Here is a 144,179-nt window from a genome sequence, read left to right as displayed (position 1 = left end):
GATCTGCTCTTTGAAGATTTTGTTCACCAGTCGTTGATAGGTGGCGCCCGCGTTCTTGAGGCCGAACAGCATGACCCTGTAGCAGTAAAGGCCGCGATTAGTGATGAAAGCTATCTTTTCTTCATCTTTCGATGCCATTCTAATCTGGTTATAGCCGGAGAACGCGTCCATAAAAGTGAGGAGCTCATGGCCCGAGGTGGCATCCACCAATTGATCAATCCTGGGAAGGGGGTAGCTGTCTTTTGGGCAAGCCTTATTCAGCTTTTTGAAGTCGATAAACATCCTCCACTTGCCGTTTGCTTTCTTGACCAAAACAACATTGGAGATCCACTCAGGATAATTGACTTTCTTGATAAATCCGGCCTTGAGAAGCTTATCCACTTCCTCGGCTATCGCCTTCTGCCTCTCCAGGGCATGACTTCGGATTTTTTCTTTCGTCGGTCAATGCTTAGGGTCGACCGCCAGATGATGTTCCATGACCTCTGTGTCGATCCCCGGCATATCCACCGGGACCCATGCGAAAACGTCCGCATTCCTTCAGAGGAAATCCACAAGATGCGTCTGCACCTCCTCCTCCAGGTTGGAGCCAATTAACACCACATGCTCCGCATTCCCATCATTCAAAGGAATTGGTATTAAGTCTTCGACTGGACTGCCCCTCTCTTCAGTGAGGTCATCGCGCGCATCCAATCCGTCGATCGGACAGAGGTCCGCTTGATCGCTTCTTTGCAAGGCAATGTTGTAGCAATGCCTGGCCAGTGCTTGGTCTCCCCGGACTTCTCCGATCCCCTGGCTGGTGGGGAACTTCAATTTCAAATGGTAGGTTGAAACAGCAGCTCTGAGGGCATTGAGGCCGGGCCGGCCAAGGATTGCATTGTAGGCAGATGGCGCCTTTACCACCAGGAAATTTACTAGAGCTCTGGACTGCTTTAGATGCTGACCCGCGGTCATAGTTAAAGCTATCATTCCTTCCGTCGGAATGGCATCACCGGTAAACCCTATTAAGGGGGAGCAAATCGGCCTTAGATGACCGCCAAGAGTGGCCATTCTTGAAAAGGCATTGTAGAACAAGATGTCGGCCGAACTCCCGTTGTCGACGAGAATGCGACGGACGTCGTAATTTGCTATGTTCAAGGAAACCACGACCGCATCGTTATGAGGGAATTGGACTCCCTGGGCGTCTTCTTCAGTGAAGGCTATGGGCTCTTCAACTTTTTGCCGCTTGAGGGATGCGGTTGGTGTGCTGATTGCCTCCCATCGGGATTCCCCTGAGATGACGTTGACGGAATCCGACGGAGATCGGTCACCCGGCCACCCTTTATCGGTGACCATAGTCGGAGGTAATTATGCAGAGACCTCGTGAGAGGGCATCAGATGAGGGAAGGAGGATTGGGCGCCGGAAAAGATGGCCGAAAGCGGATCCGTTGAGCGCTCCTTCAAGAACAAGGGTGCTGCGAAGGCACAAGCCCTTCCTCTAGCGCCAATCCTGTTGGTGCAAAAATCTGCTTGCGCCGGAGAAGCTGGAGTCGGGGAAGCCGCGGTCGCCGTCGGGACCTGCAAGGGAAGTCTAAACCGGAGGTGGGGTTGCTCCGGCAAGACCCTCCGATGCTCAAGTCAGTTCTCTGCCTCAACAAGAATGGAGTGCTCGAATGGAGAATTTAGCAGAGTTTTGGGATAAGAAAATGAGCTTAGAGAATAACGATCTGAGTCCCTCTTTTATAGGCGGAGGGGGCAACGGATTGATGGCGACATTTGTAACCGTCTGGTAGTGGGCCGCCCATGGTCAGAGGAATTTATTGCGAAAGGTAGTGGGGTAGACCCGTGGCTATTGTCATAGCCCGCCATATAGGGCCTGTTGCAGGTAGTGGAGTGGCGTCCGTTGCCGCTAGTTGTCAGCGAGTAATGGGATCGTGCAGCACCTGCCGCAGGGAGCGGAGCAGAATCGTGGCCGTTGACACAGCCTGTCGGAGAGTAATGGAGCCGCACAGAATTCGCTACAGGAAGTGAAACAGGATCATGGTTGTTATTGTGATCTGCCAAGGGGCGCGGATCTGTTGATCGAGGCTCGGCAGCGGTCGGAGTCCGGCCTCTGTAGAAGTCCGGGAAGGGTCCTCCTTTCGGTTGGGGGTCGTAGGTGGAGTCTGGCTCCCGTAGGAGTCCGGACGGAGCTTACCTGCAGTGGATACTGAAAGCGGAACCCGACTCCCGTAGGAGTCTGGGCGGAGCATTCTGCAATCAAAGTTAAAGATGAAGTCCGACTCCCGTAGGAGTCCGGACGGAGCTTACCAGCAGCTGATACTGAGGGCGGAGCCCGGCTCCCGTAGGAGTCCGGGCGGAACTGAGCTGCTATTGATATCGAAGGCGGAGCCCGACCCCCGTAGGAGTCCGGGCGGAGCCGAGCTGCTCGAAGTCGAAGGTGGAGCCCGGCTCCTGTAGGAGTCCGGGCGGAGCTGAGCTGCTCGAAGTCGAAGGCGGAGCCCGGCTCCCGTAGGAGTCCGGGCGGAGCTGAGCTGCTCGAAGTCGAAGGCGGAGCCCGGCTCCCGTAGGAGTCCGGGCGGAGCTGAGCTGCTCGAAGTCGAAGGCGGAGCCCGGCTCCCGTAGGAGCCCGGGCGGAGCTGAGCTGCTCGAAGTCGAAGGTGGAGCCCGGCTCTCGTAGGAGTCCGGGCGGAGCCGAGCTGCTCGAAGTCGAAGGCGGAGCCCGGCTCCCGTAGGAGTCCGGGCGGAGCCGAGCTGCTCGAAGTCGAAGGCGGAGCCCGACTCCCGTAGGAGTCCGGGCGGAGCCGAGCTGCTCGAAGTCGAAGGCGGAGCCCGACTCCCGTAGGAGTCCGGGCGGAGCTGAGCTACTCGAAGTCGAAGGCGGAGCCCGACTCCCGTAGGAGTCCGGGCGGAGCTGAGCTGCTCGAAGTCGAAGGCGGAGCCCGGCTCCCGTAGGAGTCCGGGCGGAGCTGAGCTGCTGTCGATGCCGGTGGTGGAGCCTGGCTCCCGTAGGAGTCCGAGTGGAGCTGTTCTATTCCATCGTCGATTCCGCTGGGGGTTTCGGCTGTGGGTATTTTATACCCAACACGATGTAACCCTAATTCGATGAGATTAGGTCATCTAAAGAGTCTCAATCAACTTGGACTCTTTCAATTGACTCCAAAATTAATTTTTTTTAATTTTAATAAATTTATAAGTCAAGATTGATATCTAGCAACGTGTCATGATTATCCAAAAGATTTGAAATTTTGATGAAAAATTATCAAAATATCCTTCAGTGGTAAGTTCTTGTGTAATTCAATCCTTCAGTCAACCAACATCCCAGATGAGCTATGGGTATAGAAATATTTCAAACCCAATCACTTATCTATATGTATCTCGATCTGAAGGTGATGATTTAGTTGATGATATATTACAAACTCTTTTATAATTATCATCTTACTTTGGTCAAAGACTTCTAGAATCATCATCCTATGAGATCACATTGGATATTCGCTCTCCTTATTAGGAGTGACTGATCTCTTATTGATCACTCACAACCTTCATGCACACTTCACCATATCTAGAACACCCCACATAAAGATCAAAGAATCAAGTTAGGTAGTGAACCAAAATATGGATCCATATACACAAGGTACCATGGTGACCTCAGGTCTAAAGATCACGTACACAACTCCCACTAGAGATCATCAGTTGACATGTAAATAAGACTTCATCTGATATTCTCTCGTATGTCAATTCAGTGAACTCATTATCTAATGAGCACCCATATCCTTGTATTAGTATCACCACACAAGTAGTTGTGAGATCAACTATCCTCATTTCTGAGCATACATAAGATATACCAGTCTTACCGATATCATTGATCTCTGACTCAATGTACCAATGATTAAAAATATTTTAGATTAGGACTATCAAGAAATTAGATCTCACTAGCATGATCTCATCACAGCCCTAAAATTATTGCCCAAACTTATGGGATTCATTATAATCTTAAAATAAATAAGATGCAGTATATAATGAAATAAAAATATCTTATTTTAATTAATCATAAATATTAATTACATGAGTCTGGAAGATAAATTACAAACAACACCGTATCGCATCCCATATGTGATTGGCTTATAGGACATTATTCTTTCACAGTCATAGTATGGATAAATATATGAGATACAAATCTAAAATTTTTGAAAAGTTTAAAGAATTCAGATGTAAAGTAGAGAATCAAATCGAAAAATTTTTAAAGGTACTTCGATCAAATCGAGGATGCAATATTAAAAAAAAAATTTCTTGATTATCTCATAATATGACATAATTTCATATTGGACCCCTCTTAGTACATCTCAGCTCAACGAGATAATTAAGAAGAGTCATGGGACTATATGAGATATGATCCGATCCATGATGGATTTCATTGATTTATTTTGTTTCTTTAGGGACATGCTTTATTTCTATGGAATTGGGTTCTCTCTAAATCTGTTCTTACCACACCATATGAGATACAGCATGGTGAGAACTGAATCTTGATTATTTTAAAATCCAAGAATGTCCAGGCTGTGTCAAAGACAGCTGACGGATATGTTAGAGGATAGGTCTATAAAGCTCATACTAAAAGAGTTTGGGATACTACTTTTTTTTTGAAAGGATTACAATGTGATTGTGACCCATTATGCTATCTTCTTGAAAAATTATTTAACCAAGATGAAGCAGTAGGAGGAAAGTTAAGCTTGAAGAGAGTATCTCTAAAGAGCAACGAGCCATAGGACCTAAAGAGCCTATTCACGATGAGCCAATATATGTATGTTCCTTTTCCACCTTGTATCTATAGTAGGATCTCCCATCCTTTCAAAAGGTACTTGAGTATGCTTAATAGAGGATGTAGAGAAAAATTATTTCTCATGGGAGATAAAAAACATAGAGATGATCCTAAAATCTACAATGAGGTGATGTTAGACATCGACTCCAAGAAAGGGATGTGAAATAGCTTTTCTGACTGAATATCTTTTGAAAATTTTTATATAGAGTAGCTTATGAATTTCACTTCTGATGATAAGAGATCATAAAGTCTACAATAATCTTGAAAATAGAATATTCATTTCGATGATACGATCAAATTATTTGATCAAAAATGAGAAATTATGTGTTTCCAAAAGGATCAATGGGAGTGTTCAATACTGACATCGGTTAAAATATGGTTGTATATAAAATTCTCCATGAAAGATATGAAGCAAGCATCCTATATTCTGAGAATATAAAGATCTATAGAGATAGATGCAATTGGATGCTTATATTTTCACAAATAAAGTACAGAGTGTAGATGCTGAAAGGGTTCAGTATAGAAATCTTGGAGAGGAGTCTACTACCCTCTTTGGCATACATATATGTCATGTAATATACTTGAACTGATATAGTTAATACTGTGAATGTCACGAGCAGATATCAGTTGTATCCAAGTTAGGAGCGCTAAATTGCTATGAAAATATCTTTAAGTACTTGAGAAGAACTAAAGGATTTGTTCTTAATTTTTGAAGAAGGATCGAAGCTAGGAGTAGGAGGATACACTAGTTCAGATTAATATCTGATGTTAATGGTAGAATGTCTACGTCATGGGGTATGTTCCTGTATAATCATGTTAGTATCTTGAAAGGATTCCAAGCGATCGATCGATGAAAGCTGAGTATACTGTAGATGTGTAGGATGCATTCTAGTTCTAATATTAGTTACAGAAGTGGTTGTTATGCCATCAGATGCCATGACAGTATATTGCAAAGATAATAACACCATAGCCCTTGCTAAGGAGCCTAGGTCTCACTAGATATCCAAGCACATAAAGCAATAGAATACGCGACTACCTCAAGTAGAAATCTATAGAGGTGCAGAGAGCAATCTCTACATGAGATGTGGTTAACCCATTGGTAAGTCACTTAGCTAGCTGAAGATTAAAGCCTGTCTTGAAAAGATGGAGCTTGATATATGGCAGATTAACTTTAGTGCAAGTGGAAGATTGTTGGATCTATGCCCTAGAAGTCAATCTTGACTGACACATATCATATTACTAAGACATTGTTTTGTACTTAATGGGCACTTATATTATCATTCATGTTTTATATGTCTATGAATTATCCAAGGGATTAACAAGATGATGACACATATTCTCAAAGAGTTGAAAATTTGAGACATATATCATTGATGGTTAATTCCTAAATTACTCCTGGACATAGGATCATCATGGGGATTGTGATTGATCCAGATAGACCAGTGCAGGGACCGCTTTCTTCGGACAGATGAGTCTCGAGTCTGCGGTGTAGTGACATTAGAGCAAGAGTGTAGGTGGTTATTAAAGAACAACTAGCACTGAGCGTGACCAACATGAGAAGTCACATGGATGTCTGCTCACTCGTTAGTGACTTTCTCGTTGCTATAGTAGTATGACTGGTCCTTTGACTTGCAGTGCTATAACTACTCGTAGTGAGGCTGCTGGAGTTTAACTACACATAAATATTGACTCAATGAGTCCTTGTAGTGAATGTTGACGACAGTTGATTCATTGTAGGAGTAGGATGTGCACTTAGATAGAATCTATCGACTCTAGCAGAATGAAGTAGTCCTATGAAATTTAAGAAGCTGAGTCCTTAAGTATATGGCCATAGTAGTATGATTAATGAAAAAGAATTTTCATGAGAATCATACATGGACTCGAGCTAATTGAATCTATCATATGATTGATGATGAGGTTTGACGATTTATCCATGACCTACTTTCTAGTCGAGACTCACGATAGAGGGACAGTATCATACATTAACTATACCTAGAGGTTCATTATCGTTTATTCTATTGAATTGTCACTACATATTGCTAGGTATCACTGATGGATTGTAAGATCCATGAGCATCATCTCGATGATCGATGATCCTTGATGGACAAAGTTGGAATGGTTCTAACCCATTGAAAAGAGTTTTAATGATGTTATGATAGGGATCACAATATATCTCACTACTAGATAGAATAGAACCTATGGGATCACACACAAAGAGGCTTTTGACTGATCAGATGGTTGAATTATGATTATGAATCATGATAAGATTTAATTATTAATTTGATTGATGATTAATCCAATGCAAAAGTTGTAATTAAGTAACTCGCTAAAGAGTTAGTGAGTTATAGAAGGATTAATTAGTAATTGGATTGCTAATTGTCTTAATTTGATTAAGCAATAGGGCTTGCATCAAGTCTAACTAAATTAGATTCAATTTGATTTGACATGGATTTGATTTGATCAAGCTTAATTGGGTTATGAGATAATCTAATTGCATGGGAGAATAATTCTTTGTTTGATTAGGATTTAGATTTGACTTAATTTCTAATTAGATTAAGATCTAACTAAGATGTTTGGATTCTTATTTGGACTAAAAATTCTCCTCTTCATGAATGCTCTAAATCCTAATTAGATTGGAATTAAATTGAGCTTGACTCAAGCACCAAGAGAGAGTCCAAAAAGACTAAGACTCCTCTAATTAGATGATATTTAATTCCTAAGTGGATTAAGTTTTAATCTAAATAGTTTGGGTTCCTAATCAGATTAGAATTTTAATTTATTTGGATCTAATCAATTCCTAATATGATTAGAATTGGTTAGAGTTTTATTGGATTTAAATCAGTCACCTAAAGAAGAGTCCTAAAGTATTAAAACTCTCCCTCTCCATGCACCATATCAAAGCCCCACACCCCACTTTAATTAGCACCTATTTTTCTCCACAAATTGTGAGGTCTTTTGCATGTAAGAAGTCACGTTAAACTCCCTTTTCGTGAGATATGTGGGGGCAAAAAGAATAGGTGGTTGGCAGCATATATGCAGGAGTCCTAAGATATAAGGACTGTTATCTCTAACCTAAAACCCTATCTCTTCTCCTATTTAAACATGGGATCCATATGGGGTGTGTAACAACCTGATGTGATCATGTTTTGAGATGCCAAAAGGGAGAGAGGTGTGCGTGAAAAATTAAGGGAGAAGTGGGTGCGTATAACCACCAAAGGTTAGTTGTTAGGGCCTCTTTTCTCTTTCTTTAGTCCTAGTTTGGACATGAACTTTTCTCTCCTCTTTGTCCAAGAGTTGGACATATGTTCTTACATCTCTAGCATAGAGATTTGATGCATGAGTTTTAGGAAGAAAAGAGAAAAAATATTCTTCTCATGATCTCTAGCGTAGAGATTATCATCCTCTTATTTTTTTCTTCTCTAAGAGTGTCTTGAGAGAAAAAAAAAAAATTTCAACTATCAAGATGCAGTCTCTATAAGAGAGCTAGCACCCTGGTGAGATCAAGAAGCTTTTGATCAGATCAAAGTCTCATATAGATATCCATAGAGATCGGACATATACGGTTTCAAAGAACCTTTGGAAGACATCCATGATCATCAGTTCGTAGTGTAGATCGATTCATGCCAAGGTATGAAGATTAGATCTTCTTTACTTATTTTTCTCTATTTGATTTCTATATCTGAATCCTACATAACATATGTAGATCTTATTTTATAGTTTTAAGATTTGATCTTATATATGCTTAAATTAAATTATATTTAATCTGAATTTTTAAAATTCTACTGCATACTTGTTTCAAAATTTTTACATGCATGAAATCATGAAATCTCAACAGGTGCCACTCCTAGCTTGCCAATGAACCTCTACAATCACACAGCTTTCTTATGTTAGATGTATGTCATAGAAGCTAATATGGGTGACACATTGTAATAATTCTAGAGCATAATTTTGTACTTAATATATTGATATGATCAGTAAAAAGGTAATTTCTTTTTCATTCAAGTGTGATGTATCCTTGAATTATCTATGGAATTAATTTCGATACATATTCTCAAAGTGTTAAGAATTAGAGACATGTATTTAATTCTTAAATACTTTCGGTCATAGGTGAAGCAAAAATTCAGTGCAGGGGCAAAATGGTAATTTTAAAACTTTTTTAAAATTACTATTTACAGTGGAATTATTAATTAATCTCATTAATTAATACTAATTAACCCTACACTAGGATCTAAATATGATACAACAGCATGCATTTAAATTTGAAATTCAAATTTGAAACAGTAAACTTTTTACTGTAATGTGTTCAGAACACATCACCTTTTGTGGGTAGTCGATCACCGCAATTTGATCACCGTCGGGGGACTCTGATTGTCACATCGCAGCCACACTAGTGTCTGGCCTCTACGGATCATCCACACGAAGCTCCCATCTGATCGGCTCCTCACGAATGCTAGTTCGTGATTTCATCCTTTTGATGGCTGATGTTGATCGAACTCCTTCGATCGATGTGTGCCGACTCCTCGGATGCTCCAGATCATCTGCATGATTGGTTGAGAGGCTGATGGATCTCTTCCTAAAATTTGGTGGACTCACGACACTCGTGGCACACCAATCTCACTTCCCGAACCCTAGGTAGAAACCCTAGGGTACACACCAAAAACCCTACGCCCACTTCTCTCTCCTTTTTCTCTCCTCTCGATAAATTTTGAACACTTCAAAATTTTTTCAGAACCTCCCCATGCCCCTTATCTCTTCTTTCTTTTTTTGCCCATGCCCCTTCCCTTTCTCATTTTATAAAACATCGCAAGAGATGTTGAAAGCGTGTGAGTGGAGAAGAAGAGGTGGTTGCTCACTTAAAGTCAAATCAAATTTGAATTCAAGTGTCAACCAATCTTATCCTCATCCATTTGTGCAAGAAAGAAGAGATGGCGTGGCCTTTTTTTTTTCTTTTTTGTGCGTGGAGACTTTCACGAGAAACTATTTCTCGTATAGAACATGGGGTGCACAAAAGAGGATAAGCTGGCACATGGTTATTTGGTTATCCATTCAAATTCAAAACCCCTTTGAATTTGGATGGATAACAAACCAAGTTGATCCAAATAATTGGTGCACAGAAACATGGGCGTGAGAGAGCTTTGCATGGGAGAAAATTCACGAGAAAATTTTTCTCGTGAATTCAAATGGGCGCAAGGAAGTTGGGTGGCGCAGGGAATTTAAAACAAGGTGGTTTGATTCAAATTGAGCCAACTTAATTAAAATAGGTTAAGCACAATTAGACCAGATTAAATCCAACACAATTAGGCTTAATTAGACTCAATAAAATTCTAATCAAATCAGAAATTAACTGAACCTAACCCCTGATCAAATCAGGGACTAAACCACCTTAGCGATTAGATCAACACTTAACCTAATCGGGTCAATCCAAACTGAATCCAATTCAATTGGACTTGATCTAAAAATAATTATTCAATCAAATTGAGTTAATTAGTGATCAAATCACTAATTAAATCTCTCATAAATATTGAGTCCAAATCCAATGGGCAATTAGGCATCAGAGACCATTGATATGAAACCCTGATCAAAGAGTTCAAATTTCAAATTCAAAATTTGAAATTCAAAATTTTGACCCCGGTACCCAAAATATGTGGAACTCATGATCAGAGAATCCTAATTCTCAATCATAGAGTCCCAGACACATAAGACTCATAATCAGCCATCAGATCAGAAAGGAACCTCTAATGTGTGTGATCCCGCAGGTTCGAACCTAAGCCGATAGCACAGGAACTAATTCCTGTACTAATCGAAGTGACCATCTAGCAATGGTACCTGATGACTGGATAGGTTGAATAGTCACAATCGCAACATTCAGAACCTACGTGAATATGGTTACCATATAATTCATCCTTTTTGACCCCTGTGTTTAGGATGACTCAGGGTTAAACTGTCAACCCTGATGAGATCATCCGAATCGTGCTCAACTCAATTAGTCCTGTGACTCCTCACTAGGACTACCCTGGTCAAGGTTTTGCTAAATTGAAACACGACTGTACACAGCTCCTAAATTGAGTGGTCAATCCCATCTTGACACACGCACCGACAAGTCAAGTACTTGACTACACCCAGCAGCCTTCCGTCACTGAATTAGAAATTCAGGTAGTCCAGTGCCTAAGTGTAGTGAGTTGCTTGCAAATCAGCGTGGCGGTCTCAGGTCGGAGGGATATTTATACCCATATCCCATCGGAGCAAATCTTGACAGCAGAAATAGCTCCGGAGTCGGTCACGTTCAGTGCAGATGTACCATTACATCTCACCTGTATACCATACCAGTGTCTCCACACTCCTTGGTTATGAGGACAACCAACCCATATGGCACACAACGACCTATGCTCGATAAACGTTGTCATCCTTGGTAACAACGTATCATTTGGTCGCAAACTGATTTAAGGACTAAGTGACAAATCCTCCTTTGTCGAGTCTAAATAGTCCTAAGGACTTCACCACAACACAGGAGTTCATTAGAAGATGAAACATTTGTGATGAAAAAATATCAAAATAACTTTTATTTATTTATAATTCATGTACTAATACAAAAGGAGCACAACCATCAACAGGCTGACGATTAACTTTGGGACACTATTCCCAACAATCTCCCACTTGGCCTAAAGCCAATCGGTGCTGTATCTAATACCCATCTTCGACTTGTAGTCGTTGAACTCCTTCACCGTAATGGCTTTAGTGAATGGGTCGGCCCGGTTCTTCTTTCTGTCGATCTTCTGAAGGTCGACGTCATCTCGATCCACGATCTCCCAGATGAGATGGTAGCAGCGCAGAATATGCTTCATCCGCTGGTGTGCCTTCGGTTCCTTCACCTGAACAATGGCTCCAGAGCTGTCACAGTAGAGCAAAACTGGACCAACAAGGAAGAGTGCTACTCCGAGCTCGATGATGAATTTCCTCAGCCACACCGCTTCTTTGACAGCATCTGATGCAGCAATATACTCCGCCTCGCATACTTAATCTGCCACAGTGTGCTGCTTGGAACTCTTCCAGCAAACAGCCCCATATTAAGGGTAAAAATAAATCCTGACACACTCTTACTGTCATCGCGATCAGACTGGAAACTAGAGTCTGTAAACCCTATAAGTCTCAAGTCTGATTCACCATATACAAGCCACTGGTCCTTAGTATTTCTTAAATACTTCAGGATGGTTTTAACAACCTTCCAGTGATTCTCCCCTGGATCAGATTGGTATCTACTCACTACCCCTAGTGAGTATGCCATACATGTCATGGCGTACATGATAGATCCCACTGTCGAAGTATATGAAATCCTACCCATACGCTCTCTCTCTTGAGGTGTTGTCGGACAATCCTTTTTTGAGAGAGAAATTCCATGGCCTATCGGTAGATAGCCTTTCTTGAAATTCTCCATGCTGAACCTTTTCAGCATAGTATCAATGTACGTGGACTGGGATATGCCAAGCAACCTTTTGGATCTATTCCTATGATCCTCATCCCTAGGATGTAGGAAGCTTCTCCCAGATCCTTCATGGAGAACTGTGACGATAGCCAAATCTTTATTCCCTGTAATGTAGGGACATCATTCCCGATTAAGAGAATGTCATCCACATACAATACAAGAAATACTACTACTGGACCATTAGCCCACTTATAAATGCAGGGCTCTTCTCCGTTCTTAACGAAGCCATACGTTTTGATCGTCCTATCAAAATGTATGTTCCAACTCCGAGATGCCTGCTTAAGTCCATAAATGGACCTTTGTAGCTTTCATACCTTAGACTCATTTATGGATGTGAACCCTTCAGGTTGTATCATATACACCTCTTCGTCTAGTTCTCCGTTTAGGAAAGCTGTCTTCACATCCATCTGCCAGATTTCATAGTCTAGATGGGCAGCTATCGCAAGCATAATCCGAATGGATTTGAGCATTGCCACAGGAGAAAATATCTCATCATAGTCTATACCATAACATTGACGATATCCCTTGGCAACTAGATGGGCTTTATAGGTCTCCACCTTTCTGTCTGTGCCCCTCTTCCTCTTGAAGACCCACTTACACCCTATAGGTTTCACTCCTTCGGGTGAGTCAACCAATGTCCACACATCGTTGACCTTCATGGACTCCATTTCGGATTTCATGGCCTCTAGCCATTTCTCAGAGTCAGGTCTCTACATTGCATCCATGTAGGTGATCGGATCCTCATTGTTTTCATCAAGTTCGACAGGATCGTCATCTCGGATCAAGAAACCATAGTATCTGTCCGGTTGATGTGGTACTCTACCAGACCGCCTTAAGGGTGCATAATCAATGGGCTCCGGATCTGATCTAATCAAATCCGGTTCAAGTTCAGTAACATGTGTCGGTTTTTCCACCTGTCGAACTTCATCAAGTTCGACCTTAGAGGCAACAGTTCCTTCACTAAGGAACTCCTTTTCTAAAAAGATTGCCTTAAGGATGACAAACACCTTTTGCTCATCAGCAAGATAGAAATAATACACTTTGGTCTCTTTTGGGTACCCTATAAAATTATACTTATCAGATCTAGGTCCAAGCTTGTCTATAATTAAACGTTTAACATAAGCCAAACACCCCCAAACCCTGAAGTGCGAGAGTACTGGCTTACGTTTTATCCATATCTCATATAGCATTTTGGCTACAGACTTACTCGAAACTCTATTTAGAAGGTAACAAGCCGATTCGAGCGTATATCCCCAGAGGGAGATCGGCAGACCAGCAAACCCCATCATGGATCGAACCATATCCAATAAGGTCCGATTCCTCTTTTCAGACACACCATTATGCTGTGGTGTTCCAGGAGGAGTTCACTGAGAGAGAATCCCATTCTCCTCTAGATACGTCAGAAACTCATTGGAAAGGTATTCACCTCCTCGATTAGATCGAAGAATTTTAATACACTTCCCAGTTTGTTTTTCTACCTCATTTCGAAATAGTTTGAACATTTCAAATGACTCTGACTTATGCTTCATTAAGTAGACATACCCATACCTCGATAGGTCATCTGTGAAGGTTATGAAGTAAAAATATCCACCTCTTGCACTTGAGCTCATAGGTCCACATACATCAGAATGTACCAGACCCAAGAGTTCACTGGCTTGCTCACCTTTTTCAGTAAAAGGTGACTTGGTCATCTTTCCAAGAAGACAAGACTCATAGGTTGGAAGTGATTCACAATCACCAAGTTCAAGAATTCCTTCTTGAGCCAACCTATTTATCCTGTTCTTATTGATATGACCTAGCCTATAGTGCCAAAGGTACACTTCTGACACATTATCTATTCTAGGGCGTTTACTGAAGTTTTGAACCACATTAACAAGCTGTGATAGTAAGTAAATTCTATTATTTAATTGTCCAACAAACATTGTAACACCATTCAAAATGATATTACAAATATTTCCTTTTATTAAAAAATCATAACCGTACATAGCCAAAAGGCCTACAAAAATAATATTTAATAAAAAGCTTGGACAATAGTGACATTCACTCAGAATTACATTACGAGAATTGATTACCAGACTCATGATTCCTAAAGCTAGAACTGGAACTTTGCTTCCATCTCCAATGTTTAGGAACCTCTCGCCTTCATCAAATCTCCTACTGACCTGCAGACCCTGCATCGAATTACAAATATGATAAGGGCTTCCGGTATCCAATACCCAGGCAGTAGTATCACAAATGAAAAAGTTGCAAGGAGTTATCATATAATTACCTTGCTTCTTCTTCGGCTTGTTCGGGTCCAGGGAGGCAATGTATTGAGAACAGTTCCTCTTCCAATGCCCCTGCTTCTTACAAAAGAAGCACTCCACCTGGCTCTGGTCGGGCTTGCACTTCTTGGTCTGACCCTGTGCAACCATCCCAGCATGAGGCTGCACCTTCTTGTTCTTCTTCTTCTTATTCTTCTTCCCCTTCCCAAAGGGTCGACGATGAGAAGAAGACCCTCCCACTACATTTACCGACTCCTTATGGAGCTGGTGATCCTTCTTAAAGTTCTGCAGCAACCCCAACAACCCATGGTAGTTTACTGCAGGCTTTGTCATTCGAAAATAAGGAATGAGAGGAAGGACTTGGGCAAGAAATTAAGGATTGCATCCTTACCGAGCTGCTCGTGCAGAGGAAAACCCAATTTGCTACATGATCAGTGACTGAGGCCCCATCCCTCATTCGAGCATTAAAAATGGCACAACTAGTTTTGTGCCTTTCAACATCGTCAGGCGTGCCAAAGGAGTCATTCAACATTTGAAGCATCTCCTGTGGCTGGGCATTCTCAAACCTGCAGCTGAACTCGTCATTCATTGCTACCAGCATAATACATCGGACGGTGGTGCGATCATTGAGCCACTTCTGGTAAGTATCTCGGATCGCCTTACTAACGTTCGGAGCTGGTTCCTCAGGTGCTGGATCCGTTACTACATAAAGGATCCGCTCATGCTCAAAGATGATTTTCAATTTTCGATACTAGCTATCAAAATTAGGTCCCATGAGCTTGTCATTATCTAAGAATGACTGGAGCGACAGGGTAGTGGCCATAGCTGTATAAAGGAAAACCAGACCTCTATTAGTACATAAATTAATACTAAAGACTTGGACTTTAGTCTAAAACTTTTCTCAATATTTTTATGAACTGGTAGCCTCAACCTCTAATTCGAGGAATTACTTTAATTCCTTAATGGGTACTAGAATCCGCACAGACTACACATGAGCCCAACTTTGGTTGGTCAACCCATGTGCATCTATGGATAGGTTCTTAACCAGTTGTTTCTCTAAACAACTTCTAGTAATTGATTTTGCCCCAGAACCTAATCAGTAGGCTTTGGCCTCCATTGAAAAGATCCGGTTAGGTCCAACCATTAACATGACTTAATTTGGTGAATCAGACCAATAAATGATCAGGCCCGACTTTGGCCGGCCAACCTAACCACCATCAGAAAAACTCAACCAAATTATCATATTATGAATGATAATTCTATTAGCCAATGAGCACCAGGCCTTTGGGCCTCCAATGATCATTGAACTAATGGACTCATTATCACTCACTTAATGAGAGGCATTGACTTAGTTATCATTATAACTTAATCATTTTATGGACCTAATAATTTTTGAGGATTTTATTAAGGATAGTAGAGAAGAAATCATCCAGCTAATTTCAATCCTCCCACTGACTTCACCAAGTCAGATTAAAAAAGGATTTAATTAAAGCTGGCATTAGGAGCACCTAAATCAGTCACACTGATTTACCTAATGACATGGGTGAGCTCTAATCACCAAGTGATCTAATCAAAATCTAACTTATCAGATTGGCCAGGTAAGTGAGATCAGTGGTGGGGATTTGTCATTAACTCGTCAATGATCGAATCAATGCGAGTAACTCCCACTTAAGAACCACTGGTCAAAACTGTCGAACTTACCTTAGACACCAACCGGTTCATTAGTTTTAATTTTGATCAACTTAGTAAATAGGGCTCCACCGCGTAGCCATGAATTAAGTCCATCTTGGTCTAGTTAAAGACATGGACCCATTCAACTACAACTATTGAAGTTGAGTCTAGAGTATCCTTGACCTAATCTAATTCAACTTTTGATTAGATTTGACCAATTACTCCATTTAGTCCATCTTTTAAGCTAACCTTAGGTCTAACCCAATTATGGACCTAATTCATCTAACCCATTGACCCACAAGTTTATGCAGTTGTCTTAGGTCTTAATTCATAATTCTAGACCTACTAGACAACACTTAATTCTTTTAATTAAGTACTTGGACTGATGGATCAGGGTTTGGCATTTCAAAAATAATTTTTAAATTTTGAAAGATTTTATTTTCTGTTCACCAAATGTGTTGACTCATTTCACAAACGGGTCAGCACATTTCATAAACAGCAATCCTATTGCTCATTTCATAATAGAAAATAACTCAAAATAAATCATGAATTTTCTTTTAGATCTAATCTAACACATTCATGATAAATTTTATAATTAAGTCCTTTCGCTGCTTCATCGGTATGGGATATAATTGCATTGGCACCCCTACCGTCATAGGAGACCCCATCGAATGGGAAGAGAGGGCCTTTAAATCCTACTTTTCTCCTATGACCGGACGGCCATAGTAACCAACCCAATTAGATTACTTGCTACATGGATCAAGTATATCTAAATATATCAATTTCAAATTTTAAATTTTAAATTTCAAATTTCAAATTTCAAATTTAAAATTTGAGATTTCAACCAAATTTTAAATTTCAAATTTTCAATCTTTGAATTTTAAATTTTTGAATTTTGAATTTCAAATTTTGAATTTCAAATTTCAAATTTGAAATTTCAAACAAATTTCAAATTTCAAATTTCAAAATTCAAATTTCAAAATTCAAATTTCAAATTTTAAATTTCAAATTTGAAACTTCTAACAAATTTCAAATTTTAAATTTTAAATTTTGAATTTCAAATTTGAAATTTAGAATTTCAAATTTGGAATTTTGAATTTCAAATTTAAACTTATAGATTACATCTTAATCTACACATGCATATGTATATCATATTCTAGAACCATACTCTGATACCATTTGAAGCGAAAATTCAGTGCAGGGGCAAAATGGTAATTTTAAAACTTTTTCAAAATTACTATTTTATAGTGGAATTATTAATTAATCTCATTAATTAATATTAATTAACCCTACACTAGGATCTAAATATGATACAACAGCATGCATTTAAATTTAAAATTTAAATTTGAAACAGTAAACTTTTTACTGTACTGTATTCAGAACACATCACCTTTTGTGGGTAGTCGATCATCGCAATCTGATCACCGTTGGGGGGCTCTGATCATCACATCACAGCCACACTAGTGTCTGGCCTCTGTGGATCATCCACACGAAGCTCCCATCTGATCGGCTCCTCATGAATGCTAGTTCGTGATTTCACCCTTTGATGGCTGATGTTGATCGAACTCCTTCGATCAATGTGTGCCGACTCCTCGGATACTCCGGATCATCTTCACGATTAGTTGAGAGGCTGATGGATTTCTTCCTAAAATTTGATGGACTCACGATACTCATGGCACACCAATCTTACTTCCCGAACCCTAGGTAGAAACCTTAGGGTACACACCAAAAACCCTGCGCCCACTTCTCTCTCCTTTTTCTCTCCTCTCGATAAATTTTGAACACTCCAAAATTTTTTTAGAACCTCCCCATGCCCCTTATCTCTTCTTTCTTTTTTTGCCCACGGCCCCTCCCTTTCTCATTTTATAAAACATCACAAGAGATGTTGAAAGCGTGTGAGTGGATAAGAAGAGGTGGTTGCTCACTTAAATTCAAATCAAATTTGAATTCAAGTGTCAACCAATCTTATCCTCATCTATTTGTGCGAGAAAGAAGAGATGGCGTAGCCTTTTTTTTTCTTTTTTGTGCGTGGAGACTTTCACGAGAAACTATTTCTCGTGTGGAATATGGGGCGCACAAAAGAGGATAAGCTGGCGCATGGTTATTTGGTTATCCATTCAAATTCAAAACCCCTTTCAATTTGGATGGGTAACAAACCAAGTTAATCCAAATAATTGGCACACAAAAATATGGGCGTGAGAGAGCTTTTCATGGGAGAAAATTCATGAGAAAATTTCTTCTCGTGCATTCAAATGGGCGCAAGAAAGTTGGGTGGCGCAGGGAATTTAAAACAAGGTGGTTTGATTCAAATTGAGCCAACCTAGTTAAAATAGGTTAAGCACAATTAGACCAGATTAAACCTAACATAATTAGGCTTAATTAGGCTCAATAAAATTCTAATCAAATCAGAAATTAACTAAATCTAACCCTTGATCAAATCAGGGACTAAACCACCTTAGCGATTAGATCAACACTTAACCTAATTGGGTCAATCCAAACTGAATCCAATTCAATTGGACTTGATCTAAAAATAATTACTTAATCAAATTGAGTTAATTAGTGATCAAATTATTAATTAAATCTCTCATAAATATTGAGTCCAAATTCGATGGGCAATTAGGCATCAGAGACCATCGATATGAAACCCTGATCAAAGAGTTCAAATTTCAAATTCAAAATTTGAAATTCAAAATTTTGACCCCGGTACCCAAAATATGTGGAACTCATGATCAGAGAATCCTAATTCTCAATCATAGAGTCTCAGACACATAAGACTCATAATCAGCCATCAGATCAGAAAGAAACCTCTAATGTGTGTGACCCCACAGGTTCGAACCTAAGCCGGTAGCGCAGGAACCAATTCCTGTACTAATCGAAGTGACCATCTAGCAATGGTACCCGATGATCGGATAGGTCGAATAGTCACAATCGCAACATTCAGAACCTATGTGAATATTGTTACCGTATAATTCATCCCTTTTGACCCCTGTGTTTAGGATGACTCAGGGTTAAACTGTCAACCCTGATGAGATCATCCGAATCATGCTCAACTCAATTAGTCCTATGACTCCTCACTAGGACTACCTTGGCCAAGGTTTTGCTAAATTGAAACATGACTGTACACAGCTCCTAAACTAGAGTGGTCAATCCTATCTTGACACGCACCGACAAGTCAAGTACTTGACTACACCCAGTAGCCTTCTGTCACTGAATTAGAAATTCAGGTAGTCCAGTGCCTAAGTGCAGTGAGTTGCTTGCAAGTCACCGTGGCGGTCTCAGGTCGGAGGGACATTTATATCCATATCCCATCGGAGCAAATCTTGACAGCAAAAATAGCTCTGGAGTCAGTCACGTTCAGTGCAGATGTACCATTACATCTCACCTGTATGCCATACCAGTGTCTCCACACTCCTTGGTTATGAGGACAACCAACCCATATGGCACACAACGACCTATGCTCGATAAATATTGTCGTCCTTGGTAACAACGTATCATTTGATCGCGAACTGGTTTAAGGACTAAGCGACAAATCCTCCTTTGTCGAGTCTAAATAGTCCTAAGGACTTCACCACAACACAAGAGTTCATTAGAAGATGAAACATTTGTAATGAAAAAATACCAAAATAACTTTTATTTATTTATAATTCATGTACTAATACAAAAGGAGCACAACCATCAACAGGCTGACGATTGGCTTTGGGACACTATTCCCAATAATAGGATCATCATGAGGATGGTGATAGATCCAGATAGACTGACGCACAAATCACTTCCTTCAAGATTGATGAGTCTCTGATCTACTGTGTAGAGACACATGATAACGAGTGTGGATGGTTGTTATAGAATAATTAGTACTGAGCATGATCATATGAGAGATCACTTGGATTTCTATTCAATCATCAGTGATTGTCTCAATGCTGTCGTTGTATGACTAGTCTTTTGACTTGAGATGGTACTGCTGCTCGCAGTGAGGCTACTGAAGTTTGACTGACACATAAAAATGGGTCTCAATAAGCCCTTATAGTGGATGTTGGCGATAGTTGGTCCACTGTAGGAGTGGGATGTGCATCAAGATACGATCTATCGATCTTGATAGAGAGGAGTAGTCCTATAAGATTTGAAAGACTAAGTCCAAGAATCTATGACCATAGTAGTATGATTGATGGAAAAAAAATTTCATGGAAGTCACAACTGGACTTGAGCTAATCGAATCTATCATATGACTGATATTGAGGTTTGATGATTTATCCATGACTTGCCATCTAGTCGGGACTCACGATAGAGGGATTGAATCACATGTTAACTACACCTAGAGGTTCATTTTAGTTCTACTTAGTTGCCACTACATACTGCTAGGTATCACTGGTGGATTGTGAGAACTCACTAGGATCGTTCTGGATCGACAATCCTTATTGAGTTAGAGTGGAATTGTTCTGATCCATTAAAAAGAGTTTCAATGATACAATGATAGAGATCATTGTATATCTCACTACTAGATAGAATTAAACTTATAGGGTCACACAACAAAGAGATTAGGTCTGAAATAAGTAATTGAGCTTATGAAGTATCAATTGGATTTAGAGAAATTCATTAGATTCATGATAACCTTGCTAGTACATGGTTGGACCCAATTCTTCTTTTAGTTGGGATTACTGATTTGATAAGATAATTCTAAATTAATTACCTGCTAATAACCTACATGAATAAGATTTATGAGACTCCAATTGTTGGATGTCTAAGGTTATGGATCATATTAATTAAGGGTGCAAGTCTCTAATTAATTTTTTTGATAATTAGTTTTGGGTGCCACCTTGATTTGATCAAGTTGGGCATGTCCATTGATTAGAGGGCTTTTAGTTCTCTTATGGGATATCTCTTGGGTATATTTTGGAGTGTCTAATTATGGGTGCAAGGGCTCCAATTGTTGGTGCCTAATGGGCTTCTTAATGTAAGTTGGATAACTTAAGTTAATAAGAATCCTAATGCAAGTAGGACTTGTATTATAAGATTGAACAGGATTCAATCCTCATGCCTATTTAAAGGGACCTCCTCTAAAATCCCTAGATTATCAAAACCAATAGGCCCTCATGTCCAAAGGCTCTCCCTACACCCTCTCTTCCTCTTCTCTTAGGCGTTCTACACACACATCCCTTGGGACGTGAGTCCCAAGGAGTTCCATGCCCAAGGTGTTAGGTGTCCCATAATTTATTGGTTATTGGTGTTTTGTAGTAGTACAAAGCAAGAAAAAATTTTAGAAGTGAGGAGAAGATGAAGATCAAAAAGAAAGATCAAGCGTTGATCACGATCCAGGCTTCATTTTGATTCAGCAGGTTGAATTTTGAAAAACTAAAATTCAGATTAAAAAGAACTATTCTAGGTTGATCCTGAGTGGATACTCATAGAGGTCGGATACTTGTATGGCTAAGAGAGAACCTCTTCTCTTTTAAATTCAGATTCGAAGAAAAAGATTGCGAAACAGGTATGTGATTTGATCACAATCTGAATTCAGCATATATCAATTTCAGCATATGAGATAAATCCATGTGATTTTATATTTTCATGCATGTATAATTTAAAATAAAAGTATTTTAATTTTATTCTCCACTACAGTGTTTAGAAAATAAAATTTTTGAAACATATATACATGCATCAAGCCCTGAAATCTAACAGTAGTATCAGAGCCACAGATTTTCATATGCTGAATTTTGATATACAAATTTTTGAAAAGATTTTTAAATCAGATTTTTTTTTGATACATGAGATGTATAGATGAATCTTCTAATCTGAAATTTAATTTTAAATTTAATTTTAGAATATATAGATGATAGGTAATCGCATGCATAAATCTGAATTTTGATCTAGAAAGAGTTTTAGCTCATATTCATGTGATATATAGATGCATGCATAAAATCTAAAATTTTTATATGATCTAAATTTTGATTCATATATATAATATATGATTGTATATTTTGATCATAAATTTACTTTTAATCTGATCCATAATTAGTATATGAGATATATAATATCATGCTAAGATCTGAAATTTTGTTTAGATCTGATTTTACATGCATTTATTTGATATATGTCTGTATGCTAAAACCTGAAAATTATTTTCATATTTTAAAACTTACTTTTATGCAATAAATTTAGATTTGAAATATGATTTTAGAATATGAAATTTATGTTTGTGCATGAGGATTTTTGTCAGAGAAAAATCATAAATTAGGTCATGTAATAGGATTGCGTTTAAGATTTTTGATTTGAGTCTTATGGGTCTAACTCAATTAAGTAATTGATCAAACCAAGCCATGTGTTGATGAGGATCAAACCAATTAAGTTAATGATCATACAATTATTGTTGATCAAATCATTTGAATCTCATATGTAGAATTGATTAACCTAAGGGCCTAATTTGGCTCGCTGGTTTGAGCCCGATTTGCTAGAGCTAACCAATTCTGATCAATTGACCTATTGGTGTCTAAAAAAATTAGTGAGATGTGATTATTTAATTGGTTCTATTAGCCAATCTGATCAATTTATTGATGTCTTAGGAAGGCAATGGGGAGATCCCCATCGATCTCCACTTACCTGGCCAATTTGGAAGATTGGATCTTAAATTAGATTGCTTAGTGATCTGGTTTAGCTCATGCAAGTTAGATCGATCATATGATGATGAATTAGATGAGATCTAAATCTAAATCTCTCCATAAATATTAAGTTCATAGGTCTTCCACCATTGTAGATGTGCGGGCATGCTATCGACGTTGATTGTTCTCGGCTGGTTACAGTAGTTCAGTTGCATCGGGAGCATGCAACCACTCTATTAACAAAGAGTTGCTCCAGAATAAGGATGGGGTTGGGCCCAATAACTATTAGGTGAAGGACCCAATGATGGCCTTGCACCTACTTGTGAACGGTGGGTCGGGATTAACAAAGAAGTGTGGGCAATAACTGTTAGGTGAGCCTACATAACTTAGAGATCAAGTCGCTGCAACATGCTTAGTGAAGCATCTGGGCAAAGAGTTGTCTATGCATCGGTGTGTATGTTATCAATAACTATTAGGAGAGGTGCATGTCATCGATGGGACCATAACACCCGCTAGAAATCCTTTATCACATTAGGATTTTCGTTTCCTTCCCAGGGAGTGGAGGGATCTGATAAATTAGTGAGAGCCATTGTTTGCATCTTAAAGTTTCTAGAAGCAAATTAAACATTAATCATAAAAGTCTAACTAGAATCTATACTCTCGTAGTTAAATCACAATGTCAGTCTCAAATCCTCTAGCCCGCATCCTTGAAACCAATCGTTTGATCGGTATCAATTACAAAGACTGGCTCAGAAACCTCAGAATTATCCTGATCTCAAAAAAATTAAGCCATATTCTTGATCAAGATCCCGTAGTGCTACTAAATCATCCTACTGCTGAGCAAAGAGCTGCTTTTGAGAAGTGGATGGATGAAGACAGTCGGGTCAAATGCTATGTGCTGGCGTCCATATCAAATGAGTTGCAAAGCTAGCACGAGCATATGCCCACTGCCCGAGCCATGATCACTCTCCTACAAGAGTTATATGGTGACCAGAGCCATACTGCATGCTTCGAAGTGTCTAAAAGACTATTTAATCTGAAGATGCATGAAGAGCAGTCTATCCATGAGCACTGTATGACAGTGATCAAGGATATTGAGGAGCTTGGGAAGCTCAGCTAGAAATACAAAAAGAATTGCAGATGGATTTGATCCTTCAATCCCTTACCAGTTCATATAGTCAATTCATTATGGACTTTCATATGAACAAACTTGACTGCACTATTCTCGAACTTATCAACATGTTGGTCACTATAGAGGGTACCTTGAAGAGTTCAAGGAGCACTATTCTCACTGTGGAGCAAACTTTTTCTTTCAAGAGAAAGTCTACTAGAAGGAAGAAGGTTAAATCCATGAAAAAGCAAAAGAAAGAGAGCAAGTCGAAGAAAGATGGTCCAAAGGCAACTGAGACAAAGAAAAAATATTTTCACTGTCATGCTGAAGGCCACTGGAGGAGGAACTATCTTAAATATCGAAAAGCCTAAAGATCAAAAGGATAATAAGCCTTCTAAAGATATGCTCATAATTGAATCTAATCTTATGGTTTCTTTCACTTCTAGCTGGGTATTAGATTCTGCTCGAGTGCTCATGTATGTACCTCAATGCAGGATCTGATAAAAAGTAGGAGGTTGAGGGAAGGTGACATAATTCTTCGGATCAGCAATAGAGCAAAGATTGCTGTAGAGACCATTGACACTTACCCTCTTCGATTACCGTCTGGTGTTAGATTAGATTTGAAAGACTGTTATTATATTTCTGTAGCTAGTCAGAATTTAATTTTCGTGTCTATGCTAGCACATGAAGGCTTTGAAATTTATTTTAATAAAGACTTTTGTTCTATTTATTTGCAAAATAAATTGATTGCATGAGGTCTTTTAATTGACAGTCTTTATCACTTGCATGTTGATGTGAATGTGAACCTAAACGAGCAAATAGTGAGTGCTGTAGGCCAAAAGAGACCCAGAGATGAAATTAATCAGAAGTACTTGTGGCACCACAGACTAGGCCATATTGGCGAGGACAGGATAAACAGACTAGAGAAAGATGAGATCCTTGGCTCTCTTAACCTAGAGCCGTATCTAGCTTGTGAATCTTGCCTTCGTAGAAAGATGGCCAAGTTGCCCTTTGTAGGATATGGGGAAGGGCCATAGAGCTACTTGTCCTAGTGCACACCGATGTGTATGGGCCATTTGATATGCAGGTCAGGGGCGGTTATACCTACTTCATTATTTTTACCGATGATTTCTCTAGGTATGGGTATATATATCTTATGAAACACAATCTGAGGCCTTTGAAAAGTTCAAAAAATTCAAGTATGAAGTAGAAAAGTAGACAGACAAATCCGTTAAGGTTCTTCGATCTGATCGAGGAGGTGAATATCTTAATCAAAAATTTTTGAGATATCTTAAGGACAACGGCATAGTCTCTCAGTGAACCCCTCTTGGAACACCTCAGCTCAATAGGATATCCGAAAGGAGGAACAGGATTCTATTGGATATGGTCTGATCTATGATGAGCTTCACTGATCTATCCCTATTTCTTTGGGGACATACCTTGTTAACTGCCATTCACTTATTGAATAGGATTCCATCAAAGTCCGTTCCTACCACATCGTATGAGATATGGTTCGGTAAGAAGCTGAGTCTGGGTTATCTCAAGACTTGGGGATGTCCGACCTATGTCAAGAGACAGATGGCGGATAAGCTAGAGAATAGATCTATTATAGCTCGCTTTATAGGATATCTAAAAGAATCTATGGGATACTACTTTTACTTTATACAAGATCATAATGTGATTGTGAAATGAAACATCGTATTCTTAGAAAAATAGTTTAGCCAGGATGGCGACAATGGAAGGTTAGTGGAGCTCAAAGAAAAAGTCTCTGAAGAGCCCAGAGCTATAGATCCTTAGGAACCCATTGTTAGAAAATATGTCCCAAAAGCCAATCGTCAACCTATTGACGATCGAGCAATCTTGTATTGTAATTGATTTGTTAATAAATAAAATATATTTTTGATATTTTCATCATAAGTTTTTATCTTCTAATGAACTCCATTGTTGTGATGAAGTCCTTAGGACTATTTAGGTTCGATAAAAAGAAGATTTATCGATTAGTCCTTAAAACTATTCATGACCAAATGATAGGCTATTAATAAGGACGATAGCTTCTATCGAGCATAGGTTGCTGTAGGCCATATGGGTTGGTTGTCTTCTTAACCAAGGAGTGTGGAGACACTGGTATGGCATACAGGTGAGATGTAAGGGTACATCATCATTGAACGTGACCAACTCTAGAGCATTCTGCTGTCGAGAATGTCTCTGATGGGATATAGATATAAGTATCCCTTAGACCTAAGATCACCTCAGTGACGTGCAAGTAACTCACTGTGCTTTGGTACTGGACTAACTAAATTTTTAATTCATGAAAGGCTTCTGGGCACAGTCAAGTACTTGCGAAGTCTGAGTGTGATCAAGATGGGATTGACCACTCCAAGAGTTGGAGAAGAATGAGTCGCTGTATTTCAATTTAGCAAAACCTTGGCCAGGATAATCCATCAGATGAATTTGATATTTTAAAATATAATGTGGACAACTTGATAAGAGTTAACAATTGAACTCTGTGTCCTATGAGCATTTTAGTCAAGGAGATAAATTATATGGAAACTATATCCGCATGGGTTCTAAGGATGTTGTTCTGCACATTCGACCTATCCGACTGTCGGATACCATTGCTAGATGGTCACTTTGATTGATATAAAAATTTATTTCTATGCTACCGACTTAGGTTCGGACCTATGAGGTCACACATATTATAGTTCACGATCCGATCGGATGGTTGATCAACGATTAAGAATCGTTCTAGGGTTAAACGGTCAATACGATTGACATTTAACCTAGTGCAAGTGTTGCAGGAGGATCGATTAGCAATTCGATTACTAATTAACTTAATTTGATTAAGTCAATGGGCTGAATTAAGTCTAATTGAATATGACTTAATTAGATTTGGTTTGGGCTTGATTGGATCAAGTCCAATTGGTTTATTGGATAAGCCAAGTGCAAAGAAAAACTAGTCCTAGTCCAATTAGGACTTGGGTCAACCTAATTTCTAACTTGATTAAAAAATTAAATTAGATTTAAATTTAATTTAATTTGATTAAATTAAATTCTTAATTGGGTTAAGATCTATTTTAATTAGGTTTATTTAGTTTTGGTTTGATTTGGTTTGAGAAACCAAATTTGTACAAGTCATAGATTGAATCCTAGTAAGACTAGGATTCCACCTTGCGCCACCTTAGCCCCTCACGCCCACTCTCTCTTATTTTGTGTGACAAAACCTTCTCTCCTAGACCTTCATGCATGTCCAAAGCTTTCCCCTCTTTTCTCTTACATGGAATGTGGTTGTGGACCAAGTCAAAGTAGGAATTATTTTGGATTTCAAATTCTATGAGATAGAATTTTAGGAAACCAAAACTCTTTCCTTATGGCACTGATTTTAATCAATTTTTTTTTAAAATTTTTGTGGCTTTTATGCCACATACTGTGCATCCTTTTTTGGTGGTCCATCATAGAAAAAGAAGGAGGGGCACCCAAGAGTTGGGCACCACTTGTCTTGCCCTATTTGGATTTTCCTTGACTAGGTATTTGACCTAGACAAGGATTCTTCATATCTCTTTATTTAAGATGAATTTCTTCTTGAAATTTTCATGGATTATAGAGAATTGAGAGACCTTTAGGGCATGTGAAAATTAGGAAGAAAGAGTGTTGGGGCATGGAGATATAATAGACACAAAACTAGATATCTAGGTGAGAGCAAAGAGAAGAAGAAGAGGGTCTTCTTCTAGGGTTGCTGTGTTCACCTCTTCCCTTCCTCCATCTGTGAGTTTTCTGAGAGTGTCTCACATCTAAAACTTTGCTTACTTCTCATATTTGGAAGAATCTAAATCAAGAAGAAGGAGGCATCTGATCAACCATCGAAGAAGGATCAGCACAGTACTAGCATACTGTGCTGATTTTTTAGACTAGGACTTCTGATCGTCATTCGTGGGCTCGTGTGGATGACTCCTAGAGGTCGGATGTATGTGCGGCTTGCAACATCATCCTCAAGTTTGGATCAGCAAAGTTAGAACTTCTAACTTGCAAGGTAATAGATTTGATCTATTATATTTTCATACATTAGATGTAGTTGATACGGTCAAGATGCTGTCATTAGGACACCGTGATTATCAATCAAATTTTGACTTCAATAAAAATTAAAAATATATAGAAAGTAGTGAGTCAGATCGAATTCATAGAGAAGATAGAATTTTGATTTGAAATCTTTAATTTTACAAAAAAAATAAAATTTTGGAGAAAGTAATTTAAGTCAAAAAATAAAAATTAAAAGTGTAAAAAATAAATCGGATACTAAGATCTACTAACTAGATCCTAGCATCTACTTGCAATAAAAATAAATAATAAAAATTTAAAAAGTATAAAAATAAATTGATACTAAGATCTACTAATTAGATCCTAGCATCTACGTGCAAAAAATAAAAGATAGGAATTTAAAGTGTAGAAAAATAAATTTTGCATTAATTGAAATTAAAATTCAAGTATAAAAAATTTAAAAAGAATAATAAAATAAAATAAAAAATAAAATTATAATAAAGATCTAAAGTTGATTAGGTAAGCCTCATCAGGAAGATGGTTGATGACCTCTCCATCTTCCGTCATACTCCATAGAGCGAACCAACTTTTCTCCTTCTTTTCTTTGGGTCCCTAAACCTATCTAATTTTTTTTATATTTTTTTATACTTTCTACTCAATTTTTTTGCTCACAAAGCTTGTTCTTGGACCTCCTATTTATAGATGAATTTTTCATAATTTTTTGATAGGAAAAGGAGTCCTAAAATCCTTAAAAATCATATTAATTCTCTTAAAAATATTTCTGGCCATCAGATGGAGCTTAGACATCTCAAATCTGATAAAAAATCAGTCATTTTAATCCTTATCAAAGTCGGATCGAACCACAGCCATTCGATCGTGCTTGGGATTGGTTCTGGGCTGTCAAATCATGCAAAAGAGTTCTATTCAAAGTTAGGAGTGATAATAGCCGTTGGATTGCATAATGGATTACTTTTGGCCCATCGGATCGCGCACAAGAGTCCTCTTATAAATCAGCAATGAACAATTACCGTTGGATCTAAGTCAGATTAAATCTCAGCTGTTGGATCACACCCAAGATCTTTCCCTCACTATGAACCATGCCTGTGGACCGCGTAACTATTTTCGTGGACCGCACCCTGGCTCTGTGGACCAAGCGGTCGGTCCACCGTACATCGAAGGCTATTTTTTTATTTTTTTAAGATATTTTAGCTCTATTTTTGCTCTGATTTTCACCTAAAAATTGAAAAAAATATACATTAAATTTTTCAAAAATTTCTCTTCATTTTGGTGCTTAAATTGCTTAATTAAATTAACATCTATTTTTTTATAAATATATCTAATTTCATATTTTTTCAAAATCACTTATTTTTTAAAAAAATTCAATAAATTCATGAAATTAGAGTTTTTAAGAAGATGTTAGCATCATAAATTATCAAAAATACCTACAATAAATGTAAAAATATACCACTTATCACATTCTCCAACTTGAACTTTGCTCATCCTTGAGTAAAGAAAAAATTTAGTATTAAGTACCATTTAACTTAAAGTTTCGAATTTCATCAAATAATTTTCAAAAGGACAACTGATGTTCAGTTGAGTGTGAATGAGATATGTCATTGGGGTATTAATACTAGTCAATATAAGAGTTAAACTAAGAATATTAGATTTTTTTCTGAACTTTTTCAAATTATCCCAACCTTTATCTGCAAATCATTCACCTTCATATGGACAAGAATATTGTTACTTCCGTCCTTCATTTATTGATTGATTTTTTTCTCTCTCTCTTTTTTTTTTAAACGTTATACTACTATTGAGTGTCTTAACCCCTTAAGCTTTTTGTTTGATCTATGTAGTAAATTTTCAGTTAATAACTCTCAAACCAGATGGCTTTAGGGCACTAGGTATAAAATACCCCTCGAACCTACTTGCTTGAATCAAACAGGCTACGAGTTAAAACTAGCTTTACAACAAAGCTTCTTTGCCCTTCATACCTTTTGACGTGAAACTCAATGCTTGCTTAGGCAAAGAGGCCCGATTACTCAGCATGAAGTACTTGAAATTTTTTTTTTTGAATATATAAAAAAATGTATAGTTACTTTACACAAGTCCATAAGAAGTAAACTCTTCTTTGATGCTGGTAAAAAAATTTAAAAATACTTTAAAAAATTATTTAAGTTCTAAACTTAACTCTTTATTGAGTTTTCTTAATACTTGATCCCTCAATATCTCACAAACTCTCTGATTTGTACATCAATTTTTTTTTAAAATACTTGGTTTAACTTGATTTTTAAGTATAATCAGATGCTTAAATACTAAATACTAACTTATTTAAAAATTTTAAAAATTTAAAAATTTTTATTATCCTCCCTCCCAACTTAATCGACATTGTTCTCAATGGAGTAAAAAAAATAAAGGGTGCATGCAAAGAGAAAGAAAAGGAGAGATATCACCTGATCTAGAAGTCTTTTTTCAAAATTGATTCTCCCTCCAAACTTAGCCAAGATTATTTTCAGATCCCTACAAAAGACACAAAGCAAGACTTCATTATCCTAAACAAAATGCAAAAGAAAGTAAAGGCAAAAGCAAAAATTGAAAACTTGAAAACTGGGTTGCCTCCTAAGAAGTGCTAAGTTTACCATCTTCAGCCAAACCATCCTGATTCTTTATCCCGTGTCAAATATTGGATTGATAAATTTCAAAAATTTTGGATTGCCAAGCTCAAAAAGATGGCCTATAATAAATTTTAATATTTTATTATCAATCTTCAAAAAGTAGTTCACATCTCCATTCTTAATTTTAGAAAAATAGTTCACAAATCCATTCACAGACTCTTGTTTATCGAGAATTTCTCCTATTTGTTCTTCTAAAATGCTCATGAATTGAGTTTTTAGGTTAGGAGTTAAGTTCGATGTAATGGGTACTGGAAAGATGTCATTTGATTCTAAACATGTATTCTCAAGTGTGACTGAGGACGATTTCAATTCTAGAGGGGATGGTGATTCTAAAGAAGAAGAACCGACTTCTAGGGCTGAAGAAAATAAAATTTTTGATGGATATATCTCGGGTAACTCATCCATTCTCTTCTTTTCTTCACTTAGATCAGCATCAGTACTAAGCTCAAGTTTTTCTATTGGGTTAGCTTCAGTACTAACCTCTTCTTCCAAATTCATATTTTGGCTAGCATCGTACTAGCCTCACTCACCTGGTCTTGGTATGGGTCCTTAAGAATTCTATCACTTTTAAGCTCAGAAATTGCATTGTCACTTTCAAATTGGGGATTCTTAGATGGAACATTAGATTGATGACTAGGTCCAGGTGATTGGTGGATGGGTGGGTCATTTTTAAAATTTGGTATTGGTTCGTTTGGTAATTGATCTAGTTCTCTCCTCATGGTAGACTCAGCTAGTTATCCTATTTGTTCTTCTAGCCTAGCGATAGATTATTGTTGGGTCATGATCAATTGTTGTAGCTAGTTTAATCTATCATCAGCTAGATTAGTCTGTTGAGGAGGTGGGTATGGTGGCTGATTTTGATATGGTGGCTGGATAGATTGACTGGGCTGACCTCTATTGTAGGCATAATTCTGATATGGAGGCCTACTCTGAAAGTTTTGCAAAGAAAAAATTTAGGTTTGAGCCTGAGTCTGTTGGGGTCTCCAAAAAAATTAGGATGGTTCCTCCAGCCTGAATTATATGTGTTAGAGAATGGATCATTGATAGATTTGGAGTAACCTTGAGCAGTTTGAACTTGTTCTTGGATGAAAGGTGAAAACTGTGCAGCCAGAACATTCGCTCACATGATGGGCCGGGCTTGCACAGATAGAATAAATCTCCTGATAATTAGGTGGTGGTGTGTATTGTGCAGAAAATTGTTGACCTAATGCTAGGAACTGATCAAATTTCTGGGCAAGAAGGTCGACTTTATCTAATCTTTGGGCTATTAGGTTCAGATCGGCCTTAGGACTAGAGTATGTTTGCTTGATCTCAAAAATTCCTGCTCGCTTTTGATGAGGAATTGATCTTTCGTAGGAGGATAATGAAGTATGATTGATTGAATTTTCACTCAAAGTTTCAAATAAAGTGTAGGCTTCATCCTCATTTTTACTCATGAATGCACCCCCATAAGATGCATCTACCATCTGTTTGTATTGATCACCTAAACCCTTATAAAAAGCTTGACAATTTGCCACTTAGATAGACCATGGTGTGGGCATTTTCTAAGAAGTTCCTTAAGTCTCTCCCGTGATTCATGAATTTGTTCTCCTGGAAGTTGAGCAAATTCAGTGATAGCTCACCTCATGGTGTTGATTCGACCTATGGGATAGAATTTCTTAAGAAACTCATACTGCATTTCAACCCAAGTTTGGATTGGTCTCCCTATTGTGCCAAGCCAGTACTTGGCTTTGTCTTTAAGTGAGAAAGAGAATAAGGTCAATCTAAGTGCATCATCAGTAAAATTTTGAATTTTCACTATAGAACAAATTTCTAAGAACTCATCCAGATGCTTGTAAGGATCCTCATTAGTATTCCCATAGAAAGACGGGAGCATCTAGATTGTGGTCAACTTGATCTCATAGTGGCTTGCAGGGATATCAGGTAAGTGGATATGATAAGTAGTATATTTTTATATTTATTGAAAGAATTTTTGGTAATTTATGGTGCTAACATCTTCTTAAAAATCCTAATTTAATGAATTTATTGAATTTTTCTAAAAAATAAAGTGATTTTGAAAAAAATATAAAATTAGATTATTTATAAAAAAATAGATGTTAATTTAATTAAGTAATTTAAGTACCAAAATGAAAAAAAAAATTTGAAAAATTTAATACATATTTTTTCTAATTTTTCAGGAGAAAATCAGAGCAAAAATGGAGCTAAAATACCCTAAAAAAATAAAGAAAATAGCCTCCGATGTACGGTGGACCGATCGGTCGGTCCACAGAGCCAGGGCGCGGTCCATAGGAATAGTTACACGGTCCACAGGCACGGTTCACAGCGAGAATAAGATCTTGGGTGCGATCCAATGGTTGAGATTCAATTCGACCCAGATCCAACGGTTCAGACTTGTTGCCGACTTTGAATAGGACTCTTTTGCGCGATCCGACGGCCCAGAAGCAATCCATCACGCGATCCAATGGCTGTTATCGCTCCCGACTGTGTTAAGGACTCTTTTACGCGATCCGACGGCTAGAACTTCATCAGAACCCAGATCGGACAGCTGACATTTGATCCGACCCTGATAAGGATTATAGCTCTAATTTTTGAGCAGATCTGGGCGGTCCAAAGCTGATCCGACAGCCAGGAATATTCCTAAGGAGATTTATATGGTTTCTAAGGGTTTTAGGACTCCTTTTCCTACCAAAAAATCATGAAAATTTATCTATAAATAGGGGGTCCGGAAATAAGCTTGGGGAGTAGAAAAATTGAGTAGAGAGTGTAGAAAAAATAAAAAAAAAATAAAATAGCTTTAGAGACCCAAAGAAAAGAAGGAGAAAAGTCGGTTCGCTCTACGGAGTATGACAGAAGATGGAGAGGTCATCAACCATCTTCCCGACGAGGCTTGGCTGATCAACTTCAGATCCTTGTTACAGTTTTATTTTTATTGTTTCTTTTAAATTTCTTGTACTTGAATTTTAATTTCAATTAATGCAAAATTTATTTTCCTGCACTTTAAATTCCTATTTTTTATTTTTTTTGCACGTAGATGCTAGGATCTAATTAGTAGATCTTAGTACCAATTTATTTTTATGTTTTTTAAATTTTTATTATTTATTTTTATTGCAAATAGATGCTAGGATCTAGTTAGTAGATCTTAGTACCCAATTTATTTTTCATACTTTTAATTTTTATTTCTGACTTAAATTGCTTTCTCCAAAATTTTATTTTCTTTTTGTAAAATCAAAGATTTCAAATCAAAATCCTGCTTTCTCTGTGGATTCGACCCGACTCACTACTTTTTACATATTTTTAATTTTTATTGAAGTCAAAATTTGATTGATAATCATGGTGTCTTAACGACAGCATCTTGATCATATCAATTTTTGGCACTGTTGCCAGGGAAGGCACCAATTTTAATGTTTGATTTCTTTGATTTTTTTGTAAATATAACTTACTAACTTTTTTATTTTTTTTTATTTTGCAGAAAAAAAATTTGAAAAATTCAAAAAAAAAAAAGAGATAGAAAGCTTCCAATTTTGCTTGGTGAGATCAATCCTAACCCTAGCCTTAACTATTTTTTAGTATTAATTACTATTTTTTTTAATTAACCTAAAATTCATCTACATAAACCTAATAAAAATTGCATGACAAGAATAGAAACTTAATTTTTAGGAGCATTCATCATTGTAGATTTATTTTTGGTGATCGCTGGAGACAAAGTAAGCTTTCAAGTTTCATTAGTTTCATGCATCTAATTTAGTTACATAGAACTCTTTGTTTGAAAATTGATTGTGCATATTCATCTCAAATCAATTTAAGGGCAACACCCATAACAAGATAAGGTAGGGATTTCATCACCCTTCCTTGGCCCAAAAATAACCAACCAGCATCCCACATTAACCCAAACCTAACTAAATTCAAGTAGACGTTGACCCCTAGGATCAATTGAGTTCAGTTTGAGTATAGTGGTGAAGTCAAGTGCAATGTAAGTTCGAACTCACCCCTGAAACTAGTGTCTAAGGCTAGAGGTTATAAAGGCTCAGCCTAAGTAGATTTGTGGTTATTTAATTGGTTCCGTTAGCTTACCTGGCCAATTCAATTGGTGTCTAAGGCAAGCAACAGGGGGACCCCCACGATCTTACCTCTTACCCGGCTAGTTGAAGGAAGTGAGAACAAACCCAATTTGTATCTAGACTAAGCCACTCTACATCAAACTGTTAGGTCTAAGAAACCCATAGGTGTCTAGGTTTAATTGTTTGCTAATTTGATTACAATTAATACTTAACCACAACTAATTCTTCTCATCTTACGTCTTTAGGTCTATAATATTTTTCTTAAGGATTTCACCTTTAAAATTTTTCTCTTTCTTTCTTTTCTCTTCTTTTTCTCCTCCTTAAAAAAAAAAAATTCTTAACAACACACATAATGGGGTTTGCACTAAAACATGTATAGTATAATTTTTTCTGACCTAGTTGAACCTAATTCTGAAATTGAACGACTGATCCATGCTAAACATGATAATCAAATGGCTAGAAATTCTAAGAACCACCTAGACAGATGAAAGAATATTTTATTTTTTTCACCTATAATCCATGAATATTTCCATCATTCTATGAGATCAAATATTCAGACTCTAGTCCTAAGGCTGATCTGAACCTAATAGCCCAAAGATTAGATAAAGTCGACCTTCTTGCCCAGAAATTTGATCAGTTCCTAGCATTAGGTCAACAATCTCCTGCACAATACACACCACCTTTCAATTATCAGGAGATTTGTTCTATCTATACTAGTCCGGCCCATCATGTGAGCGAATGTCCCACGGCTGCACAGTTTTTACCTTTCATTCAAGAACAAATTCAAACTGCTCAAGGTTACTCCAATCCTGTTAATGACCCATTCTTAAATATATATAACCAAGATTGGAGGAACCATCCTAATTTTTCTTGGAGACCCCAACAGACTCAGGCTCAAAACCAAATTTTTTCTATTCAGAACTTTCAGAATGGGCTCCAATACCAAAATTATGCCTATAATAGTGGTCAGCCTAGTTAACCTATCCAGCCATCCTATTACAATCAGCCGTTATACCCACCTCCTCAACAGACTAATCTAGCTGATGATAGATTGAACCAACTTCAACAAATAATTATGACCCAACAGCAATCTCTCATCAGGCTAGAAGTACAAATAAGTCAATTAATTGAATCTTCTATGAGGAGAGAACTAGATCAATTATTAAATGAACCAATATCAAATTTTGAAAATGACCCACCCATCTATCAATCACCTGGACCTAGTCATCAATCTAATGTCCCACCTAAGAATCCCCAATTTGAAAGTGACAATATAATTTCTGAGCTTAAAAGTGATAGAATTCTTAAGGACTCAAATCAAGATCAGGTGAGTGAGGCTAGTACTGATGCTAGCCAAAAAGAGAATTTAGAAGAGAAGATTAGTACTGAGACTAACTCAATAGAAGAACCTGAGCTTAGTGCTGATGTTGATCTAAGTGAAGAAAAGAAGAGAGTGGATGAGTTATCCAAGATATATCCATCAAGAGTCTCATTTCCTTCAGCCTTAGAAGCTAGTTCTTCCACTTTAGAATTACTATCTCCTTCAGAATTAAAATTATCTTTGGTCACATCTGAGGACACATGTTTAAAATCAAAAGATACCCTTTCAGCACCCATTACTTCAAACTTAACTCCTAACCCAAAAACTCAATTCATGAGCATTATTGAAGAACAAATAGAAAAAATTCTCGATAAACAAAGGTCTGTGAATGGATTTATGAATTATCTTTTTAAAATTAAAAATGAGGATGTGAAATACTTTCTGAAGATTGGCAACAAACTACTGAAATTTATTATAGACCATCTTCATAAAATTGACAATCTAAAATCATTGAAATTTGTCAATCCAATATTTGACATGGGATAGAGAATCAAGATGGTCTGGCTGAAGACGGTAAACTTAGCACTTCCTGGGAGGCAACCCAGTTTTCAAGTTTTCAATTTTGGCTTTTATCTTTACTTTCTTTTGTATTTTGTTTAGGATAATCGAGTCTTGCTTTGTGTCTTTTATAGGGATCTGAAAATAATCTTGATGAAGTTGGGGGGAGAATTAGTTTTAAAAAGACTTATGGATCAGGCGATATCTCTCCTTTTCTTTCTCTTTACATGCACCATTCATTTTTTTCTACTCCATTCAGAATAATGTAGATTAAGTTGGGGGGGAGAATAAAATCTTTTAGGTCCTCAAGTAAGTTAGTATTTAGTATTTAAGCATCTGATTATACTTAAAAATTGAGTTAAACCAAGTATTTTTTTTAAAAAAAATTGATGTACAGATCATAGAGTTTGTGAGATATTGAGGGATCAAATATTAAGAAAACTCAATAAAGAGTTAAGTTCAGAACTTAAATAGTTTTCTTTGAGCATTTCTAAATTTTTCTACCAGCATCAAAGAAGAGTTTACTTTCTATGGATTTGTGTAGAGTAACTATATATTTCTTCATATATTTTTTTTAAAAAAAAAAAGAGTTTTCAAGTACTTCATGCTGAGTAACCGGGCCTCTTTGCCTAAGCAAGCATTGAGTTTCGCATCAAAAGGTATGAAGGGCAAAAAAGCTTTGTTATAAAGCTAGTTTTAACTCGTAGCCTGTTTGATTTAAGCAAGTAGGTTTGAGGGGTATTTTATACCTAGTGCCCTAAAGCCATCTGGTTTGGGAGTCATTGACTGAAAACTCGCTACATGGGTCAAACAGAAAGCTTAAGGGGTTAAGACACTCAATAGCAGTATAATGTTAAAAAAAAAAAAAAATCAATCAATAAATGAAGGACAGAAGTAACAATATACTTGTCCATATGAAAGTTAATAATTTGGAGATAAAGGTAGAGATAATTTGGAAAAATTTAGAAAAAGTTTAGTATTCTTAGTTTAACTCTCATATTGACTAGTATTAATACCCCAATGATATATCTCATTTACACTCTACTGAATATCAATGGTCTTTTGAAAATTATTTGATAAAATTTGAAACTTTAAGTTAAACGGCGCTTAATTCTAAATTCTTTCTTTACTCGAGGATGAGCAAAGTTCAAGTTGGAGAGTGTGATAAGTAGTATATTTTTATATTTATTGAAAGAATTTTTGATAATTTATGGTGCTAACATTTTCTTAAAAATCCTAATTTCATGAATTTATTGAATTTTTCTAAAAAATAAAGTGATTTTGAAAAAAATATGAAATTAGATATATTTATAAAAAAATAGATATTAATTTAATTAAGTAATTTAAGCACCAAAATGAAGAGAAATTTTTGAGAAATTTAATGCATATTTTTTTCAATTTTTCAGGAGAAAATCGAAGCAAAAATGGAGCTAAAATACCGTAAAAAATAAAGAAAATAGCCTCCGGTGTACGGTGGACCAGTCGGTCGGTCCACAGAGCCAGAGCGTGGTCCACAGGAATAGTTATGCAGTCCACAGGTATGGTTCACAGTGAGAATAAGATCTTGAGCATGATCCAACGGCTGAGATTCAATCTGATCGAGATCCGACGGTTCAGACTCGTTGCCGACTTTGAATAGGACTCTTTTGTGCGATCTGATGGCCAGAACTTCATCAGAACCCAGATCGGATGGCTGATATTTGATCCAACCCTGATAAGGATTATAACTCTAATTTTTGAGTAGATCTGGGTGGTCCGAAGCTGATCCGATGGCCAGAAATATTCCTAAGGAGATTTATACGATTTCTAAGGGTTTTAGGACTCCTTTTCCTACCAAAAAATTATGAAAAATTTATTTATAAATAGGAGGTCTGGAAATAAGCTTGGGGAGTAGAAAAATTGAGTAGAGAGTGTAGAAAAAAATAAAATAAAATAAAATAACTTTAGAGACCCAAGGAAAAGAAGGAGAAAAGCCGGTTCGCTCTATGGAGTACAACGGAAGATGGAGAGGTCATCAACCATCTTTCCGATGAGGCTTGACTGATCAACTTCAGATCCTTATTACAGTTTTATTTTTATTATTTCTTTTAAATTTCTTGTACTTGAATTTCAATTTCAATTAATGCAAAATTTATTTTTCTACACTTTAAATTCCTATCTTTTATTTTTTTTGCACGTAGATGCTAGGATCTAATTAGTAGATCTTAGTACCAATTTATTTTTATATTTTTTAAATTTTTATTATTTATTTTTATTGCAAGTAGATGCTAGGATCTAGTTAGTAGATCTTAGTACCTGATTTATTTTTCGCACTTTTAATTTTTGTTTTCGACTTAAATTGCTTTCTCCAAAATTTTATTTTCTTTTTGTAAAATCAAAGATTTCAAATCAAAATTCTGCTTTCTCTGTGGATTTGACCTGACTCACTACTTTCTACATATTGTTAATTTTTATTGAAGTCAAAATTTGATTAATAATCACGGTGTCTTAACGACAGCATCTTGATCTTATCAATTTTACAAAAAATAATAAAATAAAATAAAAAATAAAATTATAATAAGAATCTGAAGTTGATCAGTCAAGTCTCGTTAGAAAGATGGTTGATGACCTCTCCATCTTTCATCATACTCCGTAGAGCGAACCGACTTTTCTACTTCTTTTCCTTGGGTCCCTAAACCTATCTAATTTTTTTCTCTATTTTTTTCTATACTTTCTACTCAATTTTTTTGCTCATAAAGCTTATTCCCAGACCTCCTATTTATAGATAATTTTTTTATAATTTTTTGATAGGAAAAGGAGTCTTAAAATCCTTAGAAATCATATTAATCTCCTTAGGAATATTCCTGGCCGTCGGATGGACCTTGGACAGCTTAGATCTGATAAAAAATTAGCCATTTTAATCTTTATCAAAGTTGGATCGAACCACAGCCGTCCGATCATGCCTGAGATTGGTTCTGGGCCATCGAATCGTACAAAAGAGTTCTATTCAAAGTCGGGAGTGATAACAGCCATTGGATCGCGTGATGGATTGCTTTTGGGCTGTCAGATCGTGCAAAAGAATCCTCCAATAAACCGACAATGAACAGCTGCCGTTGGATCCAAGTCGGATTAAATCTCACCATTGGATCGTGCCCAAGATCTTTCTCTCATTATGAACAGCACCTGTGGACTACATAACTATTCCCGTGGACCGCGCCCTGGCTCTGTGGATCGAGCGATCGATCCACCGTACACCGAAGGCTATTTTTTTATTTATTAGGATATTTTAGCTCCATTTTTTCTTCGATTTTCATCTGAAAAATTAAAAAAAATATGCATTAAATTTTTCAAAAATTTTTTTCATTTTGGTGCTTAAATTACTCAATTAAATTAATATCTATTTTTTTATAAATATATCTCATTTCATATTTTTTTCAAAATCACTTATTTTTTAAAAAAAATTAATAAATTCATAAAATTAAGATTTTTAAGAAGATGTTAGCATCATAAATTACCAAAGATATCTATAATAAATATAAAAATATACCACTTATCAGTAGTATAGAAACATGTTGATATGATCAACATATAGTTCTTGCTCTGTATATTTTAATTTTTGATTTAATACTATGTAATAATCATATAATAAGATCTTAGATTTAGAGATTCTCTAATTTTATAAAATAAATTTTTATTTATTTTAGTCTTCTACTGTCTGATCTTGAAAAAGTTTCAAGATCTAACCCTAAAAGCCTAGATCTGGTTCCTTCAATTGGTATCAGAGCCTAGATTATTTATTACATGATTATTTATATATATTTAGATTATTTTTTAGATTAGATCTAATTTATAATCTGATTATTAAATCTAAAATTAAAATTTTTAGATCAATCACGAACTGTAGGTTGTCCTGCTATAAGTTTTACCCCTTACAGTGCGAAGGTTGTCCTAGTTCGTGTAGATCTATTTTTAATCATAAATTTGTTAGATATGATCTAGATTAAATTTATAATTTATTAGATTTAAAAGGTATTTAAATCTAAAATAAAATCTTTTTGTTAATAATTTTCACACAAAGAACCATCATATATTTGTCTGGAAAATTAGCACAGTTTAAAGTTGAAATTATTTTAATTACATGAACCTGTTTAAATTAGATCTAAAGTAGTTTCATGCTTATTTCACTTGCATTTTTATTATAAATCAAACATGCAACTTGGTTAGTAAAACCATGTTGTAAAAATATTTTACAAATATGAAAATTATTTTTGAAAAACTGATCCCAACTCTCAGCCTAAAACTTACTTGAGAATTAAGAAGTTGTTTGATTAGCTTCTAGGATTGTGAATTGAAGAACCTAAGACACAAACCATAACACATTGGGTTAATGGGTTAGTGGGAATTAGGTCCATTATTTGGGTTAGACCTAAGGTTAGATTAAAGATGGACTTAATTAGAGAATTGACTAAATCTAATCAATTGTTGTCTTAGATTAGGTCAAGAATTCTCTAGATCAATTACAATAGTTATAGTTGGTCAAATCCATATCTTTAATGAGAACCAAATGGACTTGATTCTTGGCTAAGTGGTCTAGCACGAACTGTTAGATTGATCTAATCGAAACTAATTAAACCAGTTAGTGTCTAAGGTAAACGAGACTGATGGTTTTTAATTGGAAGGCCACTTACCTGGTCATTTCTGATGGTGTCTAAGACAAGCTTTGGTAGACCCTCCCATCGATCGAACTTACCTAGCCTCTTGGTGAAATTATATTTTGATCGGATCACTTGACTATTCAAGCTGACCCATGTCAGCTAGGTAAATCAGTGTGACTGATTTAGGTGCTCCTAGACTAGCCCTTTTAATGGTCTCCCTTAAGCTGACTTGGTGAAGCCAGTGGGAGGATCATGATAAGCTGGTTCATCTGACCTCCTCCTCTAAATCAATTAAATCTTTTAAAATTATTAGGTCTTTAAAATAAAATAGTTATGGTGATAACTAGATCATAACCTCCCATTAAGTGGATGATAATTGGTCCATCAGTTGGATAATCATTGGAGGCCCAAAGGCCTGGTGCTTATCGACTGATGGAATTATCATTCATAATATGATTTCTTGACTACATCTTTCTAAATGGTGGTTAGGTTAGCCAACCAAAGTTGGGCCTAATCATTCATTGGCTAGATGGGCCAAGTATGATCATATTAATAGTTGGACCTAACCAGACCTTTTCAGTGGAGGCCAAAGCCTACTGATCAGGGACTGGGGCAAAATTAAAATTACTAAAAATTATTTAGAGAAATAATTGATTATGAACCTACTCTTAGATGTACATAGGTTGGCCAACCAAAGTTGGGCTTGTGTGTAGTCTAAGTGGATTCTAGTACCCACTAAAGAATTAGGGTAATTCCTTGAATTGGAGGTAGAGGCTATCAATTTGAATAAAATAGTGGGAGAAATCTTTTGATTAAAGTCCAAATCTTTAGATTTAATGAATCAATTACTAATTAGGTAGATAGCCTTTCTTGAAATTCTCCATGTTGAACCTCTTCAGCATAGTATCTATGTACGTAGACTGGGATAAACCAAGCAACCTTTTAGATCTATCCTTATAGATCCTCATCCCTAGGATGTAAGAAGCTTCTCCCAAATCCTTCATGGAGAACTGTGACGAACAGTCAAATCTTTATTCCCTGTAATGCAGGGATATCATTCTCCATTAAGAGAATGTCATCCACATACAATACAAGAAATACTACTACTGGACCATTAGCCCACTTATAAATACAGGGCTCTTCTCCATTCTTAACGAAGCCATACGTCTTGATCGTTCTATCAAAATGTATGTTCCAACTCCAGGATACCTGCTTAAGTCCATAAATGGACCTCTGTAGTCTGCACACCTTAGACTCATCTATGGATGTGAATCCTTCGGGTTGTATCATATACACCTCTTCATCCAGCTCTCCATTTAGGAAAGCTATCTTCACATCCATCTGCCAGATTTCATAATCCAGATGGGCAGCTATCGCAAGCATAATCCGAATGGATTTGAGCATTGCCACAGGAGAAAATATCTCGTCATAGTCTATACCATAACATTGATGATATCCCTTGGCAACCAGACGGGCTTTATAGGTTTCCACCTTTCCGTCTGCGCCCCTCTTCCTTTTGAAGACCCACTTACACCTATGGGTTTTACTCCTTCGGGTGGGTCAACCAATGTCCACACATCGTTGACTTTCATGGACTCCATTTTGGATTTCATGGACTCTAGTCATTTCTCAGAGTCGGGTCTATGCATTGCATCCATGTAGGTGATCGGTGTTGGAAAATATGTCCCAAAAGCCAATCGTCAAGCTGTTGACGGTTGAGCAATCAAGTATTGTAATTGATTTGTTAATAAATAAAATATATTTGGCATCTTCATCATAAGCTTTCATCTTCTAATGAACTTCGTTGTTATGATGAAGTCCTTAGGACTATTTAAGTTCGATAAAGAGAGAATTTATCGATTAGTCCTTAAAACTATTCACGATCAAATGATAGGCTGTTAATAAGGACGACAGCTTCTATCGAGCATAGGTCGCTGTAGGCCATACGGGTTGGTTGTCCTCTTAACCAAGGAGTGTGGAGACACTGGTATGGCATACAGGTGAGATGTAAGGGTACATCATCATTGAACGTGACCAACTCCAGAGTATTCTGCTGTCGAGAATGTCTCTGATGGGATATAGGTATAAGTGTCCCTTAGACTTGAGATCGCCTCAGTGACTTGCAAGCAACTCACTGTGCTTTGGTACAGGACAAACTGAATTTTTAATTCAGGGACAGAAGGCTTCTGGGCACAGTCAAGTACTTACGAAGTCAGAGTGTGATCGAGATGGGATTGACCACTCCAAGAGTTGGAGAAGAATGAGTCGCTGTATTTCAATTTAGCAAAATCTTGGCCAGGGTAATCCATCAAATGGATTTGATATTTTGAAATACAATGTGGACAACCTGATCAGAGTTGACAGTTGAACTCTGGGGTGTCCTATAATCATTTTGGTCAAGGGGATGAATTATATGAAAACTATATCTGCATGGGTTCTAAGGATGTTGTTCTATACATTCGACCTATCCAGTCGTCGGGTACCATTGCTAGATGGTCACTTCGATTGGTACAAAAATTTATTTCTGTACTACCGACTTAGGTTCGGACCTATGAGATCACACACATTAGAGTTCATGATCCGATCGGATGGTTGATCAACAATTAAGAATCGTTCTAGGGTTAAATGATCAATACGATTGACATTTAACCCAGTGCAAGTATTGCAGGAGGATCGATTAGCAATTCGATTGCTAATTGGCTTAATTTGATTAAGCCAATGGACTGAGATTAAGTCTAATTAAATATGATTTAATTAGATTTATTTTGGGCTTGATTGGATCAAGTCCAATTAGTTTATTGGATAAGCCAAGTGCAAGAAAAAACTAGTCCTAGTTCAACTAGGACTTGGGTCAATCTAATTTCTAATTTGATTAAAAAATTAAATCAGATTTAAAACTAATTTAACCTGATTAAATTAGATTCTTAATTAGGTTAATACCTATTTTAATTAGGTTGATCTAATTTTGGTTTGATTTGGTTTGGAAAACCAAATTAAAACAAGACATAAGATAGAATCCTAGTAAGACTAGGATTCCACCTTGCGCCACATAAGCCTTCTCCACACCCTCTCTCTTATTGAACGCCAGTCTCCACTTATTTTGTGCAACAGAAGCCCTCTCCCAGGTCTCTCCCACATTCACAAAAGGTTTCCTCTTTTCCTTTTTACATGGAAGGTGGTTTGGATCAAATCAAAAAGGAATAAGTTTGGATTTCGAATTCTATTAGATAGAGTTTTAGAAATTCAAAACTCTTTCAATTTTGCACCGAATTTATCCAAATTTTTTTTGAAATTTTTATGGATTTTAGGGTACATATTGTGCACCCTTTTCTAGTGATCCATGCATGAAAATATGGAGGAGGTGCTCAAGAGTTGGGCGCCCCTTAACTTGCCATGTTTGGATAAGCCTTGACTAGGTATTTGACCTAGAAAAGGACTCTATCATATCTCTCTGTATAAAATGAGTTTCTTTATAAAATTTTTGAAAAAGATAGATATTTAAAAGACCTTTGAGCCATCCAAAAATCATAGAAAAATACCTTTGGGTCGTGGAGATATAAAAGACGCAAGTTAGGGTGTCTAGAGAGAAAAACGTGAAGAAGAAGAGGGTCTTCTTCTAGATTTTTTGTTTTCATATCTTTCCTCCCTCCATTTTGAGTTTCCTAAGAGTGTCTCAGATCTAAAACTCCTCCTTTTACTTTCCATCTTTGGAAGAGTCCAAATCAAGAAGAAGGAGGCACCTGATCAACCATCAAAGAAGGATCAGCGCAGTACTAGCATACTGTGCTGATTTCCTAAAGCAGGACTTCTGATCGAGATTCGTGGGCTCGTGTGGATGACTCCTAGAGGCTGGATGCGTGTGCGGCTTGCAACATCATCCTTAAGCCTGGATCAGTGAGGTTAGAGCATCTAACTTGCAAGGTAATAGATCTGATCTATTATTTAATACATACATTAGATGTGGTATAGAAACATGTTGATATGATCAACATGTAGTTCATGCTATATTTATATATTTTAACTTTTAATTTAATACTATGTAATAATCATGTAATAAGATCTTAGATCTAGAGATTCTCTAATTTTAAAAAATAAATTTTGATTTATTTTAGTCTTCCGCTGTATGATCTTGAAAAAGTTTCAAGATCTAACCCTGAAACCCTAGATCTGGTTCCTACAATTGGTATCAGAGCCTAGGTTCTTTATTACATGATTATTTATACATGCTTAGATTATTTTTTAGATTAGATCTAATTTATAATCTGATTATTAAATCTTAAATTAAAATTTTAGATCAATCACAAACTGCAAGGTTGTCCTGCTGTAAGGTTTACCCCTTACAGTGCAAAGGTTGTCCTAGTTTGTATAGATCTATCTTTAATCATAAATTTGTTAGATATGATCTAGATTAAATTTATGATTTACTAGATTTAAAAGATGTTTAAATCTGAAATAAAATCTCTTTGTTAATAATTTTTATGCAAAGAAATTATTTAAAGTTGAAATTGTTTCAATTACATGAACCTGTTTAGATTAGATCTAAAGTAGTTTCATGTTTATTTTACTTGTATCTTGATTATGAATCAAACATGCAATATGGTTGGTAGAATCATATTGTAAAATTATTTTATAAATATGAAAATTATTTTTTGAAAAGTCGAACCCAACCCTCAGCCCAAAACTTAATTAAGAATTAAGTTGTTTGATTAGGTTCTAGGATTGTGAATTGAAGAACCTAAGATACAAATCATAACACATTGGGTTAATGGGTTAGTGAGAATTAGGTCCATTAATTGGGTTAGACCTATGGTTAGATTAAAGATGGACTTAATTAGAGAATTGACTAAATCTAATCAATTGTTGTCTTAGATTAGGTCAAGGATTCTCTAGATCAATTACAATAGTTGTACTTGGTCAAGTCCATGTCTTTAACGAGAACCAAATGGACTTGATTCTTGGCTAAGCGGTCTAGCACGAACTGTTAGGTTGATTTAATCGAAACCAATTAAACCAGTTGGTGTCTAAGGTAAACCAGACCGATGATTTTTAATTGGGTGCCCGCTTACCTGGCCATTTCTGATGGTGTCTAAGGCAAGCTTTGGCAGACCCTCCCACTGATCGAACTTACCTGGCCTCTTGGTAAAATTATGTTTTGATCGGATCACTTGACTATTCGAGCTGACCCATGTCAGCTAGGTAAATCAGTGTGACTGATTTAGGTGCTCCTAGACCAGCCCTTTTAATGGTCTCCCTTAAGCTGACTTGGTGAAGCCAGTGGGAGGATCATGATAAGCTGGTTCATCTGACCTCATCCTCTATATTATTTAAATCCTCTAAAATTATTAGGTCCTTAAAATGATAAAGTTATGGAGATAACTGAGTCATAGCGTCCCATTAAGGTGTTTGATAATGAGTCCATTAACTCAATAATCATTGCAGACCCAAAGGCCTAGTGCTTGTTGACTAATGGAATTATCACTCATCATATGACGACTTGGAAGTGTCTCTCTAATGGTGGTTAGGTGAGCCAACCAAAGTTGGGCTTAATCATTCGTTGGTTAGATACACCAAGTATGATCATGTTAATGGTTGGACCTAACCGGATCCTTACAGTGGAGGCCAAAGCCTACTGATTAGGTTTCTGGGGAAAAAATTAAAATTACTAGAAATTGTTTAGAGAAACAATTGGTTATGAACCTACCCTTAGATGTACATGGGTTGGCCAACCAAAGTTGGGCTTGTGTGCAGTCTAAGTGGATTCTAGTACCCACTAAGGAATTAGGATAATTCCTCGAATCGGAGGTAGAGGCTACCAATTCGAATAAAATAGTGGGAGAAACCTTTTGATTAAAGTCCAAATCTTTAGGTTTAATGAATCAATTACTAATTAGGTTATGATTCTCCTTTGTGTAAATATGGCCACTTTCCTATCGCTCCGATCATTGTTAGACAATGATAAGTTGGTGGGACCCAACTTCAGTAGCTGGTACTGAAAGTTGAAGATAGTCCTGGAGCATGAATGGATCCTATATGTGATAATGGATCCTGCACCTGAGGAGCCAGCTGCCAATGCATGTGGAACAGTCAGAGACACTTACCAGAAGTGGCTCAGTGACCGGACCATGGTGCGCTGTATCATGCTGGCTGTCATGAGCGATGAGTTCAGTCATAGATTCGAGATGGCTCAGCCAAAGGACATGCTTCAAGTGTTGGAGGATGCCTTTGGCACACCCGATGACGTAGAGAGGCACAAGACTAGTTGTGCCATCTTCAACGCCAAAATGCGGGATGGTTCCTCAATCACTGATCATGTATTGTACATGATCGAGCTGATGGAATGATTGAGCAAGCTCGGCTTTTCCTTGCATGAGCAGCTTAGGAAAGATGCAATACTGAACTCGTTGCCCAAGTCTTATCTCCCATTCCTCACTCATTATAGAATGATAAAGCCTGAAGAGAACTACCACGGGTTACTGGGGTTGCTTCAGAACTTTGAGAAGGATCACCAACTTCACAAGGAGTCGGTGAACTTAGTGGGAGGTTCGTCTTCTGGTTCTCGACCTTTTAAGAAAGGGAAGAAGAACAAGAAGAAGAAAAGAAGAAGGTGCATGTTCAGGCTGGGACATCAGTGCAGGGCCAGACCAGAAAGATCAAGCCCGATAAGAGTCTATTCTACTGGCAAGCACCCTAAATTAGATAGTGTGTCAGATATCTACTTATGGCACTATAGGCTAGGTCATATAAACAAGAACAGAATAAACAGGTTGACTAAAGAGGGAATCCTTGAAGTCAGTGATTGTGAATCACTTCCAACATATGAGTTTTGTCTTCTTGGTAAAATGACCAAGTCATCTTTTACTGAAAAAGGTGAGAGAGCTACTGAGCTCTTGGGCCTAGTACATACTGATGTATGCGGGCCCATGAGCACCAGTGCTAGAGGTGGATATTTCTACTTCATAACTTTCACGGATGACCTATCCCGATATAGATATGTCTATCTGATGAAACATAAGTCAGATTCATTTGAAATGTTCAAACGATTCTGAAGTGAAGTAGAAAAACAAACTGGGAAGAGTATTAAAATTCTTCGATCTGATCGAGGAGGAGAATATCTTTCTAGTGAATTTTTTACAAATCTAGGAGAGAATGGGATTCTCTCACAATGGACTCCTCCAGGAACACCACAGCATAATGGTGTGTCTGAAAGGAGGAATCGGATTCTGTTAGACATGGTCCGATCCATGATGGATTTTGCTAGCTTGCCGATATCCTTCTGGGGATATGCACTCAAATCGATCTGTTATCTGTTAAATAGGGTTCCAAGTAAGTCTGTAATTAAGACTCCATATGAGATATGGACGGGACGTAAGCCAGCACTTTCACACCTTAGGGTCTAGGGGTGCCCGGCCTATGTCAAACGATTAGTCACAGACAAACTTGGACCTAGGTCTGACAAATGCTCATTCATAGGGTACCCCAAAGAGACAAAAAGGATATTTTTTCTACCATGCTGATGAACAAAAGGTGTTCGTCAGCCTTAAGGCAATCTTTTTAGAAAAGGAGTTCCTTGGTGAAGGAATCATTGCCTCTAAGGTTGAACTTGATGAAGTTCAACAGGTAGAAGGACCGACACCAATAGCTGAACCTGAGTCGGATATGATTAGATCAGATCCGGAGCCCAATATACCTGCACCATTAAGGCGATCCGATAGAGTACTGCGTCAATCAGACAGATACTACGATTTCTTGGTCCGGGACGGTGATCCCATCGAACTTGATGAGAATAATGAGGATCCGATCATCTATATGGATGCAATGCAGAGATCTGATTCTGAGAAATGGCTTGAAGCCATAAAATCCGAAATGGAGTCCATGAAGGTCAACGATGTATGGACATTGGTTGACCCACCTGAAGGGGTTAAACCCATTGGGTGTAAATGGGTCTTCAAAAGGAAGAGGGGCACAGACGGAAAGGTGGAGACCTATAAAGCCCGTCTGGTCGCCAAGGGGTATCGTCAATGTTATGGTATTGACTATGATGAGATGTTTTCCCTGTGGCAATGCTCAAATCCATTCGGATAATGCTTGCAATAGCTGCCCATCTGGATTATGAGATCTGGCAGATGGATGTAAAGACAGCTTTCCTGAATGGAGAGCTGACCGAAAAGGTGTATATGATACAACCTGAGGGGTTTACATCCACAGATGAGTCCAAGGTGTGCAAGCTTCAGAGATCCATTTATGGACTGAAGCAAGCTTCTCGGAGTTGGAACATGCATTTTGATAAGGTGATCAAAACGTATGGCTTCATTAAGAATGGAGAAGAGCCCTGCATCTATAAATGGGCAAATGGTCCAGTTGTGGTATTTTTTGTCTTGTATGTGGATGACATTCTCTTAATCGAAAATGACATCCTCACACTATAGGGAATAAAAGTTTGGTTGTCATCACAGTTCTCCATGAAGGACTTGGGTGAAGCATCCTACATCCTAGGGATGAAGATCTATAGGGATAGATCTAAAAGGATGCTTGGGTTATCCCAGTCCATGTACATAGACACTGTGCTGAAGAGGTTCAGCATGGAGAATTCCAAGAAGGGCTATCTACCGATAGGCCAAAGAATTTCTCTCTTTAAGAAGGATTGTCCGACAACTCCTGAAGAGAGAGAGCATATGAGTAGAGTCTCATATGCTTCAACCATGGGATCTATCATGTATGCCATGACATGTACAAGACCAGATGTGGCATACTCACTAGGAGTAGTGAGTAGATACCAATCTGATCCTGGAGAAAATCACTGAAAAGTGGTTAAAGCCATCCTTAAGTATTTGAGAAATACTAAGGACCAATGGTTGGTTTATGGCGAGTCAGATCTGAAACTTGTGGGGTTCACAAACTCCAGCTTCCAATCTGACCATGATGACAGCAGGAGTGTGTCGGGTTATATCTTTACTCTGAATGGTGGAGCCATCTGCTGGAAGAGTTTCAAGCAACATACTGTGGCGGACTCTGTTTGTGAAGCGGAGTACATCGCAGCATCGGATGCTGCAAAGGAAGCTGTGTGACTGAAAAAATCCATCACTGAGCTCGGAGTAGCACCCTCCCTTGATGGTCCGGTCCTGCTCTACTGCGACAGCACTGGTACCATAGCTCAGGTGAAGGAACCCAAAGCACATTAGCGGACGAAACACATCTTGCGCCGCTTCCACCTGATCCGAGAGATCGTGGATCGAGGTGATGTCGACCTTCAGAAGATCGACTGAAAGGAGAACCTAGCCGACCCCTTCACTAAAGCCCTGGCATAAAGGAGTTCGACAACCACAAGTCGAAGATGGATATTAGATACTGTGTCGAGTGGCTTTAGGACAAGTGGGAGTTATTGGAAAATATATCCCAAAAGCCAATCGTCAAGCTGTTGACGGTTGAGCAATCAAGTATTTTAATTGATTTGTTAATAAATAAAATATATTTGGCATCTTCATCATAAGCTTTCATCTTCTAATGAACTCCATTGTTATGATGAAGTCCTTAGGATTATTTAAGTTCGATAAAGAGAGAATTTATCGATTAGTCCTTAAAACTGTTCACGACCAAATGATAGGCTGTTAATAAGGACGACAGCTTCTATCGAGCATAGGTCACTGTAGGCCATATGGGTTGGTTGTCCTCTTAATCAAGGAGTGTGGAGACACTGGTATGACATACAGGTGAGATGTAAGGGTACATCATCATTGAACGTGACCAACTCCAGAGTATTCTGCTGTCGAGAATGTCTCTGATGGGATATAGGTATAAGTGTCCCTTAGACTTGAGATTGCCTCAGTGACTTGCAAGCAACTCACTGTGCTTTGGTACTGGACTAACTGAATTTCTAATTCAGGGATAGAAGGCTTCTGGGCACAGTCAAGTACTTGCGAAGTCAGAGTGTGATCGAGATGGGATTGATCACTCCAAGAGTTGGAGAAGAATGAGTCGCTATATTTCAATTTAGCAAAACCTTGGCCAGGGTAATCCATCAGATGGATTTGATATTTTGCAATACAATGAGGACAACCTGATCAGAGTTGACAATTGAACTCTGGGGTATCCTATGATCATTTTGGTCAAGGGGTGAATTATATGAAAACTATATCCGCATGGGTTCTAAGGATGTTGTTCTATACATTCGACCTATCCGGTCGTCGGTACCATTGCTAGATGGTCACTTCGATTGGTACAGAAATTTATTCCTGTGCTACCAGCTTAGGTTCGAACCTATGAGGTCACACACATTAGAGTTCATGATCCGATCGGATGGTTGATCAACGATTAAGAATCGTTCTAGGGTTAAATGATCAATACGATTGACATTTAACCCAGTGCAAGTATTGTAGGAGGATCGATTAGCAATTCGATTGCTAATTGGCTTAATTTGATTAAGCCAATGGGCTGAGATTAAGTCTAATTAAATATGATTTAATTAGATTTATTTTGGGCTTGATTGGATCAAGTCCAATTGGTTTATTGGATAAGCCAAGTGCAAGGAAAAACTAGTCCTAGTTCAACTAAGACTTGGGTCAATCTAATTTCTAATTTTATTAGAAAATTAAATCAGATTTAAATCTAATTTAATCTGATTAAATTAGGTTCTTAATTGGGTTAAGACCTATTTTAATTAGGTTGATCTAATTTTGGTTTGATTTGGTTTGGAAAACCAAATTAAAACAAGACATAAGATAGAATCCTAGTAAGACTAGGATTCCACCTTGCGCCACATAAGCCTTCTCCATGCCCTCTCTCTTATTCAACGCCAATCTCCACTTATTTTGTGTGACAAAAGCCCTGTCCCAGGTCTCTCCCACGTTCACAAAAGGTTTCCTCTCTTCTTTCTTACATGGAAGGTGGTTTGGATCAAATCAAAAAGGAATAAGTTTGGATTTTGAATTCTATGAGATAGAGTTTTAGAAATCCAAAACTCTTTCAATTTTGCATCGAATTTATCCAAATTTTTTTTGGAATTTTTGTGGCTTTTATAATACACATTATACACCCTTTCTAGTGATCCATGCACAAAAATATGGAGGAGATGCTCAAGAGTTGGGCGCCCCTTAACTTGCCATGTTTGGATAAGCCTTGACTAGGTATTTGACCTAGACAAGGACTCTATCATATCTCTCTGTATAAAATGAGTTTCTTCATAAAATTTTTGAAGAAGATAGAGATTTGAGAGTCCTTTGATCCATCCAAAAATCAGATAGAAAGACCATTGGGTCGTGGAGATATAAAAGATGAAAGTTAGGGTGTCTAGAGAGAAAAACATGAAGAAGAAGAGGGTCTTCTTCTAGGTTTTTTGTTTTCATATCTTTCCTCCCTCCATCTTGAGTTTCCTGAGAGCATCTCAGATCTGAAACTCCTCCTTTTACTTTCCATCTTTAGAAGAGTCCAAATCAAGAAGAAGGAGGCACCTGATCAACCATCAAAGAAGGATCAGCGCAGTACTAGCATACTGTGCTGATTTCCTAAAGCAGGACTTCTGATCGAGATTCGTGGGCTCGTGTGGATGACTCCTAGAGGCTGGATGCGTGTGCGGCTTGCAAAATCATCCTTAAGCCCGGATCAGTGAGGTTAGAGCATCTAACTTGCAAGGTAATAGATCTGATCTATTGTTTAATACATACATTAGATGTGGTATAGAAACATGTTGATATGATCAATATGTAGTTCATGCTATATTTATATATTTTAATTTTTGATTTAATGCTATGTAATAATCATGTAATAGGATCTTAGATCTAGGGATTCTCTGATTTTAGAAAATAAATTTTGATTTATTTTAGTCTTCCGCTGTATGATCTTGAAAAAGTTTCAAGATCTAACCCTGAAATCCTAGATCTGGTTCCTACAATCTGATCCTCATCATTTTCATCAAGTTCGATAGGATCATCATCTCGGACCAAGAAATCATACTATCTGTCTGGTTGACGTGGTACTCTACCAGATCGCCTTAAGGGTACTTGAACATTGGGCTCTGGATCTGATCTAATCAAATCCGATTCAGGTTCAGCAACTTTCGTCGGATTTTCCACCTGTCGAATTTCGTCAAGTTCGACCTTAGAGGCAACAGTCCCTTCACTAAGGAACTTCCTTTTCAAAAAGATTGCCTTAAGGCTGACAAACACTTTTTGCTCATGAGCTAGGTAGAAGTAATACCCTTTGGTCTCTTTTGGGTACCCTATAAAATTACACTTGTCAGACCTAGGTCCAAGCTTGTCCGTAATTAAATGTTTAACATAAGCTGGACACCCCCAAACCCTAAGATGCGAGAGTACTGACTTACGTCTTATCCATATCTCATATGGCATTTTGGATACAGACTTACTCGAAACTCTATTTAAAAGGTAACAAGCCGATTCGAGCGCATATCTCCAAAAGAAGATCGGCAGACCAGCAAACCCCATCATGGATCGAACCATATCCAACAAGGTCCGATTCCTCCTTTCAGACACACCATTATGCTGTGGTGTTCCAGGAGGTGTCCACTGAGAGAGAATCCCATTCTCTCTAAGATATGTCAGAAAATTATTCGAAAGGTATTCACCTCCTCGATCAAATTGAAAAGTTTTAATACACTTTTCAGTTTATTTTTCTACCTCATTTCGAAATAATTTGAACATTTCAAACAACTCTGACTTATGCTTCATTAAATAGACATACCCATACCTTGATAGGTCGTCTGTGAAGGTTATGAAGTAGAAATATCCACCTCTTGCACTTGAGCTCATGGGTCCACATACATCAGAATGTACCAGAGCCAAGAGTTCGCTGGCTCGCTCACCTTTTTCAGTAAAAGGTGACTTGGTCATTTTACCAAGAAGACAGGACTCACAGGTTGGAAGTGATTCATAATCACCTACTTCAAGAATTTCTTCTTAAGCCAACCTGTTTATCCTGTTCTTATTGATATGACCTAGCCTACAATGCCAAAAGTAGACTTCTGATACATTATCTATTTTAGGGCATTTACCGAAGGTTTGAACCACATTAACAGGTTGTGATAGAAAGTAAATTCCATTATTAAGTTATCCAACAAACATTGTAACACCATTCAAAATGATATTGTAAATATTTTTTTTATTAAAAATTGATAACCGTTCATGGCCAAAAGGCCTACAGAAATAATATTTAATTAAAAGCTTGGACAATAGTGATATTCACTCAGAATTATATTTCAAGAATTGATTACAAGGTTCATGATTCCTAATGCTAGAACTAGAACTTTGCTTCCATCTCCAACGTTCAGGAATCTCTCACCTTCATCAAATCTCCTACTGACCTGCAGACCCTGCATCGAATTGCAAATATGATAAGGGCTTTCGGTATACAATACCTAAGCAGTAGTATCATAAATGAAAAAGTTGCAAGGTGTTATCATATAAGTACCTTGCTTCTTCTTCGGCCTGTTCGGTTCCAGTGAGGCAATGTATAGAGGACAGTTCCTCTTTCAGTGCCCCTGCTTCTTGCAAAAGAAGCACTCTGCCTAGCTCTGGTCGGGCTTGCGCTTCTTGGTCTGACCCTGTGCAGACATCCCAGCATGCGGCTGCACCTTCTTATTCCTCTTCTTCTTGTTCTTCTTCCCTTTCTTAAAGGATCGACGACCAGAAGAAGACCCTCCCACAAATTTACCGACTCCTTATGGAGCTGGTGGTCCTTCTCAAAGTTCTGCAGCAACCCCAACAAGCCGTGGTAGTTCACTACAGGCTTTGTCATTCAAAAATGAGTAAGGAAGAGAAGGTAGGACTTGGGCAGAGAATTAAGGATCGCATCCTTACCGAGCTGCTCGTGCAGGAGAAAGTCCAGTTTACTTAGGCGCTCAATCATTTCGATCATGTACAGTACATGATCAGTGACTGAGGCTCCATCCCTCATCCGAGCATTGAAAATGGCACAACTAGTTTTATGCCTTTCAACATCGTCAGGCGTGCCAAAGGAGTTGTTCAACATTTGAAGCATCTCCTGTGGTTGGGCATTCTCGAACCTATGGCTGAACTCATCATTCATTGCTGCCAGCATAATGCACCGAACGGTGGTGCGATCATTGAGCCACTTTTGGTAAGTTTCTCGGACCACCCCTCTAGCGCTCGGGGCTGGCTCCTCACGTGTCGGATCCATTACTATATAAAGGATCCGCTCATGCTCAAGGATGATTTTTAATTTTCAATACCAGCTATCGAAATTAGGTCCCATGAGCTTGTCATTATCTAATAATGATCGGAGCGACAGGGTAGTGGCCATAGCTGCATAAAGGAAAACCAGACCTATATTAGTACATAAATTATTAATACTAAAGATTTGGACTTTAGTCTAAAGTTTCTCTCAGTATTTTTATGAATTGGTAGCCTCAATCTCCAATTGAGGAATTACTTTAATTTCTTAGTGGGTACTAGAATCCACACAGACTATACACAAGTCCAACTTTGGTTGGTCAACCCATGTGTATCTATGGGTAGGTTCATAACCAGTTGTTTCTCTAAACAACTTCTAATAATTGATTTTGCCCCAGAACCTAATCAGTAGGCTTTGGCCTCCACTAAAAAGATCTGGTTAGGTCCAACTATTAACATGATTTGATTTGGTGAATCGGACCAATAAATGATCAGGTCCGATTTTGGCCGGCCAACCTGACCACCATCAGAAAGACTCAAACCAAGTTATCATATTATGAATGATAATTCCATTAGTCAATAAGCACCAGGCCTTTGGGCCTCCAATGATTATTAAACTAATGGACTCATTATCACTCACTTAATGGGAGGCTATGACTTAATTATTAATATAACTTAATCATTTTTAGGACCTAATAATTTTTGAGGATTTTATTAAAGAATAGATGAGAAGATAAATTACCAGTCAATTTCAATCCTCCCACTGACTTCACTAAGTCAGATTAAAAAAGATTTAATTAAGCCAGCATTAGGAGCACCTAAATCAGTCAAACTGATTTACCTAATGACATGGGTGAGCTCTAATCACCAAGTGATCTAATCAAAACCTAATTCACCAGGTTGGTCAGGTAAGTGAGATCAGTGGTGGGGATAAGCCATTAACTCGTCAGAGATCGAATCACTGCGAGTAGCTCCCACTTAAAAACCACTAGTCAAACTGCCAAACTTACCTTAGACACCAACCGGTTCATTAGTTTTAATTTGATCAACTTAGTAAATAGGGTTCCACCGCGTAGCCATGAATTAAGTCCATCTTGGTCTAGTTAAAGACATGGACCCATTCAACTACAACTATTGGAGTTGAGTCTAGAGTATCTTTGACCTAATCTAATTCAACTTTTGATTAGATTTAACCAATTACTCTAATTTAGTCCATTTCTTTAAGCTAACCTTAGGTCTAACCCAATTATGGACCTAATCCATCTAACCCATTGACCCACAAGTTTATGCAATTGTCTTAGGTCTTAATTCACAATTCTAGACCTACTAGACAACACTTAATTCTTTTAATTAAGTATTTGGGCTGATAGGTCAGGGTTTGGCATTTCGAAAATAATTTTCAAATTTGGAAGGTTTTATTTTCTGTTCACCAAATATGTTGACTCATTTCACAAATAGATCAGCACATTTCATAAATAGCAATCCTATTGCTAATTACATAACAAAAAATAACTTAATCAAAATAAATCATGAATATTCTTTTAGATCTAATCTAACAAATTTATGATAAATTTCATAATTGAATCTATACAATTAATTTCTTTCGCTGCTTTATCTGTATGGGATATAATTACAGCGGCACCCCTACCACCATAGGAGACCCCATCGAATGGGAAAAGAGGGCCTTTAAACCTTACTTTTCTCCTATGACCGGACGGCCATGGCAACCAACCCAATTCGATTACTTGCTACTTGGATCAAGTATATCTAAATATACCAAATTCAAAATTTAAATTTTAAATTTCAAATTTCAAATTTTTGAATTTCAAATTTTGAATTTCAAATTTTGAATTTTAAATTTTGAATTTCAAATTTTGAATTTCAAATTTAAAATTTCAACCAAATTTTAAATTTTAAATTTTTTAAATTTTGAATTTTGAATTTCAAATTTTGAATTTTAAATTTTGAATTTCAAATTTCAAAATTCAAATTTTAAATTTTAAATTTCAAATTTTTAAATTTTAAATTTCGAACAACTTTCAAAATTCAAATTTTAAAATTTGAATTTCAAATTTTAAATTTAAACTTTTAGATTACAACTTAATCTATGTATGCAAATATATATATCATATCTTAGAACCTTGCTCTGATACCATTTGTGGAAAAATTCAGTGCAGGGGTAAAATAGTAATTTTAAAACTTTTTCAAAATCACTATTTTATAGTAGAAATTATTAATTAATCTAATTAATTAATAAAAATTTATCCTACACTAGGATCTAAATATGATATATATAGCATGCATGCATTTAAATTTGAAATTCAAATTTGAACAGTAAACGCTTTACTGTAATGTGTTCAGAACATAATACCTTTGTGCGGGTAGTAGATCGCCATAATTTGATCACTGTCGGAAGAGTCTGATCATCGCGATGTAGTCACATAGTATGTCTGGCCTCTGTGGATCGTCTACATGAAGCTCCCGATCTGATCGACTTCACACGAGTGCTAGCTCGTTGTAGAGCCCTTTCGACGGCCGATGCTGATCAAACTCCTTCGATCGATGTCTGTCGATTCTTTAAATACTCTAAATCATCAGTAGATGTGCTTGAGAGGATGTTGAAGATCTTCCTAAAATTTGGTGGGCTCACGACACTCGTAGCTCACCTTCTCACTTCCCGAACTCCAGGCTGAAACCCTGAAGAACTCACTGAAACCCTGCGCACACTTTTTCTTTCTTTTCTTTCTTTTTCTCTCGGAAGGATATAGACCTTCACCTTGCACACAAAGATTTCTCATGCCCAGATTTTCTCTTCAAAAATTTTCTTGCACACGCCCCACTCTTCTCCTCCTTTTAAAATAATGTCAAACATCTTATCCACGTGAGAGGATAAAGATGAGTAATTGCACATTTGAATTCAAATCAAATTTTGAATTCAAATGAAAATTAATTTATTCCTATCCACTAAGGGCGTGAGAAGAGGAGGGCATGGCTTAATTTGTGCGTAAGTGATTTCATGAGAAATATTTTCTCGTGTAATAAATGGGAAGTTAAAAGAGGATAAGGTCAAGGCGCTAAGATTGGTTGCTCATTCAAATTCAAACTTTGTTTTGAATTTGAATGGCCAACCAATCATCCTTATCCACTCATATGGCACATTAAAGTAGGGCATGAGGAGGGCTTTGCATGAGGAAAAATTCATGAGAACTTCCTTCTCGTGAATTCAAAAGGGCGCAATGGAAGTGAGGTGGCACAGGGAGAATGGGTCAAGGTGGTTTCATTATTTAAACCAACCTAATTGAATCAAATAAGTTAGGCCCAATTAGACTAATTTAAACCCACCTAAATTAGGCTTAATTAGGCTCAATAAAATCTTAATCAAATCAGAAATTGATTAAGCCCAACCCCTGATCAAATCAGGACCAAACCATCTCGACGATTAGGTCAACTCTTAATCTAATCGGGTCAAACCCAACTGAATCCAATTCAATTGGACTTGATCCAAAAATAATTACTCAATCAAATTGAGTTAATTAGTGATAAAATCACTAATTAAATCTCTCATAAATATTGAGTCCAAATTCGATGGGTAATCGGGCATCAGAATTCATCGATATGTAACCCTGATCGAAGAGTCCCAAACCAATGGGACTCTTGACCCCGATACCCAAAATGTGTGGGACTCATGATCAGAGAATCCTGATTCTCAATCATAGAGTCCTAGACATGTAGGACTCATAGTCCATGAGCATTAGGACTCTTCATCAGCCATCAGATCAGATACGAATCTCTAATGTGTGTGACCCCGCAGGTTCGAACCTAAGTCGATAGCATAAGAACCAATTCCTGTACTAATCGAAGTGACCATCTAGCAATGGTACCCGATGATCGGATAGGTCGAATAGTCATAATCACAGCACTCAGAACCTACGTGAATATGGTTACTGTATAATTCATCCTTTTGACCTCTATGTTTAGGATGACTCGGGGTTAAACTGTCAACCCTGATTAGATCATCCGAATCATGCTTAACTCAAACAGTCCTGTGACTCCTCACAAAGATAACCCTGGCCAAGATTTTGCTAAATTGAAATACGACTGTACACAGCTCCTAAACTGGAGTGGTCAATCCCATCTTGACACACGCACCGACAAGTCAAGTACTTGACTACACCCAGCAGCCTTCTGTCACTGAATTAGAAATTTAGGTACTCCAGTGCCTATGTGCTGTGAGTTGCTTGCAAGTCACCGTGGCGGTCTTAGGTCGGAGGGATATTTATACCCATATTCCATCGGAGCAAATCTTGACAGCAGAAATAGCTTCGGAGTCGGTCACGTTCAGTGCATATGTACCCTTACATCTCACCTGTATGCCATACTAGTGTCTCCACAGTCATTGATTAAGAGTACAACCAACCTATATGGCACACAACTACCTATGCTTGATAAATGTTATCGTCCTTGGTAACAACATATCATTTGGTCGTGAACAGATTTAAGGACTAAACGATAAATCTTCCTTTGTCGAGTCTAAATAGTCCTAAGGACTTCACCACAACATAGGAGTTTATTAGAAGATGAAACATTTTATGATGAAAAATGTCAAAATAATTTTTATTAATTCATAATTCATGTACATATACAAAAATGAGCATAACTGTCAACAGGCTGACGATTGACTTTGGGACACTATTTCCAACACTAGTATCCTTCCATCACTAAGTTAGAAACTAAGATAGTTCAATACTAAAGTACAGTGAGTTGCTTACAAGTCACCGTGGTGGTCTCAGGTCGGAAGGGCACTTATACCCATACCCTTCGTAAGCTACTCTTGACAGCAGAGTGCTCGGCACATGGTCATGTTCGATGTGAATATACTCCTACATTCCATCTGCATGCCATAATAGTATCTTCACATTTTTTGATTAAGAGGATAACCAACTCATATGGTACACAACAACCTACACTTGATATCACTATCGTCCTAGTAATAGCTTATCATTTAATCGTGAATAATTTTAAGGACTTAACGATAAATCTTTCTTTTTCGATTAATATATATAGTCCTAAAGACTTCATTACAACATAGGAGTTCAAAAATGGTCAATTTATAATAAAAATATCAAATAATTTTTATTAATAAAAAATTATATACAATTTACAAGATGGGTACAATCGTCTAACGATTGGCTTTGGAACATATTTTCCAACAACTTCCACTTGGACTAAAGCCAATCGATACAATATCATATACCCATCTTTGATTTGTGGTCATCAAACTTTTTGATTCCAAGAGCTTTAGTAAATAGGTCAGCCAGATTCTCCCTTCTATCGATCTTTTGAAGGTCGACATCATCTCGATCCACGATCTTGCAGATAACGTGATAACGGTGCAGAATATGTTTGGTGCACTGATGGGATCTTGACTCCTTGGCTTGAGCAATGGCTCTAGTATTGTCACAGTATAACAAGACAAGGCCATCAATGGAGGATGCCATTTTGAGCTCGTCGATGAACTTTCGCAATCATACAGCTTCTTTCGTAGTATCAGATGTCGCGATATACTTTACTTCGCAAATAGAGTCTATTACAGTATTCTGCTTGAAACTTTTCTAGCAGATTGCTCCACCATTTAGGATAAAAATATAATCTGATACACTCTTACTATCATCATGGTTTGACTAAAAGCTAAAGTCAGTGAATCCCATAAGTTTCAAGTCAGTTTCACCATACACATGCCACTGGTTCTTAGTATTTCTTAAATACTTAAGAATGATCTTTACGACCTTCTAGTGGTTTTCTCCTGGATCAGACTGGTATCTACTCACTATCCCTAATGAGTATGCCACGTTTGGTCTCGTACATGTCATGGCGTTCATAATAGAACTCACTGTCGAAGTATATGAAACTCTACTCATACGCTCTCTCTCTTGAGGAGTTGTTGGACAATCTCCTTTCGAAAGAAAAATTTTTTGGTCTATCGAAAGATAGCCTTTCTTGAAATTCTCCATGCTAAATCATTTCAGCATAGTATCTATGTACGTGAATTGGGAGAGCTCGAGCAGCCTCTTAGATCTATCCCTATAGATCTTTATCCCTAGCATGTAGGCTGCTTCTCCCAGATCTTTCATGGAGAATTGTGATGACAGCCAAACTTTTATTTCCTGTAATGCAGGGAAATCATTTTTGATTAAGAGAATGTCATCCACATACAACACAAGAAATATAATTATTAAACCATTTACCCACTTATATATGCAGGGTTCTTCTCCATTCCTAGCGAAGCCATACATTCTGATTACCTTATCAAAATGTATGTTCCAACTCTGAGATACTTGCTTCAATCTATAAATGGATCTCTGAAGCTTGCACACCTTGGACTCATCTGTGGATATGAACCTTTCAGGTTGTATCATATACACCTCTTCGTTCAGCTCTCCATTTAGAAAAGCTGTCTTCACATCCATTTGCCAACTTCATAGTCTAGATATGCTGCTATCACAAGCATGATCCGAATGGATTTGAGTATTACCACAGGAAAAAATATCTCGTCATAGTCAATACCATAATACTGACGATAGCCCTTGATAACCAAATGGACTTTATAGGTCTCTACCTTTCCGTCTGTACCCCTCTTCCTCTTGAAGACCCACTTACACTCTATGGGCTTTACCCTTTGGGTGGGTCAACTAATGTCCATATATCGTTGACCTTCATGGACTCTATTTTGGATCTCATGGCTTCAAGATATTTATCAAAGTTGGATCTATGCATTGCATCTATGTAGATAATCAGATCCTCATCGTTCTCATCGAGCTCGACAGGATCTCCATCCTGGGCCAAGAAACCTAAGTATCTGTTCGGCTGATGCGGTACTCTACCGAATCATCTTAAGGATGTTTGTTCATTGAGCTCTAGGTTTGATCTCATTAAATCTGGATCAGATTCAATCATTGGTGTTAGTTCTTCTACCTGTTGAACTTCGTCAAGTTCTATTTTAGAGGCACTTATTCTTTCACTAAAGATTTTTTTTTCAAAAAATATGCCTTACTGCTGACAAATACCTTTTGTTCAACAGATAGGTAAAAGTAATATCCCCTCATTTCTTTGGGGCATCCTATGAAATTACACTTATCGGACTTAGAACTGAGCTTGTCGGTTTGTAATTGTTTAACATAAGTTGGACACCCCCAGACTCTAAAGTAAGAGAGATTCGGCCTACGTCCTGATCATATCTCATATGATGTCTTATTAACTGACTTGCTTGAAATATTATTGAGCACAAGACAGGCTGTTTCAAGTGCATATCCTCAAAAAGAGATCGACAGAGTTGCAAATCCCATCATAGATCGAACCATGTCCAATAAGGTTTGTTTTCTCCTTTTTGAGTTGCCATTATGTTGTGGTGTCTCTGGAGGGATTCATTGAGAGAGAATCTCATTCTCTCCTAGATATATCAGAAATATACTGAAAAGGTATTCATCTCCTCAATCAGATTAAAAAATTTTAAAACTTTTTTTAATTTATTTCTCTACTTCATTACAGAACTGTTTGAACATTTTAAACGATCCAGACTTGTGTTTTATTACGTAGACGTACCCATACCTAGATAGGTCATCTGTGAATGTGATGAAGTAGCTATACCCTTCTCTAGCACATGTGCTCATGGGTCTACATACATCAGTATGTATTAGACCCAGCACATTACTGGCTCGTTCACCTTTCTCAATAAAAGGTGACTTGGTCATCTTTCCAAGCAAACAAGACTCATAGGTATGTAACGATTCATAATCGTATTTATTAAGAATTCTTTCTTGAGTCAACCTGTTCATCCTATTCTTGTTGATATGATCTAGCCTATAATGCCAAAGGTAGGCATCTATGCATCATCTATTCTAGGGCATTTATTTGAAATATACATTATATTAGGCCTAGATACAATATAGATACCATTGTTCAACTGTCCACGTAAAATTGTAACACCATTCAAAATGATATCATAAAAAAAAAATTATTGATATTTCATAATTTGAATTGACCAAAAGACCTATAAAAATAATATTTAATAAAAAATTAGGACAGTAATGACACGCATTAAGAACAATATACTGAGACTCGAATACAAGCTTAATGATTCTTAAAGCTATAACTGGAACTGATCTTCCATCTCCAACATTCAGGAATCTCTCACCTTCTCCAAATCTCCTAGTGACCTGAAGATCCTGCAATGAATTATAAATATAAATAAGACTTTCAATATCCAATACCCAGATCATTATATCTATAAGAGAAAAGTTACAAGGTGTTATCACATAAGTACTTTGTCCAGCAACTGATTGCTTCTTCTTTTTTGGCCTGTTCGGGTCAACAAAAGTGATATACTAAGGACAAATCATCTTCCAGTGATCCTGCTTCTTGCAAAAGAAGCACTCTATCTGACTTTGATTAATCTTGAAATTGAATTTCTGGGACTGACTCCCAGCACCAGGCACCTTCTTATTCTTCTTCTTTTTCTCTTTCTTAAATGGACGATGACTACCCGAAGAAGATCCTCCCACTAGATTCACTGCCTCCTTGTGGAGTTGGTGATCTTTCTCAAAAGTCTGTAGCAACTCCAACAGATCGTGGTAGTTGACTATAGGCTTTATCATTTTGAAATGACTGAGGAACAACAGGTAGGACTTGGGAAGAGAATTCAGGATCGCATCTTTCCCCAGCTGTTCATACAAAGGAAAGTTGAGTTTGCTCAATTTTTCAATCTGCTCGATCATATACAATACATGATCAGTAACAGATGCACCCTTCCTCATCCGAGTATAAAAATGACACAACTAGTCTTGTGCCACTCAACATTGTCAGCAGTACCAAAGGAATCCCTCAACACTTGAAGTATTTTCTCTAGCTGAGCTTCTTCAAACTTTCGACTGATCTAGTCATTCATGGAGGCCTGCATGATGCAACAAATCATGGTGTGGTCATTGAGCCACTTCAGATAAGTGTCTCGGACCACTCCTCGGGTGTTAGGAGCAGGCTCCTCAGGTGTCGGATCCGTTATCACATAAAGAATCCACTCGTGCTCCAGGACAATCTTTAATTTCTGATACCAATTATTGAAATTTGATCCGATAAGCTTCTCTCTGTCTAACAGTGATTGGAGTGACAAGTTTGAGGCCATATCTGCACACACAAAGAAAGATCAAAGCTTAATTAGTATATGAATTTATTAATCCTAAAAATTTAGACTTTAGTCTAAAGGTTTTTCTCACTATTTTATACGAATTGGTAGCCTCTACCTTCAATTTGAAGAATTACTTTAATTTTTTAGTAGGTACTAGAATCCACACAGACTACATATAGGTTTGAGGATGGCTCGATCAACCCATATGCACTTATGGGTAGGTTCTCAATGAATTATTTCTCCAAACAACTTTTAGTATTTAATTTAGCCTCAAATTTCATTTCAATAGGCGATGGGCCTCCACTAAAAGTTTTGGTTAAGTCAAACCATTAACATAAATCTACTCAGTGATTCTAGCTAATGAGTGATCAGTCTCGAGGATGGCTCGATCAACACAAACTTCATCAGATAGTTCATCAGAGTCATCATATGATGAATGATAATTCAATCATTCAGAGAGAACATTAGATGGATGGCGTCTGCAATATCAATCAAAAATAATGGATCCATTATCACTTACCTTAATAGGAGACTATGATCTAGTTATCATCATAACCAGCTCATTTTAAGGACCTAATAATTTAGAAGATTTAATTGATTTAGAGAAAAAAGAAGAGAAGAAAAGATCAATCAGTAGACCATAATCCTTCCACTGACTTCACCAAGTCACTAAATCAGATTAGGTCATGCTGATTGAACTGGTATCTAGATCAGTCACACTGATCAACCTTAATGGCATGGGCTAACTCAAATCACTTAGCGATCTAATCAAAATCTAGTTCACTAAATTGGTCAGATAAGTGAGATCGGTGGGAGGGTCTGCTAAGCTTACCTTAGATACCATCGAAATGGTCAGGTAAGCCACTCTCAATTAAAAACCACCGATCAAAATGCCAAACTTACCATGAACACCAATTAATTAACTAGTTTCAATTTGACCAACCTAATGATTCAAGTTCAACCACGAGCCACAATCAAGATCCATTTGGTTTAATCAAAGACATGGACTTGACCATCTACAACTATTGTACTAAAGAAATCCTGATTAATCAAATTCAATATTTGGTTAGACTTAATCAATTTCTCTACATGGTCAATCAATTCTTTTATTCTAACCTTAGGTCTAACCTAATTAAAGAGAAGGACCTGATTTGAGCTAACCCATACCCCATGTTTTATGCAATGTCATTAGATCTAAATCACAATTCTAGATCCAATCAGCTTAATACTTAATTGTCAATTAAGTTTTGCATCAACATGGTTAAGGTTTCAAAAATAATTTTTTATGTAAATTTTTTACATCAAGTCATAAAATCTTTTAGATTAAATCTAAATTTTTTATGATTTTAGATCAAAATAATTTTGACTAAATAAGATTAGATATAACTAACTATCTTTGCAACTTGCATCACATACAACAACACCTAAGATTTCAAGATTTAGAATTTTGCAAGAAAGTAAGTTTTCTCTTTTCACTTTTTTTTTCATGGAACCTCACAGTGGCATATCTATATGCCATGAAGAGTACCCCATTAAATGAGAGGAAGGATCATGAAACCCTACTTGCTCCTATGATCGGATGGCCTGGTGATTATCCAATCTGAGTACTTTGCTACTCAGAATATTTAATCTAAATAAATAATGATCAAGTCTGAAAATAAATTAATTTAGATCTAATCTAAATCATAAATAATTAGATCTAAAGTCAAATTAATTCCTATCAAAATAACCTAGCTCTGATACCAGTTGAAGAAAATTTATGGTACTACAGTACATGTAATTCAAAATTTTTATGCAATAGAAATAATAGATTAAATAATTTAATTCTAATCATATGTATAAGATCTAATCTTATACTATAATATTAAAATCTTTAATATAAAAAATATATACTTTAGATCTAAAAATAAAAATCACATCGATCTCATCGATGCTGAAATTCTAGATCTAACTCTTAGATCCACCATAGGAATCAAAATAAGATAAAGATCATTACCAAACAAATTTTGATCTTGATCTCTTCTAATTCAACAATTAGAGAGGGTATTCCTCAGGTCACTTGCAGCCATATGAAGTCATCTGGCCTCTATAAAAAAATCCATGTGAAGAATGGCACAGATCAGGGGCTCGGAGATGCTAGTCTGCGAACAATTTCGACAGCTGACCTCTTCCTTCTTCTACAAGCACCTTGGATACTTCAAAGTGATAGGAGATCTAGAGGAGGAAGAGATTAGGAGGAGAAGAGGCTCTGAAATTAAAAAATCTACAAGAAAATTGCTCATGGGATGTCCAAGAGAGGGGTCGCTTTTTTGTAGACTAGGAATTAGGACTTTCCAAGAAAGGATGCCATGAATCAATGCCAAAACCCCATTTTGGCATCCCCAAAAATTACATAAAAATTATTAAGACATAAAGAGAAAATCTAAGTCTCACATGCCAAAAGATTCCTTAAGAAAAATAAGAAAAAAATAATATGACTCTAATAATATACCATATACAAAAAATCTCTTTCCTAATCTATATCTTATCTCTAATTCAGATCGCATTCGAATTAGGCAAGAGATAATATTATGACTTATTAGCTATAGCAAACTACTCTTATTGGATCCTCTCTCATGATACCAAAAATCATAACCCAAATCCAATTAGGCATGGAGAAATTGGTATGGATGCAGATGTGGTGCAAAAGATAAGGATAGAGTCCTAGTTTGACTTGGACTATTTATTTCTAATTCAATTCTAATCCAAATCAAATTTGGATTGAAACCATTGATAGAAATAAATTTAATCCAATTAAAAATTTAAATATCTCATTAAATTTTTAATCTAATTAGAAATTAGTCGAGTTCAAATCCTGATCGAATCAGGATCAAATTTCTCTTGTAATCGGATTTGATCATATCAATCCCAATCTAAGTTGAACTGAATCTAATTCAATTAGACTTATTTTAAAACTCTTTATTCAATCAAACTAAGTTAATTAGTAATCTAATTACTAATTAATTCTTCATAAATGGTAGAGTCCCAGTCCCAGTGAGACTTTCCCACAGAGTCCTAGTCTAAGTAGGACTCTTCACCAGAGTCACAATCTAATTGGACTCTTCAGCCATCAAATCTGATCAAATCTTCTAATGTGTATGACCCCATAGGTTTGAACCTAAGTCGGTAACATAGAACTAACTTTCTATACCAATCGATGTAACTATCTAGAAATGATGATCCGACGATCGGATGGGTCGAAGTGTTACAAAGCAACTTTTTAGAACCTACTGGCGTATGGTTACAATATAATTCATTCCTTTGACTCTAATGCTCAAGGTGACTTAGGGTTTAACTGTCAATCCTAATTAAGTTAACCACATTATATTTCAACCTTTCAAATACATCTCATGGATTATCCTGGTCAAGGTTTTGCTAAATTGAAATACACTAATGCATATCTCCTATCAATTCAAAGGGATCAATTCCATCTTGACTCACACACCAACTTGATAAGTACTTGACTGCACCTAGTATCCTTTCATCATTAAGTTAGAAACTCAGATAGTCTGATACTAAAGTACAGTGAGTTGCTTACAAATCATCATGGTGGTCTCAGATCGGAGGGATACTTATACCCATATCCTTCACAAGCTACTCTTGACAGCAGAGTGCTCGGCACATGATCACGTTCGATGTGAATGTACTCCTACATTCCATCTACATGCCATAATAGTGTCTCCACACTGCTTGGTTAAGAAAAAAATCAACTCATATGGTACATAACGCCTACACTTGATATCACTATCATCCTAGTAATAGCGTATCATTTGGTCACGAATAATTTTAAGGATTTAACGATAAATTCTCTTTTATCGATTAATATATATAGTCTTAAGGACTTCATTACAACACAAGAATTTAAAGATAGTCAATTTATAATAAAAATATCAAATAACTTTTATTAATAAAAATTTATATATAGTTTACAAGATGAGCACAATCGTCTAACAATTGGCTTTGGGATACATTTCTTAATATTGATTTCATAAAAAATAAAGAGAAATCTTATGTATAAAAGAGGGTCAGTGGGAGTGCGATCACTTTTTTGGTATTGTATGTAGATGATATTCTCCTTATTGGGAATGACATTCCCATGCGGATCATGGTCAAAAAATGGTTGTCTAAAAAATTCTTCATGAAAGATCTAAGAGAAACATCCTATATTCTCGGAATAAAGGTCTATAGGGATAGACCTAAATGGATGTTTGGCCTATCACAAAAGCTGTACATAGAGAAGGTGCTGAAGAGGTTCGATATGGAAAACTTCAAAAGAGGTCTTTTACCTGTTAAGCATGGTACTAGTCTCTCCAAAACGATGTGTCCGACCACATCTGAGGAGGTGCAGTGCATGAGTAGGATTTCTTATGCTTCGATGATAGGAAGTCTCATGTATGTCATGCTATGTACTCAATCTGATATTAACCTTGTCGTGAGTGTCATGAGCAGGTAGCAGTCGAATCCAAGTGAGGAGTATTGGATAGCTGTGAAGAACATCCTTAAGTACTTATGAAAGACAAAGAATTTATATTTGATCTTTGGAGGTGATTCTAAGTTATGAGTCGAGGGGTATATTGACTCAGACTTCATATCTGATCTTAATGATAGAAAGTCTATGTCAGAGTACGTGTTCGTTTGCAATGGTGGTGCAGTTAGCTGGAAGAGTTCCAAGCAACCCATCATAGTGGATTCAACCATGGAGGCTGAGTATGTCGCTGCTTCGGATGCTGTAAAGGAAGGCTTCTGGTTTAAAAAATTTATTGTAGAACTTGGGATTATGATATTGGATGCTATACCATTGTACTACAATAATAATGGAGCCATAGCACTTACTAAAGAGTCGAGGTCTCATCAAAAGTCTAAGCACATCGAGTGATATTTTCATATCATACGCGACTACCTCGAAAAGAAACATATCGAGGTGCGAAGAGTAGACTCCATGGATAATGTGGCAGACCCGCTAATTAAGTAGTTGAGCCAACCGAAAATGGAAGTCCACCTTGAGAAGATAGGAGATTGTTAGATGTATGTCTTAGAAGCTAATATGGCTGACACATTGTAATAATTTTAGGATATAATTTTGTATTATATATATTGATATGATCAATAAAAAGATAATTTTTTTTTATTTAAGTGTGATATGTCTTCGAATCATCCATAAAATTAATTTCGATACATATTCTCAAAGTGTTGAGAATTAGAGATATGTATTTAATTTCTAAATACTCTCAGTCATAGGATCATCATGAGGATGGTGATAAATTCGGATAGACTGACGTATAAATCACTTCTTTCGAGATAAATAAGTCTCTGGTCTACTGTGTAGAGACATAGGACGACGAGTGTGGATGTTTGTTAGAGAACAACTAGTACTGAGCATGACCATATGAGAGATTACTTAGATTTCTATTTAATCATCAGTGATTGTCTCAATGCTGTAGTTGTATGACTGGTCCTTTGACTTAAGATGGTACTGCTGCTCACAATGAGGCTGTTGAAGTTTGACTGACACATAAACATGGATCTCAATGAGCCCTTATAATGGATGTTGGCGACAGTTGATCCACTATAGAAGTGGGATGCGCATCAAGATAAGATCTATCGATCTTGATAGAGAGGAGTAGTCCTATGAGATTTGACAGACTAAGTCCAAGAATCTATGGCCATAGTAGTATGATTAATGAAAAGGAGTTTTCATAGAAGTCACAACTGGACTTGAGCTAATCGAATCTATCATATGACTGATGTTGAGATTTGATGATTTATCCATGACCTGCCATCTAGTCGAGACTCATGATAGAGGGACTGAATCACACATTAACTACACCTAGAGGTTCATTGTAGTTCTACTGGATTGCCACTACATACTACTAGGTGTCACTGGTAGATTATGAGAGCTCACTAAGATCGTTCTGGATCGACAATCCTTGCTGAGTTAGAGTAGAATTGTTCCGACCTATTGAAAAGAGTTTCAATGATACAATGATAGAGATCATTGTATATCTTACTACCAGATAGAATTGAACCTGTGGAGTCACACAACAAAAAGATTAGGCCCGGAATAATTAATTGAGCTTATAAAGTGTCAATTAGATTTAGAGAACCCTATTGAGTTCATGATAACCTTCATAGCATATGGTTTGACCCAATTTTTCTTTCAGTTGAGATTACTTATTTGATAAAATAATTCTAACTTAATTATCTACTAATAACTTACATAAATAAGATTCATGAGACTCCAATTGTTAGGTGTCTAAGGTTATGGATCATATTAATTAAGGATGCAAGTCCCTAATTAATTTTCTTGATAGTTATTTTTGGGCTCCACCTTGATTTGATCAAGTTGGGTGTGTCCATTGATTAGAAGACTTTTAGTTCTCTTATAGGGCATCTCTTGGGTGTATTTTGGGGTGTCTAATCCTGGATGCAAGGGCTCCAATTTTTGGTGCCTAATGGGCTTCCTAATGTAAGTTGGATAACTTAAGTTAATAGAAATTCTAATGTAAGTAAGACTTGTATTATGAGATTGAATAGGATTCAATCCTCATGTCTATTTAAAGGGACCTCCCCTAAGGTCCCTAGAGCATCAAAACCAGTAGCCCCTCACACCGAAAGGCTCTCCCCATGCCCTCTCTTCCTTTCCCTTTCTCTTCTTTTGGGCGTTCTACACGCCCATCCCTTAGGACGCGAGTCCCAAGGAGTTTCATGCCCAGGGTGTTGGGTGTCCCATAATTTGCTAGTTACTGATATTTTGTAGTAGCACAAAGCTAGGAGAAACTCTAAGGAAGAGGAGAAAAAGAAGATCAAGGAGAAAAATCAAGCATGGATCACGATCCAGGCTTCGTTCAGATTCAGCAGGCTAAATTTTGGTGAATCAAAATTCAAATTAAAGAGGATTATTTTAGACTGATCCTGAGTGGATACTCATAGAGGTCAGATACTTGTGCGGCTAAGAGGGAACCTCTTCTCTTATAGATTCAGTTTTGAAGAAAAAAATTATGAAACAAGTATGTGATTTGATCACAATCTGAATTCAGCATATATCAATTTCAGCATATAAGATAGATCTATATGATTTTATATTTTCATGTATGCATAATTTAGATTAAAAATATTTTAATCTTATTCTCCACTGTAATATTTAGAAAATAAAATTTTTGAAACATATATACATGCATCAAACCCTGAATTTCAATACCTTGCAAGCATCGGATGCAGCAATGCATTCCACCTCGCAAATTGAATTGACTATATTATTCTACTCGAAATTTTTTTAGTAGATTGCTATATTATTTATGATAAATATGTATTCCAATATGTTCTTACTATTATTATGTCCAACTAAGAAACTGGAGTCATTCTCTATAAGTTTTAAGTTAGATTCTCCACAATCGAGTCACTGATTCTTAATATTTCTCAAATACTTAAGGATGACCTTCCAGTGATTTTTACCTGGATTTTACAGGTATTTACTCACAACCTCTAGTGTGTATACCATATTTGATCTCATACATGGTGTGCATGATAGAACAAATTCTACTCATAAACACTCTATATATGTAGACTGGGATAACCTATGCAGCCTCTTAGATCTATCTCTGTAGATCTTCATCCCTCGGATGAGGGATGCTTTTCCCAAGTCCTCTATGGAGAACAGCAATAACAGTGAAACCTTTATTTTTTGTAATATAAGGAATGCCATTCATGATTAAGAGATTTTCATTCATATACAAAATAAGAAATACACTCAAAGAACTATTAACACATTTATATTTGCAGGGTTCTTCTTCATTCTTAACGAAGCCATGCATTTTGATCACTTATCAAAATACATATTCTAACTTCAAAATAATTTGCATTGCCACAAAAGAAAATATCACATTATGGTCAATACCATAACATTGAGAATATCCTTAGGCAACCAGACAGGCTTTATAGATCTCCACCTTCTCGTCTGTGCCCTCGATCCTTTTGAAGATCTACTTACATCTATGGGTTTTACTCTTTTGAGTGGATCAACGAGTGTCCATGCACCGTTGACCTTTATGGACTCCATTTCAGACTTTATGGCTCTAAGCCACTAATCAGAGTTGGACCTCTACATGGTATCCATGTAAGTGCTTAGATATTTGTTATTCTCATCAAGTTTAATAGAATCACATTTCGAACTTAAAAATTGAAGTATCTATCCATCGGATGTAGCACTCCACCGGATCTCCTTTGTGGTGTCTCTACAACGGGTTTTGGATTTGATCTAATCAAATTCGATTCTATGAGTTTACTAGATTGTGTCAGTTCTTCTACTATCGAACTTGATAAGTTTCATATTAGAGGCATCAATTCCTTCACCAAGGTACTTTTTTTCTAAAAAGAATACCAAGCAACTTTTATTCTTTAACAAGGTAGAAGTTATATCCCTTAGATTCTTTGGAGTTATTCTACAAAATAATACATACAGGATCGGGATCCAAGCTAATCGATCTGCAAATACTTGACATAAATCAAATACTCCCAAACCCTAAGATAAGAGAGTACCGACTTACGCCCAGTCCATGTCTTATATGGTGTCTTTGCAACTGATTAGTTTGGAATTCAGTTGAGAACATGATAAGTAGTCGCAAGAGAATAACTCTAAAAGAAGACTGACAGACTTATAAACCCCATCATGGATCGAACTATGTCAAACAAAGTTGATTTCAATAAGAGAAAATCTTATTCTCTTCTAGTATATCAAAAACTCATTGAAAAAGTATTCTCCTCCTTGATCTGATCGAAGAATTTGAATGATTTTTTTAGTTTATTTCTCTACCTTATGATAGAATCATTTGAATATTTTAAATAATCTAAATTTATGGCAAATATATTTATAGATCCAATACATCAGTATGTATCAGACTCAAAACATCATTGGCTCGTTTATCTTTTTCAGTAAAAGATGGCTTGGTCATTTTATCAAGGAGATAGGATTGATAGGTTGACAATGCTTCACATGTTGGAAAATGTGTCCCAAAAAGCCAATCGTCAAGCTGTTGACGGTTGAGCAACCAAGTATTGTAATTGATTTGTTAATAAATAAAATATATTTGGCATTTTCATCATAAGCTTTCATCTTCTAATGAACTCCGTTGTTATGATGAAGTCCTTAGGACTATTTAAGTTCGATAAAGAGAGGATTTATCGATTAGTCCTTAAAACTGTTCACGACCAAATGATAGGCTGTTAATAAGGATGACAGCTTCTATCGAGCATAGGTCGTTGTAGGCCATATGGGTTGGTTGTCCTCTTAACCAAAGAGTGTGGAGACACTGGTATGGCATACAGGTGAGATATAAGGGTACATCATCATTGAACGTGACCAACTCCAGAGCATTCTGCTATCGAGAATGTCTCTGATGGGATATAGGTATAAGTGTCCCTTAGACTTGAGATCACCTCAGTGACTTGCAAGCAACTCACTGTGCTTTGGTACTGGACTAACTGAATTTCTAATTCAGGGACGAAGGCTTCTGGGCACAGTCAAGTACTTGCAAAGTCAGAGTGTGATCGAGATGGGATTGACCACTCCAAGAGTTGGAGAAGAATGAGTCGCTGTATTTCAATTTAGCAAAACCTTGGCCAGGGTAATCCATCAGATGGATTTGATATTTTGAAATACAATGTGGACAACCTGATCAGAGTTAACAGTTGAGCTCTGGGGTGTCCTATGATCATTTTGGTCAAGGGATGAATTATATGAAAACTATATCCGCATGGGTTCTAAGGATGTTGTTCTACACATTCGACCTATCCGGACGTCGGGTACCATTGCTAGATGGTCACTTCGATTGGTATAGGAATTTATTTCTATGCTACCGGCTTAGGTTTGGACCTATGAGGTCACACATATTAGAGTTCATGATCCGATCGGATGGTTGATCAATGATTAAGAATCATTATAGGGTTAAATAATCAATACGATTGACATTTAACCCAATGCAAGTGTTGCAGGAGGATCGATTAGCAATTTGATTGCTAATTGGCTTAATTTGATTAAGCCAATGGGCTGAGATTAAGTTTAATTAAATATGATTTAATTAGATTTGATTTGGGCTTGATTGGATCAAGTCCAATTGGTTTATTGGATAAGCCAAGTGCAAGGAAAAACTAGTCCTAGTTCAACTAGGACTTGGGTCAATCTAATTTCTAATTTGATTAGAAAATTAAATCAGATTTAAATATAATTTAATCTGATTAAATTAGGTTCTTAATTGTGTTAAAACCTATTTTAATTGGGTTGATCTAATTTTGATTTGATTTGGTTTGGGAAACCAAATTAAAACAAGTTATGAGACAGAATCCTAGTAGGACTAGGATTCCACCTTGCGCCACATAAACCTTCTCCACGCCCTCTCTCTTATTCAACGCCAATCTCCACTTATTTTGTGCGACAAAAGCACTCTCCCAGATCTCTCCCACGTTCACAAAAGGTCTCCTCTCTTCTTTCTTACATGGAAGGTGATTTGGATCAAATCTGAAAGGAATAAGTTTGGATTTCGAATTCTATGAGATAGAGTTTTAGAAATCCAAAACTCTTTCAATTTTGCACCGAATTTATCCAAATTTTTTTTGGAATTTTTGTGGATTTTAGGGTTTACATTGTATACCCTTTTCTGGTGATCCATGCACGAAAATATGGAGGAGGTGCTCAAGAGTTGGGCGTCCCTTAACTTGCCATGTTTGGATAAGCCTTGACTAGGTGTTTGACCTAGACAAGGACTCTATCATATCTCTCTATATGGAATGAGTTTCTTCGTGAAATTTTAAGGGAAGATAGATATTTGAGAGACCTTTCTACCATCCATAAATCAAAGAGAAATACCTTTGGGTCGTGGAGATATGAAAGACGCAAGTTTGGGTGTCTAGAGAGAAAAACGTGAAGAAGAAGAGGGTTTTCTTCTAGGGTTTTTATTTTCATATCTTTCATCCTTCCATCTTGAGTTTCCTGAGAGCGTCTCAGATCTGAAACTCCTCCTTCTACTTTTCATCTTTCGAAGAGTCCAAATCAAGAAGAAGGAGGCACCTGATCAACCATCAAAGAAGGATCAGCGCAGTACTAGCATACTGTGCTGATTTCCTGAAGCAGGACTTCTGATCGAGATTCGTGGGCTCGTGTGGACGACTCCTAGAGGTCGGACACGTGTGCGGCTTGCAACATCATCCTTAAGCCCGGATCAGCGAGGTTAGAGCGTCTAACTTGCAAGGTAATAGATCTGATCTATTATTTAATACATACATTAGATGTAGCTAGTATAGAAACATGTTGATATGATCAACATGTAGTTCATACTATATTTATATATATTTTAATTTTTAATTTAATGCTATATAATAATCATGTAATAGGATCTTATATCTAGGGATTTTTTGATCTTAGAAAATAAATTTTAATTTATTTTAGTCTTCCGCTGTATGATCTTGAAAAAGTTTCAAGATCTAACCCTGAAACCCTAGATCTGGTTCCTTCAATTGGTATCAGAGCCTAGGTTCTTTATTACATGATTATTTATACATACTTAGATTATTTTTTAGATTAGATCTAATTTATAATCTGATTATTAAATCTGAAATTAAAATTTTAGATCAATCACAAACTGCAAGGTTGTCCTGCTGTAAGGTTTACCCCTTACAGTGCAAAGGTTGTCCTAGTTTGTGTAGATCTATCTTTAATCATAAATTTGTTAGATATGATCTAGATTAAATTTATAATTTATTAGATTTAAAATATATTTAAATCTGAAATAAAATCTCTTTGTTAATAATTTTTATGCAAAGAAATTATTTAAAGTTGAAATTGTTTCAATTACATGAACCTGTTTAGATTAGATCTAAAGTAGTTTCATGTTTATTTCACTTGCATCTTGATTATGAATCAAACATGCAATATGATTGGTAGAATCATATTGTAAAATTGTTTTACAAATATGAAAATTATTTTTTGAAAAGCCGAACCCAACCCTCAGCCCAAAACTTAATTAAGAATTAAGAAGTTGTTTGATTAGGTTCTAGGATTGTGAATTGAAGAACCTAAGACACAAATCATAACACATTGGGTTAATGGGTTAGTGGAAATTAGGTCCATTAATTGGGTTAGACCTATGGTTAGATTAAAGATGGACTTAATTAGAGAATTGACTAAATCTAATCAATTGTTGTCTTAGATTAGGTCAAGGATTCTCTAGATCAATTACAATAGTTGTAGTTGGTCAAGTCCATGTCTTTAACGAGAACCAAATGGACTTGATTCTTGGCTAAGCGGTCTAGCATGAACTGTTAGGTTGATCTAATCGAAACTAATTAAACCAGTTGGTGTCTAAGGTAAATTAGACCGGTGGTTTTTAATTGGGAGCCCGCTTACCTGGCCATTTCTGATGGTGTCTAAGGCAAGCTTTGGCAGACCCTCCCACTGATCGAACTTACCTGGCCTCTTGGTGAAATTATGTTTTGATCGGATCACTTGACTATTCGAGCTGACCCATGTCAGCTAGGTAAATCAGTGTGACTGATTTAGGTACTCCTAGACCAGCCCTGGTCTCCCTTAAGCTGACTTGGTGAAGCCAGTGGGAGGATCATGATAAGCTGGTTCATCTGACCTCATCCTCTATATTATTTAAATCCTCTAAAATTATTAGGTCCTTAAAATGATAAAGTTATGGAGATAACTGAGTCATAGCCTCCCATTAAGGTGTTTGATAATGAGTCCATGAACTCAATAATCATTGCAGACCCAAAGGCCTGGTGCTTGTTGACTAATGGAATTATCACTCATCATATGACGACTTGGAAGTATCTCTCTAATGGTGGTTAGGTGAGCCAACTAAAGTTGGGCTTAATCATTCGTTGGTTAGATACACCAAGTATGATCATGTTAATGGTTGGACCTAACCGGATCCTTACAGTGGAGGCCAAAGCCTACTGATTAGGTTTCTGGGGCAAAATTAAAATTACTAGAAATTGTTTAGAGAAACAATTGGTTATGAACCTACCCTTAGATGTACATGGGTTGGCCAACCAAAGTTGGGCTTGTGTGCAGTCTAAGTGGATTCTAGTACCCGCTAAGGAATTAGGATAATTCCTCGAATTGGAGGTAGAGGCTACCAATTCGAATAAAATAGTGGAGAAACCTTTTGATTAAAGTCCAAATCTTTAGGTTTAATGAATCAATTACTAATTAGGTTATGGTTCTCCTTTGTGCAAATATGGCCACTTCCCTATCACTCCGATCATTGTTGGACAATGATAAGTTGGTGGGATCCAACTTCGATAGCTGGTATCGAAAGTTGAAGATAGTCCTGGAGCATGAACGGATCCTATATGTGATATTAGATCCTGCACCTGAGGAGCCAGCTATCAATGCATGTGGAACAGTCAGAGACACTTACCAGAAGTGGCTCAGTGATCGGACCACGATGTGCTGTATTATGCTAGCTGCTATCATGAGCGACGAGTTCAGTCGCAGATTCGAGACGGCTCAGCCAAAGGACATGCTTCAAGTGTTGGAGGATACCTTTGGCACACTCGATGACGTAGAGAGGCACAAGACTAGTTGTGCCATCTTCAACACCAAAATACGGGATGGAGTCTCTGTCATTGATCATGTATTGTACATGATCGAGCTGATGGAACGATTGAGCAAGCTCGACTTTCCCTTGCATGAGCAGCTTGGGAAAGATGCAATACTGAACTCGCTGCCCAAGTCTTGTCTCCCATTCCTCACTCATTATAGAATGACAAAGCCTGAAGTAAACTACCATGGGTTAATGGGGTTGCTTCAGAACTTTGAGAAGGATCACCAACTCCTCAAGGAGTCGGTGAACTCAGTGGGAAGGTTCATCTTCTGGTTCTCGACCCTTTGAGAAAGGAAAGAAGAATAAGAAGAAGAAAGTGAAGAAGGTGCAAGTTCAGGCTGGGACATCTGTGCAGAGCCAGACCAAAAAGATCAAGCCTGATAAGAGTCTATTCTACTGGCAAGCACCCTAGATTAGATAGTGTGTCAAATATCTACTTATGGCATTGGAGGCTAGGTCATATAAATAAGAACAGAATAAACAGGTTGACTCAAGAGGGAATCCTCAAAGTCAGTGATTGTGAATCACTTCCAACCTGTGAGTTCTGTCTTCTTGGTAAAATGACCAAGTCACCTTTTACTGAAAAAGGTGAGAGAGCTACTGAGCTCTTGGGCCTAGTACATACTGATGTATGCGGGCCCATGAGCACCAGTGCTAGAGGTGGATATTTCTACTTCATAGCTTTCACAGATGACCTATCCCAATATGGATATGTCTATCTGATGAAATATAAGTCAGATTCATTTGAAATGTTCAAACAATTCTGAAGTGAAGTAGAAAAATAAACTGGGAAGAGTATTAAAACTCTTCGATCTGATCGAGGAGGAGAATACCTTTCTAGTGAATTTCTCACATATCTAGGAGAGAATGGGATTCTCTCCCAATGGACTCCTCCAGGAACACCACAGCATAATGGTGTGTCTGAAAGGAGGAATCGGACTCTGTTAGACATGGTCCGATCCATGATGGGTTTTGCTAGCTTGTCGATATCCTTCTGGGGATATGCACTCGAATTGGCCTGTTATCTATTAAATAGGGTTCCAAGTAAGTCTGTAATTAAGACTCCATATGAGATATGGACGGGACGTAAGCCAGCACTTTCACACCTTAGGGTCTGGGGGTGCCCGGCCTATGTCAAATGATTAGTCACAGACAAACTTGGACCTAGGTCTGACAAATGCTCATTCATAGGGTACCCCAAAGAGACAAAAAGATATTTTTTCTACCATGCTGATGAACAAAAGGTGTTCGTCAGCCTTAAGGCAATCTTTTTAGAAAAGGAGTTCCTTGGTGAAGGAACCGTTGCCTCTAAGGTTGAACTTGATGAAGTTCAACAGGTAGAAGGACCGACACCAATAGCTGAACCTGAGTCGGATATGATTAGATCAGATCCGGAGCCCAATATACCAGCACCACTAAGGCGATCTAGTAGAGTACCGCATCAGCCGGACAGATACTACAGTTTCTTGATCCAGGACGGTGATCCCATCGAACTTGATGAGAATAATGAGGATCCGATCACCTATATGGATGCTATGCAGAGACCTGATTCCGAGAAATGGCTTGAAGCCATGAAATCCGAAATGGAGTCCATGAAGGTCAACGATGTATGGACATTGGTTGACCCACCTGAAGGGGTTAAACCCATTGGGTGTAAATGGGTCTTCAAAAGGAAGAGGGACACAGACGGAAAGGTGGAGACCTATAAAGCCTGTCTGGTTGCCAAGGGGTATCGTCAACGTTATGGTATTGACTATGATGAGATATTTTCCCCTATGGCAATGCTCAAATCTATTCGGATAATGCTTGCAATAGCTACCCATCTGGATTATGAGATCTGGCAGATGGATGTAAAGACAGCTTTCCTGAATGGAGAGCTGACTGAAGAGGTGTATATGATACAACCTGAAGGGTTTACATCCACAGATGAGTCCAAGGTGTGCAAGCTTCAGAGATCCATTTATGGACTGAAGCAAGCTTCTCGGAGTTGGAACATGCATTTTGATAAGGTGATCAAAATGTATGGCTTCATTAAGAATGGAGAAGATCCCTGCATCTATAAATGGGCAAATGGTCCAGTTGTGGTATTCCTTGTCTTGTACGTGGATGACATTCTCTTAATCGGGAATGACATCCCCGCACTATAGGGAATAAAAGTTTGGTTGTCATCACAGTTCTCCATGAAGGACTTGGGTGAAGCATCCTACATCCTAGGGATGAAGATCTATAGGGATAGATCTAAAAGGATGCTTGGGTTATCCCAGTCCATGTACATAGACACTGTGCTGAAGAGGTTCAGCATGGAAAATTCCAAGAAGGGCTATCTACCGATAGGCCAAGGAATTTTTCTCTCTAAGAAGGATTGTCCGACAACTCCTGAAGAGAGAGAGCGTATGAGTAGAGTCCTATATGCTTCAGCCATGGGATCTATCATGTACGCCATGACATGTACAAGACCAGATGTGGCATACTCACTAGGAGTAGTGAGTAGATACCAATCTAATCCTGGAGAAAACCACTGAAAAGTGGTTAAAGCCATCCTTAAGTATTTGAGAAATACTAAGGACCAATGGTTGGTTTATGGCGAGTCAGATCTGAAACTTGTGGGGTTCACAGACTCCAGCTTTCAATCTGACCATGATGATAGCAGGAGTGTGTCGGGTTATATCTTTACTCTGAATGGTGGAGCCATCTGCTGGAAGAGTTCCAAGCAGCATACTGTGGCGGACTCTGTTTGTGAAGCAAAGTACATCGCAGCATCGGATGCCGCGAAGGAAGCTGTGTGGCTGAGAAAATTCATCAATGAGCTTGGAGTAGCTTCCTCCTTTGATGGTCCAGTCCTGCTCTATTGCAACAGCACTGGTACCATAGCTCAGGTGAAGGAACCCAAAGCACATCAGCGGATGAAGCACATCTTGCACCGCTTCCACCTGGTTCGAGAGATCGTGGATCGAGGTGACGTCGACCTTCAGAAGATCGACTGAAAGGAGAACCTAGCCGACCCCTTCACTAAAGTCCTGGCAATAAAGGAGTTCGACAACCATAAGTCGAAGATGGGTATTAGATACTGTGACGAGTGGCTTTAGGACAAGTGGGAGTTGTTGAGAAATGTGTCCCAAAAAGCCAATCGTCAAGCTGTTGACGGTTGAGCAACCAAGTATTGTAATTGATTTGTTAATAAATAAAATATATTTGGCATTTTCATCATAAGCTTTCATCTTCTAATGAACTCCGTTGTTATGATGAAGTCCTTAGGACTATTTAAGTTCGATAAAGAAAAATTTATCGATTAGTCCTTAAAACTGTTCACGACCAAATGATAGGCTGTTAATAAGGACGACAGCTTCTATCGAGCATAGGTCACTGTAGGCCATATGGGTTGGTTGTCCTCTTAACCAAAGAGTGTGGAGACACTGGTATGCATACAGGTGAGATGTAAGGGTACATCATCATTGAACGTGACCAACTCCAGAGCATTCTGCTGTCGAGAATGTCTCTGATGGGATATAGGTATAAGTGTCCCTTAGACTTGAGATCACCTCAGTGACTTGCAAGCAACTCACTGTGCTTTGGTACTGGACTAACTGAATTTCTAATTCAGGGACGGAAGGCTTTTGGGCATAGTCAAGTACTTGCGAAGTCAGAGTGTGATCGAGATGGGATTGACCACTCCAAGAGTTGGAGAAGAATGAGTAGCTGTATTTCAATTTAGCAAAATCTTGGCCAGGGTAATCCATCAGATGGATTTGATATTTTGAAATACAATGTGGACAACCTGATCAGAGTTGACAGTTGAGCTCTGGGGTGTCCTATGATCATTTTGGTCAAGGGATGAATTATATGAAAACTATATCCTCATGGGTTCTAAGGATGTTGTTCTACACATTCGACCTATCCGGACGTCAGGTACCATTGCTAGATGGTCACTTCGATTGGTATAGAAATTTATTTCTATGCTACCGCTTAGGTTCGGACCTATGAGGTCACACACATTAGAGTTCATGATCCGATCGGATGGTTGATCAACGATTAAGAATCATTATAGGGTTAAATAATCAATACGATTGACATTTAACCCAGTGCAAGTGTTGCAGGAGGATCGATTAGCAATTTGATTGCTAATTGGCTTAATTTGATTAAGCCAATGGGCTGAGATTAATTTTAATTAAATATGATTTAATTAGATTTAGTTTGGGCTTGATTGGATCAAGTCCAATTGGTTTATTGGATAAGCCAAGTGCAAGGAAAAACTAGTCCTAGTTCAACTAGGACTTGGGTCAATCTAATTTCTAATTTGATTAGAAAATTAAATCAGATTTAAATATAATTTAATCTGATTAAATTAGGTTCTTAATTGGGTTAAGACCTATTTTAATTGGTTGATCTAATTTTGATTTGATTTGGTTTGGGAAACCAAATTAAAACAAGTTATGAGACAGAATCCTAGTAGGATTAGGATTCCACCTTGCGCCACATAAACCTTCTCCACGCCCTCTCTCTTATTCAACGCCAATCTCCATTATTTTGTGCGACAAAAGTCCTCTCCCAGATCTCTCCCACATTTACAAAAGGTCTCCTCTCTTCTTTCTTACATGGAAGGTGATTTGGATCAAATCTGAAAGAAATAAGTTTGGATTTCGAATTCTATGAGATAGAGTTTTAGAAATCCAAAACTCTTTCAATTTTGCACCGAATTTATCCAAATTTTTTTTGGAATTTTCATAGCTTTTAGGATTTATATTGTACACCCTTTTCTGGTGATCCATTCATGAAAATATGGAGGTGCTCAAGAGTTGGGCGTCCCTTAACTTGCCTTGTTTGGATAAGCCTTGACTAGGTGTTTGACCTAGAAAGGACTCTATCATATCTCTCTATATAATACGATTTTCTTCATGACATTTTAAGGGGAGATAGATAATTGAAAACCTTTCTGCCATCCAAAAATCAGAGAGAAATACCTTTGGGTCGTGAAGATATAAAAGATGCAAGTTTGGGTGTCTAGAGAGAAAAACGTGAAGAAGAAGAGGATCTTCTTCTAGGGTTTTTATTTTCATATCTTTCCTCCTTCCATCTTGAGTTTCCTGAGAGTGTCTCAGATCTGAAACTCCTCCTTCTACTTTCCATCTTTGGAAGAGTCCAAATCAAGAAGAAGGAGGCACCTGATCAACCATCAAAGAAGGATCAGTGCAGTACTAGCATACTGTGCTGATTTTCTGAAGCAGGACTTCTGATCGAGATTCGTGGGCTCGTGTGGACGACTCCTAGAGGCCGGATGCATGTGCGGCTTGCAACATCATCCTTAAGCCCGGATCAGTGAGGTTAGAGCATCTAACTTGCAAGGTAATAGATCTGATCTATTATTTAATACATACATTAGATGTAGCTAGTATAGAAACATGTTGATATGATCAACATGTAGTTCATACTATATTTATATATATTTAATTTTTTATTTAATGCTATGTAATAATCATGTAATAGGATCTTAGATCTAGGGATTTTCTGATCTTAAAAAATAAATTTTGATTTATTTTAGTCTTCCGCTGTATGATCTTGAAAAAGTTTCAAGATCTAACCCTGAAACCCTAGATCTGGTTCCTTCATCACAATCATTAACTTTGAGAATTATTTCTTATTGATCCTATTCTTATTTATATGATCGAGCCTTCAATGCCAAAGGTAGGTATGTGTGACATTATCTACTCTAAGGAGTTTGTTTGTTATGTACAGTATATTAACATGCTATGACTATTCATAAATGCCATTTTTTAGTTGTCTACCAAATTTTGACATCATTCATAATGATATTACAAAAATCATTCTATATTGACAATGTAAATTTATGCTTGACTAAAAGACCTACGATAATTACATTCATCAAAAGATGGATAACAGTGACAATCACTTAAAACGATATTATTAGAATCGAAAACTTGCTTGATAATTCCTAAAACTAGAACTGAAACATGACTTCCAGCTCCAATGTTCAGGAACCTATTGCCATTTCCAAACTCTCTACCAACCTGTAGTCTTTGCAATAATTTGCAGATATGAATCGAACTTCTGGTATCTAATACCCAGATAGTATTACCTCGGATAAAGAAATCACTAGGTGTTATCACATAAGTACCATGTCCAGCAACTATTTGCTGATTTCTCTTCTTTAACCTATTGGATCATAGAATACTAGATATAGAGAATAATTTCTCTTCCAATGTCTCTGCTTCTTCTAAATGAAGCACTCTGCTAGACTCGGGTTCACCTAAAACTCATTTGTTAGTTCAAGCTCCACAGCCCAAGCATGACATGCTTGAGCACACCTTTCTATCCTTTCTCAAAGGATTGACACCATGTAGAAGACACATCCTTAGAGGTGCCAAAAAACTCCTTCAACATTTGAAGGATTTCCTTCGACTAGCATTCTTGAATTTAGAACTAAATTCATCATTCAACGCTATATTCATAATGTTTTGCACCATGATTCGATCATTTAGCTACTTCTAATAACTATCTCTAATTTCATCACGTGTGTTGGATGTGAGAATATTAGGTGCAAGATCTGTAATCATATGTAGGATCTATTCGTGCTCTAGAACTATTTGTAACTTTCGATACTAACCATCGAAGTAGGGTCCTATAAATTAGCCACTGTCAAACAGTAAATGGAGCAACGGATATCTAGCCATAACTGAAAAGAAAACATAAGACCTCTATTTATGAATTGATTAAGCCTAAAGACTTAGACTTTAGTGTACAAGTTCTCCCACTATTTTAGTTGAATTGATAGCTTTTATCTCCAATTTAAAGAATTATTCTAATTCCTTAACACATACTAGAATCCATACAGACTGCATGCAGGTCCGAGTTGAAGGAAAAATCATCTTTTTCCTTTGTAGGATCTTCTAGATTTCATCAAATATGGGGTGAAATAATTTAAAAGAATTTATCCTACATTTATTCCAGATCTAAGTCTCTAGATCTAATCTTCATATCTGATATTAAGTCTAAAATAAATCTAAAAGGGATGAGGAAACAAGTAATACCTCAAGGATAATCTGATTACCCTGTAGATGATCTCAGCACAACCCGAGGTTCTGATGTAGCCACGCAAGCGTCTAGCCTCTATCAGTATCCACTTAGGCAGGATCTAGAATGTCTTCTCCTTGCAAATCTATACTCTAAAAATTAGATCTCTATCTGATTTGGAAGTGCTTCAGAACTCCTTCTGAAGTTGGAGCAGCAGCCTGTCGAAGATGTCCTGCAGCCTTCCTGTTCCAGGCATCACCATGCCTTGGATCTTTGCCAGATGGATGTCCAACTCTTTGGATGTGAAGAGAGGAGAGAGGAGAGTAGGGAGGATATAGAGAAGAGGAGAGGATTCTCATTTTGGCTGGGTATTGAGCAAAAACTTACAAACCCTAGGCATAGACAGGGATTTTATAGACCCTGTATGCTGTGCAGTGCCACATCATTCGATCAATCAAAAAATTCTAATAAATTTTAAAAAAATTTTGATTGGTGGAGTGATGTCATCTAATCACATCGGATAAGAACCCCCACCCTCTCTCCTATGTTGGCACCAATTTTGGATAAGCACAAGCAAGGTGGCGCCAAAGAGTCCATGTTTATCAGGACTCTTTCATTCTTATCCATTTGGGGCACCCACTTTAATCCAATTGAGCTCACACCATAATCTGATTATGATACCCAATTAGATGTGGTTTAGGCATGTGAACACTCCATAAAAATCCTTCAATGAGCTCTCTTCAGTTTAAGACCCATATGTCAACATTTGACAGATGTCCTAAAATAAAATTGACAGGTGACAGAAATTAGCAGGTGCTTATCTTAAATTCATCTCATGAATTAAGACAAGCCTTTTCTGAGCTAGACAAGCTTTATTTAGATTAAGAAAAGCCTTCTCAAGGTTCTCTGGGTAAGTCAAATCATATTTGACTCAGTAGAGACAGAAAAGATTACACGAGGAGAAAGTTAGGCTCAATCGTGTGCTAGCACGATTTCCTTGAACCTAATTGGATCTTATCCAAATCAATTGGGTTAGCCCAATTGATGACATCCAAACCCTAACCCTTATTTATGTAACCCAGTTAGGTTCAATTTCATATGGTAATAAGACATGTCATGATCTCATCATCGCATCATCGAAACTCCTTTCGATGGACCAGAACTCTTCTGATTCAGACAATTAGAATGATCGATCATCAATATTATTCTAATTGCTCCCAAAATTCATCAGTGATACCTAGTAGTATGTGGTGGCAACCCATCAAAATTGAAGACGAACCTCTCAGTGCAGCTACCTGTGTGATTGAGTTCCTCTATCATGAGTCCCGACTAAATTAGGGTTAAGGTGAACTCGTCAAATCCAACATCAGTCATATGAATCAATCGATCGATCCGAGTCCGATGTAAAACTCCAATGAAAAACTCTTTTTTCATTATTTCACTCTGCCATGGCCATGGGCTTAAGGACTTGATCTTTCAATCATCATAGGACTACTCCTCTCATCTACCAAGGTTGATAGATCCCATCTTGGTGCGACCTAGTTCCTACAATGAATATGCTACAGCCAACATATACCTCAGGATTTTGAATGGCTAGGAGACCGAGCTATGGTGTAGTCAAACTATAACACACTCAAGGTAAACTGTCGATGCACCTCAGATCAAAGAAATAGACACACAACTGTAGAATCGAGCTAGTCATCGACGAGAAGGTAGACTTCCTTATGACTGCTCGATATGGTCATGCTCAGTACTCTTGTTCTCAATGAATACTTATACTCTCACTTCGGTGTCTCCATACCGTAGACTCAAGATACATCTACTCTAAGAAAGAAATCATACACCAACCTTCTGGATCGATCACCATCCTCATGATGATCCTATGGTCAGGAGCTGTTTATGAGTTAGTTATGTAAATTCATACATTAAATTTTCAACTCTTAAAAATATGAATTGACATTCCTACTAACTCAAAGAATGTATCACAGACACAATGTGATAGAAGAATAATCCATTTATTGATTTTATAGTCAAAATTATAAATTTGCCCTTAGATTTGTATAGGAATGTGTCAGCCAATCTGGCATCTAGGGCACACATCTAACAAACTCTCACTTGACCTAATGTCAATTGGCTACATATCTAAGTCCCATCTTCTCAAGATGGGCTTCGATCTTTTGCTGGCCTAATGGCTTTGTCAATGAGTCTGCCACATTATCTGTGGAGTCGACTCTCTTAATCTCAACATAACCCATTTTGAGGTAATCATGGATCAGATGGAATCGCCGCTCGATGTGCTTGGACTTCTAGTGAGATCTTGGCTCCTTAGCTAGGGCTATGGCACCATTATTGTCACAGTAAAGAGGTATGGCATTCGATTGAAGCAAAATTCAATGTAGGGGTAAAATGATAATTTTAAAACTTTTTTAAAATTATAATTTTATAGTAGAAAAATATTAATTAATCTAATTAATTAATATAAATTTATCCTACACTAGGATCTAAATATGATATATAGCATGCATGCATTTAAATTTGAAATTCGAATTTGAATAGTAAATACTTTACTGTAATGTGTTCAGAATACAATACCTTTGTGTGGGTAGTAGATCGCCGCAATCTGATCACCGTCAGGAGAGTTTGATCATCACGATATAGCCACACAGTATGTCTGGCCTCTGTGGATTGTCTATACGAAGCTTTCGATCTGATCGACTCCTCACGAGTGCTAGCTCGTTGTAGAGCCCTTTCAACGACCGATGCTGATCGAACTCCTTTGATCGATATCTGTCAATTCTTTAGATACTCCAGATCATCAGTAGATGTGCTTGAGAGGATGTTGAAGATCTTCCTAAAATTTAGTGGGCTCACGACACTCGTAGCTCACCTTCTCACTTCCCAAACTCCAGGCTGAAACCCTGAAGAACTCATTGAAACCCTGCGCACACTTTTTCTTTCTTTTTTTTCTTTTTATCTCGAAAGGATATAGACCTTCACCTGGCACACAAGGATTCCTCACACCTAGATTTTCTTCCAAAATTTTTCTTGCACATGCCCCACTCTTCTCCTCCTTTTAAAATAATGTCAAACGTCTTATCCACATGAGAGGATAAAGATGAGTAATTGCACATTTGAATTCAAATCAAATTTTGAATTCAAATGGAAATCAATTTATTCTGATCCACTAAGGGTGTGAGAAGAGGAGGATGTGGCTTAATTTGTGCATGAGTGATTTCATGAGAAACATTTTCTCATGTAATAAATGGGGTGTTAAAAGAGGATAAGGTCAAGGCGCTAAGATTGGTTGCTCATTCAAATTCAAACTTTGTTTTGAATTTGAATGGCCAACCAATCATCCTTATCCACTCATTTGGTGCATTAAAGTAGGGCGTGAGGAGGGCTTTGCATGAGAAAAAATTCATGAGAACTTTCTTCTCGTGAATTCAAATGGGCACAGTGGAAGTGAGGTGGCGCAGGGAGAATGGGTCAAGGTGGTTTCATTATTTAAACCAACCTAATTGAACCAAATAAGTTAGGCCCAATTAGACTAATTTAAACCCAACTTAATTAGACTTAATTAGACTTAATAAAATCTTAATCAAATCAAGAATTTATTAAGCCCAACCCCTGATCATATCAGGGACCAAACCATCTCGATGATTAGGTCAACTCTTTACCTAATCGGGTCAAACCCAACTGAATCCAATTCAATTGAGCTTGATCCAAAATAATTGCTCAATCAAATTGAGTTAATTAGTGATTAAATTACTAATTAAACCTCTCATAAATATTGAGTCAAATCGATGGGTAATCGAACATCAGAATTCATCAATATGTAACCCTGATCGAAGAGTCCTAAATCAGTGGGACTCTTGACCCCGGTACCCAAAATGTGAGGAATTCATGATCAGAGAATCCTGATTCTTGATCATAGAATCCCAGACATGAAGGACTCTTCACCAGCTATCAGATCAGATAGGAACCTCTAATGTGTGTGACCCCGCAAGTTCGAACCTAAGTCGGTAGCACAAGAATCAATTCCTGTACTAATCGAAATGACCATCTAGCAATGGTACCTGATGTCCGATAGATCGAATAGTCGCAATCACAACACTCAGAACCTACGTGAATATGGTTACTATATAATTCATCCTTTTGACCCCTGTGTTTAGGATGACTCAGGGTTAAATTGTCAACCCTGATTAGATCATCCGAATGGTGCTCAACTCAAACAGTCCTGTGACTCCTCACAAGGACTACCCTGGACAAGATTTTACTAAATTAAAACATGACTATACACAGCTCCTAAACTGGAGTGGTCAATCCTATCTTGACACACACACCGACAAGTCAAGTACTTGACTACACCCAGCAGCCTTCCGTCACTGAATTAGAAATTCAGGTAGTCTAGTGCCTAAGTGCAGTAAGTTGTTTGCAAGTCACCATGGCGGTCTCAGGTCGGAAGGATATTTATACCCATATTCCATCGGAGCAAATCTTGACAGCAGAAATAGCTTTGGAGTTGGTCACGTTCAGTGCAGATGTACCCTTATATCTTACCTGTATGCCATACTAGTGTCTCCACACTCATTGGTTAAGAGGACAACCAACCTATATGGTACACAACGATCTATGCTTGATAAACATTGTCATCCTTGGTAACAACGTATCATTTGATCGCAAATAGATTTAAGGACTAAATGACAAATCCTCCTTTGTCGAGTCTAAATAGTCCTAAGGACTTCACCACAACATAGGAGTTCATTAGAAGATGAAGCATTTTGTGATGAAAAATACCAAAATAAATTTTATTAATTCATAATTCATGTACATATACAAAAATGAGTCCAACCATCAACAGGCTGACGATTGGCTTTGGGACACTATTCCCAACAATCTCCCACTTGGCCTAAAGCCAATCGGTGCAGTATCTAATACCCATCATCAACTTGTGGTCGTCGAACTCCTTCACCACAATGGCTTTAGTGAATGGGTCGGCCAGGTTCTCCTTTCCGTCGATTTTTGGAAGGTCGACGTCACCTCGATCCACAATTTCTTGGATGAGATGGTAGCGGCGTAGAATATGCTTCATCCGCTGGTGTGCTTTGGGTTCCTTCGCCTGAGCAATAGCTCCAGAGCTGTCACAGTAGAGCAGAACTGGACCAACAAGGGAGGGTGCTACTCCGAGCTCGGTGATGAATTTTTTCAGCCACACTGCTTCTTTGGTAGCATCTGATGCAACAACATACTACGCCTCACAAACTGAATCAGCCATTGTGTGTTGCTTGAAACTCTTCCAGCAGATAGCCCCACTATTAAGGGTAAAAATAAATCTCGACACACTTTTGCTGTCATCGTGATCAGATTGAAACTACAGTCTGTAAACCCTATAAGTCTCAAGTCCGATTCACCATAAACAAGCCACTGGTCTTTAGTATTTCTTAAATACTTCAAGATGGTTTTAACAACCTTCCAGTGATTCTCTCCTATATCAGATTGGTATCTACTCACTATCCCTAGTGAGTATGCCACATTTGATCGTGTACATGTCATGGCGTACATGATAGATCCCACTATCGAAGCATATGGAATCCTACCCATACGCTCTCTCTCTTGAGGTGTTGTCGGACAATCCCTCTTCGAGAGAGAAATTCCATGGCCTATCGATAGATAGCCTTTTTTGAAATTCTCCATGCTGAACCTCTTTAGCATAGTATCTATGTACGTAGACTGAGATAAACCAAGCAACCTTTTAGATCTATCCCTATAGATCCTCATCCCTAGGATGTAGGAAGCTTCTCTCAAATCTTTCATGGAGAACTGTGACGACAGCCAAATCTTTATTCCCTGTAATGTAGGGACATCATTCTCGATTAAGAGAATATCATCCACATACAATACAAGAAATACCACTACTGGACCATTAGCCCACTTGTAAATGCAGGGCTCTTCTCCATTCTTAACGAAGCCATACATTTTGATCATCCTATCAAAACATATGTTCCAACTCCGGGATGCCTGCTTAAGTCCATAAATGGACCTCTGTAGTCTGCACACCTTAGACTCATCAGTAGATGTAAATCCTTCAGGTTGTATCATATACACCTCTTCATCCAGCTCTCCATTTAGGAAAGCTGTCTTCACATCCATCTGCCAGATTTCATAGTCCAGATGGATAGCTATCACAAGCATAATCTGAATGGATTTGAGCATTGCCACATGAAAAAACATCTCATCATAGTCTATACCATAACATTGACGATATCCCTTGGCAACCAGATAGGCTTTATAGGTTTCCACCTTTCCGTCTGCGCCCCTCTTCCTCTTGAAGACCCACTTACACTCTATGGGTTTTACTTCTTTGGATGGGTCAACCAATGTCCACACATCATTGACCTTCATGGACTCCATTTCGGATTTTATGGCCTTTAGCCATTTCTCAGAGTCGGGTCTCTGCATTGCATCCATGTAGGTGATCGGATCCTCATCGTTTTCATTAAGTTCGATAGGATCATCGTTCCGAACCAAGAAACCATAGTATCTGTCCGGTTGATGTGGTACTCTACCAGATCGCCTTAAGGGTGCTTGAACAATGGGCTCCGATCTGATCTAATCAAATTCGGTTCAGGTTCAGCAACTTGTGTCAGTTTTTCCACCTGTTGAACTTCGTCAAGTTTGACCTTAGAGGCAACAGTCCCTTCACCAAGGAACTCTTTTTTCAAAAAGATTGCCTTAAGGCTGACAAACACCTTTTGCTCATCAGCCAGGTAGAAATAATACCCTTTGGTCTCTTTTGGGTATCCTATAAAATTATACTTGTCAGACCTAGTTCCTAACTTGTCCATAATTAAACATTTAATATAAGCCGGACACCCCCAAACCCTAAGGTGCGAGAGTACTGGCTTACGTCCTATCCATATCTCATATGGCATTTTGGTTACAGACTTACTCGAAAGTCTATTTAGAAGGTAACAAGCCGATTCAAGTGCATATCCCCAAAGGGAGATCGATAGACCAACAAACCCCATCATGGATCGAACCATGTCCAACAAGGTCCGATTCTTCCTTTCAGATACACCATTATGCTGTGGTGTTCCAGGAGGAGTCCATTGAGAGAGAATCTCATTCTCCCTAAGATATGTCAGAAACTCATTGGAAAGGTATTCACTTCCTCGATCAGATCGAAGAGTTTTAATACACTTTTCAGTTTGTTTTTCTACCTCATTTCGGAATAGTTTGAACATTTCAAATGACTCTGACTTATGCTTCATTAAATAGACATATCCATACCTCGATAGATCATCTGTGAAGGTTATGAAGTAGAAATATCCACCTCTTGCACTTGAGCTCATGGGTCCACATACATCAGAATGTACCAGACCCAAGAGTTCACTGGCTCGCTCACCTTTTTCAGTAAAAAGTGACTTGGTCATTTTACCAAGAAGACAGGACTCACAGGTTGGAAGTGATTCACAATCACCTACTTCAAGAATTTCTTCTTGAGCCAATCTGTTTATCCTGTTCTTATTGATATGACCTAGCCTACAGTGCCAAAGGTAGACTTCTGACATATTATCTATTCTAGGGCATTTACCAGAGGTTTGAACCACATTAACAGGTTGTGATAGAAAGAAAATTCCATTATTAAGTTGTCCAACAAATATTGTAACACCATTCAAAATGATATTGCAAACGTTTCTTTTTATTAAAAATTGATAACCATACATGGCCAAAAGGCCTACAAAAATAATATTTAATAAAAAGCTTGGACAATAGTGACATTCACTCAGAATTATATTTTGAAAATTGATTACAAGGTTCATGATTCCTAATGTTAGAACTGAAACTTTATTTCCATCTCCAACATTCAGGAACCTCTCACCTTCATCAAATCTCCTACTGACCTGCAGACCCTGCATCGAATTGCAAATATGATAAGGGCTTCCGATATCCAATACCCAGGCAGTAGTATCACAAATAGAAAAGTTGCAAGGTGTTATCATATAAGTACCTTGCTTCTTCTTTGGCCTGTTCGGATCCAGTGAGGCAATGTATAGAGGACAGTTCCTCTTCCAGTGCCTCTGCTTCTTACAAAAGAAGCACTCTACCTGGCTCTGTCGGGCTTGCACTTCTTGGTCTGACCCTGTGCAGACGTCCCAGCATGCAGCTGCACCTTCTTATTCTTCTTCTTCTTGTTCTTCTTCCTTTCTTAAAGGGTCGATGACCAGAAGAAGACCCTCCCACAACATTTACCGACTCCTTATGGAGTTTGTGGTCCTTCTCAAAGTTCTGCAGCAACCCCAACAAGCCGTGGTAGTTTACTGCAGGCTTTGTCATTCGAAAATGAGTAAGGAAGGGAAGGTAGGACATGGGCAGAGAATTAAGGATCGCATCCTTATCGAGCTGCTCGTGCAGGGGAAAGTTCAATTTACTTAGGCGCTCAATCATTTCGATCATGTACAGTACATGATCAGTGACTGAGGCTCCATCCCTCATCCGAGCATTGAAAATAGAACAACTAGTTTTGTGCCTTTCAACATCGTCAGGCGTGCCAAAAGAGTCGTTCAACATTTGAAGCATCTCCTGTGGCTAGGCATTCTCGAACCTGCGGCTGAACTCATCATTCATTGCCGCCAGCATTATGCACCGGACTGTGGTGCGGTCGTTGAGCCACTTCTGGTAAGTGTCTCGGACCGCCCCTCTAGCGTTCGGGGCTGGCTCCTCAGGTGCCGGATCCGACCGTTACTACATAAAGGATCCACTCATGCTCAAGAATGATTTTTAATTTTCAATACCAGCTATCGAAATTAGGTCTCATAAGCTTGTCATTATCTAATAATGATCGGAGCGAAAGGGTAGTGGCCATAGCTGCATAAAGAAAAATCAGACCTATATTAGTACATAAATTATTAATACCAAAGACTTGGACTTTAGTCTAAAGTTTCTCCCAGTATTTTTACGAACTGGTAGCCTCAACCTCCAATTCGAGGAATTACTTTAATTTCTTAGTGGGTACTAGAATCCACACAGACTACACACGAGCCCAACTTTGGTTGGTCAACCCATGTGCATCTATGGGTAGGTTCATAACCAGTTGTTTCTCTAAACAACTTCAAGTAATTGATTTTGCCCCAGAACCTAATCAGTAGGCTTTGGCCTCTGCTGAAAAGATCTGGTCAGGTCCAACCATTAACATGACTTGATTTGGTGAATCGGATCAATAAATGATCAGGCCCGACTTTGGCCGGCCAACCTGACCACCATCAGAAAGACTCAAACCAAATTATCATATTATGAATGATAATTCCATTAGTCAATAAGCACCAGGCCTTTGGGCCTCCAATGATTATTAAACTAATGGACTCATTATCACTCACTTAATGGGAGGCTATGACTTAGTTATCAATATAACTTAATCATTTTTAGGACCTAATAATTTTTGAGGATTTTATTAAAGAATAGATGAGAAGATAAATTACCAGCCAATTTCAATCCTCCCACTGACTTCACCAAGTCAGATTAAAAAAAGATTTAATTAAGCCAGCATTAGGAGCACCTAAATCAGTCAAACTGATTTACCTAATGACATGGGTGAGCCCTAATCACCAAGTGATCTAATCAAAACCTAATTCACCAGGTTGGCCAGGTAAGTGAGATCAGTGGTGGGGATATGCCATTAACTCGTCAAAGATCGAATCACTGCGAGTAGCTCCCGCTTAAAAACCACTGGTCAAACTGCCAAACTTACCTTAGACACCAACCGATTCATTAGTTTTAATTTGATCAACTTAGTAAATTGGGTTCTACCGCGTAGCCATGAATTAAGTCCATCTTGGTCTAGTTAAAGATATGGACCCATTCAACTTGAGTCTAGAGTATCTTTGACCTAATCTAATTCAACTTTTGATTAGATTTGACCAATTACTCTAATTTAGTCTATTTCTTTAAGCTAACCTTAGATCTAATCCAATTATGGACCTAATCCATCTAACCTATTGACCCACAAGTTTATGCAATTGTCTTAGATCTTAATTCACAATTCTAGACCTACTAGACAACACTTAATTCTTTTAATTAAGTATTTGGGCTGATGGATCAGGATTTGGTATTTTGAAATAATTTTTAAATTTGAAAGATTTTATTTTTTGTTCACCAAATATGTTGACTCATTTCATAAATAGATCAGCACATTTCATAAATAGCAATCCTATTGCTAATTACATAACAGAAAATAACTCAATCAAAATAAACCATGTATATTTCTTTAGATCTAATCTAATACATTCATGATAAATTTCACAATTGAACCTATACAATTTAATTTCTTTGCTACTTCATCTACATGAGATATAATTACAGCGGCACCCCAACTGCCATAGGAGATCCCATCGAATGGGAGGAAAGGGCCTTTAAACTCTACTTTTCTCCTATGACCAAACGGCCATGGCAACCAACCCAATTCGATTACTTGCTACTTGGATCAAGTATATCTAAATATATCAATTTTAAAATTTAAATTTTAAATTTTAAATTTTGAATTTCATATTTCAAACAAATTTCAAATTTCAAATTTTAAATTTTTAAATTTCAAATTTTGAATTTTAAATCTTGAATTTTAAATTTTGAATTTCAAATTTGAAATTTCTACCAAATTTCAAATTTTAAATTTTAAATTTTAAATTTTAAATTTTTGAATTTTGAATTTTGAATTTCAAATTTCAAATTTCAAAATTTGAAATTTCAAATTTTTTGAATTTTGAATTTCGAACAACTTTCAAAATTTAAATTTCAAATTTTGAATTTCAAATTTTAAATTTAAACTTTTAGATTACAACTTAATCTATGCATGCAAATATATATATCATATCTTAGAACCCCGCTCTGATACCATTTTAAGCGAAATTCAGTGCAGGGGTAAAATGATACTTTTAAAACTTTTTCAAAATTATGATTTTACAGTAAAAAAATATTAATTAATCTAATTAATTAATATAAATTTATCCTACACTAGGATCTAAATATGATATATAGCATGCATGCATTTAAATTTAAAATTCAAATTTGAACAGTAAATACTTTACTGTAATGTGTTCAGAACACAATACCTTTGTGCGGGTAGTAGATCATCGCAATCTGATCACCGTCGGGAGAGTCTGATTATCATGATGCAGCCACATAGTATGTCTGGCCTCTGTGGATCATCCACACGAAGCTCTCAATTTGATCGACTCCTCACGAGTGCTAGCTCGTTGTAGGCCCTTTCGACGGTCGATGCTGATCGAACTCATTCGATCGATATCTGTCGATTTTTTAGATACTCTGAATCATCAGCAGACGTGCTTGAGAGGATGTTGAAGATCTTCCTAAAATTTGGTGGGCTCACGACACTCGTAGCTCACCTTCTCACTTCCCGAACTCCAGGCTAAAATCCTGAAGAACTCACTGAAACCCTGCACACACTTTTTCTTTTTTTTCTTTCTTTTTCTCTCGAAAGGATATAGACCTTCACCTGCACACAAGGATTCCTCACGTCCAAATTTTCTCTCCAAAATTTTTCTTGCACATGCCCCACTCTTCTCCTCCTTTTAAAAGAATGTCAAACATCTTATCCACGTGAGAGGATAAAGATGAGTAATTGCACATTTGAATTCAAATCAAATTTTGAATTCAAATGGAAATCAATTTATTCCTATCCACTAAGGGCATGAGAAGAGGAGCACGTGGCTTAATTTGTGCATGAGTGATTTCATGAGAAACATTTTCTCATGTAATAAATGGGGCGTTAAAAGAGGATAAGGTCAAGGCGCTAAGATTGGTTGCTCATTCAAATTCAAACTTTGTTTTGAATTTGAATGGCCAACCAATCATCTTTATCCACTCATTTAGTGCATTAAAGTAGGGCTTGAGGAGGGCTTTGCATGAGAAAAAATTCATGAGAACTTCCTTCTCGTGAATTCAAATGGGCGCAGTGGAAGTGAGGTGGCGCAGGGAGAATGGATCAAGGTGGTTTCATTATTTAAACCAACCTAATTGAACCAAATAAGTTAGGCTCAATTAGACTAATTTAAACCCAACTTAATTAGGTTTAATTAGGCTCAATAAAATCTTAATCAAATCAGGAATTGATTAAGCCCAACCCCTGATCATATCAGGGACCAAACCATCTCGACGATTGGTCAACTCTTAACCTAATCGGGTCAAACCCAACTGAATCCAATTCAATTGGACTTGATCCAAAAATAATTACTCAATCAAATTGAGTTAATTAGTGATTAAACCTCTCATAAATATTGAGTCCAAATTCGATGGGTAATCGGGCATCAAAATTCATCGATATGTAACCCTGATCGAAGAGTCCTAAACCAGTGGGACTCTTGACCCCGGTACCCAAAATATGTGAAATTCATGATCAGAGAATCCTGATTCTCGATCACAAATCTTAGACATGAAGGACTCTTCACCAGCTATTAGATCAGATAGGAACCTCTAATGTGTGTGACTCCGTAGGTTCGAACCTAAGTCGGTAGCACAGGAACCAATTCCTGTACTAATCGAAGTGACTATCTAGCAATGGTACCCGATGTTCGGATAGGTAGAATAGTCACAATCGCAACACTCAGAACCTACATGAATATGGTTACTATATAATTCATCCTTTTGACCCCTATGTTTAGGATGACTCAGGGTTAAACTGTCAACCCTGATTAGATCATCCGAATCGTGCTCAACTCAAACAGTCCTGTGACTCCTCACAAGGACTATCCTGGCCAAGTTTTGCTAAATTGAAACATGACTGTACACAGCTCCTAAACTGGAGTGGTCAATCTCATCTTGATACACACACCGACAAGTCAAGTACTTGACTACACCCAGTAGCCTTCAGTTACTGAATTAAAAATTCAGGTAGTCCAGTGCCTAAGTGTAGTGAGTTGCTTGCAAGTCACTGTGGTGGTCTCAGGTCGGAAAGATATTATACCCATATTCTATCGGAGCAAATCTTGACAGTAGAAATAGCTCCAGAGTCGGTCACGTTCAGTGCAGATGTACCCTTACATCTCACCTGTATGCCATACCAGTGTCTCCACACTCATTGGTTAAGAGAACAACCAACCTATATGGCACACAATGACCTATGCTTGATAAACGTTGTCATCTTTGGTAACAATGTATCATTTGGTTGCGAACAGATTTAAAGGCTAAACAATAAATCCTCCTTTGTCGAGTCTAAATAGTCCTAAGGACTTCACCACAACATAGGAGTTCATTAGAAGATGAAACATTTTGTGATAAAAAAAATCAAAATAATTTTTATTAATTCATAATTTATGTACATATACAAAAATGAGCACAACTATCAACAGGCTGACGATTGGCTTTGGGACACTATTCCCAACATCGATGACATCATTCCAAGCTCTGAGGCACACTTTTTGTACCAGAATGCCTCCTTTCAACTCCTAGACATCTGCTTAAGTCCATAAATAGACCTATTCAGCTTGCACACTTTCAACTCATCTGTGGATGTGAATATTTCAGCTTGTATCATATACACCTCTTCTTCTAGCTCTCTGTTAAGGAAAGTGGTTTGGACATCTATCTGTCAGATCTCATAATCTAAGTATGTAGCAATAGCAAGCATAATCTGGATGGACTTGAGCATTGCCACAGGAGGGAATGTCTCATCATAGTCAATACTATAATGCTGATGATAATCCTTGGCAACTAGATGGGATTTATAGGTCTCTACCTTCTCATCCGCTCTTTTTTTCTTTTGAAAATCTATTTACACCCTATGGGTTTTATCCTTTCGGATAGATCAACTATTATCCATACACCATTGATCTCCATGGACTCCATCTCGGACTTCATGGCCTCAAGCCATTTCTGGGAGTCAGACCTTTACATGGCCTCCATATAGGTGATTGGATCCTCATCATTCTCATCAAGTTCAATAGGATCACCGTCTTAGACCAAGAAACTGTATTATCTGTTCGACTGATGCGGTACTCTATCGGATAATCTTAATGGTGCCTCTACTGGCTTTGAATTTGATTCACCAACAGATCCAATTCTATGTGTGTCGATTCTTCCACCTCATAAACTTTATCAAGTTCAATTTCACAGATATTAATTTTTTCACTAAGAAATTCTTTTTTCAAAAAGACTGTCCGGTTGCTGACAAATACCTTTTATTCTGTAGTGAGATAGAAGTAGTACCCTTTAATTTCTTTTGGATACCATATGAACAAGCATCTGTCGGATTTAGATCCAAGCTTGTCTGTCTTTAAACGCTTGACATAAGTTGGACATCCCAGACCCTAAGGTGTGAGAGCACTGGCTTATGCCCAATCTATATCTCATATGGAGTTTTATCAACATACTTGCTCGGCATCTTATTTAAAATGTAACAGGTAATTTCTAGAGTATATCCTCAAAAGAAGATTGGCAGACTCATAAAGCCCATTATGAATCAGACCATGTCTAACAAGATTCGATTCCTCCTCTCTGACACCCCGTTATGTTGTGTTCCAGAAGGGGTCCATTATAAGAGAATCTCATTCTCTTCTAGATATGTCAGAAACTCACGGATGAGATATTCATCACCTCGATCTGATCAAAAAGTCTTAATACTCTTCTCAGTATGTTTCTCTACTTCAGTATGGAATCATTTGGATATTTCAAATGATTCTGACTTATGCTTCATAAGATAGACATATCCATACCTCGATAGGTCGTCTGTAAACATAATGAAGTAGAAGTATTCTTCTCTGGCACTTATGTTCATAGGTCCATATACATCAATATGTATTACACCTGGGACATCAATGGCTCTTTCACCTTTTTTCTTAAAAGGTGACTTAGTCATCTTACCAAGTAGACAGGATTCGTAAGTAGGCAATGATTCACAATCATCTATCTCAAGAACATGTTCCTTGATCAACCTGTCAATCCTATTCTTGTTTACATGACCAAGCTTACAATGCCAAAGGTAGGATTCACTGATATTATCTAACTTAGGATATTTACTGACTGTGTACATTACACTAACAGGCCATGATATTATGTATATGAAGGAAAAACTGCTTTTTCCTTGTAGGATCTTCCAAATCTAATGAGATCTGGGGCAGAATATTACAAAAAAAATATCCTATGATTATTTCAGATCTAAGATCTATTAGATCTAATTTTTATTATCTAATATTAAATCTAAAATTAAATCTAAAATCATGAGGAATAGAGAAATACCTCTAGGATAACTAGATTACCCTGTAGATGATCGCAGCAATACCTGAGGTTCTAAAATAGCCACGCAGTCGTCTGGCCTCTATAGGTATCCACTCAAGTAGGATCTGGATTATCTTCTCCTCACAAATCTTCACTCTAAAAATTAGATCTGGATCTGATCTGAAAGTTCTTCAAAAGAGCTTCTGAAGCTGGAGCAGCAGTTTCTCAATAGATTGCTGCAGCCTCCTGATCAAGGAGCCACCACGCCTTGGACAAGCACAAGATGGATGCCCAACCTCTTGGACGTGAAGAGGGGAGGGAGAGGAGCAGAGGGGGTATAGAGAAGTGGAGAGGATTTAGGCTTTTACCGATTATTGAGTAGAGTTTCTAAACCCTAGGCGCAGGCACCGTTTAAATAGACCCTGCTGTGCCATGCAGTGCCACATCATTCGACCAATCAAAAAATTCTAATTAATTTTGAAAAAATTATAATTGATGGAGTGATATCATGTGATCATATTAGATAATAACCCCACCAAACCCTCCTACTATTAGCACCAACACTGGATAAACACAGTGAGATTGGCACCCAACAGTTTGAGTCGATCAAGGCATAGAGTCCTCATCTCATGGGACTCTATCCTTATCCACTTGGGGCGCACGCCATATCTGATTATGGTGCCCACTTTGAGGATAAAATTAGCAGGTGGACACTCCATAAAAACTCTCTAATGACCTCTTACCAAGTGGCCATCAGTCCAAGGTCCATGGGTCAACATTTGACCAATGTCCTAAAACGGAAATGGCCGGTGACAGGAATTAGCAGGTGTTGTCTTAAATTCATCTCATGAATTAAGATAAATCTTTTTTGAGCTAGACTGGCTTCAGTCAGACTATGAGAAATCTTCTCAAAATTCTTTGGGTGAGTCAAATTATATTTGGCTCAGTCGAGATAGAAAAGATTACACAAGGAGAAAGTTAGGCTCAATCGTGTGCTAGCACGATTTTCTTGAACCTAATTGGATCTAATCCAAATCAATCGAACTGGGCTAGCTAATTGATGACATCCAAACCCTAACTCTTATTTGTGTGACCCATTTAGGTTCATTTTCATATGGTAATAAGATATGTCATGATCTCATCATCGACATCATCGAAACTCCTTTCGATGGATCAGAATTCTTCTGATTCAGACAATTAGAATGATCGATTATCAAGATCATTCTAATTGCTCTCAAAATCCACCAATGACACCTAGTAGTATATGGTGGCAACCCATCAGAAATAAAGATGAACCTCTCGGTGCAGCTACCTGTGTGATTGAGTTCTTCTATCATGAGTCCCGACTGAATTAGGGTTAAGGTGAACTCGTCAAACCCAACATCAGTCATATGAATCAATCGATCGATCCGAGTCTGATGTGAAACCTTAATGGAAAACTCTTTTTCATTATTTCACTCTGCCATGGCCATGGCTTAAGGACTCAATCTTTCGATCATCATAGGACTACTCTTATCTATCGAAGTTGATAGATCCCTTCTTGGTGCAATCTGGTTCCTACAATGAATATGTTACAGCCAACATACACCTCAAGATTTTGAATGGCTAGGAGACTGAGTTATGGTGGAGTCAAACTAGAACACACTCAAGGTGAACTATCGATGCATCTCAGATCAAAGAACTAGACACACAGCTGCAGCATCGAGCTAGTCATCGACGAGAAGGTAGACTTCCTTATGACTGCTTGAGGTGGTCACGCTCAGTACTCTCATTCTTAATGAATACCTGTACTCTCGCTCTGATGTCTCCACACCGTAGACTCAAGACACATCTACCCTAAGGAAGTGATCGTACACCAACCTTCTGGATCGATCACCATCCTCATGATGATCCTATAGTCAGGAGCTGTTTATGAGTTAGTTATGTAAATTTATGCCTTAAATTTTCTACTCTTGAAAATATGAATTAACATTCCTACTAACTGGATGTATCACAGACATAATGTACACAATGTGATAGTAGAATAACTCTTTTATTCATTTATAGTTAAAATTATAAATTTATCCTTATATTTGTACAAGAATGTGTCAGCCAATCTGGCATCTAAGGCACATATCTAACAGTATATGTCATGTTTTAATTATCCATGCATAATTGCAATATCATACATAATGATATCACAAAAATCATCCTTTATTATTAACTTGTAATCAAGTTTGGCTAAAAGACCTACAGAGATAACATTCATCATAAAGGAGGGACAATAATGACAACTATCTAACATGACACTATTGGATTCAAAGACAAACTGCAAAGTTTTCAAGGACAGAACTAGAACAAAACTTCTATCTCTAACGTTAAGGAATCGCTCGCTCTCTCGAAACTTTCTACTTACCATAGTCTCCACAATGAATTGTATATATTAATAGAACTTTCAGTATTCAATATCCAGATAGTAGTATCACAAATAGGAAAATTACAAGGTGTTATCATATAAGTACCTTGTGAAGCAACCGTTTGCTTCTTTCTCTTATTTTTAGGCTTGTTTGGGTCAAGGGTGGCTATATAAGAAGGACAATTCTTTTTTCAATGATCCAGCTTCTTACAAAAGAAGCACTCTGCCTGGCTCTTGTCAATTTATGATGGTTTGCTCTACTTAGGATCGATGATATGGGATTTCTGCACCTTCTTCTTCTTTCTTCTCCCAGAGGATCGATGCCCTGCAGATGATCCTCCCACTAAATTCACTGGCTCCTTCTAGAGCTGGTGATCCTTCTCAAAAGTCTATAGTAATCCTAGCAAATCATGGTAGTTCACTGCAGGCTTCGTCATTCTATAATGACTGAGAAAGGGTAGGTAGAATTTTGGTAGTGAATTGAGAATAGCATTCTTTCCTAACTATTCATACAATGAAAATCCAAGTTTGCTAAGACGTTCAATCTACTCAATTATTTATAGTACATGATTGGTGACTGAAGCTCCCTCTCACATACGAGCATTAAACACTATGTAGGAGGTTTTGTGTCTCTCCACATCCTCTAGGGTACCAAAGGACTCATTTAATATTTGAATGATCTCCTTAGGCTGTGCATCCTCGAATTTATGGCTAAATTCGTCATTCATAGCTATCCTCATCACACAACACACAGTCATACGATCATTGAGCCACTTCATGTAAGTGTCTCTCATGGTATGAGGAGCATTGGCTGCAGATTCTTCAGATGCCTCATCCATAAGGACGTATAAAATTCTCTCATGCTCCAAGATGATCTTTAACTTTCGATACCAGCTATTGATATTAGGTCTGGTGAGCTTGTCGCTGTCCAACAACATACGGAGGGATAGTATGTTGGTCATAACTGAAAGAAAAAATATAAGCCTATTAGTATATGAATTATTTTTTAATCTTGAAGATATAGATTTTAGTCTACAGGTTCTCCCACTATTTTCATGAATTGATAGCCTCTACCTCCAACTCGAAGAATTATACTAATTTCTTAGTAGATACTAGAATCCATACGGACTGCATTCAGACCCGAGTGTGGCTCAGCCAACCTTAGTGCATCCATGGATAGGTTCATAACCAATTACTTCTCCAAATAACTTCTAGTAATTAGGTTTCACCCCAAGCATCCCTTCAGTAGGCGTGTGGCGCCTCCACTAAAAATTTTAGTTAGGTCCAACCATTAACATGACACACCAAGTGCATCCAATAAATAGATGTCCAACCCGAGTATGGCTCGACCAACCTGAGCATTGATCTAAAGGTACATCATGATAGTTATATGATGAATGATAATTTTAATACGTAATAGACATCAGACGTGTGGTGCCTCCAATGCCTATTTGGAATATTGGACTCATTATTATGTACCTTAATAGGAGGGTATGATCAAGTTATCTCATAAGTTTATCATTTTATAGATTTAATAATTTAGAAAATTTGATTTCATTGATCTGAGAATAAGAGAACAAATCGACCTGCAAGCTGCAAATTCTCTTATTGACTTTACCAAGTCATATAGAGGATTAAACACAAACTAGTCTAAAGACAGTGAAATCAGTCACACTGATTCATCTTAATGGCATGGGTCTACACGAATCGACTAATGACCTAATCAAAATATAATCTATCATGTTGGCCAGATAAGTAAGATTAGTGGAAAGGATGTGCCCTTAACTCACCATAGACACATCTAGGTGAATAGCTCCCAATTAAAAATCACTTGATCAAATCTGCCAAACTTACCTTAAATACCAATTGATTAATTAGTTTTGATTTGATCCACCAAAAGATTCAAACTCAACCACAGAGCCATGATCATGGTTCATTTATTAGGGTCAAACACATAGACTTGATCAAACTTCAACTATTGAGATTGATTTAGAGAAATTCTGACCTAATCTAATTCAACACTTATTAGATTTAATCAATTTTTTTACTTGGTCTATATGTATTTCTAACCCTAGGTCTAACCCATTAAAAGGGTCTGATTCAAGCTAACCCTTTGTCCATTATTTTATGTGGTATCTTAATAATCTTTAATTCTCAAATCTAAATCATTCAAAGCTTAATTCAAAATTAAGTGTGTGAAACATGTGTTTCAGTCTGTAGAACTATTCTATAAGAATTTCAAGTGAAGCATACCATATGTTTCAATTCATAAAAATAAATTTTTATAATATGTTTAATAATTAAACATGCATAGATATGATCTAAATTTCATATATACATCTCATGCATCATGATAATTTTTAGATCAATACCAATTACATCTTATATAACATGCTATTCAGATCGAAAATAATTTTATATCTAAATTTTATCCTATTGTAATGAATCATAAATCACTTTAGATCTAATTTAAATATATTTATAATCAAAATAATATATAAAAATTTATTCATTTTTCTTCTTCATGAAATCAAATCATGATGACACCTCTACACATCATAAGAGAACTCATCAAATAGGAAAAAGAGAGATTAATCACTTCAATCTCCTATGATCGGATGGTCTAGTAATCTCATCAATCTGAGTAGTAAGCTACTAAGATCTAAAATCTAATTTCATATATAATCACATCAACATACAATTATTGATAAAACTATTTTATGTCATGAACATATCCTTGATCATATCAATCATATTCTTTATCTAATCTAATTAGATTTGATGCATAATATATATCATATCAGATCTGAAACATATTTTATACTGACTATAAAATATTAATTTTAGATTTGATATCATATAAAAAATTAATTAGATATAAATATGAATACATAAAGAATAAAGTTTTGATAAAATCTATTTTCATGCAGTGCTGAATTCTGATAGGATTCAGATCTAAATATCCATCAAAATAGATCCAATTCAGATCTGAAATAAGCCCCACTTCCTAAAAAAAATAAAAATATTAAAATTTTATTAAAATAAATTTAAAATATATTTTAATTCATATTATTATTCCATCAAAAATTCAGCAATAGTAAAATTCTGTTATAACAAATTTATAACAATCTTAATCAACAATTGATTAGTTTCATCTAATCCAATCAAAATCAGATTAAAAATTTTATATAAATAGATTTAAATTAGATTTATTATTTAATATAAAATCTAATTATATATAATATATAATTAATCTAAAAAAAATTAGTTATGCATGCATGAATCAAAGGCCTGCTCTGATACCAAATGAAGGGAAGGAAAACTATTTCTCTTCGGATGACTCAAATTGCATCAAAAATTTTTTTTATTAATCTACATGAATAAAAATCAAATTTTTATCTGATTAATAGTAGAACCAAAGATCAAATCTCAAATAATCTAAATTAAATCTTCATGGAGGTCTGGATGTGCCGACCCTCTATGTTGCATGCACGCCAGATGCTGCAGGAAAGCAGGATGAACTCCGATCAAATCATCTTCACAATCCAATCAAATGAGAGAGAAGAGATGCTGAAATGACACCTCAAACTAGCAAAGGGGATGCCCAAGAAGGGCCCCATACCAAGGAGAAAGGGGTGGCACCAAGGGGAGACTCCAAGGATGAGAAGAAGGGTCCTCTTTCTCTTCTCATGCCTCTCTCTCTCTCTTTCTCTTCTCTCAATCTGATTTATTTGCTATGCATCTATAGGTAGAGACCCTCTCTATTTATAAATGAGTCCCATAATTTAATAAGTATAAGATTCTGAACTTAAATTTGATTTGAATCAATCCAATACTCATGAAAAAAAGATTCCTACATGAGATAGAATTCCTATCACTTATGACAACCACTTTGCACCCAATCCCTCACCCACATGGGATGCCCCAAATCAGCACCATTCTAGGTATTGGTCGGCCCATATGAGAGAAAAATCTTAGTGCAAGAAGAATTTCTCATATCTCATCCAAAATGGATTCGATTCGAATCCAATTCAAAGCTAGTTCGAAATAATTTCGAAAGGCTATCAATCCCAAACTTTTTAGAACTTTTGTACCAAGTCTAACTTAAATTTTAGATTCAATTAAGTCTAATTAATTTAGATCTAATCTAAAATTAATTAGTACTTAAATTCAATCTTTAATATGCTCCATGGATCATAGATCAGTAACTGTTCATTCTCGAGATCGAACTTGAACCTCATGTGTAGTGCTAGCTAGATGTAGTCAACTCTTTAATCCTGTTTGATTCATAACTTAATTCTCAATCAAGTTAGCTCATATATTCAATCAAATCAAGTACTTTCAAATTAAAAATATATACATAGGTCAATTCTTCCTACTTTGTCTGACTTGTTTGCATGACTCTATAGGTTCAAACACTAAGCTAGTAGCATAGAAATGAATTCTTGCACTAATTGAGATATCATCTAGCAATAGTTCTCGACATCCAGATAGATCAAATTATAGTAAAAAAATATTTTAAAACCCATACACATGGTTTGAAAGAATAGTATCCTACAAGCCAATTGCATGGATGATGCGAAGGGATTTTTCTATGATATCTTCCTACTCATTTGTATGACATTAATTATATTATTCATGAGGTATTGTATTTTATTATTTGCTGTATCATATTTTTTATGATTATGATAGATTTCATAGATTAGGATAATAATTTTAGAGCCATAATGAGATCATACTAGTGAGACCTAAAATCTTGATAGTCTCAATCTAAAATATTTTTAGTCATTGGATTATCGAGTCGGAGATCGATGTTGTCGGTAAGACTGATGCATCCTATGTATGCTCGATGGAGAGGATGGTTGATCTCACAATCACTTGTGTGGTGATACTAATACAAAGATGTAGGTGCTCATTGGAGAATGAGTTTACTGAACTAACCCACAGAAAAAATATCTGATGGAGCCTTACAGCATGTCAATAGATGATTCTCCAGTGGGAGTAGTGCATGTGATCCTTTGACCTGAGATCACCATGGTACCTTATGTACAAGGATTCTTACTTTGATTTATTTTCTAGCATGCCATTTTGAGATGTGTCTAGGATATTCTGGGTATGGTGAAGTATGCATAAAGGTTATGAGTGATCAATAAAGAATCAATCACTTCTTGTAGTAAGAGAGAACATCCTATGTGATCTTATAGGATGATGACTCTAAGAGTCTCTGGCCGGAGCAAAGATGAATAGTAGAAAAAGTTTCTACTGATTCATCAATTGAGTTTTCATCATCAGATTGAAATACATATGGATAGGTATTTGGGCTTGACATGTTTCTATACCCATGGTCTATCTGGGATGTTGTGTGATTGAAAGATTGAATTGCACAGTAACTCACCATGGAAGGATAATTTTGATATTTCTATCAAATTTCAAATCTTCTGGATAGTCATAACACATTGCTAGATATCAATCTTAACTTGTAGACTCATCATAATTAAAAGAGTTTAATTCAAAAATTAATTAAGAAGAGTCTTAGTTGATTGGGACCCTTGAGCTGATCTAATCTGATCAAATTAGGGTTACGTCAAGAGTTTGGATCTACTACTGGTTAGATTTAGAATCCAATGGATCACACACAATAAAAATTTGATCTTGGTCCAATCTATTTGGATTTATTATAAATTCAATGGGTTAATTAAATTGCTAGCACATGAATTAGCCCAAGTTCTCAATTGGGTTCAGTGCAAAGGTATTTGTGCTAACCCTTGACTTGTTGCCTTGACCTAATGTGATTGGATTTGAATCATCTAATAGTTAGGTGACTGATCTGATTTTTATGAAGGAGTTCCATATGGAATCAACCTTCTCCACACAAAAACTACACGCAAGAAAAAAGATGGCATCACATTTATTTTAGGCATTTAAAAAGAGGAGTCCTTTTATACTCCTCTTAATTTTCTTATCATGTGTCACACATCCCCTTGTTTTGTGCACCATCAGATGGCACCTTGGGATATATGGGTGTGGAAGAGAAGAAAGAGTCCTTTTCTGGCAAGGAATTCACATGCCAAATTAAATGGGATGCCACATCCTTTTGTGCATTGAATATGGAAGAGTCCATTTCATTTTGGACTCTTGGTTTCTCACATGCTCCCTTATCCCACATGCCATCAGATGGAATTTTGATTTTTCTATACAGAGGAGTCCTTCTGCCAGTTAATCACCTCTTATTCCATGCCAAACCTCTTTGGATTATACGCAAAAAATTAATTTTATCGTGTAAGGGATTTGGGATGCCAAGAGTTGGCACCCCTTGTAAACTTATGTGGCACCCCTTCATACCTTATAAGGGGCACCCCATAAGGGATAAAATCAGAAAAAAAGAGTCTTTAAGTGTGGGATTAGATGAGGATAAGATAGAAAAAATTTGAAATAAAAAAGAGAAGGAAAGAAGATAGAAAAATAGAAAGGAAGGAAAGAGAAAATAGAAAGCATGTGATGCTTGTCCTAAAGCCAGTTTGTTCTTGTGTTGAATATCAAATCTAATTTTTGTGTGATGTGCTCTTATGAGGAAAGATTTTTAGAGTGGTCCTGGTAAAGGTCTTAAAGGTATATAAGTGATGGTGCAATCCATTCTTGTGAAGGACGATCAGCAGCATGTTTGTGAAGAAGGCTGCTACACTACGTTAAATTGGGAAGGGCCCTTATCAGTCCCATGTGGATCATCATTGGAGGACTTCTGCTTTAAAGTCTTATGGAGATCTCAAAATTACCAGATCATCATCTTCATGTTGGTATATGACATCTGATCTCTGCTTGTTATACATGCTTATATTATTTGATTGTAATCATCAAGGTATTTCTAGAGCTTTTGTGTTTCAGTAGTCTAGTTTAATTGTTAAACTTATTTTCAATTATTGAATACATATAAAAATTTTTAAAATTTATATTTTATTGTATCATTGGAATCTAATATGGATACTGCATAATTCATTCTTTTGATCCTGAATGCTCTAGGATGGTCGCAGATTAACTGTCAATCGAGATTGCTTCATCCACATTGTATTTCAAAATTTCAAATCCATTTCATGAATTATCCTGGCCAAGTCTTTACTAAATTGAAATATAGTGATATATCAACTCCAATAATCCAGAAGGGTCAATCCCATCTTGATCCACACACAGACTTCGCAAGTATTTGACTGTACCAAGTAAACTTCCATCACTACATTAAAAATTCAGATAGTCCGGTACCAAAGCACAGTGAGTTGCTTGCAAGTCACTATGGTGATCTCAGATCTGAAGGACACATATATCCATATGCTTTGTGAGCAGCTCTTGACAGCAGAATGCTCAACAGGTGAGTCACTTGTTCAATGATGATGTACTCCTACATCTCACCTGTATGCCTATTGGGATTTCATGGTTTCATGCATGCAAAATATTTCAAAATGAATCACAATGGAAATTTAAAAGTTTGGATTAAATCCAATTTAATCTAAGCATGCATAAGATCAAATCTTAAAATCATAAATAGGATCAACATATATGAGATAGGATTCAGATATAGAAATCAAATAAAAAAAAATAAATAGAGAAGATCTAATCTTCATACCTTGGCATGGATCGATCTACACCACGAACTGATGATCATAGATATCTTCTGAAGGTTCTTTAAAGCCGCACAAGCATCTGACCTCTATGGATATCCACACTAGACTTCCATCTGATCAGAAACTTTTTGATCTCATCAGAATGCTAGCTCTCTTGTAGAGATCACATCTTGATGGTTGAAAAATCTTCTTTTCTCTCAAGACACTCTTAGAGAAGAAGAAGAAGATAGGAGGATGTTGATCTCTATGCTAGAGATCATGAGAATAACTCTTTCTTCTCTTTTTTTTCTAAAACACATGCACCAAATCTCTATGCTAAAGATGTAAGAATTTTTGTCCAACTCTTGGACAAAGAGGATAAGAAAAACCCATATCCAAACTAGGATAAAAAAGATAGAGAAGAGGTTCGTAACGACCAACCTTTGGTTGTTGGTAAGAAAGAAGGGATAGGAACCAATTACCTCACATCATGGATCTACACGTCATGCCCTCTCCCCTTGATTTTTCTCATGCAGAAACCTCTCCCTCTTGGCATCAAAACCTGATCCATATCAACCTACTAACACCCCATAAGGTCCCTTGTTTAAATAGGGAATAAGATAAGGTTTAGGTGAGAGTCCAAACTCCTTTGGATTCGAGAATTTGTGCCACCACATCTCTTCCTATTTCCACCCAGATATCATATGGAGAAAAGAGAGTTTCCCATGGATTCTTACAGGCAAAAAAGGGAGAGGGGTGTGGGGTATTTAGGCATCCAAATCTGGTTGGACATGGGACCATTTATGGCACATGAATGTTAGATGTGTGCCCTAGATGCTAGATTGGCTGACACATTCCTGTACAAATGTAAGGACAAATTTGTGATTTTGACTATAAATGAATAAAAGGATTATTCTACTATCACATTGTGTACATTATGTCTGTGATACATCCTTTGAGTTAGTAGGAATGTTAATTCATATTTTCAAGAGTTGAAAATTTAAGGCATAAATTTACATAACTAACTCATAAATAGCTCCTGACCATAGGATCATCATGAGGATGGTGATTGATCCGGAAGATTGGTATACGATCGCTTCTTTAGGATAGATGTGTCTTGAGTCTATGGTGTAGAGACACCAGAGTGAGAGTACAGATATTCATTGAGAATGAGAGTACTAAGTGTGACCACCTCGAGCAGTCATAAGGAAATCTACCTTCTCGTCGATGACTAGCTCGATGCTGCAACTGTGTGTCTAGTTCTTTGACCTGAGGTACATCGACAGTTCACCTTGAGTGTGTTATAGTTTGACTACACCATAACTTTATCTCCTAGCCATTCAGAATCCTGAGGTGTATGTTGGCTGTAGCATATTCATTGTAGAAACCAGATTGCACCAAGATGAGATCTATCAACCTCGGTAGATGAGAGGAGTAGTCCTATGATGATCGATAGATTGAGTCCTTAAGCCCATGGCCATGGCAGAGTGAAATAATAGATAAGAATTTTTCATTGGAGTTTCACATCAAACTCGGATCGATCGATTGATTCATATGACTGATGTTGGGTTTGACGAGTTCACCTTAACCCTAATTCAGTCAGGACTCATGATAGAAGAACTCAATCACACAGGTAGCTGCACTGAGAGATTCATCTTTATTTCTGATGGGTTGCCACCATATACTGCTAGGTGTCACTGGTGGATTTTGGGAGCAATTAGAATGATCTTGATGATCGATCATTCTAATTGTCTGAATCAGAAGAGTTTTGGTCCATCGAAAAGAGTTTCGATGATGTCGATGATGAGATCACGATATGTCTCATTACCATATGAAAATGAACCTAACTAGATCACACAAATAGAGTTAGGGTCTGGATGTCATCAATTGATCTAGCCCAGTTTGATTGATTTGGATTAGATCCAATTAGGTTCAAGAAAATCATGCTAGCACATGATTGAGCCTAACTTTCTCCTCGTGTAATCTTTTCTATCTCGACTGAGCCAAATATGATTTGACTCACCCAGAGAACCTTGAGAAGATTTCTCACAATCTGACTAGAGCTAGTCCAACTCAGAAAGGATTTATCTTAATTTATGAGATGAATTTAAGACAATACCTGCTAATTCCTATCACCTGCCATTTTCGTTTTAGGACATTGGTCAAACGTTGACCCATGGACTTTGGACTGAAGGCCACTTGGCAAGAGGTCATTGGAGATTTTTTATGGAGTGTCCACCTGTTAAATTGGGCCTCAAAGTGAGCACCATATTCAGATTGGGCATGCGCCCCAAGTGGATAAGGATAGAGTCCCATGAGATGAGGACTCTGATCCCTTGATCAACTTGGACTGTGGGGCGCCAATCTCACTGTGCTTATCCAGTGTTGGCACCAACAGTAGGAGGGATTATGGGGATTTTTATCTGATATGATTATATGACATTACTCTACCAATCAAAATTTTTTAGAATTAATTATAATTTTTTGATTGGTCGAATGATGTAGCACCGCATGGTGCAGCAGGGTCTATTTAAACCCTGTCTGCGCCTAGGGTTTAGAATATCTACTCAATACCCAGCAAAAATGTGAAACCCCTCCACTTCTCCATACCCCCTCTGCTCCTCTCCCTCCCCTCTTCATGTCCAAGGGGTTGGGCATCCATCTGGTGCTTGTCCAAGGTGTGGTGGCTCCCTGATCAGAAAGCTGCAGAGATTTGTCGAGAAGTTGTTGCTCCAGCTTCAGAAGATCTTTTGAAGATCTTGCAGATCAGATCCAGATCTAATTTTTAGAGTAAAGATTTGTAAGGAGAAGATGATCCAGATTCTACTCAAGTGGATACTGGTAGAGGCCAGGCGACTGCGTGGCTATTTTAGAACCACAGACATTGCTGCGATCATCTACAGGGTAATCTAGTTACCCTAGAGGTATTTCTCTATTCCTTATATTTTTATATTTAATTTTAGATTTAATATTAGATAATAGAAATTAGATCTAATAAATTTTAGATCTAAAATATCATAGGATATTTTTTTTTTTAAAATATTCCACCTCAGATCTCATTAGATCTGGAAGATCCTATAAGAAAAAAATCGATTTTTCCTTCAACTGGTATCAGAGTCAGGTTGATGGCTCTATTTTAGATCTAATTTAGATCTAATTTTTATTTTTATTTATCTAATATTAATAGATTTTAGATGTCACATCAGATATAATAGGATCTAAAATCAAAAAAATTTAAAATTAAATCTAAGTAGATCTAACATGTATGAGATGCATGACTAGATTAGGAATAGTTTGATCTATGAATAGTCTTATAGTTTTATATTTTAATATGATTAAAATATAAATTAGATCTAATTTATTTTTTATTTTTTTAATATTATAAATATTATATTCAGATCAAAAAATAAAAAAATAAAATTTTAATTAATACATAAGATTGATCTGTTGCATGCCTAGACTAGTTGTAGAATTATTCTAGTAACTGTCTAGAATAGATTTTATATTGAATAGTTCAATTTAAATCATATTTTTTAGATGTTATATGTGATGTATCAGATATGAAAGCATGTTAATTAGATCAGATTTTAATACATGAGATGTATGCAAAGCATGTATAAGTTAGATCTAAAATTATATATGTGATATGTAACTTAGATCTAACTAGTTTTATAGTTAAATTAATATTTCTGATTAAAGTGTTCCTCATGGTTGTCCGATCATAAGAACAAAGTAGGGTTTAAGACCTTCTCCTCCCATTCAATGGGGTATTTTTATGGCGTGTAGGGGTGCTGTGCGTTCATCCTTAATCAAAAATCAAAATTTATTTTTCTTCAAAACCTTAGATCTTGAAACCCTAGGATTTATTTATATATTTTATTTATGAACCCAAGACTTAATTAATGAATTAAGCTTATGAAATCAATTAGGTCTAAAATTGAGAATTTCAGATCTAAGTCATTTTCATAAAATTGGGTTCGGGCTTGGGTAGCTCAATTGGGTCTAGCGGTTGATCAAACCGAATCAAAAGTTGGTTAGGTGGGATCATGAAAGCTAATAATTAACCAGTCTAATAGGATTAAGTCTAGGTCAAGGTCGAATCACATTTAGATGTGACTCGATCAAGTTAAGACCTAATTTGGCTCGGTGGTTAGAGCCTGGATTGTAGACTAACCCAATTGATTCTGGTTCAACAATTTGGTGTCTAAGGTAAGTTGGGCAGATGCGACCGACTAATTTTTAATTGAGAGCTACTCGACTCGAATGCATTCTTGTCAAGTTAATGGCATATCCCTTCCATCGGTCTCACTTACCTGGCCATATGTGTCGACCCAGTTCTGATTTGAGGTGGCTAACAATTCGAGCTAACCCATGTCACTAGGTTAGTCATAATTGTTATGACTATGTCAAGTTAAGTATAATGAGACCTAAATCAAATCTCTCTAAGAAAATATTAAGTATAAGGTCTTCCACCATTGTGGATGTGCGGACCCTTTCCGGGGTTGATTGTTCTCGGTTGGTTACAGTGGCTCAGTTGGCTCAGTTGCACTGGGAAGACGCAACCATGTCTATTAGGCATTTGATGCTACGGATTAGAAAATGGATTGTGCTCAATATTTCGGATACGGTGAGAGATCCAATCACGAATCTAATCGTGCAAATGGTGGGTCTGACTTAACTAAGGATTGGAGTAATATTTTGGGCATGGTGAGCTTCATGAATTAGAGACCAAATTTTGGATGCACCATGATTAGAGAATCATTGGACAAGAGTTGTCCACTCATCGGTTGACTCATCACTAATAACTGTTAGGTGAGGTGGTGAGCCAGTCGGTGAGACCGCACCACCCACTAGAAATCACTAATCACGAAGATTTTCACATCTCTACCTAGGAAGTGTAGGAATCTGAGAAAATAGTAGGAGCCTAATTTGTTTAAAAATAAAATTCCTAAACAAATTGGTTAAGTCTGATTACAAAATCTAACTAGAAACTTTTGACTCTCTACAGAAAACATGTCTGCGTCCAACCCCCTGACCAAAATACTAGACACCCACAGATTGACTGGATCTAATTTCAAGGACTGGTTGAGGAACTACAGAATTATTTTGGATTCTAAGAAATTGACTCATATCTTGGACCAGGACCCACCTGCCATGCCAGCACGTCCGACTGCTGAACAGAGAGCGTCTTTGAAAAAATGGATGGATGACGATAACAAAGCCAGGTACTACATGTTGGGTGCCATGTCTAATGACTTACAGCGCTAGCATGAAAATATTATGACTACCCGCCAAATGTTGGCTCACCTACAAGTGTTGTTTGGTGAACAAAGTTGCGCAACCAAGTATCAAGTCTGCCAAAGACTTTTTAAGACTAAAATGCATGATGGGCAGTCAGTCCAAGATCATTATTTGTCAATGATCAAGGACCTTGAGGAGCTTGAGAAGCTCGGTGTCATCTTAGATAGGGATTTTTAGATTGATGTGATCCTTCAATCCTTGTTTGATGCATATGGTCAGTTCATCATGAACTTTCATATGCATAAGATGCAGTGTACCTTGGCTGAGTTAATGAACATGTTGGTTACGACTGAACTTTCTTTGAAGGGTTTAAAAGGCTCAGTCCTTATTATGGAGCAGACTTCTTCCAAGAGAAAGTCTTTTAGAAAGAAGAAGAAGTCTACGAAGAAGCAGAAGGTGGATGGGAAGAAGAAGAAGACGGAACCGAAGAAGAAGGCTGCTGAAAAGGAAAAATATTTTCACTGTAGTTCAGACAGCCATTGGAAGCAGAACTATCCTCAGTGCCTGGCTACCCTGAAGAACAAGAAAGATGGTCCTTCTGGAGGAATGCTCGTTATAGAATCTAATCTTACGGTTTCCTCTGCATCCAATTGGGTACTTGACTCTGGCTCTAGTGCTCATTTGTGCACTTCTATGCAGGGTCTTGAGGAGAGCAGGAGGTTGAGGGATGGGGATATGATCCTATGCATCGAAAATGGAGCAAGAGTTGCTGCTGTGGCCGTGGGAACCTACCCTCTGCGATTACCATTAGGATTAGATTTAGTTCTTAGAGATTGTTATTATGTGCCTTCAGCAAGTAGAAATTTGATTTCTATTTCATGTTTAGCACAAGAAGGCTATGTGATTAGCTTTCATAAGAACCATTGTAACATATTTTATGAAAATAATAAAATTACAAATGATTTTCTTATTAATGGTCTCTATCAGCTACATATTGATGTATTTGTATTTCATATCGAGCAAAATGTGAATGCCATGAGAATTAAAAGGCCTAGAGATAGTCTAAATGATAGGTATCTGTGGCACCTAAGGCTAGGTCATATAGCGGAAGACAGGGTTAACAAATTGGAGAAATTTAGACTATTGAGTCCGTTGACTTTCGAGTCATATCCAGTTTGTGAATCATGCCTTCAAGGCAAAATGACCAAGCTCCCTTTTACAGGACATGGGGAAAGGGCCACAGACCTACTTGCCCTAGTACATACAGATGTGTGTGGCCCATTTGATGTGCCAGCTAGAGGCAACTATATCTACTTCATTACCTTCATCGATGATATGTCTAGGTACGGGTATGTGTTTCTAATGAAACACAAGTCGAAGCTTTTGAAAAGTTTAAAGAATTTAGACATAAGGTAGAAAAACAAACAAGAAAGTCCATTAAGGTTCTTCGATCAGATCGAGGAGGTGAATACCTTAACCGGGAGTTCCTAGACTATCTTAAGGATAATGGCATAGTCTCTCAACGGACTCCACCTGGAACGCCACAACTCAACGGGGTTTCAGAACAGAGGAATCAGACCCTATTAGATATGGTTCATTCCATGATGAGCTTCGCTGACCTCCCTGAGTTTCTTTGGGGACATTGTCTCATGACAGCAATATATGTATTGAATAGGGTTCCCTCTAAAATCGTTTCTACCACACCGTATGAGATATGGCATGGTAAAAAGCCAAGTTTGAGTCATCTCAAAATTTGGGGTTGTCCGGTTCATGTCAAGAGACAGCAGGCGGACAAGTTAGAGTTCAGATCTTTTAGAGCTCGATTCATAAGATATCCTAAAGAGTCATTAGGATATTATTTTTATATTCCAGAAGATCACAATGTGATTATGAATCGACATGCTATTTTTCTTGAAAAATAGTTTATTCAAGATGGTGGCATCGGAAGAATAATTAAGCTCAAGGAGAATGTCTCCCAAGAGCAACAAGCTAAAGAACCTGAGGAACCCAATCAATTAGAACCAGTCCTAATACAACCTCTTCCACCTCGTAGATCGACTAGAATTTTTCATCCTCCTGAAAGGTACTTAGGTACTATACAAGAGGAAATAGAGGAAATGTTCCTCACAAAAAATGGGACTCATGGTGATGACCCCAAGACCTATGATGAGGCGATATCAGATATCGACTCTGAGAAATGGTTAGAGGCAATGAGATCAGAAATTGACTCGATGCACTCAAATCAAGTCTGGACCTTGGTAGATCCACCTGAAGGTATTGTATCTATTAGGTGTAAATGGATCTTCAAGAGAAAGATAGGTGCAGAAGGGAATGTAGAGACATTCAAGGCTAGGCTCATAGTGAAAGATTTGTTGGAGCATGATCCCGGCTCCTCCATAGACCTTTGGTGCAGTGGAACCAGCAACGAATAGATCTGGAGTCGTCTGGACACGATCCAAGGCCCTTGACGAAATCAGCCTGGTTGCTATCTTCTTCGTCAGCCTTTCGTTCCAGATGAAGAATGCCTTTGAAACCACCTCTAAAAAATCCAAGATCTAGTACCCAACCAGATCAGACCTGGACCGAGGTCCTCCAATTCATAGATCTCAAATCAGGATGTTCTAGATGGGGAAGAAGATAGATGGAGACAGACCTCACAGATCTGTCCTGCTGCAGCCTTTTTGTAGATCTGTTGATGGAGATCTCACCCATGCCTCAAATGACCTCAGATCAACTCCAGATCTGAGAGAGACTTATACCAACCTCTTCTCAAGAGATTCCAGGTCCTAGACCTAGTATTTGGGCACCTGTAAGAGGGGGAGAGCAGATCTGGTAGGCGGCTGCAAGGGGGAAGGGGCTTGCGCCTCCCCTTCTTCTCTTTCCTTTTATGGACTGGCGGCAAGAAACCCTAGGGTTTCTTGCTCCTGGGGCATGGAGAATTGCTGGAGAGAGAGGGAGAAGAGAGAGAGAGAGACTTGGGAGAAAAAGTCATCTATTTGTTTGGCTTAATCAAACCTATACAAGTACATGTATATATAAACACCGGGTCAAGTGACCCAAACCCAAAACTCCCTTGACCAACTCTATAGGAGATTAGGTTAACTCAAGCCCATGTATACCCATGACTCGACCTAATCTCACCTCTCCTAGACCCAGACTTGGCCCATAAAGAGTTGGTCCCTTGAGGCCCACATAACCTAGACCTCAAGAACCCGAAAGGCCCACAGCCTTTCAACCTAGGGCCCAACTAGCCCTAGAGCCTCCATGAAGCCCTCATGAATGATGGACCTTGACCTTAGCCTTAGTCCCCTGGGCCTTGGGCATACCACCTGGATCATAACAATCTCCACCTTGGTGTCCCAAGGCCTCAACCAGCTCCACTCTGTCCTTGCGACTGTAGACCTATTTGCAGCCAATGGGCCTCTTCCCCTGTGGTGACTGCACCAATCGCCACATCTGGTTCTGGTGGAGAGACTGCATCTCCTCGGACATCGCCTGGACCCATCGCTCTCTATCCTGGCTCTCAATAGCCTCCTGATAAGTGTATGGGTCTCCATTCGCTGTCACCAGAGCATATGGCAGCGTCTCCTCGAAGCCATATCGGTCCGGTTGCCTGATGGTCCTCTTGGGCTTGTGTAGGACAACACTGATATCAGTCCTCGATCCAACTCACTCCTGCTGGACCTCTCCACCTCGATCATCCGTCCAAGTGCTCTCCACCTGTGGAGACACCTTAGGTAGGTTCTCCACCTGAATGTCATGTCCTCCCATAGTACCTGCAAGAGACAAAATAAAAGAGGTAAGTTGTCCAGCAGCGCCCTGCTGGACCTCCTCTTGCTCCTGCTACTCCTCCATGCCTGCTCGCCTCCGTAGGACTGACTCCTCATCAAAAGTCACATCCCAACTAATGATGACCTTTTTTTCCAAGGGATCCCACAGCCTGTATCCCTTGACTCCTCACGGATAGCCTAGAAACACCGCCTTGCATGATCTGGCGTCTAGCTTGCTCCGCTCACCAGCTCCAATGTGCACATAGGCCATGCACCCAAATATCCGTAGATGGCCCAGCCCAACTGTCCTCCCAGACCACACCTCCTCTGGAAGCCTGCCATCCAACCTGGTGTGAGGTGATCGATAGACCAAGTAACCTGCTGCATCAACTATGTCAACCCAGAACTCCTTTGGAAGCCCTGCCTGCAGCCTCATGCACCATGCCTTTTTCAAAAGTGTTCTGTTCATCCTCTCAGCCACCCCATTCTACTGTGGAGTTTTTTTAACTGAGAAGTGTCTCCTGATACCACACTCCTCACAGTAGTCTTGGAACTCTCTGCGGGTGTACTCTCCACCATTGTCTGACCTCAGACACTTCACGCTCCTCCCCTGCTCCTTCTCCACCTTAGCTCTCCAGATCTTGAACTTGGTGAAGACCTCTGACTTCTCTCTCATGAAGTAAATCCAGAGCTTCCTAAAGAAATCATCAATCAGGGTCATGAAGTATCTGGCCCCATTCCTAGCTAAAACTGGAGCTGGTCCCCACACATCCGTGTGTACTAACTCCAAAGGGGTTGCACTGCGGGCTGTACTGATGTTGAACTGAACTCTTCTCTGCTTTTCCATCTGGCAAGGCTCACAGATCTCTCCTATAGCACCATCCTCCAGATCAGAGATGAGTCCTCTCCTGCTCAACTCCCTCAGCCCCTGTCACCCATGTGGCCTAGGCGGTAGTGCCACATCCTATAAGTCCCTTCCTGGTCCTGTGCTGCAGCTGCTACATCAGACTCTTCGATCACCACAGATCCCTCCATGTGATAGAGGTTATTGTCTAATTTCTACCTCTCATCAGCACCATAGCTCCATTGGAGATGTTCAGTACTCCACTTCTAGCCCTACTGTTGAAGCTGTATCCACTGTGCTCCAAATAGCCTAGTGACACCAGATTCTTTTCCAGCTCCGGGATGTGCTTTACATTTGTCAATGTCCTCACAATCCCATCAAACATCCTCACCCTGACTATCCCTATCCCAGCCACCTTGCAAGGATGATTGTCGCCTAGAGTCACTGATCCCTCATCTATCTTGGTGTATGTCGCAAACCAAGACCTGTGTGGTGTGTAGTGATGTGAGCACGCAGAGTCTAGTGTCCACTCCTCTGTGTAATGCCTGTGACCATCTGATACCACAAGTAGATCATCCTCCACCTGCTGCCCAGCAACTGTACTCACTAATTCTGAGCCACTTCTTTCTCCCTTCTTGCTCTTCCATAGTGGACATTCTCGCTTGAAGTGCCCGAACTCGTTGCACTTGAAGCATTTCACCTCTTTCTTTCCCTACCAGGACTTGGACTACCCCCTGGACTTACTTCTGCCTCTGCCTCTACTTGTCCTCTTCCCTACTGCCAAACCCTCCTGGGGAGCCCGATCTCTGGTCAACTTTTTTCTCTGCTCATTAGACCTCAGCACCGAGACCATGTCCTCATACTCCAGAGTCTCCTTGCCGTAGAGCAGTGTAGTCACCAAAGAATCATATGATCCGGGAAGCGAACATAGATGCAATAGAGACTTGTCCTCCTCATCCAGCTTTACCTCGATATTCACCAACTCTGTGCACAACTGGTCGAACCTCTGAATCTGGCCAATCACATCAGATCTCTCCTGCATCCGAAGATTGTACAACCTCTTCTTCAGCATCAGCTTGTTGCACATATTCTTCCCCATATACATGGTGTGCAACTTCGACCAAAGGCCCTTCGGGGTCTTTTCTTCCAGCACCAAATATAATACCGCATCCATCAAACATCCTCTGATCACCGAGCATGCTTTCTTCTCCAACGATGCCCATTGTCTATCCGTCATTCCCTCAGGCTTCTCATCCAAAGCCTGATCCAGATCTGCTTGCACCAGAAGATCCTCCACCCAGATTTTTCACATGAAAAAATTTCTCTTGCCATCAAACTTCTCAAACTCAACCTTCATATTGCTGCCCATGACTAGATCCAAGCCAAACAAGCAATATAAAATCAAGAAGTGTAGAATATACCTTGATGGTACCTTGCTGAAAATTTTCAGCACTTGGGATCTTCAACTTCTCGTGCTTGGAACCACTTCCTCACCATCGTGACTCTGATACCAACTATTGGAGCATGATCTTGGCTCCTCCCATGGACCTTTGGTGTAGCAAAACCAGCAACGAATAGATCTGGAGTCGTCTGGACACGATCCAAGGCCCTTGATGAAATCAGCCTGGTTGCTGTCTTCTTCATCAGCCTTTTGTTCCAGATGAAGAACGCCTTTGAAACCACCTCTAAAAAATTCAAGATCTGGTACCCAACTAGATCAGACCTGGACTGAGGTCTTCTAATTTGTAGATCTTGAATCGGGGTATTCTAAATAGAGAAAAAGATAGATGGAGACAGACTTCGCAGATCTGTCCTGCTGTAGCCTTTTTGTAGATCTGTTGATGGAGATCTCACCCATGCCTCAAACGACCTCAGATCAACTCCAGATCTGAGAGAGACTTGTACCAACCTCTTCTCAAGAGATTCTAGATCTTGGATCTGATGTTGGGTGCCTGCAAGAGGGAGAGAGCAGATCTGGTAGGCGGCTGCAAGGGGTAAGGGGCTTGTGCCTCCCCTTCTTCTCTTTCCTTTTATGGACTGGCGGCAAGAAACCCTAGGGTTTCTTGCTCCTGGGGCATGGAGAATTGCTGGAGAGAGAGGGAGAAGAGAGAGAGAGACTTGGAAGAAAGAGTCATCTATTTTCTTGGCTTAATCAAACCTATACAAGTATATGTATATACAAACACCGGGTCAAGTGACCCAAACCCAAAACTCCCTTGACCAACTCTACAGGAGATTAGGTTAACTCAAGCCCATGTACACCCATGACTCAACCTAATCTCATCTCTCCTGGGCCCAGACTTGGCCCATAAAGAGTTGATCCCTTGAGGCCCACATAACCTAGACCTCAAGAACCCGAAAGGCCCACAGCCTTTCAACCTAGGGCCCAACTAGCCCTAGAGCCTCCATGAAGCCCTCATGAATGATGGACCTTGGCCTTAGCCTCGGTCCCCTGCGCCTTGGGCACACCACCTAGATCATAACAAGGTTATAGTCAGTGCAAAGGCATTGACTATCAGGATACCTTTTCGCCTGTAGCCATGCTAAAATCCATCCGCACATTGCTTACTATTGCAGCCTATTTTGATTATGAAATATAGCAGATGGATGTAAAAATGGTGTTCTTAAATGGGTATCTTGAGGAAGATATCTATATAAAACAGCTGCTTGATTTCACATCTAGTGATGATGATCACAAGATCTGCAAGCTGCAAAAGTCCATTTATGGACTTAAGCAAACATCTCGGAGCTGGAATACTCATTTCAATGATGTGATCAAAATATTTGGTTTCATCTAGAATAAGAGGAACCATGTGTGTTCAAGAAGGTCAGTGGGAGCACAGTTGTCTTCCTCGTACTGTACGTAGATGATATCCTCCTGATTGGAAATGATATTTTCGTGTTGACCTCAGTCAAAATATGGTTGTCTAAGGAGTTCTCTATGAAAGATCTAAGAGAGGCATCTTTTATACTGAATATTAAGGTCTATAGAGATAGATCAAATAGGATGTTGGGACTTTCACAGAAGATGTACATAGAGGAGGTGCTAAAAAGATTTAGCATGGAAAACTCTAAAAGAGGTTTAGTACCTTTTAGACATGGCATTCATCTCTTCAAGAAGATGTGCCCTAGCACACCTGAGGAGATTGAACACATGAGCAAGATCCCTTATGCTTCGACAATAGGAAGCCTCATGTATGCCATGCTATGTACACGACCTGATATAGCCCATGCTGTAAGTATCACAAGCAGATATCAGTCGAATCCAAGCAAGAGTACTGGACTTCTATGAAATGTATCTTTAAGTACTTGAGAAGGACTAAGGATATATTTCTAGTCTTTGAGAATGGAGAACTCCAGGTTCAGGGATTTACAAACTCAGACTTTATGTCTGATATAGATGATCAAAAGTCGACATCTGAAAGTCTGTTCATTTACAATGGTGGTGCAGTTAGCTGGAAGAGTTCCAAGCAGACGGTGATTGCTGATTCCACCATGGAGGCAGAGTATATTGCTGCATCAGAAGCTACGAAAAAGGCATTCTGGTATAAAAAGTTTGTCGCAGAGCTTGGAGTGATGTCATTGGATGCCATCCCTCTTTACTGCGACAATAATGGCGCCATACCCCTAGCTAAGGAGCCAAGGTCTCACCAGAAGTCCAAGCATATCGAGCGGCGATTCCATTTGATCCGTGATTACCTCGAAAAATGTTAAGTCAAGGTTAAGAGAGTCGACTCTACAGACAATATGGTAGACCCACTGACAAAGCCATTAGGCCAGCAGAAGATCGAAGCCCACCTTGAGAAGATGGGACTTAGATATGTAGCCAATTGGCATTAGGTCAAGTGGGAGTTTGTTAGATGTGTGTCCTAGATGCCAGATTGGCTGACACATTCCTGTACAAATATAAGGGAAAATTTATGATTTTGACTATAAATGAATAAAAAGGTTATTCTACTATCACATTATGTACATTATGTCTGTGATACATCCTTTGAGTTAGTAGGAATGTTAATTCATATTTTCAAGAGTTGAAAATTTAAGGCATGAATTTACATAACTAACTCATAAACAGCTCTTGACCATAGGATCATCACGAGGATGGTGATCGATCCGAAAGGTTAGTGTACGATCGCTTTCTTAGGGTAGATATATCTTGAGTCTATGGTGTGGAGATACTGGAGTGAGAGTACAGATATTCATTGAGAACGAGAGTACTGAGTGTGACCACCTCGAGCAGTCATAAGGAAATCTACCTTCTCGTCGATGACTAGCTCGATGCTGTAGCTGTGTGTCTAGTTCTTTGAATAGAGGTACATCGACAGTTTACCTTAAGTGTGTTATAGTTTGACTACACCATAACTCGGTCTCCTAACCATTCAAAATCCTGAGGTGTATGTTGGCTGTAGCATATTCATTGTAGGAAAAGATTGCACCAAGATGGAATCTATCAACCTCAGTAGATAAGAGGAGTAGTCCTATGATGATCGATAGATTGAGTCCTTAAGCCCATGGCCATGACAGAGTGAAATAATAAAAAAGAGTTTTTCATTGGAGTTTCACATCGGACTCAGATCGATCGATTGATTCATATGACTGATGTTGGATTTGACGAGTTCACCTTAACCCTAATTCAGTCGAGACTCATGATAGAAGAACTCAATCACACAGGTAGCTGCACCGAGAGGTTCATCTTTATTTCTGATGGGTTGCCACCATATACTGCTAGGTATCACTGATGGATTTTGAGAGTAATTAGAATGATCTTGATGATCGATCATTCTAATTGTCTGAATCAGAAGAGTTCTGATCCATCGAAAGGAGTTTCGATGATGTCGATGATAAGATCATGACATGTCTCATTACCATACAGAAATGAACCTAACTAGATCACATAAATAAAAATTAGGGTCTGGATGTCATCAATTGAGCTAGCCCAGTTTGATTGATTTAGATTAGATCCAATTAGGTTCAAGGAAATCGTGCTAGCACATGATTGAGCCTAACTTTCTCCTCGTGTAATCTTTTCTATCTCGACTGAGCCAAATATGATTTGACTCACCCAGAGAACCTTGAGAAGATTTTTCACAGTCTGACTGGAGCTAGTCCAGCTCAGAAAGGATTTATCTTAATTCATGAGATGAATTTAAGACAACACCTGCTAATTCCTGTCACCTGTCATTTTCGTTTTAGGACATTGGTCAAACGTTGACCCATGGACTTGGACTAAAGGCCACTTGGCAAGAGGTCATTGAAGATTTTTTATGGAGTGTCCACCTACTAAATCGAGCCTCAAAGTAGGCACCATATTCAGATTGGGTGTGCGCCCCAAGTGGATAAGGATAGAGTCCCATGAGATTAGGACTCTGATCCCTTGATCAACTTGGACTGTGGGGCGCCAATCTCACTGTGCTTATCAGTGTTGGCACCAACAGTAGGAGGGATTATGGAGATTCTTATCTGATATGATCAGATGATATCACTCCATCAATCAGAATTTTTTTAGAATTAATTAGAATTTTTTGCTGGGTCGAATGATGTGGCATCGCATGGCGCAGCAGGGTCTATTTAAACCCTGTCTGTGCCTAGGGTTTAGAATATCTGCTCAATACCCAGCAAAATATGAAACCTCTCCACTTCTCCATGCCCCCTATGCTTCTCTCCCTCCCCTCTTCATGTTCAAGAGGTTGGGCATCCATCTGGTGCTTGTCCAAGGTGTGGTGGCTCCCTGATCAGAAGGCTGCAGGGATTTGTCGAGAAGCTGCTGCTCCAGCTTCAGAAGATCTTTTGAAGATCTTGCAGATCAGATCCAGATTTGATTTTTGGAGCAAAGATTCATGAGAAGAAGATGATCTAGATCCTACTCAAGTGGATACTGGTAGAGGCCAGATGACTGCATGGCTATTTTAGAACCACGGGCATTGCTGCGATCATTTATAGGGTAATCTAGTTATCCTAGAGGTAATTCTCTATTCCTCATATTTTTAGATTTAATTTTAGATTTAATATTAGATAATAGGAATTAGATCTAATAAATATTAGATTTAAAATATCATAAGATAATTTTTTTTTTTGAAATATTTCGCCCCAGATCTCATTAGATCTGAAAGATCCTACAAGAAAAAAGTCGGTTTTTTCTTCAATGAAAAGGAAGAGTTTTAACATCATGGGACTCTTCTTTAGGTGGCTGATTTAAACTAATTTAAACTCTAACCAAATATAATCATATTAGAAATTGATTAGACCCAAATAGATTGAAATCCAAATCTGATTAGGAGCCCAAACTATTTAGATTAAATGTCACCTAATTAGAGAAGGATTCCTGTCCTTTTGGACTCTCTCTTGGTGCTTAAGTCAAACCTAATTTAATCCTAATATAATTAGAATTTAATGTACCCATGAAAAGAAGAATTTTTAATCCAAATAGAAATCTAAAAGACTCTTAGTTAGATTCTAATCTAATTAAGAATTAAGTCAAATCCAAATCCTAATCAAATAAAGAATCATTCTCCCATACAATTTAATTATCTCATAACCTAATTAGACTTGATCAAATCAAACCCATGTCAAGTCAAATTAAATCTAGTTTAATTAGACTTGATGCAAGCCCCATTGCTCAATCAAATTGAGCCAATTAGCAATCCAATTGCTAATTAATTCTCCTATAACTCACTAACTCTTTAGCGAGTTACTTAATTATAACTTTTGTATTGGATTAATTATCAATCAAATTAATAATTAAATCCTATCATGATTCATAATCGTAATTCAACCATCTGATCGGTCAAAAATCTCTTTGTGTGTGACTCCATAGGTTCTATCTTATCTGGTAGTGAGATATATTGTGATCCCTATCACAATATCATCAAAACTCTTTTCAATGGGTTGGAACCATTCTAACTCTGCCCATCAAGGATAATCGATCATCGAGATAATGCTTATGGATCTTACAATCCATCAATGACACCTAGCAGTATGTAGTGATAATCCAGTAGAATAAAAGATGATGAACCTCTAAGAGTAGTTAACGTATGATATAGTCCCTCTATTGTGAGTCCCGATAAGATGGCAAGTCATGGATAAATCGTCAAACCTCATCATCGATCATATAATAGATTCAATCAGCTCGAGTCCATGCGTGATTCTTATGAAAATTCTTTTCCATCAATCACACTGCTATGGCCATAGACTTAAGGACTTAGCTTCTTAAATTTCATAGGACTACTCCCTTCTGCTAGGATCGATAGATTACATCTAGATGTACACTCTTCTCCTACAGTGGACCAACTATTACTAACATCTACTACAATGACTCATTAAGTTAATATTTATGTGTAGTCAAACTCTAGCAGCCACACTGCGAGCAGCTATAGCACTGCAGGTCAAAGGACTAGTCGTACTACTGCAGTATTGAGAAAGTTACTAACGGGTGAGCAGATATCCATATGACTTCTCGTGTTGGTCACACTCAGTGCTAGTTGTTCTTTAACAACCATCTATACTCTTGCTTCAGTGTCACTACATCGCAGACTTGAAACTCATCTGTTCAAAGAAAGCGATCCATACATTGGTCTATCTGCATCAATCACCATCTCCATGATGATCCTATGACTAAGAGCAATTTAGGAATTAACCATCAATGATACATGTCTCAAATTCTTAACTTTTTGAGAATATGTGTTATCATCTTTTGGATGATTCATGGACACACAAAATATGAATGGTAATATATATCCATTAAGTATAAAATCATGTCTTAGTAATATAATATGCATCAGCCAAGATTGGCTTCTAGGACGTACGTCCAACAATCTTTCACTTGCACTAAAGCCAATCTGCTATATATCAAGCTCCATCTTCATAAGACAGGCTTTAGTCTCTGGCTAGCTAAGCGACTTACCAGTGGGTTAACCACATCTCATGTGGAGTTTGCTCTTTACACCTCTATATATTTCTACTTGAGGTAGATGTGTGTTCTATTGGTCTATGTGCTTGGATATCTGGTGAGACCAAGGCTCCTTAGTAACAACTATGGTGCCATTGTCTTTGCAATATTGTATCATGGCATCTGATGGCATGACAACCAGTTCTACAACTAACATTAGTACCAGAATGTATCCTACACATCTACAGTGTACTCAGCTTCCATCGATCAATTGCTTGAAATCTTTTCAAGATATCGACAATTAAACCTATGATGTAGACATTCTACCATCAACAACAAACATAAAATCTGAATTGGTGTATCCTCCCCCTCCTAGCTTTGATGTTTCTTCAAAATTAAGAATAAATCTTTAGTTCTTTTTAAGAACTTAAGGATGTTTTCACAGCAATCCAGTGCTTTTAGTCTGGATACAACTGATATCTACTCGTAATATTCATAGTATAAACTATATCAGTTCAAGTATATTACTTGACCAACATCTATGCCCAAGAGAGTAGCAGATCTCTCTCCAAGATTTCTATGCTGAACCCTTTCAGCATCTATGCTCAGTACTTTATCTGTGAAAACACAAGCATCCAATTGCATCTATCTTTATAGATCTTTATATTCTCAGAATATAGGATGCTTGCTTTATATCTTTCATGAAGAATTCTATATACAACCATATTTTAACTGATGTCAGTATTGAACACTCCCACTTCTTAGGTTTAGGCCATGTAGTAAAAAATAATTTTTAAAAATTTTAAAATCATACAAATCAATAGTTTTATCAAATAAAACTATGAAGCCAGAATCTAAACCCTACAATCACTTTGTCGATATCGATAAAACAAAAATAAGCATGCAAAAAGGGATAGAATTTTATACTTTCATGAAAATAAAAAAGTTACATATTGATATTCTCCACAAGATCCCAAGGTAGAAGTCCTCTAATGGTGATCCACACAGAAGTTGGCCAAGGTCCTTCCCAACCGGTGCGCTGCCGCAGCCTTGTCTTCTCAAAAACACTATCGATTTTAAACTTATGGTACAATTGTGCTAAAGTCCAGTTGCTTTTGATCTTACCACCAGAATGACATCAAAAAGATACTCTTAAGATGTCACACAACCTAGGATTTGATTTTTGGCTCCAATATATTGAAAAAACAAACCCTAGGGCACACTATTCTTGCAACATTTGCCACTCAAATTTTTCTTACCTTTTTCTCAGATTTTTTTCAAAATTTTTTTATGATTACCACATCCCTCCTCTTTGGTTTCAATCCAAAATCACACTAACAAACCAAGTGAGGCATCCCACATAAATAGGGGACTGAGGGACATCATAGTGATGAAGGGGTGTCAACCTTTGGTGCTCCATTTCTCACGCAGTGAATAAATTAACCATGTGAATTTTTGGCATATCAAATACTTGTAGTAGAAGAACTCTCCCTCTTCTATGTGCCATAAAATACCCAATCAATTTTGGCATTAAATCATAGGATATTTGGTTTATCTTTTAAGGCAAAGCATATAATTAAGAGCCTTCTTTAAGAAGGACTCTCCATTTCACATGCTAATTTCAGATGGGGTGGTATTTATTTTTTGTGTGACTTTTGGTGGGTGCAGAGAAGTATTTCTCCACTTAAAATTGTTTTAAGTTGGATAAGGATCCAATCTAAATTGACCCAATCCTATTAGGTCAAAGGGAACTAGTTTAGGTTAGCTCAAACACTTTGATCTAAATCAATTTAAAAACTTGGGTTAATACAATATACTAGCATATATTAAACTCTAATTAGATCAGATCAAGACTAAATCTCAAAGTGTGTGACCCATTGGGTTCCAAATCTAGCCAGCAGTGGACCAAGACTTTCGATATAACCCTAATTCGATGAGATTAAGTCATCCAAAGAGTCCCAATCAATTTAGACTCTTCCAAATTAATTTTAAAATCAAATTTTTTAATTATAATGAATCCATAAGTTAAGATTGATATCTAGCAATATATCATGACTATCTAAAAGATTTAAAATTTTAATAAAAAATTATCAAAATATCCTTCAGTGGCAAGTTCTTGTGTAATTCAATCCTTCAGTCAAACAACATCCCAGATGAGCTGTGGGCATAAAAATATATTAAACTTAATTACTTATCTTTATATATCTCGATCTGAAAATGATGATTCAGTTAATGATATATTAAATATTCTTTTCTAATTATCATCCTGCTTTGGCCAAAGACTTTTAGAATCACCGACCTATGAGATCACATAGGATATTCGCTCTCCTTATTAGAAGTGACTGATCCCTTATTGATCACTCACAACCTCTATGCATACTTCACCACATCCAGAACACCCCACACAAGGATCAAAGAACTAAGTTAGGTAGTGAACCAAACCATGGATCCATGTACACAAGGTACCATGGTAACCTCAAGTCTAAGGATTACTTACACAACTCTCACTAAAAAATCATCAGTTGACATATAAATAAAACTCTAGCTGATATTCTCTCGTAGGTTAATTCAATGAACTCATTCTCTAATAAGCACCCATATCCTTGTATTAGTGTCACCACACAAGTGGTTGTAAGATCAACTACCCTCATTTCTGAGCATACATAGGACATGCCAGTCTTACCGGTATTATTAATCTCTGACTCAATGTACCAACGATTAGGAATATTTTAGATTAGAACTATCAAAGATTTAGATCTCACTGACGTGATCTCATCACAGTCCTAAAATCATTGTCCGAACCTATGGGGTTTATTATAATCTTAAAATTAATAAGATGCAGTATATAATGAATCAAAAATATTTATTTTATTAATAATATAAATATTAATTATATGAGTCTGAAAGATAAATTATAATAAACACCCTATCGCATCCCATATGCGATTGGCTTGTAGGACATTATTCTTTCAATCTCTCACTTGCACTTAAAGCCAATCACCCTTATACTTGATACCCATGCTATCAAGGTGACATTCAAACTGCTGCATTGACAAGGTCTTAGTGAATGGATCCACTATATTGTTCTTAGTATCAACTCGCTCCATGATCACATTGTATTTTTCGACTCTCTCCCGAATGAGATGGAACCGTCTTAGGATGTGCTTAGATTTATGATGAGATCTTAGTTTTTTGGCTTGAGCAACTGCTCCAGTATTATCATAATAAAGGAACACTGATTGTTTAATTCCTGGAACCACACCCAACTCAGAGATAAATTTTTTCATCTAGATGGCTTCCTTAGTAGCCTCACTTGCAGTGATATACTCAACCTCAGTGATCGAGTCAACAATAGTTTGATGTTTGAAACTTCTCTAACTTACTACACCATTATACAGAGTGAACACATATCTAGATATAGATTTACTATCATCCGAATTAGATTAAAAATTAGAATCTGTATAACCTTCTAGTTTTAATTTAGATCTACCATATATCAAAAAAATATCTCTAGTCTTTCTCAAATACTTGAGTATGTTTTTCATAGCATACATCAGGCCTGGTACATAACATAGCATACATAATTGATCCTACAATCGAAACATAAGGAATAGAACTCATTCTATTTCTCTCTTTAGGTGTCATCTTCTTAAAGAGTTGTATGCCATGACCTATGCGCAAGTAATTTTTTTTACTTCCCTCTATGTTGAACCTCTTCAACACAAGGTCAATGTACCTAGACTGGGATAAGCCTAGCATCCTTTTTGATCTATCCCTATAGATCTTTATACCAAGTATATAAGATGCCTTACCCAAGTCTTTCATGAAAAACTTTTGTGATAGCCAAATCTTAACCGATTGCAACATCGAGATATCATTTTCAATGAGCAGTATGTCATCCATATATAGGACCAAGAAGACAATAACACTCCCACCAGTCTTCTTGTACACAAAAGGTTCATCCATATTTTTGATGAAGCCAAATGATTTGACTATCTCATCAAAATGGATGTTCCAGCTCCTCGATGCTTGTTTGAATCCATATATGGATCTATTCAGCTTGCATCTTGCATACTTGATTTGCTCTCTCACTAGAGACAAATTCCTCTGGCTGAGTCATATAGACTTTTTCCTCAAAGTTTTTATTGAGAAAGGCAGTCTTGACGTCTATCTGCCAGATCTCATGTCATGGTATATCGCAATAGCAAGCATTATCTGAATAGATTTGAACATAGCTATCAACGAAAATATTTCTTCATAATTAATACCTTATTTTTATCTAAAATCTTTTGCTACCAGCCTGATCTTATAGGTCTCTATCTAGCCATCTACTCCAATCTTCTTTTTGAAGACCCATTTGTAGCCTATTGGGGTCACACCCTCAGGTGCATCAACCAAAATCCATACTTGGTTGACATACATGGAGTCTATATCGAATTTCATAGTATTGAGCCACTTGTCAGAGTCACTACTCATGACAACTTTCGAATAGGTCATGGGATCATCATTCTCAATGATGTGGGATGTGTTGTCATTCTCAATGATAAACCTATACCTGAATGGTACATTACGCACTCTACTCAATCTTCAGAGAGGAGGTGTGTGTAGTGGCTGTGCCTCAACAATGGACACATCTAGTTGAGAACTATTTAGTGAATCCTGGATGTATTGTAGGTTTTGAACTTCCTTAAATTCAACAGACCTCCCACTACCTCCTTCTTAGATAAACTCTTTCTCCAAGAATATGGCATGCTTACCAACAAACACCTTTTATTGAGTAGGGTTATAGAAGTAGTATCCTATACTCTCCTTGGGATAATGTACAAATTTGTATTATTCTGATCTAGTATCTAGCTTATGTCCATCAATACTTTTCACATAAGTTTGGCAACTCTAAATCTTAAGATGCTTAAGATTGAATCTTTTGTCTTTTCATATTTCATATGGAGTGCTAGAAATAGACTTAGAAGGTACTTTATTTAAGATATATGCTATAGCCTCGAGGGCATATCTCTAAAAGAATATCGAAAGATCCGTGAAACACATCATGGGCCGTACCATATCTAATAAAGTATGATTCTTTCTCTCCATAATTTTATTTAATTATAGAGTACAAGGAGGTATCCATTGAAAGAGTATTTCATTTTATTTTAAATATCGAGAAACTCACTTGACAAATATTCTCCTCCTCGATCAGATCAAAGAGTTTTAATATTTTTACCAGTTTGTTTCTCAACCATTCTTTGATACTCTTCAAATTTATCAAAGATATTGAATTTATATTTTATTAAATATATGTATCTAAACCTAAAATTATCATCAGTAAATATGATGAAATAAGAGTATCCACCTCTACCTTGAGGCGATATCGGACTGAAGGAACCAGATCTAGGTTTCAGGGTTAGATCTTGAAACTTTTTCAAGATCAGACAGTGGAAGACTAAAATAAATCAAAATTTGTCTTATAAAATTAAGAATATCTAAATTTAAGATTCTATTACATGATTATTATATGATATTAAATTAAAAATTAAAATATAAAGAGCAAGAACTACATGTTGATCATATCAACATATTTCTATACTACATCTAATGTATGTAAAATATAATAGATCAGATCTATTACTTTGCAAGTTAGATATTCTAACTTTACTGATCCAGACTTGAGGATGATGTTGCAAGCCGCATATGCATCCGACCACTGGAGTCATCCATATAAGCCCACGAATCATGATTAGAAGTCTTGGTCCAAAAAATCAGCACAGTATGCTAGTACTATGCTGATCCTTCTTCGATGGTCGATCAGATGCCTCCTTCTTGATTTGGACTCTTTCAAAGATGAGAAGTAGGAGAAGGAGCTTTAGATATGAGACACTCTCAGAAAACTCACAGATGGAGGAAGGAAAGAGGTGAACTCAGCAACCCTAGAAGAAGACCCTCTTCTTCTTCTCTTTGCTCTCACCTAGACACTTAGTTTTGTGTCTATTATATCTCCATGACCCTACACTATTTCTCTCTGATTTTCACATGCCCCAAAGGTCTCTCAATGCTCTATAATTCATAAAATTATCAAGAATAAATTCATCATAAATAATGAGATATGAATAATCTTTGTCTAGGTCAAATACCTAATCAAGAAAAATCCAAACAGGGCAAGACAAGTGGTGCCCAACTCATGGGCGCCCCCTCCTTCTTTTTCTGCCATGGACCACAAAAAAAGGATGCACAATATGTTCTATAAAAGATACAAAAATTCCAAAAAAAATCTAAGTAAAATCGTGCCATAAAGAAAGAGTTTTAGTTTTCCAAAATTTTATCTCATAGAATTTGAAATCCAAACTAATTCCTACTTTGACTTGGTCCACAACCACTTTTTATGTAAGAGAAAAAGAGTGAAAAGCTTTGGGCATGCATGAAGGCCTAGGAGAGAAGGTTTTGTCATACAAAATAAGAGAGAGTGGGTATGGGGGGCAAAGGTGGCGCAAGATGGAATCCTAGTTTTACTAGGGTTCAATCTATGACTTGTTCAAATTTGGTTTCTCAAACCAAATCAAACCAAAATCAAATCAACCCAATTAAAATAGATCTTAACCAATTAAAAACCTAATTTAATCAGATTAAATTAAATTTAATTCTGATTTAATTTTCTAATCGAATTAGAAATTAGGTTGACCCAAGTCCTAATTGAACTAGGACTAGTTTTTCCTTGCACTTGGTTTATCCAATAAACCAATTGAACTTGATCCAATCAAGTCCAAACTAAATCTAATTAAATCATATTTAATTAAACTTAATCTCTGCCCATTGGCTTAATCAAATTAAGCCAATTAGCAATCAAATTCCTAATCGATCCTCCTGCAACACTTGTACTATGTTAAATGTCAATCGTATTGATCGTTTAACTGTAGAATGATTCTTAATCGTTGATCAACCATCCGATCAGATCGTAAACTCTAATGTGTGTGACCTCATAGGTCCGAACCTAAGCCAGTAGCATAGAAATAAATTTTTATACCAATCAAAATAACCATCTAGCAATGGTACTAGACGGTCGGATAGGTCGAATGTGTAGAACAACATCCTTAGAACCCATGCGAATATAGTTTTCATATAATTCATCCCCTTGACCAAAATACTCATAGGATACCTCAGAGTTCAACTGTCAACTCTAATCAGGTTGTCCAAATTATATTTTAAAATATCAAATCCATCTGATAGATTATCCTGGCCAAGGTTTTGCTAAATTAAAATACAGCGACTCATTCTTCTCCAACTCTTGGAGTGGTCAATTCCATCTTGATCACACTCCGACTTCACAAGTACTTAACTATGCCCAGAAGCCTTCCATCATTGAATTAGAAATTTAGTTAGTCCAGTACCAAACCACAATGAGTTGCTTGCAAGTCATTGAGGCGATCTCAGGTCTAAGAGACACTTATACCTATATCCCATCAGAGACATTCTCGATAGCAGAATGCTCTGGAGTTGGTCGTGTTCAATGATGATGTGCCCTTACATCTCACCTGTATGTCATACTAGTGTCTCCACACTTCTTGGTTAAGAGGACAACCAACCCATATGGTCTACAGCGACCTATGCTCGATAGAAGCTGTCGTCCTTATTAACAGTCCATCATTTGGTCGTGAATAGTTTTAAGGACTAATCGATAAATCCTCTCTTTATCGAATCTAAATAGTCCTAAGGACTTCATTACAACAACAGAGTTCATTAGAAGATAAAAATTTATGATGAAAATATCAAAAATATATTTTATTTATTAACAAATCAATTACAATACAAGGTTGCTCAACCGTCAACAGGTTGATGATTGACTTTTGAGATATATTTTCCAACAACTCCCACTTATCCTAAAGTCACTCGGCATAGTATCTAATACCCATCTTCGACTTGTCGTTGTCGAACTCCTTTATCGCCAGGGCTTTAGTGAAGGGGTCCGTCAGGTTTTCCTTTCTGTTGATCTTCTGAAGGTCGACGTCACCTCGATCCATGATCTCCTGGACCAGGTGGAAGCAGCGTAAAATGTGCTTCATCTGCTGGTGTGCTTTGGGTTCCTTTGCCTAAGCTATGGCACTAGTGCTATCGCAGTAGAGTAGGATCGGACCATCGAGGGAGGATGCTACTTTGAGCTCGGTGATAAATTTTTTTAGCCACACAGCTTCCTTCGCAGCATCCGATGCTGCGTGTACTCTGCCTCACAAACAGAGTCTGCCACAGTATGCTGCTTGAACTCTTCCAACAGATAGCTCCACCATTCAGAGTAAAGATATAACCTGACACGCTTCTGCTGTCATCATGGTCAAATTGAAAGCTGGAGTCTATGAACCCCACAAGTTTCAGATCTGACTTGCCATAAACCAACCATTGGTCCTTAGTATTTCTCAAATACTTAAGGATGGCTTTAACCACTTTCTAGTGATTTTCTCTAGGATCAGATTGGTATCTACTCACTACTCCCCATTGGTCCTTAGTATTTCTCAAATACTTAAGGATGGCTTTAACCACTTTTCAGTAATTATTTTTAGGATCAGATTGGTATCTACTCACTACTCCTAGTGAGTATGCCACATCTGGCCTTGTACATGTCATGATGTACATGATAGATCCCACAGTCGAAGCATATGAGACTCTACTCATATGCTCTCTCTTTTCAGGAGTTGTCGGACAATCCTTCTTAGAGAGAAAAATTTCATGGCCTATCGGTAAATAGCCCTTCTTGGAATTCTCCATGCTGAACCTCTTCAGTATAGTGTCTATATACGTGGACTGAGATAATTCAAGCATCCTTTTAGATCTATCCCTATAGATCTTCATCCCTAGGATGTAGGATGCTTCACCCAAGTCCTTCATGGAAAACTGCGATGACAACCAAACTTTTATTCCCTGTAGTGCAAGGATATCATTCTCGATTAAGAGAATGTTATCCATGTACAAGATAAGGAATACCACAACTAGACCATTTATCCATTTATAGATGCAGGGCTCTTCTCCATTCTTAATGAAGCCATACGTTTTGATCACCGTATCAAAATGCATGTTCCAACTCTAAGAAGCTTGCTTCAATCCATAAATGGATCTCTGAAGCTTGCACACCTTGGACTCATCTGTGGATGTAAATCTTTCAGGTTGTATCATATACACCTCTTCGGTCAGCTCTCCATTCAGAAAAGATGTCTTTACATCTATCTGCCAGATCTCATAATCCAGATGGGCAGCTATTGCAAGCATTATCCGAATAGATTTGAGCATTGTCACAGGGGAGAACGTCTCATTATAGTCAATACCATAATGTTGACAATACCCCTTAGCAACTAGATAGGCTTTATAGGTCTTCACCTTTTCGTCTGTGCCCCTCTTCCTTTTGAAGACCCATTTACATCCAATGGGTTTAACCCCTTCAGGTGGGTCAACCAATATCCATACATCATTGACCTTTATGGACTCCATTTCGAATTTTATGGCTTCAAGCCATTTCTCAGAATCAGGTCTCTGCATTGCATCCATATAGGTGATCGGATCCTCATCGTTCTCATCGAGTTCGAAGGGATCACCGTTCTGGACCAAGAAATCATAGTATCTGTCCGGCTGATGTGGTACTCTACCAGATCGTCTTAATGGTGCAGGTACATTGGGCTCCAAATATGATCTAATCAAATCCAACTCAGGTTCAACTATTGGTATCGGTCCTTCTACCTGTTGAACTTCATCAAGTTCAACCTTAGAGGCAATGGTTCCTTTACCAAAGAACTCTTTTTCTAAAAAAGGTTGACTTAAGGCTGATGAACACCTTTTGTTCATCAGCATGGTAGAAAAAATATCTTTGATCTCTTTGGGATACCCTATGAATGTGCATTTGTCAGACCTAGGTCCAAATTTATCTATAACTAACCGTTTGACATAGACCGGGCACCCCCAGACCCTAAGGTGTGAAAGTGCTGGTTTACGTCCTGTCCATATCTCATATGGAGTCTTAATTACAGACTTACTTGCAACCTTATTTAACAGATAACAGGCCGATTCAAGTGCATATCCCCAGAAGAATATCGACAAGCTGGCAAAACCCATCATGGATCGAACCATGTCTAACAGAGTCCAATTTCTCCTTTCAGACACACCATTATGCTGTGGTGTTCCCAAAGGAATCCATTGGGAAAGAATCCCATTCTCTGCTAGATATATGAGAAACTCACCAGAAAGGTATTTCCCTCCTCGATCAGACCGAAGAGTTTTAATACTCTTTCCAGTTTATTTTTCTACTTCACTTTGAAATCATTTGAATATTTCAAATGAATCCGACTTATATTTTATCAGATAGATATATCCATATCTGGATAGATTATCTGTGAAAGTGATGAAGTAGAAATATCCAACTCTAGCACTTATGCTTATGGGCCCGCATATATCAGTATGTACTAGGCCCAAGAGCTCAGTAGCTCTCTCACCTTTTTTAGTAAAAGGTGACTTGATCATTTTACCAAGAAGATAGGACTCACAGGTTGGAAGTGATTCACAATCACTGACTTCGAGGATTTCCCCTTGAGTCAACATATTTATCCTGTTCTTGTTAATATGACCTAGTCTACAGTGCCATAAGTAAATATCTGATACACAATCTAATCTAGGGTACTTGCCTGTAGAATAGACTACGTTAACAGGTTGTGATAAGATATACACACCATTGTTCAAATATCCACAAAAAATAGTAACACCATTCATAATGATATTACAAACATATTTTTTATTGAAATTTCATAATCATTTTTGGTCAGAAGGCCTACAGAAATAACATTTAAAAAGAAACTAGGATAGAAATGACAATCATTAAGAACAATGGTATAGGACTCAAATATAAGTTTCAAGATTCCTAATGCTTGAATTAGAACTGGTCTTCTATCTCCAACGTTCAGAAACCTCTTACCTTGCTCGAATCTCCTACTGACCTGAAACCCCTGCAACGAATTACAAATATGGTAAGGGCTACTGGTATCCAATACCCAGTCAGTTATATCATAAATAGAGAAATTACAAGGCGTTATCATATAAATACCTTGCCCAGCAACAGCTTGCTTCTTTTTCTGGCTGTTCAGGTCCAGGGAGGCAATGTACTGAGGATAGTTCCTCTTCCAGTGCTTCCGCTTCTTGCAAAAGAAGCATTCAGTTTAACTCTTATCGGGCTTGATCTTTCTGGTCTGGCCCTGCACTGATGTCCCAGTCTGAACTTGCACCTTCTTCACTTTCTTCTTCTTGTTCTTCTTCCCTTTCTCAAAGGGTCGAGAACCAGAAGATGAACCTCCCACTAAGTTCGACGACTCCTTGTGGAGTTGGTGATCCTTCTCAAAGTTCTGAAGCAACCCCAATAACCTGTGGTAGTTTACTTCAGGCTTTGTCATTCTATAATGAGTGAGGAATGGGAGATAAGACTTGGACAGCAAGTTCAGTATTGCATCTTTCTCAAGCTGCTCATGCAAGAAAAAGCTGAGCTTGCTCAAACGCTCCATCAGCTCGATCATGTATAATACATGTTCAGTGATAGAGGCACCATCCTGCATTTTGGCGTTGAAGATGGCACAACTAGTCTTGTGCCTCTCCACATCATTGGGTGTGCCAAAGGCATCCTCCAACACTTGAAGCATGTCCTTTGGCTGAGCCATCTCAAATGTGGAATTGAACTCGTTACTCATGGTAGCCAGCATGATGCAGCACCCCGTGGTCCGATCACTAAGCCACTTCTGGTAAGTATCTCTGACTGTTCCACATGCATTGATAGCTGGCTCCTCAAGTGCAAGATTTGTTATCACATATAGGATCCGTTCATGCTCGAGGACTATCTTCAACTTTTGGTACCAGCTACCGAAGTTGGATCCCACCAAATTTTCATTATCCAACAATGATCGGAGCGATAGAGAAGTGGCCATATCTGCACAAAGAAAAACCATAACCTAATTAGTAATTGATTCATTAAACCTAAAGATTTAGACTTTAATCAAAAGGTTTCTCCCACTATTTTATTCGAATTGGTAGGCTCTACCTCTAATTCGAGGAATTATCCTAATTCCTTAGTGGGTACTAGAATCTACTTAGACTGCACACAAGTCTAACTTTGGTTGGCCAACCCATGTACATCTAAGGGTAGGTTCATAACCAATTATTTCTCTAAATAATTTCTAGTAATTTTAATTTTGCCCCAGTCCCTAATCAGTAGGCTTTGGCCTCTACTAAAAAGGTCTGATTAGGTCCAACCATTAACATGATCATACATGGCCCATCTAGCCAATGAATGATTAGGCCCAACTTTGGTTGGCTAACCTAACCACCATTTAGAAAGATGCAGTCAAGAAATCATATTATGAATGACAATTCCATCAGTCAATAAGCACCAGGCCTTTGGGCCTCTAATGATTATCCAACTGATGGATCCATTATCATTCACTTAATGGGAGGCTATGATCTAGTTATCATCATAACTATTTTATTTTAAGGATCTAATAATTTTAGAGGATTTAATTGATTTAGAGGAGGAGGTCAGATGAACCAACTTATCATGATCCTTCCACTGGCTTCACCAAGTCAGCTTAAGGGAGACCATCAAAAGGGCTAGTCTAGGAGCACCTAAATCAGTCACACTGATTTACCAAGTTGACATGGGTCAGCTCGAATAATCAAGTGATCTGATCAAAACATAATTTCACTAAGAGGCCAGGTAAGTTCGATCGATAGGAGGGTCTGCCAAAGCTTGCCTTAGACACCATCAGAAATGGCTAGGTAAGCGGGCTGCCAATTAAAATCCACCGGTCTGGTTTACCTTAGACACCAACTGGTTTAATTAGTTTCGATTAGATCAACCTAACAGTTCGTGCTAGATCGCTTAGCCAAGAATCAAGTCCATTTGGTTCTCGTTAAAGACATGGACTTGACCAACTACAACTATTGTAATTGATCTAGAGAATCTTTGACCTAATCTAAGACAACAATTGATTAGATTTAGTCAATTCTCTAATTAAGTCTATCTTTAATCTAACCTTAGGTCTAACCTAATTAATGGACCTAATTCCCACTAACCCATTAACTCAATGTATTATGGTTTGTGTCTTAGGTTCTTCAATTCACAATGCTAGAACCTAATCAAACAACTTTTTAATTCTCAATTAAGTTTTGGGCTGAGGGTTGAGGTTCGGCTTTTCGAAAATAATTTTTATATTTGTAAAATATTTTTACAACAAAGTTCTACCAACCAAGTTGCATGTTTGATTCATAATCAAAATACAAGTGAAATAAGCATGAAATTACTTTAGATCTAATCTAAACAAGTTCATATAATTGAAACAATTTCAACTTTAAACTGCACAAATTTTTCAGACAAATATATGATGGTTCTTTGCACGAAAATTATTTACAAAGAGATTTTATTTTAGATTTAAATATTTTTTAAATCTAATAAACTATAAATTTAATCTAGATCACATCTAACAAATTTATGATTAAAAATAGATCTACACGAACTAGGATAACCTTTGCACTGTAAGGGGTAAACCTTACAGTAGGACAACCTACAGTTCGTGATTGATCTAAAAATTTTAATTTTAGATTTAACAATTAGATTATAAATTAGATCTAATCTAAGAAATAATCTAAGTATATATAAATAATCATGTAATAAATAACCTAAGCTCTGATACCAATTGAAGGAACCAAATCTAGGGTTTCTGGGTTAGATCTTGAAATTTTTTCAAGATCAGACAGTGGAAGACTAAAATAAATTAAAATTTATCTTATAAAATTAGAGAATTCTTAGATCTAAGATCCTATTACATGATTATTACATGACATTAAATCAAAAATTAAAATATAAAGAGCAAGAACTACATGTTGATCATATCAACATGTTTCTATACTACATCTAATGTATGTAAAATATAATAGATCAGATCTATTACCTTGCAAGTTAGATATTCTAACTTTGCTGATCCAAGCTTGAAGATAATGTTGTGAGCCATACATACATCCGACCTCTAGGAGTCATCCACACGAGCCCATGAATCACGATCAGAAGTCCTGGTCCAGAAAATCAGCACAGTATGCTAGTACTGTGCTGATTCTTCTTCAATGGTCGATCAGATGCATCCTTCTTGATTTAGACTCTTTCAAAGATGAGAAGTAAGAGATGGAGTTTTAGATATGATACACTCTCAGAAAACTCATAGATGGAGGAAGGGAGGAGGTGAACTCAGCAACCCTAGAAGAAGACCTTCTTCTTCTTCTCTTTGCTCTCACTTAGATACTTAGCTTTGTGTCTATTATATCTCCATGCCCCTACACTGTTTCTCTATAATTTTCACATGTCCCAAATGTCTCTCAGTTCTCTATAATTCACAAAAATCTTAAGAAGAAATTCATCTTAAATAATAAGATATGAAGAATCCTTGTCTAGGTCAAATACCCAGTCAAGGAAAATCCAAACAGGGCAAGACAAGTGGTGCCCAACTCATGGGTGCCCCCTCCTCCTTTTTCTACCATGGACCACCAGTAAAGGGTACATAATATATTCCATAAAAGCCACAAAAATCTCAAAAAAAATCTAGATAAAATCAGTGCCATAAGGAAAAAATTTTGGTTTCCTAAAATTCTATCTCATAAAATTTGAAATCCAAACTAATTCCTACTTTGACTTGGTCCACAACCACTTTCCATGTAAGAGAGAAAGAGTGAAAAGCTTTGAGCATGTGTGAAGGCCTGGGAGAGAAGGTTTTGTCACACAAAATAAGAGAGAGTGGGCATGGGGGGCTAAGGTGGCGCAAGGTGGAATCCTAGTCTTACTAGGGTTCAATCTATGACTTATTCAAATTTGATTTCTCAAATCAAATCGACTCAATTAAAATAGGTCTTAACTAAATTAAAAATTTAATTTAATCAGATTAAATTAAATTTAAATATAATTTAATTTTTTAATTGAATTAAAAATTAGGTTGACCCAAGTCCTAATTGAACTAGGACTAGTTTTTTTTACACTTGGTTTATCCAATAAACCAATTGGACTTGATCCAATCAAGCCCAAACTAAATCTAATTAAATTATATTCAATTAAACTTAATCTCAATCCATTGGATTAATCAAATTAAGTCAATTAGCAATCGAATTGCTAATCGATCCTCCTACAATACTTGCACTAGGTTAAATGTCAACCATATTGATCGTTTAACCCTAGAACAATTCTTAATCGATGATCAACCATCCGATCGGATCATGAACTCTAATGTGTGTGACCTCATAGGTTTGAAACTAAGTCGATAGTATAAAAATAAATTTTTGTACCAATCGAAGTGACCATCTAGCAATGATACCCAACGGCCAGATAGGTCGAATGTGTAGAACAACATCCTTAGAACCCATGCGGATATAGTTTCCATATAATTCATCTCCTTGACCAAAATGCTCATAGAATATCTCAGAGTTCAACTGTCAACTCTGATTAGGTTGTCCACATTGTATTTCAAAATATCAAATCTATCTAATGGATTATCCTGGCCAAGATTTTGCTAAATTGAAATACAGTAACTTATTCTTCTCCAACTCTTGGAGTGGTCAATCCCATCTTGATCACACTCCAACTTCACAAGTACTTGACTGTGCCCAAAAGCCTTCTGTCACTAAATTAGAAATTCAATTAGTCCATTACCAAAGTACAATGAGTTGCTTGCAAGTTACTAAGGCGATCTCAAGTCTAAGGGACACTTATACCTATATCCCATCAAAGACATTCTCGACAGCAAAATACTCTGGAGTTGGTCACATTCAATGATGATGTACCCTTATATCTCACCTGTATGCCATACTAGTATCTCCACACTCTTTGGTTAAGAGGATAACCAACCCATATGGCCTACAATGACCTATGCTTGATAGAAGCTATCGTCCTTATTAATAGCCCATCATTTGGTCGTGAACAGTTTTAAAGACTAATCGATAAATCCTCTCTTTATCGAACCTAAATAGTCCTAAGGACTTCATCACAACAATGGAGTTCATTAGAAAATAAAAACTTAT

This window comes from Elaeis guineensis, chromosome 7 (genome assembly GCF_000442705.2).
Source record: "Elaeis guineensis isolate ETL-2024a chromosome 7, EG11, whole genome shotgun sequence".
In the NCBI taxonomy this organism is placed as follows: Eukaryota; Viridiplantae; Streptophyta; class Magnoliopsida; order Arecales; family Arecaceae; genus Elaeis; species Elaeis guineensis.
This window is presented reverse-complemented; position numbering follows the sequence as displayed.